Source organism: Vipera berus (genome assembly GCF_964194415.1).
Source record: "Vipera berus genome assembly, chromosome: 4".
Lineage (NCBI taxonomy): Eukaryota > Metazoa > Chordata > Lepidosauria > Squamata > Viperidae > Vipera > Vipera berus.
Genome location: NC_138206.1, coordinates 41,398,904 through 41,523,186, shown reverse-complemented (window position 1 = coordinate 41,523,186; position 124,283 = coordinate 41,398,904). Strand labels below are relative to the sequence as shown.

General features: G+C 39.8%; 4 protein-coding genes and 1 long non-coding RNA gene across 7 annotated transcripts in view; 4 read left to right on the top strand and 1 right to left on the bottom strand.

The window, feature by feature from the left end:
- Positions 1–18,063: 18,063 nt before the first annotated feature.
- LOC308667203 (olfactory receptor 5V1-like) lies at positions 18,064–18,996 on the bottom strand (the record flags this gene model as incomplete). The annotated part of the gene is made up of 1 exon (XM_081326350.1): positions 18,064–18,996. One exon carries the CDS (start codon positions 18,994–18,996, stop codon positions 18,064–18,066), a length of 933 nt encoding a protein of 310 aa, XP_081182476.1.
- Positions 18,997–34,907: 15,911 nt separating this feature from the next.
- On the top strand, positions 34,908–58,087 carry POGLUT1 (protein O-glucosyltransferase 1; the record flags this gene model as incomplete). The annotated part of the gene is made up of 11 exons (XM_081327761.1): positions 34,908–34,992; positions 36,739–36,829; positions 39,449–39,592; positions 42,279–42,414; positions 42,545–42,666; positions 43,316–43,375; positions 47,047–47,146; positions 50,020–50,078; positions 51,498–51,665; positions 53,907–53,963; positions 56,780–58,087. 11 exons carry the CDS (start codon positions 34,908–34,910, stop codon positions 56,934–56,936), a joined length of 1,179 nt encoding a protein of 392 aa, XP_081183887.1. The 3' UTR covers positions 56,937–58,087.
- A 1,409-nt stretch (positions 58,088–59,496) lies between these two features.
- TIMMDC1 (translocase of inner mitochondrial membrane domain containing 1) lies at positions 59,497–66,915 on the top strand. 2 transcript variants are annotated; one of them, XR_014026372.1, is made up of 8 exons: positions 59,497–59,746; positions 59,967–60,132; positions 60,806–60,894; positions 62,290–62,357; positions 63,819–63,897; positions 65,045–65,155; positions 66,032–66,161; positions 66,373–66,915. XR_014026372.1 is itself a non-coding variant. In XM_081327224.1 (7 exons), the coding sequence occupies exons 1-7, from the start codon at positions 59,586–59,588 to the stop codon at positions 66,443–66,445; spliced, it is 747 nt and encodes a 248-aa protein (XP_081183350.1). In that variant the 5' UTR covers positions 59,497–59,585; the 3' UTR covers positions 66,446–66,915. The 2 variants fall into 2 exon arrangements, 1 of the variants encoding a protein (XP_081183350.1); XM_081327224.1 differs by lacking the exon at positions 66,032–66,161.
- Positions 66,916–93,872: 26,957 nt separating this feature from the next.
- Positions 93,873–114,543, top strand: LOC308667313. The gene is made up of 3 exons (XR_014026256.1): positions 93,873–93,949; positions 95,463–95,617; positions 114,475–114,543. It is a non-coding gene; the product is annotated as an uncharacterized lncRNA (long non-coding RNA).
- A 9,706-nt stretch (positions 114,544–124,249) lies between these two features.
- ADPRH (ADP-ribosylarginine hydrolase) overlaps positions 124,250–124,283 on the top strand; it is a 15,290-nt gene continuing 15,256 nt past the window's right edge. For both annotated transcript variants that reach the window (XR_014026347.1, XM_081327115.1), the window contains exon 1: positions 124,250–124,283. This exon is cut by the window's right edge and continues 269 nt beyond it. The gene's annotated coding sequence lies outside the window, so the exon portion shown is untranslated.

Sequence of the window (124,283 nt, the reverse complement as noted above, 5' to 3'; positions counted from 1 at the left end):
AGCCTCCGGCACCGGCACTCATTCACTTACTGCCCTGTCACTTCCAAATGCAGCGAGTGAGCAAGCAAGTGGTGTTTGGAAGCGTTTGGAAGCAATGGGGCAGTAAGTGAGTGAGTGAATGAGCAAATGGTGTTTGGAAGCGTTGGGGCAGTAAGTGAGTGAGTGAACGAGCAAATGGCGTTTGGAAGCAATGGGGCAGTAAGTGAGTGAGCGAGCAAGAGGCCTTTGAAAGAGACGGAGTGATTGGGGGAGAGACTGAACGAGGTGCCTTTGAAAGAGACGGAGGAGTGAGTGAGAGCGACTGGAGGCTTTTGTGAACAAAGTGTGAGTGAGTAGGGGGGCTTGTGCGAGCGAAGGGTGAGAGAAAAAGGGAAAAGTGAGGGGGAGAAGGGAAAAAGAAAAGGCACTGACTCCTGACTTCCTCCATTACAGGAGTAGAAGGAAGCATACATTGAACCTCAACGTTTTGCTTTTCTATAATATTATAAACTAGCCATTTCTATAACAATAAATGAATCTAACCAATGAAACACAAAATACCCCCCCCTTTTTTTAGTCATCAAGTTTTTGACACCTTGTTAAGCACTGGTGGTGCTTGAATATTGTCATGTCCTAAAAGTGGTACAATTTCTGAAAAGGTTGAAAAGCCCTGATGTTAATGCAGCCTAAATTGTTTATTGCCATCCTATTTGCAAATAATATCTTACTTACCTAGTTGAGATGGTGTAGTTGGGCAGCAGGGAGGGGTGCAAAGTTCCTGCCTTCGCTGCAGACACCTTGACTGTGCAATGTTTGCTGGCTGGGTCTTTTGGCACGCTCAGCAGCAATTCCTATTGGCTTTCGAAAGCCAATAGGCCAGGTGTAGGCAAAACCTTGGCTCTTTTATGACTCGTGGACTTCAACTCCCAGAAGATGTTACATAACATAACATCAACTGGAACATGTTAAACTGTCCTTCTGTTTCTTTCCTTCCCCAAAATTGTGTTAATGAGTCCTCTCTAAGCTCTGCTGATCATCTTGTCCTGGATTGTTTTGCCGCAAAACGCAACGGTTTGCAAATTGCAGTTGAGACATCTCATTTTAGATATATCACATATAATTGAAGATTGTAATTAGTTGCGTATGCACGTTCAGCAAGTGTGATGTATTTGTGCTGGCATTTCTAGGCCTCTTTCCAACCACATCCAGAAAAATTTGTAACAAACATTGGAATTCTCAAGGCCATGTTTGGTATTTCCCAGCAATCTGTTACTGGAAGGAAAAAGCAATCCCTGCTGCGTTACTGATCCCAGAAAAGCATTTGCATGTATGCAGGTATCCTTAGGATACCATAGTTATGGATGAGAAATATTGGTTGCAAAGTTGGCATTTCTGGATGTAATACAGATATTTTGGACTTATTTTTGTTTCTTTGCATGTTTGATATTTTTGAAAAGGCATATGCTACTGACTACGCTCATGCACATATGTAACATCTTTTGCTAGGATACATGACCACTGCTTGTTCAGAATGTGAAAAGTAAAAGATTGTGACTAAACAAAATTTTAATGTACAGATAATACCACCAGAAATTATTTTAGCCTTTTTAATAAATGTTGTTATTGATGTTAAGCTCACCATGGAAAATATCATATATTGTTATGTATATACTAGGTTAATTATTTAAAGACTGAATGCAACATAACTATATTCAAAATAATCTATTTTTCAAAATACACAACAGTCCAAACAGTAAAAGTAAAGTCCAAATTAAGAATATTTCATTCTTAAGAATTGTTTAATTTAAGGTGGTTTAGTTCTAATAGATGGTTAGATTCAAAATAGTTTTCAAGAGTATGTACAAAAGATACTATCTTTTTCTAACATCAGCTAAATCAGACATATTACATTGAGAAAAATGTTTCTCATTTCTTTTGTGTTACCTTTACTGATTTCATTGCAGAGATGTTAACATAGGAAATAGATTATTTTGTTATCTAATTTTACCTTCCAAAAGACAGAAGCAGATGAAAAATGTGAGGTTCTTTCCTGTTGGCTTTTTTGAATTAGCTGTTTTAGATTCTAAAAGTTTAGTTCCTAAAGAAGTAACCCAGTAAATAATTTTAATGTCCTCCTCTAGTGCAGGGTAGGCAACGTTGGCTCTTTTATGACTCAAGGACTTCAACTCCCAGAATTCCTGAGCCAGCATGGCTCAGCTTGGAAACCTTTCCCTTTCCCCTCAGCATGGCTGGCTCAGGATTTCTGGGAGTTGAATTCCATGAGTCATAAAAAAGAGCCAAGATTGCCTAGCCCTGCAATAGGCTTTTGAAAGCCAATAGAGGGAGCTTTTTTTTGGGGGGGAAAAAAAGTGCCGGAACGCCGTTCTGAGTGTTCTATGAGAAAAAAAGCCCTGCTGCTCTCCAAGATGAAAATATCAGGTATTGTTTATTTTACAACATGTACATTGTGATATTTTTCTGAACTCATTAGACTTCCCAGAAGGAATCCACAACCATTTAGTCCCTGTTCTCTTCTGAAAAAAATATTTGAATTATACTACAGGTAGTCTTCAACTTATGACTGGTCACCCAGTGACCAGCCAAAGTTATGATGGATCCCCAAAAAGCTACTTATGACCTGGATTCAAAGTTCCAATTAGTTTCCCCCTCATGATCACATGATCATATTTTAAGCACCTGGCTACGAAACCTGCTTTTATGGCCGTCTCCAGTGTCCTGTGGTCATGTGACTGTGAGTTCCAATGTTTTTACCAAAAACCAGCATTTACACAAAAATAGCTCATAGCAAACAATGGGTTCATTTAACAACCATGGGATTAAGCTTAATGACTGGGGAGCTTGTTTAATGGCAGCTTTGTTCGCTAATGACTGCTACAAGAAAGGTCCTAGAATCAAGTATGATCATGTACTTGAGCCTTGGTGGAGCAGTGGGCTAATGCCTCCTTAAGTAACACCAGCTGCCTGCAATTAGTGCAGGTTCGCATCCCACCAGGCTCAAGGTTGACTCAGCCTTCCATCCTTCCGAGGTAGGTAAAATGAGGACCCAGATTGTTGGGGGCAATAAGCTGACTTTGTAATAATGCCGCTTGGGGTGTGTGTGAAAGCCCTAATAAGCAGGCATATACATAGAATGAAGGCTACTGCTAAGCTTGTAAGCCGCCCTGAGTCTTCGGAGAAGGGCGGGATATAAATGCAATTAAAATAAAAAAAATAAAATAAATGTGTGGTGACCTACTTAATGACCATCCCTAATTATGACTGAAACTGTGGGCTCAATTACAGTCTTAAGTGAAGAATGTACTGTACTGTGTTTGAGAGTGTAGGATGGATCAGTAGATGTTTTCATGGCTGCAGAGACGGATATTGCAACAAATGTTGAGGATAGCGTTGTTTCCTTGCAGAGGAAAAATTAGTAGTTCAATATTAAAATTTATGAGTTAAGAGATTCTACAACACATAACTAATTGAATTAGTTGATGAAACCTTGTTTTCAAAGTGTCCATATCTTAGAATGACAATATCTACTTGCCTGCAACTGTTCACATTTTCCTGGTAATTTCCATTTTTCTGCTTATACCTTGCTTCTTTTCATTTTTCATTTTTCATTTTCTTAAATTGTATACAAAAGATGTCTGATCACTTTTAACTTTTGTTGCCAATATGAGACAAGCCCAAGCCTTCCTGAAATATATTAATCTTTGTTTAATTTTTCAATATTTGCCTGAACCCTAACCTATTGGCTGGAGTCTGTATCATGTGGGAGAAACTGCACAGTTGGACAAAGTACCAATTGTTTTTTGAATCATGAAACACTATCTTTGCAGTTAGCAATCTCTGTTAACTATTCTGCCAGTTTGGCATGTAAAAAAGGTGATTATGTCTTCTTGAGTACTGAGCTACATACCGTATATACTTGAGTATAAGCCGACTCGAGTATAAGCCGAGACCCCCATTTTCACCCCCAAAAACTGGAAAAAGTTCGTGACTCGAATATAAGCCGATCCGCCGTTCTGCAAGCCTCCGCCGCCAGCAGAGGCTCGATCCGCCATTTTGCAAGCCTGAATACACAGGAATACCCTGTGTGGCCGCGGCTCTCGGGGAAGCCCTGGCTGTCTGCTTCCTCGCTCCACGCTGCCATTCGGGGCCCGCGCGTTCCCCGGGCAAATCGCGGCGCCCAGCAGGCGAGGAAACACGCCCGCTCCAGTCGCCCCCCCTTCCCTCAGGAGACGGAAGCAAGTGACCGCCCGGAGCTTACCGAGGACTTGCGCGCGGCCGAGGCTTCGGTGCTTCCAGGATCGCGCGCACCTCTCCCAAGCCGCCGCCATCCGGAGACCTGCCGAAGTTTGGGGAGATTTGGGGAGGTGCGCGCGCACCTCCCCAAACCTCCCCAAACGTCAGCAGGTCTCCGGATCTCCGTGCCTTGCCTGCCTGCTAATTTCCGCTGCAGAAAGAAGCAGGCAGGCAAGGCACGGAGATCCGGAGACCTGCTGATGATTGGGGAGGTTTGGGCACCTCCCCAAACCTCCCCAAACGTCGGCAGGTCTCCGGATCTCCGTGCCTTGCCTGCCTGCTTCTTTCCGCTGCAGAAAGAAGCAGGCAGGCAAGGCACGGAGATCCGGAGACCTGCTGATGATTGGGGAGGTTTGGGCACCTCTCCAAACCTCCCCAAACGTCGGCAGGTCTCCGGATCTCCGTGCCTTGCCTGCCTGCTTCTTTCCGCTGCAGAAAGAAGCAGGCAGGCAAGGCACGGAGATCCGGAGACCTGCTGATGATTGGGGAGGTTTGGGCACCTCCCCAAACCTCCCCAAACGTCGGCAGGTCTCCGGATCTCCGTGCCTTGCCTGCCTGCTTCTTTCCGCTGCAGAAAGAAGCAGGCAGGCAAGGCACGGAGATCCGGAGACCTGCTGATGATTGGGGAGGTTTGGGCACCTCCCCAAACCTCCCCAAACGTCGGCAGGTCTCCGGATCTCCGTGCCTTGCCTGCCTGCTAATTTCCGCTGCAGAAAGAAGCAGGCAGGCAAGGCACGGAGATCCGGAGACCTGCTGATGATTGGGGAGGTTTGGGCACCTCCCCAAACCTCCCCAAACGTCGGCAGGTCTCCGGATCTCCGTGCCTTGCCTGCCTGCTTCTTTCCGCTGCAGAAAGAAGCAGGCAGGCAAGGCACGGAGATCCGGAGACCTGCTGATGATTGGGGAGGTTTGGGCACCTCTCCAAACCTCCCCAAACGTCGGCAGGTCTCCGGATCTCCGTGCCTTGCCTGCCTGCTTCTTTCCGCTGCAGAAAGAAGCAGGCAGGCAAGGCACGGAGATCCGGAGACCTGCTGATGATTGGGGAGGTTTGGGCACCTCCCCAAACGTCGGCAGGTCTCCGGATCTCCGTGCCTTGCCTGCCTGCTTCTTTCCGCTGCAGAAAGGAGCGCGGATCCAGTGGGGGGGGAAAAGCCCTTTAGCAGGATTTGCCTGCATGCCGGCGGAGGCTGGATCCGTGCTCCACAAGCCTCTGCCGCCGGCTGGATCCGCGCCCTGCCGCTGCGGAGCGCGGATCCAGCCTCCGCCGGCGGCGGAGGTCTAGGGGTAGTGGGGGGGGGCCCGCGGACATAGATGGGCTCAAGTGGAAGCCAAGCAGCCCTCCCGAATCTGGGCTTCTGGACGGAGCAGCCGGTGGTGCGTTTCAAAAAGCCAGATAAGGCAGACAGGGAGATGAAGAGTTCAACCGAGTTTCCTCTTTTGTTCAGGCTCCCCCGATCAGACAAAGAACTAGCCAGCGTCAGGTTTCTCCCCTTTTCCCTCCCATCTCTCTTCCCCCAACCCTTGGGTCCCACAGCAACTCACGAACTCCAGCCGCCCCTTCTCCTTCGAAAGGTCTAGATCCCGAGATAAGATATATACAGAAATATACATAAAGAGAGACGGACGCAGGCTGTTGGTTTCTTGCCTCATCCCACGCACGCACGAGGGGGAGAAACAACGCTCTGGGCGGCAGAGTCTTGGAGAAAGAAAAATCGGCTGCAGCCTCGGGGTAGGCTTCTCCGGGGGCGCCGCCGCGATTCTGCAGGGGCCAGGTAGGGAAAACTCGCCGGGGAAAACGGGTGCCGTTGCAGCGCCCGGCGAGTTTAAAAGCAGCGGGTGCAGATGCCTGAACAAAAGAGGAAACTCGGTTGAACTCTTCATCTCCCTGTCTGCCTTATCTGGTCTTTCAAGAGGAGGGTATTCCTTTCACTTCTTGAACTTTCCCAAAGACTTGCAAACTTTTCCAACCATTACTTCCAAGGATCTTTGATGGGGAGAGAAAGCACGGGTGAGCGATGGGGAGAGAAAGCACGGGTGAGCAATGGGGAGAGAAAGCACGGGTGAGCGATGGGGAGAGAAAGCACGGGTGAGCAATGGGGAGAGAAAGCACGGATGAGCGATGGGGAGAGAAAGCACGGGTGAGCGATGGGGGGGAAAGCACGGGTGAGCGACTCCCCTCCCTCACCTCACCTCCGGGCCGGGCTTCTCGCCGGCGGGCTGGCTGGCTGGTGCTGGTCCCCGGGCGAGGAAGCGAGCAAGCGGGCGAGCGGCAGCGGCATTTTCGGGGCGGCACGGGTGAGCGATGGGGAGAGAAAGCACGGGTGAGCGATGGGGAGAGAAAGCACGGGTGAGCGATGGGGAGAGAAAGCACGGGTGAGCGATGGGGAGAGAAAGCACGGATGAGCGATGGGGAGAGAAAGCACGGGTGAGCAATGGGGAGAGAAAGCACGGGTGAGCGATGGGGAGAGAAAGCACGGGTGAGCAATGGGGAGAGAAAGCACGGATGAGCGATGGGGAGAGAAAGCACGGGTGAGCGATGGGGGGGAAAGCACGGGTGAGCGACTCCGCTCCCTCACCTCACCTCCGGGCCGGGCTTCTCGCCGGCAGGCTGGCTGGCTGGTGCTGGTCCCCGGGCGAGGAAGCGAGCAAGCGGGCGAGCGGCAGCGGCATTTTCGGGGCGGCACGGGTGAGCGATGGGGAGAGAAAGCACGGGTGAGCGATGGGGGGGAAAGCACGGGTGAGCGATGGGGAGAGAAAGCACGGGTGAGCGATGGGGAGAGAAAGCACGGGTGAGCGATGGGGAGAGAAAGCACGGGTGAGCGATGGGGGGGGAAAGCACGGGTGAGCGATGGGGAGAGAAAGCACGGGTGAGCGATGGGGAGAGAAAGCACGGGTGAGCGATGGGGGGGAAAGCACGGGTGAGCGATGGGGAGAGAAAGCACGGGTGAGCGATGGGGAGAGAAAGCACGGGTGAGCGATGGGGGGGGAAAGCACGGGTGAGCGATGGGGGGGGAAAGCACGGGTGAGCGATGGGGAGAGAAAGCACGGGTGAGCGATGGGGAGAGAAAGCACGGGTGAGCGATGGGGGGGGAAAGCACGGGTGAGCGATGGGGAGAGAAAGCACGGGTGAGCGATTGGGGGGGAAAGCACGGGTGAGCGATGGGGAGAGAAAGCACGGGTGAGCGATGGGGGGGAAAGCACGGGTGAGCGATGGGGAGAGAAAGCACGGGTGAGCGATGGGGAGAGAAAGCACGGGTGAGCGATGGGGGGGGAAAGCACGGGTGAGCGATGGGGAGAGAAAGCACGGGTGAGCGATGGGGAGAGAAAGCACGGGTGAGCGATGGGGGGGAAAGCACGGGTGAGCGATGGGGAGAGAAAGCACGGGTGAGCGATGGGGGGGGAAAGCACGGGTGAGCGATGGGGAGAGAAAGCACGGGTGAGCGATGGGGGGGGAAAGCACGGGTGAGCGATGGGGAGAGAAAGCACGGGTGAGCGATGGGGAGAGAAAGCACGGGTGAGCGATGGGGGGGGAAAGCACGGGTGAGCGATGGGGAGAGAAAGCACGGGTGAGCGATGGGGAGAGAAAGCACGGGTGAGCGATGGGGGGGGAAAGCACGGGTGAGCGATGGGGGGGGAAAGCACGGGTGAGCGATGGGGGGGGAAAGCACGGGTGAGCGATGGGGGGGGAAAGCACGGGTGAGCGATGGGGAGAGAAAGCACGGGTGAGCGATGGGGAGAGAAAGCACGGGTGAGCGATGGGGGGGAAAGCACGGGTGAGCGATGGGGGGGGAAAAGCGGCAGCGGCATTTTCGGGAGCAGCGGGTGAGCGATGGGGGGGAAAAGCGGCAGCAGCATTTTTGGGGGCAGCGGGTGAGCGATGGGGGGGGAAAGCGGCAGCAGCATTTTCGGGGGCAGCGGGTGAGCGATGGGGGGGGAAAGCGGCAGCGGCATTTTCGGGGGCAGCGGGTGAGCGATGGGGGGGAAAGCGGCAGCGGCGGTTGTTGGGGGCGCAGCAGGCGAGGCAGCTTCTCTCAGCAGCCTGTTCCGAACGAAGGGACAGTTCTTTTTTTTTGTTGACTGGAGTATAAGCCGAAGTGGAGTTTTTCAGCCCAAAAAGTGGGCTGAAAAATTCGGCTTATACTCAAGTATATACGGTAATCTAACAAAACTAAAATTCCACATCTGGAATTTCTTAACTCATAAAAACATGTCACCTGAGTTTGTCAACGGAATCACAATATCAGCAAATGAATGAACTAGATTGCTTATATATTATTTGATATTCTTTTCTTCATTCATTATGCCTGGAGCAACATATAAATTCCTTCATGTCCAAATGCAGTAAGAATCTATTGAGTTAGCCATTCATAACAGCTAGTCTTACAATTCCTATATTTCTATAGGCTGACTATTTGCTGTTGGTCATGTAGAAGGGAAGGGATCTGGAAAGAAGGTCTTCTTGAGTCTCAGCATTCTGTGCATTACAGTCTTTATGTACACTTTGGTGAGAAAATAATGGACACATCTTTAAGGCATATCAGAAACAAAGAGCAAGAAATTTCAAAAATTTCCTTCATTATTTGGAAGTTACCATTTGTAATTGATCAAATTACTACTTCGGCAAAAGATTGTTTATGTTCCATGAATAGAACATATAAATGGACAATTAAGAGAGAACAATTATGAATAGTCTTATAAATCAAATGAGTGAGTGTGAATGAGTGAGTGAGTGAGTGATGAATGAATGAATGAACGATTGAAGGCTATTAAAAAAAACCTTTATTCGGCTTCAGAAACAATCAAATTTATAATTTTCCAGTAACAATTTTGTTTATCAATTCTGCTTCTCTTAACATTCTTAAGAAAAGCACTGCTGGAAAACTTTCAGTTGCAGGTACAGACTTTTAAAGCTGCCTCCTTACTATTGCAACAATTCACTTTGCATAGCTCTGAGTTATTTTTTTTCTTCCACCCAGTTCTTTAAAATTTTCAAGCAGATATGTTTTAGCTCAAAGATTTTGCTTAACTATAAATATCTTTTGACTAGTTAATTGGAACCATCTGCTTGCAGAACATGTATGCCAATTCTAGGCCATGGTCCTGCCTAAATTTTGATAACGGAATAACCTACATCGTTCCTTCTATTTCAACTTTTCCCCCCCTAACAAATGTTGTTATGGTGCTAGGTTCCCGGCTTTATCACTGCTTTTGTCTGAAATACCAGTGGTTCTCCAAGAATGTTAACTTGATAAAATATTTAAAATTTCTGTGAAGCAAGGTATCAGAATCCCAGTCCAAGAATATTTGGCTAAGGATGATCCCAAATATTATCAACAGATGAGTATGCTTATCCAAAATTTTGCTTTATTTCATATACTTTTCTCCACAGCTAAAGCAGGGGTCCCCAAGCCCTGGGGAGAGGCCCACTACTGGGCCATGGTGTATTCAAAACTGGGCCACACAAGTGTCGAGCCGGCATGCACAGTTTGACGTGCGCAAACAGTGGGCTGGTAGCATGCACATGCGCAATCAGCTCAACTCACACAAGTAACTGTGTGTACATGTGTGGGTGTAGCTGCTTGCACAAATCAAGCTGCACATGGATGCGCACTGGCCTGCCACTTGCACAGACTGGTTACCCCCCCCAAGCCAGACTGCCAAGCCGCAAAGACTAGGGACCTCTGAGCTAAAGCAGAAAGATGCACAATGTCCTGTTATATTTAGCTATAGCAGATATTAAAGAGAAAAACTAGTTGACTAATATCTAGTTCCACCAGCCATCAGGATATAGCATGTTATTTTAAATATTTATTGTAATTTTTTTTAAAATCCCATTTATATCCCGCCCTTCTCCGAAGACTCAGGGCGGCTTACAATCTAAGCACAAATCAATGTGCTTAGCAATAGCCTTCATTCTATGTATATGCCTGCTTATTAGGGCTTTCGGGGCCCTCCAAGCGGCATTATTACAAAGTCAGCTTATTGCCCCCAACAATCTGGGTCCTCATTTTACCTACCTCGGAAGGATGGAAGGCTGAGTCGACCTTGAGCCTGGTGGGATGCAAACCTGCACTAATTGCAGGCAGCTGGTGTTACTTAAGGAGGCATTAGCCTACTGCTCCACCAAGGCTCTAGTTTTATTGGGTTTTGGGTTACTGAGTGTATCACGTGGGTTTTGATTGCTGGAAGGTTGCTCAAGCAGGGAGCTGGCTAATGGCTTCCAGCTCCTCAGACAACCTGTCTCCAGCACCGCCCTTGGCTGCTTCTAGGGTGGCAATAGGTTGCTTTAAACTTATTGGCTGCCCCCTAGAGGCCACGGTATAAATAACTGCATTTGCAGCCCTGTTCCCAGTTTGGTTCCTGCAAACAAATAAAGAATGTTTCTGACTGAACTCATTCGCCAGGACACAACATTTATTGTTTTAAAATTTTATGTCAGCCACCTTTGAACAGAAATGCTCAAGAAGCATTTAATTCAAAACCACTGAAAAGGCAGAAGAGTAATTAGGATATAAATAATAATAGGTCAGGCATGATGACCCAAGTAGAAATCAGCCAAAATGCCATAATTTGGTAATTGATATGATATTTTCAAGTTTGTGGATGCATTCCAAATAACATACCCAAGTAGCATCTCAACATATGCGTAAATACTTAAATTGCGTTCTACAAGGATGACTCAGAGAGAGTGCTGCAGAGCAGAGACAATATAAGAAAATACATGGGACTACATGAAGTCGTGTTTGGCAAAGCAAGTTGAATGTTGGCAGGCAGACAAGGAAGATATACTATCTAATAGAATAAAGTTGGAGAGAGCTGCAACAAATGGGATACAATTTATAGGAAGTGGTATTTTGCCAGACCTTTGTTGTTCATGGAGTAGATGTTTGGAGACTGTTATAGGATCAAAACCAATATAAAAATCTGTTTCCATTTGCTTTATTTTAGCTATATACTAAAGAGTAATTTTTAAACATGTATTTATTTACTACCAGGCTCTGCTGCCCTCTTGTGAGGAGGAGGAAAATATCTAAAAGAATAATCCAATTTCTTTCTTTATGGCGATTTTCATCATTTTTAAAGGCAATGCATCATAAAAATAGAATTTGCAAGTTCCATAATTTTAATTTTCAAAAAACTACTGTTTTGTCATATGATTGTTTTCTGACATTGCCTAATAACATTCTATTCCCTTTCTCTATTTTCTGCCTGTAGAGTAACCTTCCCCAATATGAAGCCTTGCAGTTGTGTTGAGGTAAAAGCACTTGAATTTACAGTTTATAATTTAAGAAGCTGTATTCCCAGAATATCTGGAGAGTTCTCTCTTGAAGAAGGCTGATGCAGAGACTGACCAATGTTTTAAACCGTGAAGCCGTTATAGAAGGTTGAAACTGAGAAAGATGAAATCTGTGACCATCTATCATAAGCCATACAAGAAGCACAGACATGAGCAACTTCTTTAAATTCATGGACACATTAGGAATTTTGAGAATATATTACAGGTGTTTTTACTAAACTATTGCCCTAGGAGACAAACCTGCCTATTCATAAAATGGTGTTTGTGGGTGGGCATAGCCAACCACCAACCACCTAATTATTTCCAGATAAATTGATGAGACTTGTTTCCTGCCATAATACACTCTATCCCACAATTTGTTTTTGTCTATTTTTTTTTTGGTAGATGTGGGTTCTTCCAAAGAGTGTGGTCTGCATTCTTAATTTTCTAACATAAATATCGGCCACCTGGACATATTCCAAATATTTATGACTGTATTAGCTGATACTTTGCTCTACCACGTGCCATTTTCCAGTTTTTCTTTAATTACTATGATCTAAACATTTTTCAACTGAAGCAAGTAAATGGAGGATAGCAAAGGAGCTTTCAGTGGGCACACTGTTTTCCCTAACAAAAGATAGCTAGCATTCCCTAACAAATCTGTTTCAAAATAGCTAAGAACATCCCTGCTAATAGCAAATGAAATATATGAGAATAGTTCTGAAAGATTGAAATCGCTAGGTGTTTAAAACTGCCCTTAACAACTAGCTTATAGTCTTTGTGGTTCTGCATGTTTGTAGAAAACAAAGCATCTTGCTAAAAATTTTAGGATTAGATGGGGAGGAAAGAAATTATAGTGTGGAATATAAATACCTAAGTTTAAAATGCTAAAATAAACATAAAAAGGTAAAGGTAAAGGTTCCCCCGCACATGCGTGCTAGTCGTTTCCAACTCTAGGGGCCGGTGCTCATCTCCGTTTCAAAGCCGAAGAGCCAGCGCTTGTCCGAGGATGTCTCCGTGGTCATGTGGCCGGCATAACTAGACGCCAAAGGCGCACAGAATGCTGTTACTTTCCCACCGGAGTGGTCGCTATTTTTCTACTTGCATTTTTACGTGCTTTTGAACTGCTAGGTTGGCAGAAGCTGGGACGAGTAACAGACGCTCACTCTGCTACGCGGCACTCGGGATTCGACCCGCCAAACTGCCGACCTTCTGATTGACAAGCTCAGCATCCTCACCCACTGAGCCACCACGTCCCCTAAAATAAACATACCCATTGCCTATAAAGTGTCTTGGGAATAATAACATTTAGCATAACATTTTGAAAAATGTCTTTTTCACATGTTATGTATAATAAAGATTTTTTTTTGTAAATATTCAGAGACATTTACTAATCTCACTGTTTGAAAACAGAGCAGGGATAAGCCAAATGTATATGCTCTATATTGGATGAAAGATGGAAAGTATATCAAAAATTCATAAATAAATATGTACTTGTTTATTTATTAAATTTCTATGCTGCCCATCTCCCCTACAAGGTGATGTGCTTATTTTATTAAAAATGAAAAAAAGGAAATAAAATGCTTACTCAGTATATTCCTTTTTAGATTTTAAGTAGGATGTTTAGGTTTTTCACTAGGGGCAGTTATGGAACTTTAAAGAAAAGGCATATACTTTGCTTCAAATAAAACAAATATTATGGTTAACTACTTTTCCATAAGAAATTACAATTAATAACATTATTACTATTTTGAATGTCAAGTTTAAAAACAGTTGGTTCTTACAAATCAATAAAAAAGAAGGCTTCATGTTTCTTGTCAGTCTTGCAATTGCTATATATTTTCCATGAATTTTCTATTGCTGAGGATATCATATTTTTAACCGTTTGAAACAAAAACAGATATTTCTACTTTATACAAAGGGCCTTTCCTATTGCTTTAATGGAACAAAGCTATACAAGATAATCTAAATCTTAACTTGGAGATTTGAGTTACCTTATAATTGAGCTTTCTATGTTTGAGCCAAGTAGTAGAGTACCGTATATACTTGAGTATAAGCCGACTCGAGTATAAGCCGAGACCCCCAATTTCACCCCCCAAAACTGGAAAAAGTTATTGACTCGAGTATAAGCCGATCCGCCGTTCTGCAAGCCTGAATACACAGGAATACCCTGTGTGGCCGCGGCTCGTCGGCAGGTCTCCGTTCCTCCTGCCGACCTTTGGGGAGGTTTGGGCGCCTCCCCAAACCTCCCCAAACGTCGGCAGGTCTCCGTTCCTCCTGCCGACCTTTGGGGAGGTTTGGGCGCCTCCCCAAACCTCCCCAAACCTCGGCAGGTCTCCGTTCCTCCTGCCGACCTTTGGGGAGGTTTGGGCGCCTCCCCAAACCTCCCCAAACCTCGGCAAGTCTCCGTTCCTCCTGCCGACCTTTGGGGAGGTTTGGGCGCCTCCCCAAACCTCGGCAGGTCTCCGTTCCTCCGCGCAGACCTGCCGACCTTTGGGGAGGTTTGGGCGCCTCCCCAAACGTCCCCAAACCTCGGCAGGTCTCCGTTCCTGTTTGGGGAGGTTTGGGCGCCTCCCCAAACCTCCCCAAACCTCGGCAGGTCTCCGTTCCTCCGCGCAGACCTGCCGACCTTTGGGGAGGTTTGGGCGCCTCCCCAAACGTCCCCAAACCTCGGCAGGTCTCCGTTCCTGTTTGGGGAGGTTTGGGCGCCTCCCCAAACCTCCCCAAACCTCGGCAGGTCTCCGTTCCTCCGCGCAGACCTGCCGACCTTTGGGGAGGTTTGGGCGCCTCCCCAAACGTCCCCAAACCTCGGCAGGTCTCCGTTCCTGTTTGGGGAGGTTTGGGCGCCTCCCCAAACCTCCCCAAACCTCGGCAGGTCTCCGTTCCTCCGCGCAGACCTGCCGACCTTTGGGGAGGTTTGGGCGCCTCCCCAAACGTCCCCAAACCTCGGCAGGTCTCCGTTCCTGTTTGGGGAGGTTTGGGCGCCTCCCCAAACCTCCCCAAACCTCGGCAGGTCTCCGTTCCTCCGCGCAGACCTGCCGACCTTTGGGGAGGTTTGGGCGCCTCCCCAAACGTCCCCAAACCTCGGCAGGTCTCCGTTCCTGTTTGGGGAGGTTTGGGCGCCTCCCCAAACCTCCCCAAACCTCGGCAGGTCTCCGTTCCTCCGCGCAGACCTGCCGACCTTTGGGGAGGTTTGGGCGCCTCCCCAAACCTCCCCAAACCTCGGCAGGTCTCCGTTCCTGTTTGGGGAGGTTTGGGCGCCTCCCCAAACCTCCCCAAACCTCGGCAGGTCTCCGTTCCTCCGCGCAGACCTGCCGACGTTTGGGGAGGTTTGGGGAGGCGCCCAAACCTCCCCAAAGGTCGGCAGGAAGAACGGAGACCTGCCGAGGTTTGGGGAGGTTTGGGGAGGCGCCCAAACCTCCCCAAAGGTCGGCAGGTCTGCGCGGAGGAACGGAGACCTGCTGAGGTTTGGGGACGTTTGGGGAGGCGCCCAAACCTCCCCAAACAGGAACGGAGACCTGCCGAGGTTTGGGGACGTTTGGGGAGGCGCCCAAACCTCCCCAAAGGTCGGCAGGTCTGCGCGGAGGAACGGAGACCTGCCGAGGTTTGGGGAGGTTTGGGGAGGCGCCCAAACCTCCCCAAACAGGAACGGAGACCTGCCGAGGTTTGGGGAGGCGCCCAAACCTCCCCAAAGGTCGGCAGGAGGAACGGAGACCTGCCGAGGTTTGGGGAGGCGCCCAAACCTCCCCAAAGGTCGGCAGGAGGAACGGAGACCTGGGGAGGTTTGGGGAGGCGCCCAAACCTCCCCAAAGGTCGGCAGGAGGAACGGAGACCTGCCGAGGTTTGGGGAGGCGCCCAAACCTCCCCAAAGGTCGGCAGGAGGAACGGAGACCTGCCGAGGTTTGGGGAGGCGCCCAAACCTCGCCAAAGGTCGGCAGGAGGAACGGAGACCTGCCGACGTTTGGGGAGGTTTGGGGAGGCGCCCAAACCTCCCCAAACGTCGGCAGGTCTGCGCGGAGGAACGGAGACCTGCCGAGGTTTGGGGAGGCGCCCAAACCTCCCCAAATGTCGGCAAGTCTCCGTTCCTCCGCGCCCTGCCTGCCTGCTTCTTTCCGCTGCGGAAAGAAGCAGGCAGGCAAGGCGCGGAGTTTGGGGAGGTGCGCGCGCACCTCCCCAAACCTCCCCAAACTTCGGCAGGTCTCGGACGGCGGTGGCTTGGGAGAGGTGCGGGCGATCCCGGAAGCACCAAAGCCTCGGCCGCGCACAAGTCCTCGGTAAGTTTTTTTTGTTGACTGGAGTATAAGCCGAAGTGGAATTTTTCAGCCCAAAAAGTGGGCTGAAAAATTCGGCTTATACTCAAGTATATACGGTATACACAATGCCCTCTGTTTATCTAATTGCACCTAATTGATCCAGTAAAAGATACATAGAACTCCGCAGTTGACTTCTCAGGGAGTCATAAATGAACTGAAAACATCTTCACAAAAGTGAGCCAATGATCACAACAAAGACTGAAGAACTGGTAAGTAGACCAATTCTTTAAAACTCAGTTGGGTGAAACAATATGTCATAGAGGAAGGATTATTAGAAACATAGAAAACTGACAGCAGAAATAGACCTAGTAGTCCATTGTGTCTGCCCTTTGAGGGTTGGGTTTTTTGTTGAACCATTTGTTGAATTATTGTACCAAGGTACATCAGCTAACTTACAGAATGCTGGAATCCAATACTCCACATGAATGAAATTTGGGAGATTTGTGGTCACCTCAATGCTCCCATGCTGCTGCTACTTCAGTGCTACTATATTGCCACAGTCATCCACAGTCATGTTATCCTCATTTCCAGCATTTCCTTACAATTTCCAACAAGTCAACAAGTCAAGTCAATGGAGAAGCCAACAGGGAAAATATCATCCATACTGTTATGTATTTGGTTCTTGCAGGCATTGAGCGAGACGAAGGGTTCAACAGCAACAGGCTTTATTGAGTCAGAACATAACAGAAGCAAACTAATAGCTGCTGCACAGCTATTTATATGGTTGGCCTCTAGGCAGCAACCAATAGATTTAAAGCAGCAGTTTCCTGCCCAAAAACCTACTTAACTGGCTGGAGACAGCCAGTTTAGTTCAGCCCAGCAACCGTTACAAAACACGCAAGTAAAGTCAGCCATTAGCAAACAGTTTAAACTTAAGTAAGTAATTACAGCATATAAGGCCAGTACATTACACATACCTCAGCTACTTTGTGCTTGAACCACTCAAACACCACCATACATCCTTCCTGACCCATGCCATTCTTGACCTGCACAGAACCTCTTGTGCATTCCCACACAAAGGGAGGGAGGGAAGGAGGGAGGAAGATACATTTGTAAGCTCCTGGTCAGCTTTCCACAAGGAAACTCAATGGGGAAGCCAGGAGGAAGTCGATAGTCAATCCCATTTTCACTTTTTCAAAAATCTTTGAGAAACATTCAAGAAAATGCTGCTTCGGCTGTCTGGTTACCAAATGCTCAGTGTTTGTAGTTTCCTGTGGTAAAAGCACAGAATATCTGGACAGCATGACCTTTGCTAATGCTATAGTCAGAAAATCATGTTTTATCACCCTCCATCCACTTATTTTAAACATAAACAATCCATTAAAATTGGCATACAACTGCATATTTGCACTATTTTGCATCCAAAAGTTTTCCTAGATGTCTTTGACAATAGCAGCAACATTCATTGCCTATCTTCCTTTCTTTGAATACCCAAGTTATATATATCCTCCAACATTTCACAGTTCCAAGACCATTTTGAAGCTACTTTCATAACTTTCTTCTGGGATCCAGAATACAAGAAATGTTTGATGTACAAAAGTGGCCCTTTAACCTCCAAAGGTAAACAAAGCCATAAAATAAACATAGCGATCTGTCAGATAATGCTTGAACCATTTATTGCTCTGGGGATAATTCCTTTTGAAATGCGAAATGTCGATAATTTCTTTGCAAATTAATTTCCCTTAGGTGACCACAGAAATGTTTTTATTAAAGGTTTCATTGTAAGTTACAGCTTCCTTAATTAGAAACCACAGGAAAACTAATAGTATAAAATTATTTTAAGCAAATATTTATGAATTAACAATAGAATTTTCTTATTAATAATAATTATTAACAATTATAAAAAATAAAATGTGACTCATTCTAAAAAACACACACAATATAATAGTGTAAACTGCAGCCTAATCTTGGATCTGTTAGTCTTTTCAAAATGGACGAGTAAAAAGATTTATCTTCAGTGTAGAATACAAACAAGGAGAGGGCAGTTTAATTTATCTTGGGAAGTGTTCCATAACTGGGGCGCTAAAGCTTTAGGTGGGTGAACCATCCAATGAAATGATAAACAGAGCCTTCACAGTTGACATTAATGTCTAGGTTGGATGGTATCTGGAGAAGCAATATTTTAGGCACCTGGGTCCTAAATATTGGTAATGTTGTAGACTTTTTTTCTCCTCTGCTCAAGTTCTAACTGCCAAAGAAAAATATTTTTCTCATTTTCATTAGACTGGCCCTTACCTCTTTATTCCTAAGACTATAAATAATTGGGTTTAACATGGGTGTCACAATACAATATAGAGAGGAAATCAAAGTATCAATATCCAGAGAGTATCCTGAACTAGGCCTGTTATAATTGAAGTTAGCAGTACCGTAAAATACTATAACCACAATCAGATGTGAAGCACAGGTAGAGAAAGCCTTAGCTCTGCCTTTGGAGGTCTTGATCTTCAGAATGGTGCCAATGATGCGGATGTAGGAGATAAGTGTAAAGAGGCAGGGGGTGAGTCCTATCAAAGCACTGGCTAGATGGAGTACAGCTTCATTCACTGATGTATCTGAGCAAGAGAGCTTCAAAATTAAGGGGACATCACAGAAGAAGTGGCTGAGCTGATTTGACTTGCAGATGATTAAGGATGATGCAAGAAGGGTGTGCACCAGTGAGTTTGCTAAACCACACAACCAGGAGAATCCTGCCATCTTCCTGCAAGCAATATGGTTCATGATGCTAGAATAATGTAAAGGACTACAGATAGCCACATATCGATCATATGCCATGACAGCCAACAGTACACATTCTGTTCCTGCACAAGTAATGAGGAAAAACAATTGGGCAATGCATCCTATATATGAGATAGTTTTCCTCAGTCGAAAAAAATTAATGAGCATAACGGGGATTGTGGCAGAGATATAACAAATGTCTAGAAAGGACAAATTTGTCAAGAAATAGTACATAGGTGCATGCAGAGTCACATCAGTTTTGATCAAGATAACGATCAGAGCATTTCCCACTAAAGTTATTATGTAGATTGCTAAGAACATAAAGAAAAATAGAATGTAGAGATCAGGATGGTTTGAAAAACCCAAGAAAATAAACTCCTTTATAAAAGTTTGGTTTTCCATGACAACAGGATTGTTTCTGAAAAGGTAAAGAAAAAAGTCTCAAATTTGATATAAGACATTCAAAAAAACACACTGGCTGGATTCGTATACCACCATTAATCTATAATATTGTTTATCTGGGTATTGTGTGAATCCAGCCTCTGTGTTTCAAAAAGCATTGCTTAATTGCTTTCATTATTAATTAATTACTTTAAATAATTATTAACCAGCTGCCTGCAATTAGTGCAGGTTCGCATCCCACCAGGCTCAAGGTTGACTCAGCCTTCCATCCTTCCGAGGTAGGTAAAATGAGGACCCAGATTGTTGGGGGCAATAAGCTGACTTTGTAATAATGCCGCTTGGGGGTGTTTGTGAAAGCCCTAACAAGCAGGCATATACATAGAATGAAGGCTACTGCTAAGCTTGTAAGCCGCCCTGAGTCTTCGGAGAAGGGCGGGATATAAATGTAATAAAAATAAAAATAAATAAATAAACTACCATTAATAATTTAATTGATTATACAGTTAGTTTATAAGTATGTAAATGCACATACATATGATAGATAATAGATAAATAGATCAAGAATTATTTCCATAACTGCTTGACTATAAAGCATAAACTAGATATAAGTTCTGTATTGTATGTATCATACAAGTTCTACATTCCAGTATGTCCCTAAATAGCATAGCTTTCATTTTTGCAATCTATTTATTCTGATCTCTTGTAATAAAAATACATCTGCTACTATTGATTTTGTTACTATTTTACGTTTTACACTATGTTTTTGCTCACTAGAAACTAAATATCCAAACTGTTTCTGTCTTTGTTTTGTTTACATGGAATACCTTCAAAGTCTTTATGTAGTCTCAGTTTCATTCCTGATTTCTAATTGCCTGCTAGAAATAAAAGAAAATTGCAATGACTGAAGGAGAAATGGATTCATCAACGTAACCAATAGGTAGTAATACAACTGTAGACATTTTTTAGGGATTTGGATGGATGAGCCCATAGAAAAGATTGAAAGGGCATGTGAAAGCATTCTTAAAATGCCTTAAAATGATGGAATCTATTATTAAATAATGGATTCAGATTTGCAGTCTTATGAAGAAATTCCTATCAGCCAGAGGATGATATACAAGAAGAATCACCTAGAGCAATTTCTAAGAATTTCTAAGAATTCGGGTGGATGTCTCCAATATTTGACAATATCTAATTGGTAAGATAAAATCTACCACAGTCTGATGCAACTCTCAATTTCTTCAGGCGCTCCTAACATAGCCATGGTATTCCTGTGACACTATGGAAGTGAATGTTGAATTTTACTTAAACAGGATAGGAGAAGTATTGATGCTTTTGAACTTTGGTGTTGAATAAGATCCCTGAGAACACCATAGACAGCCAAGAAAATCAACAAATGGATCATTAAACAAATCAACCCAGAGGACAAACGTCGAGGCTGAAATTATCCTACTTTGGCACATTACACAGAGACCGGTCTCTCTGGAAAAGGCTCTTATGTTGGGAAAGGTGGAAGGAAAGGAAAGAAGAACATGACAACCAGCAGCAAATTGGATGGGCTCAGTTAAAGTGGAGAAGAGTGGTCCATTGGAAGACTGAAAGAAGAGGTTAGAGGTAGATGGTCATGGGGAAAATCTGTGTAGTCTCTAAGAATTTAAGAAACTTAATAATATAACATAATGGGGAAAAGATCATCCAAAAGACCAATTAAGGCCATCTCTGTCAAATCTGAACAGTTCTAGATAATCTGTTTCCTCTTACTCAATGCACAAAGGCATAAATTTGAAGTATCAACAGGAATGAAACTCTTTTCTTCCAAATCAGTTTAATTTCTTCTATTTCTTTATCTAGAATATAGGATTCTAGAATATTTGATCTCTGGCATAAAATACAAAGCAAGCCTTGCAAAAACAGAATACCTTATTGCTTACCATCCTCTTTTTCTCTTTCTTTCCATCTTTCCCAGCATTATAGATTTCTCCAGAATGTATCCCAAACTGAACCAATTAGAATTAAGGTACAAATGTAATTTTGTTTGGATTTAGCACAAAAGTTTAAAGCAATTCATAATCAACTATGTTTAGTGGAAATAAACAAGATGCAACAGACTGACCTTTGTTAAGCAGAAATATCTGACTAAGATAACATCAGATAAATTGCTGGGTTACCATCTGGAAAAGAAACAAGACAAAACAACTATTCTACTCGAGATGCAATGAATATGCTTCCACAGTGACGGATATAATGGAGCAAATGTTATGTTATGTTATGCATTATATTATATATTACATTACATTATATTATCATAATATTTGGTTTCCATAACATATCCAAAATATGATAATATGATATTGGAGGACAATACTAAAATGGCATTCTTCTCATTTGATATCAAGAAGTAAAATAGAGTAGAAGTAATTCTTACTCAATAGATACTTGCTTCTATCACATCTGAGGATAGATGGCCATTGGGTGTAGGGCAAGCTGGTGTTCGTGCAGCTGCAACATATGCTCAGCATCAATTGTCTGACATGATTACATTACTGTCTAAATGACAGAGTCATTTTACATGGTGACTCCCAGTGACTAGGCTTCTTAGTAAGCAATTTATTGTGAATGAGGGGAAAGTAATTTTCTCTATGCAGACACTGAGTTTTTAAAAGAAATTGTATATATAGGAGAAATCACTGGAATATATTTGAAGTAGAATATATTAATGCCGGGTTATGATTCTGTATGCAAAGTCATAGTTATAAACGTATTAAGAATAGTCAAGTTCAAAATAATATTTTACACTTGTGTTCAAAGAAAGCAGAATTAATTGTTCACGTACATTACTCTGTTACTTACGTTGTTGAATGCGTCAACGGCATTCATCCAAAAGTTCTATATTTGGATTATATTAACATTCCTCTTGTTGCATTGGCGATGGAAGTTTCACACATGCCACTTATCATGAATTTTTTTTTGTGCTGAAAATTTTGTGAAGTCACACTTGATAGTATAAAATCCTTTGAATATTTCCAAAATAAATCAATTATTATCTCCAAAATGTATATCTCATTTCTAACAATTTGCCCCTAATAAAACTTTATTAATTTTATTATAGTTTAGGGCTCTCTACGTAAGGGAGTGTTACTTACCAGTTTCACAATCTAACATGTTCAGAAAAAATATTGCACCTACCTGCAATTGCTGTATTTACAACAGCATTGCTTCCTCTATGATGCCTATAGATTAATTCAGGAAGCATTATTTAACTATTGGAACAAGACCTGGGGGACATATTGTATTGAGAGAAGCATCTCAGAAAAACATACAAAGAATCAGTAATTAGACTGATTCTATATGCACTTGATGAAGACTAAGTTCTAATAAATCCAATAGAACATAGAAGGTAGTATTGTAAACTGTTTATTATTTTTATTAGGAAAAATTATGCCATATTAAATTATACGGTATACGGATGAATTTTAATTGGTATTTACCTATCCTATTTTCATGAAAAATATATTCATAAATATCCTATACAGAATATAAACTGGATTTTATTTTAAGATCTAGTATTGAGTAAAATTTTTATAATAAATCATTTTTGCAATTAATATTAATTGACAGGACTTCCAACGTGGGTAACTTATTTTACAAAATCATTCTTTGATTTTTTTTTCAGTTGTCCAATTAGCCCTGATGGATAGAGGAGAAGAGTGAATGCAGGAGGAAATTTCTCCTTTATTTTGATGCTGACCATAAAATCATAATCCTGGAAGGGATCTTGGAGGCCTTCTAGTTCAACCCTCTGCTCAAGGAAGGAAACTTATAACATCCCAATCAAATCTATGCCCAATCTATTTTTGAAAACCTGCAGTGATGGAGCAGCCACAACTTCAAGAGGCAAGCTATTCCATTGATTAATTGTTCTCACTGTCAGAAAATTTCTCCTAGGTTGGATCTCTTTTAAACAAGTTTCCACCTATTACTTGTTCTGCCTTCTAATGCCTTAAGAATAAGTCAATCTCCTCTTCTTTATGACAGCCTCTCAAGTATTGGAAAACAGTTAACAGTTAGCTTTGTCAAGCTAACTGGCTTCCTCATCTGTTCATTGTACAATTTAGCCTCCAGAATCTTTATCGTCTTTGTTGCTTTTCTCTGCACATTTTGTAGACCCTCAACATCTTTTTGTATTGTGGTGATCCAAAACTTGAGGCAGTATTCTAAATGTGATCCCACCAGTGCAGTGTGAAGTGATTATCTCAACCCGTGGTGGTGAACCTATGGCACAGGTGCCACAGGTGGCACGCAGAGCCCTCTCTGTGGGCACCCGCACTGTCGCCCCGGTCCTAGGTCTTCAGCTGGGTTGTATAAAACCTTTTCATTTTAGGCCTCCACTGCCATGTGCAAAAAAAAAAAGGTTCAATCAATCAATCAATTTCCACTTCTCGTGGGGGAAAAAAAGATCTTACAAAGTTGGAATTGATTGAACTTTTTAGTCCCATCCAGTCTGCTTTTACCACCACAGCCACGCCCACCCAGTGGGCCACGCCCACCCAGCACCCGACGATACATAAGTGGGTTTGAGGTTGCAGCTTGGGCACTCGGTCTCTAAAAGGTTCGCCATCACTGATTTAGACACTATCCCTCTGTTGATCCAGCCTAGGGCTGCATTGGGTTTTTTTGGCAGCTGAGACACTTTGCTGGCTCATATTTAAGTGGTGGTCCATTAAAACACCTATCCCTCTCACAATCACTACTATTGAGCCAGGTACTGCCTATTCTATATTTATGCATTTGGTTTTTCCTGCCTAATTGCGGCACCTTACCTTTCTCACTATTGAACTGCATCTTATCGGATAGTGCTCAATGCTGAAGTCTGTCAAGATCCTTCTGAATCTTGAGTCTATCTTTCAAAGTGTTAGCAATCTCCAAGCTTGTAACATCTGCAAATTTGATGAATTCCCTTGCATGCCTTCATCTAGATCATTTATGAAGATGTTGAAAAGTACTTGACCCAAGACTGAACCTTGAGGTACCCCACTGCATGCTTCCCTCCATGTAGATGTAGTTCCATTGAAGACTACCTGCTGAGAGCAGTTGGTGCTCAATGTGGTTGGCCCATGAATCAAAATATAATAAAAACCTTCCCTAAGCAGCACAAATATGCCCGCATCCATGATGGAGACAGCCATAAATCATCCTGTGCTAAATATTCTTCTGATGTCCCAAAGGAGCTTTTTTCATAAACATAGATGACTGAGAATCTCCATAGACATATTCTTCTGATTCCAATCAAATACAGTGTTTGTTAGACTTTGTTATACATCAACATGAAGGAGAATCAAGCAACTAGCAAGAGGCAGTTAGAGAAAGGATAGAAATTGGCAATTGGAGCAGCAAATTCCAGACTGGTACAGTTTTCTTATTATTTAAGGATAATAGATAGCACTTCAATGCAGCAGTGGAGAAAACAAAATGCTTCCAGATGTTTTATTGTGCAATTGTTCTGTCCTATTCAAGGCATTTCACAGTGCTGCAGATAACCGTATATGCATCCTCTATGTAACGTCCATGCATTTTCCTTGCCAATTCTTCCACATTGTTTATTTTCAGAAAAATTCTTAAAGCAGAGAAAAAAGATATTTGTAACATGACATCTTATGATTGCTAGTATTATATCTTCTGCACAGCAAAGTTTTATTTTCCCAGAGTGGCTTGAATGATGTTATTAGTTCAGGAAGTAGAATAGAATTCATATATATATATATGAATATATATATATATTCATAATGCTATATACTTTGGAGTGAGTGACATTATGAAAAGTGTAGAAAAAAGAGTAAAAAATGGTAAACCAGAGATATCAAGAGCATGAAATTAGTAAAATAAATAAAAACTCTATAAAACTGTTCACTTTCCATTCCTTTTTATTAGGAATGTGCAAAATGTTCAATGGATAACCCATTCAATGTATGTAGCAACCTGGTTTGGCCTTTCTGTGCAGAGACAAAGTATCTGTGTCCCACTTTCTACCCAGATACAAAACCCCCATTTTGGATCTGGGCAAGGATTTAGAAAATGCTTCTTCCAGATACAGGTATTTTGGGTGGGTTACAGCAAGAAAAAGACAAAATCACCAGCAACAAATGGCATTTGAAACAGTGAAGGGAAGGAAAAGAGATGATCAAGAGAGGAGGTGGATGGACCGGTTAAATTTTGCATTTAAATGCTATGGTGTCAGCCCAGAGAACAGAAATAAAGTCACTAGTACAACTGATTGATGGTCTGGTCTATCAGCCACATAGAAAACATAGGTCCTATCAGGGATTTATTTCAATCTATATCCAGAAATCTTTGGTTTTATTTCAGCTGGATCATGACCTCTCTAGAATGAAAACAGCTGAACCCTCAAGCCACAATATATTATTTCATACATGGAACCAACGTATGTTTCATAATATACGTATCATGATTCCCCACTTCCGTATCTAACTTCACTGCCTTTATTTTTTTAAACTACTCACTGCTATTTGAGAAGTTGCTAAATAACTTATTTTTTCAGATATCTTTTTTTCCATTCAATCTTCCAAGCTAGAAGTAAGGAGAAATTTTTTGACAGTGAGAATAATTAATCAATGGAACAGCTTCTCTCCTGGAATTGTGGTGTAAGGACTACTGCCTTAAGTAGGGATTTGCACTAGAAGTCCTCTGAGGTTCCTTCCCACCCTATGATTCTATGTTCTACATTCTTCCACATATTTACTTTGTGAATCAATGCTCACTCATTCTCTGTAATTTGCAAAAAAGATTACCATCTTCAATCTTGGCATCAGTTATTCTTGGAAACATCTGTCTCAAATAACAAAAATCTTGACTTTCATTGTTCATGATTTACACAATTCTTTTCATCAGTCTGGGTTTTATGTAAAGTGGAGGCAAAAATATATTTGTCTGGTCAATAAGTGGTTCATGTGCTATGATTTTCTATGATGGAATGAAATTCTTTCAGAGTGATTATTTCTTTGTAATGTAAAGAAAGCTGTGTTTGCATGTGTAACAACAGTATTTCCTATATCCGAGCAGCAAAACCACAGATATTTCAGTTGTACTTGGTGTACTGGATATGCTTCAACAACAGTTCCACATTTTCCTATGTTTCTTTCATGTGTGCAGCATAACCAATAGGTATTACTGTAAAAAACAGACATTTTTTACAAAACAGTAGGCAATAGGTTAAATTACAGATTATTTTGTGATTAGCAGCCAAAAATCTATACAATATACCTTAAAGTTTACAGGAAGAAAAATCTTTGTTGTCCAGTGTTATGCGCCATTACATTGGTATTGACTCTTAACTACCACATAGATAGATTTGTCCATGATGATCCGTCCCTAACCTGGTCTTTCAAATCTTCCAACAATGCACCTAAAACCGCTGTAATGGAGTCCATCCAACATGTTGCTGGTTGTCCTGTTCTCTTTCCTTTTATCTTTTCCTGCTTTTGAGTCTTCTTTATAGAACTGAGCCTTTCCATAATATATCTAAAGTAGGATAATTTGAGGCTGGCTGCTTGGGTTGATTTATTTGATGATCCAATTGTTTTCTTCATGATATTTTCAGGAGTCTTCTCCAACACTGAAATTCAAAAACTTTTCCTATTCACTTTTCCAAAGTCCAGCTTTTGCTTCCATAGACCTGATCATGTTATCATAAGAGAGAGAAAAGGGACCATGGATTGGTTGCCTTTAGAGGTGGGGTCTTAAAAAGAAATAAAGAGGACTCTGGGAAAAACAAAAATAGGAGAACAAGATAATTGCTGGCAATTAAAATGGATCCAGACACCTTTGGCTAATTTATAATTTGATTTCTTAGAAAGGCTGGCTTGTGAATCTAAAAAGAAGTGGGCCATATTAGATTGATGAAGGTTTATTAATGGATTTGGAAAGCCATATATGCAATTAATAATTACCTGAAGACATGTGCTGAATACCAGAAGATGACTTGTCCTGGAGATGAATCCTTCCACTACCTAAGGCTAGATCTGTTATGTATGAATTCAGCTCTAATGGAGAGGTGATGTGCCTCTGCCTTAAGAAGGACCAAGCAATTGTGGACAACTTTCCTATAGTCTACAACTTTTCCTTTTTAGGAAAGATTGTTAAGAAAATGGCCAGCCAACAGCTCCAGGAACCTATAGGAAATGGATTATTTGGATCTATTCCAATCATGTTTCAGGATGGGTTACAATATTGAGTTGGTATTGGTCACATTTGCAATAAGGTTTAATGAAGTCAGTATGTGGGTACAGAGATTTGGTGCACATTTTTGATGAACTCTTGAACTGAAACTCTTTTATGAAAAGCAAATGGCAGCTGTGGAGATGTGGAGTTTTTGCACAGGTTCATCTTCTGCACCAACTCTGCCTATTGCTGGAGCGGGGGGGCCTGTTCATGGTACTTATATCTTAATTCATCTCCTGTTTGGATTACTATGCTCTATATGGCATAGAGTAAAAGATGGCAGCTGTGGATAGGCGAGCTGTTATCCAGCTATATGTTGGTACCAGTTGCACCCATTCCTGGACCAGGAAGCTTTATACACCATTACTTATATCATAGCCAGTGTGTTTTGGGTGCAATTCAAGGTGCCAGTAGTGAATTTTAAAGCTCCAGTTTCTTATGGTGCAGTCTCTCCCTTGTTGTTGGGTTTTTTACACATAATGTAGGAATCAGCAAGAGGGACATGGTTTGGATCCTATCAGTTAGTCAATCTATGAGAGTCAGGAAAGCTTTTTTTGTCATGGTGCCTGCCCTCTGAAATATAATTCCTCCAAAGATGGATTTGACCCAACTCTGCTGAATTTCTGTAAGGCATTGAAGGCCTAGTTTTGTTCTGAGCTATGGCTTTGGCTGTTTGATTCAGCCGATATCACCATTATATTAATTATGGTTTTTTTTCTTGGCTTCTGTATGTTATTTATCAAAGCATGTATTTGGAATGGTTAGTTGTATAAATTTAATAAATAAATAGAAACCTGAAGGTGTAGGTGGTCCAGAATGTAGTAGCATGAGCAATGTTTTGACATTTTTATAACTGAGTTTATCCACTGTGCCATTGGTTGTCCTTCTCTGTTTTCCTTTCACTTTTCCCAGCATTAGAACCTTCTTCAGAGAGTTACACTAGACTAGATCTTCTCATAATGTGCCCAATGTACAATAATTTGAACTTGGTTATCTGTGCTTCAAGTGAGAATTTTGGGTTGGTTGTTCAATGATCTATTGGTTTTCTTGATTCTTTATGGCAGGGGTGTCAAACTCAATTTCATTGAGGGCCGCATCAGCATTGCGGTTGCCCTCAGGGGGCCGGGTGGGTATGGCCAGGGTGGGCGTGGCTAGAGTGCGTATGGCCTACTGGGTGGACATGGCCAGCTATACATCGTTTGCATCAAGGGTGCCTATGGGGGCCTGGGCAGGAGTGGGACAGATCTGAGGGTCTCTGGCAGAAGGAGGGTCTCTGGGCCAGGGCCAAGGCAATGGGGGCCGTTTCCTCACTGTTTCCAGGATGGCTTCGCGGGCCACATGAAACCACTTTGTGGGCCAGATCCGGCCCCCGGGCCTTGTGTTTGACATGTCTGCTTTATGGTATTCTCAGTTTTTCCAACACCACATTTTGAAGGCACCAATATATGTTGTGTCTTGCTTCAAAATCCAATTTTTGCTCCAGGACAATCTTTGTCTTCCTTTGGGAAGTCATAATTATGTTGCATAGAAAAAATAAAAATAGTTTATGAGAAAGAAATATGACAGCTCAGAACAATGGATTAAATCTGTACCTTTTCTGATTTTGCCATTTTAGATGCACTTATTTATTTAGAAGAACTTGTTTATATCATATTATGTTGATGTTATTGATTGCTCAAATCTTAGGAATGGGTAGAATATAAATGTAACAAACAAATAAACCAATAAGCATAGATATTGACTTAAGACTAAAACAAATGATTCTCCAAATATTGTATTTGACTTTATGTATTTAAAACATGTTGATCATATCCTAAAATATAGCTTGTGAAGGATTCCCAAGAACCTATACAGTTCTCTAATTTTCCAGAGTACCTGCATTTAAATAGAATATTGAATGTCCTAATTATATTTCATCATGCCTTCAAACTGAGGGCAATTACTGTTACCAAAATAGCTGGTATTTTATAATATATTTAAACATTAATCTTCTGATTTGAAATAATTTAACCCTATGGACTAATTCTGCATATAATTATATATGCAGGAGAATAAAAATATTTTATGATTTTATTAGCACATATTACAGCATCCATTATCAGTACCAAATATTTGACTTGAATGAAGCATACTTGAAAAATTTTCTCCAGGGACAAACAGTAGCATTAACCTATAATATTTATATTTCAATGAAATAATTTCAGTAATGAAGAAAAATACTAAATATATGGTGTGTATTTATTTATAGGTGTATATGATATGAATATCAGTCTTTTCAAGCACTAGCTCTTTTATTTAGTTCAGAAAAAGTTTTTACTGGTTTTCAATTTCTTTTGCACTTTATTATTAAGTGAATCATCTCGTCTGCGAGAAAGGCAGTTTGTCTCTGGAGTTCTGCCCTGATGCATCTGTCTGATGAGCAACTGCATCCTTAATGAATGCTCAGGGCTCTGTTTCTAATTTTGGAATGGATTAAAATGAATTTGCTGCAATTTTCAGCCAATGGAGAATATGTTTAATCTACATCCTTCTCCTGTTTATTTCTTATGCAAACAGTATCTTCTTAACAATGCCCACTGCAGCTAATTTGCAAGTATAGATCTCAAAAATATTGTCTCGTAAAGTTTTAATAATGCCCCATGCAACTTAATTATCCGTTATTGGCAGTTTATCTCCCGGGATGATTAGTTGGAGAAAGCTATTGAACTCTGAAATCACAGAACCTCAAATGGAAGTTGGATGAGTTATTTAACAAGAGACTGCAATAGGAGAGCATGAGGGATTCCCCTGATGCTTATATTTTCTCTACGGCAATATATTTTTCTGCATTGATTAATCTCATTTAAAGTTTTGGTTGAATTTTATGTAACTGGAACAGTTATATTTAAAGTACACACAGATATCAACAGAAATGAATTCCTTCACTGATGAAGACAGAGATTAGATTCGGAAGAAATTCTCCAATCCATCTAAGTAAGTCTCCTTAGTGAAAGTACTGAAATCCATTATAAATGTTCTGCAAGAATTCCTTTCTTTTAAGTTCCTGCTATCTACAGATGTTGAGTCTTGTATTTCCATGAAGCAACTGAATCTGCTCTTGTTGTCAGGACAAAAAAGATAACTGAAAATCAATATGGAGTCCCACCAGGACAATTATGAACATTACAATACTGCAATGAATTTTACTCAGGTATGAATGATAATCATGGATTACTGGCATCTCCATATAAATTAATTTCTTGCAATATTACATATTTACAGTAAAAATATCATGGGCTATAAAGAAGGTAGAAGAATAAGGACGCAACATGATGACCAGCAAGTACAGGTAGTCCTTGGACTTAGAACAGTTCACTTAGTGACAGTTCGAAGTTACAACTGAAAAAAGTGGCTTATTTAATTTAATTTAATAATTTAATTTGTATACCGCCCTTCTCCCGGAGGACTCAGGGCGGTGAACAGGGCAATACACAATAAAAATAGAATTGTTGTTGTTGTTAGTTGCGAAATTAAAAAGCCATTAAACAATTATGCCCATAAAATTAATACATATTAAAATTAAAACTATTTATAAAAACCCAACCCCATCCCGTCAGACCAGGCCAGCTTGTTCGAAAAAGAAAGTTTTGAGATCGCGCCGGAAGGAGCGAAGGTCGGGGGCCATCCGGAGCTCAACTGGTAAGCGGTTCCAGAGGTCTGGCGCGCCCACAGAGAACGCTCTCCCCCTGGGTGTCACCAATCGGCATTCTTTGATCGGCGGCACCCTGAGGAGGCCCTCTCTGTGGGAGCGCACTGGACGGAGGGAAGTTGACGCCGGCCGCAGGTGTTGCCGTAGGTAATCCGGACCCATGCCATGAAGGGCTTTGTAAGTCATCACTAACACCTTGACCATTTTTCACACTTATGACTGTTGCAGCAACCTCATAGTCTTATGATTTACATTTGGATGCTTGACAACTGGCTCACATTTATGATGGTTGCAGTGCCCTGGGGTCATGTGATCACCTTTTGCAATCTTCTAACACAGAGGTCCCCAACCTTTTGAGCACCGGGACCGGTTCCGTGGACAGAGGTTTTTCTGCAGACCGGAGGAGGCGTGGTTTCATGTACTGTTTGCATCCTGCGGATGGAGTTTTGCTTGTTTGTGCAGCCCAGTTTCTGGCATGCTGCAGTCTGGTGCCGGTCCATGGACCAGGGGTTAGGGACCCTTGTTCTAACAAGCAAAGTCAATGGGGAAGCCAGATTCACTTAACAACAACTAATTCAACAACTGCAGTGATTCACTTAATAATGTGGCAAGAAAAGTCATATAATGGGGCAAAACTCACTTAACAAATTTCTCACAGCAACACAAATTTTGGGCACAATTATGGTTGTAAGTTGAGGACTATCTGTATAAGACTCAAAATATTTTAAATTCTTCTGATTTTTCAACCCATTCCAAACTACTTTCTAAAAACAATCCACTGGATTTAGTAAATACTTATTGTTGTGTATGAGTATGTACAAAAGCCTAGTTTAAGTACAAATCCTTTTCCATTCCCCTATTTTTTCTCCACTTTATGTTACTAAGAAATATTTAAGAAGTTTTACTTAGAAATAAATGTGAATACTCAGATCTGAACAAATACTAACATTTTAATCTTACAGTAGTATAAAGCATTTATTAAAAGCAAGTGAGACTAAATTCTGAGAAGCTATGGAAAAGATAGTTTTAGCTAATATTTAGCACTTTCAATAAATACATACATTGCACTAAAACTCTAGCAAAGGAAAAAGAGAAAGCCCAACAATTTTACCTAAGCATTTTAACTATTTGAGTGTGACGCTGTTCTCACATAACCTGATGCAGACTTTCAGTTTGGCAATAAACTGCAAAAGATTTTCCTTTCTAATGTTCATCTACTTTGTCCTGAATCTGAGAAATAAGAATGAAGAATATTAATGAGACAATCTGCTAGTTATGTCCCTTGCTGTATCAAGCAGCTCTTCTTCAGTCACTCATGCCTTTATAATCTTTCGGATGGACCACTGCAATGTGCTCTACAGGGGGCTACCCTTGAAGAATATCCAGAAGCTGCAGCCGGTGCAGAATGCGGCATTGTAAGCAATGTGGGGCACCCCTAGGATTGCAAATGTAACATCCCTGCTATATGAGTTGCATTCAATGCCAGTTTGCTTCCAGGTCCAATTCAAAGTGGTGGTTACCTTTTAAGCCCTAAATAGCATGGGACCAGATTAACTGTGGAACCATCTTATAGGAGCCTTGGTGGAGCAGTGGGCTAATGCCTCATTAAGTAACACCAGCTGCCTGCAATTAGTGCAGGTTCGCATCCCACCAGGCTCAAGGTTGACTCAGCCTCCCATCCTTCCGAGGTAGGTAAAATGAGGACCCAGATTGTTGGGGGCAATAAGCTGACTTTGTAATAATGCCGCTTTGGGGGGGGGGCAAAAGCCCTAATAATAAGCAGGCATATACATAGAATGAAGGCTATTGCTAAGCACATTGGTTTGTGCTTAAATTGTAAGCCGCCCTGAGTCTTCGGAGAAGGGCGGGATATAAATGGGATTAAAATAAAAAAATAAATAAATAAAATCTTGTTCCAATTACAACAATTGACTCCTCCCAATCAAGCCAGGAGGATATGTTCTGGATTCTGTAGATTAAAGAATTTTGATTGGCAGGGTTTAGGAAAGGTGCCTTTTCTGTTGCCCTATGGAATATCTTGTCCTCAGATTAGATGCTAGCCTGCCTGAAGAGCATCAAGATCTAATTCTGCCACTGACCTGGGGATCTAAGAGTGACATGTAATCCTGAGGATTGATTGGTGGCTTGATGACACTCTGCCTTTTAAAATTTATAACTTTTTAACCTCTTTTTACTTCTGTTTTCACTTTGTTTCTGTTTCTTTTATATGACTGTATGACTTTTATTTGTAAAACATGCAGACTCACTTAGGCAAGAAGGGTTGCATATAAATTTGATAAATAAATGGTGGTGCATTATAGTGAATGTAATAATATTGTCAATCTGCACAGGATTCACATCTGACCCATTTCAAAATTCCTGAAGGTTTGGGACACTTCTATATTGTGTTTTGAATATATTCTGAATCAGACTCCTACTTAGATAATTGCATTATCTTTGTGGGGAAAGTTTTATTTTTGTTTATCTAAAATAACTGCAGTGCTTACGAAGTCACAGTAAAGACAATCTTCTCATTTGAAATGCTGATTGCAACTGATGAATGTACATCTACTATAGGGATATTGTTTGAAAATCTTCCCAGAAAAGTATCTTATGCTATTTCCCTTTCTTCTATTCTGTTACATAACCGAGTGCATTTCTCATCAACTAATACAAGCTTTAGCCTGTTAAGAGACTTTTATCTGGCAATCAATTTGAGCAGAATAGCAGAGAGATTAAATATGTGCTATTTTTCCTCAGATCAAGGTTTTGGGTCATCGAGAGATCATTCACTTTAAACAATGCTGCCAATTTTCCTCTCTACGTATTTTATTATTATAATTATCATGCTTCAGAGCTTTCCCTTGCATTGTTTAATGCAACGACCAACAATTTATGTTTCTGTTTTGCAACAGACTACCTACGAAAAAAGATTCTTGGATTATTTTAATCCCGTTTTGTTCTCACTAACCCATGCCTCTTCCAGTCTGTGTACAAACCGCGTCGTCTTAACTGCACAAAGAAAACTTGGGCAACTTGATGTGCTATATTTGCAGGGCAGCTCACCCATGATTAACAGAATCGTGATTTTCCCCCCCCCGCCCAACATTTTTCGAGTTCACATAATAACGTTGCAGATCAGCTAACCCGTAGACTAGGCTAAAATAGGCTGTCCAACAAAGCTTGTCTTTAATACATATTCTGCATGGATGTGACCCTGCAAATTTCTTAGGCTCCGGACAGTGATTAACAAACACTGAATTAGGTTTCCATACAAGTCTTCCAATGCAAATTATAAGTTCACCCCTGCCATTTACGATAAATAGGCAAGATCCTCTGGATCTTCCAGAGGTATCTTTTCCCGCAGTTGGCTGTGCCTTTTAGCGGATGAGGTCCTCCAGCAGCTTAGTCCGCGTGGAGCTGCGGAGCCCAGCACAGATTTGGAGGAAGCTCGGGAGCTGAGGGACAATAAGTGGCGTCATCGGGCCGGGGCGGGAGGCCATTTTCTAACAGGCGGTTCCAATGCAACCGTGCATTAACTCCTCCCACGGTTGCTCCCTACATCAGACTTGAGCTTTCAAAGCTCAAGTAGCCAATCATTGAGCCCAGAAGGCCGATCCAGCACAAACCATCTGGATATCAACAAGTTTTTCTGTTTGGAAGAGAGCACCGAGTCTGCTTGAAATAAGATGACTGTCAGTGGGACATAATCTACATCTTTATATATATTAGAATGTGGCATTAACACGGTTCTATTGTCAATGCGCGAAGATGCTAAACACAAAACAGCTTTTCCTGTTAATAAACTACACACCCCATAAACCAAGGCGGCAGCGGCGGGACACCACTTCTGAGCTTGCGTGTTAACTACTATCGATGGGGGTGGGGCTAGTGTAATCGGCTTTTCCTTTTTTCAATGAATCGGTTCGAGTGAAATTCGGGAGGATGCGTGGGCGCATGCGTTAAAAGTTGTAGATTGGCGTTGGGCGCCATGCGGCGTCTGCAGTTATCTCTTGGGATTTTGCATGTTTTTATTCTGTTTCTGTTTACTGTGTGCTGGGGAAGTGGCTCAGCAGGTGAGTGTTATTAGGATGATTTTTCACTGATTGGAAGCAAATGGGACAGAAATATATCTCGATACAATTTTGCTGATCTATGGGATCCAGGAGTTCTTTCTGCACCATCTCATTCTTTACTCTCTGGAATCAGTCATTCATTGTTCAGAGGCCAATATCATATTGTATTCCTTTATGGGGTTCTTTTTTTATTTGCCAGAGATTTGAACATTCATCTAGAGCTTGTTTCCTAACGCGCTTTAACTATTCTCAATATTATACTGTTTTGCAAATAAAAATAAATTTACCGAACGAAATCACTAAATTGTAAGATTTTTCCACGACCCGATAGCCTACAATTTATCAGATATCTTTGGCATCACGACGAATTCTAGGAGTTTCTCTCACACATCTGGAAGCATTACTTTTTTTGTATATTAGAAAACAGACTGAGGAATCTTAATCATAAAAACAGTATGATAGCATTTGCTTTTGTAATTTATTAGGACTGTGCAGCACTTTGATTCAATTCCAAAAGAAGTGTTTGACATAACACGTCTAGGTCCCTTTTGCGTAGCTGCATCTTTTCCTGTGCTAGTTCTTTACCTCTGAAGCAACTTTTCCGAATCAAGTGTAGAGTGCTGCTAATCCCTTAAATCTACTTTTGCATTTTCTGCAATTAATTAATGGAAAAAAAGTTTATCCAGGTAAAATTGCACCTGCAGTTTGTTTAAGCAGTAATTTAATTATTGCTGGAGTATATTCTCTCCCCCCCCTTTTGAACATTGTAGAATGGAGCTGAAGCTATTTCTGCTCACTGGTTGCCTTTAATATCTGGTAACTATGGTCCCAGCTCATGTTGACCATGTTGACTCTGGACTATATAGTCCCACATGTCATAAGACTAGAATAATGTAATGCAGCATTATTTGTAATATAAAAATGTCACCACAAAAGTTTTATTCACATGATCAATGCTACCTGAGTGCTATTGCATTTAAAACCACATCATTCTGTGGGCATAACTGTAGATGCCAGAAAAGAATTTGTGGCACTGCATGGTCACTGCGTAAATGACAAACTTAAAAAATACATTGGCTTGTCAGTGACAGTTGCTCCTACATCTTATCTACTTATGCCATACGTTGAACTTGTTAATCAAAACAATACTGTGCAAATAAATTATCATTCATGCAGGTGAATTAAACCATAATTTAGAGGCATTTTTTATAACTATGACTTTTATATCTTATCTCTCTAGTTTGCAAGTCCCTCTTTTTCTTCAGATCCAATTAACATCAGCTAACTCATGTTTAGCAGAACTCAGAGCAGTTTATATGAAAAACAATACATTATTATTCAAGGGGGGAAAAGTGAAAATAATACCCAATGTGCTAAAGATTCAAAGGAAATTAAAGAGATACAATGATACATTAATTTTAATTAAAAATATTGCAAGACAAACATTTTAATATACTTAGCTGATGTATTTAACAAGAAGTTCATAATATATTTTCCTGCAGTTATTGTATAATTTAAGGGGAAAGACTTTAATCATTTTGGGGGATTTTGTATGCTTTCATACTTTGGAACAAGTATTATTAGAGGAAAATGTGAATACTTTTATCATAAAAGTGTAAATCCAATTCCATTCATGTTGCAAGCACAGCATTCACACAACATACTGTATATGAAAACCTTGCAGTACCTGCATCAACAACACAGTGGAAATAATGACATTTGCAAAATTGTCTGTTTAAATTTTAGATGCACGCTGGGAAAAAATCCTTGTTCAAATTGATGAGGCCGTGAAGGACTACAGGCCATGTGCGAAAGATAACTGTGAGTGCTATCAAAGGTAAAACAAAGGTATCTGATGGTTCCACCCAGGACTTGTGTTCTGATTACCTGTTTACTCATTAAGAACTTCATTGTTATTTATCAAATTAGCTGAGTTTGTATGCAACTATTAGCCCTGGTTGGGTTTATATAAAATGTATATTTTAACATAGTGGAAATGGTCCGGTTACTTTGTATTTCTGTAAATTACATGAATATAGAGTTCTCATATGTTGCTGTCATAATTGATTTTTGGTTTAGTATCTTACAAAACCTGCTTAGAGTTAAGTAAACTTTAGTTAAACCATATCTTAGTGGAATATCAGTGTAGTTGTGACCTCCAGTCCTTCCATTTATAGCATGGTTTTATGCAATACACTAACTGTAACATGATTCACTTAGAAATTTGTGTGAATCCAGTAATTATGATATAAACAAACAATTACGATTTTGTCAACAAGTGAAATCATGATTTAGTATTTAAGATTTAGTTTCCCTTTTCCCCATGTAATTGTGAGGAAGAGTTCAGAGGCATTTGCTTCCACCTTAGTTAAATCATTTTCATCATGTTTAGTTTGAAGAAATAATCTTCAGAAACCATATTTGCAAAAGCTCACCATAGTTGGGCAACCTTTGAGTTTATTATATATCTCCTTGCTGTGCAGAGGGTCAAGATCCTGAGACATTCTAGACTATTAGCATATGTGATGATAAATGAGTAAAATATATTCTTGAAACCTGGGCTTCCCCAGGTCCCAGATTTGTCTAGTATTTAGGATAAGATAATCATTTCTGTTCCAAGCTTTTAATTGTTAATTATTGATTTAACTTTTATTGTAATTGTATTAATTTTATTATATTTTATACTTTGCATTTTTATTTGTTAAAGTTACTTTGAGTATTAGAATAAACAGAAAATTGAAGTATATATTCAATAATAACAGAATAAAATATTTTAATTTATTTAAAAACTCACAGATAAAATAAAATATTGCACTTTCTTATAATAATCTATTCTGTATCATACTCATTTTGAATATCTTTTCCTTAAAGGTAAATTATACCTTTATTAATTATACCTTGGTAAATTATTTTGAGATTGTACTGCACAATTGCTTTAATTTTTATACTATTTTCTATAAACCACACATGTCAAACTCGCAACGTCACGTGACGCCCCAAAGAGGTTCTCTTGAAAGCATAAAAACATATTTAAATACATCAACTGTACATATTATCTATAGCATTTGCTGTAAAAGATAATACAATTTCATAATGGCAACTTTTTTAAAAAATAGTTCAGTACAGAAACATTTTAGAATGAATTGGAAAAGAGCAAAATAGAACAGCAGTAAAATAAATCAATTTAAGTGAGCCTCAAGGGATCAGTGGGTCCCAGCCACTGCTCATATAGGATGAAAAATGCTTAGTTGTCCTAAGCCAGGATTTTATTAAACCAGTAATAGTTCTCTGGTTCAGTTAATATTAAGCAAAATCAAAGAAGCATTGAAAGTTTATTTATACCATGTTTCTCTTGGTTATAAAATCTACAGTAGAATGGCTGAAGTAGAAGAAATTTTGTATTTTGGAGCAGTCCTTAATCCAATTAACATATTTTGGCATGATTTGAAATATGCAGCTGTGGAATGCCTTCCCCAAATATTAATGAGTTAAAGCAGTTTCATGAATAGGAATGGGCTAAAGCAGAGGTCCCCGACCTTTTGGGCACCAGTAGCATGAATATAGACCATTTCTGTGGAGAGAAGTTTTTCCACGGACGGAGGGGGCGTGGATTTGTGTGCTGCCTGCATCCCGCGAATGGGGCTTTGCTTCTTTGTGCGGACTGGTTGCTGGCATGCTGCGGCTTGGTATTGGTCCACGGACCGGGGGTTGGGGACCTCTGGGCTAAAGTAATGCTGGTCTAATGTGTAAGAATAATGAACAGGTGTAGAAAAAAATTGGTTGAAGTCATTGCTACTGAAGAAGGTGCCACCAGTTACAAAACCTAAAGTTTTAAAAAAAGAATTTCCCAGCAAATACATGATGGTGGCACTGTGGAGACATGATGACATACTGCTCTGTATTTGTTTATCTATACTAGCATTTAGCTGAAGGTACCATTGAGCCCTCTGCTTCATTTGCTACTTCATCTTGCCCACTAGCACGGCTGGTTTCAAATCATGCAAAACTATATTCCTTGTCAAAGGAGTAAATCAAAAACTCCTTATCATAAGTCGATGAACCGTGGTTCATTTGACGCATGGTGAACAACAGGTAAAAGAAAGAAAACCCGAAACATATTCTACTGTAAAAACTTTAATCAGAAAATAAAAGAAAGACTCTTAACTGACTACATGCTCTGTCTCACCAGACAGCAAAGAGAGAAAGAAAAAGAAGAAGCAAAACTTTGTTTGGACATGCGCACACAATAGTAGAACCAGACATGAAACCAAAACATGGTTGAACATGTGACACTCACCATGGTTACAATGATAACAGCACAGCTGCAGAGCAGACTGCAACATGCTTGCTGACAAACACATAAAAAACGCAGTGACATTCCTAACCTTCTTGTTAACTGTTGTTACACTAACCTCAAGTATGTTTAGCAATGTTTTAACAATCTCTCTCACTTTAGAGTTAGGGAAGAAGACTTGGCTCCTTTTCAAAATGGAATCTCTGAGGTGTTGCTTTCAGAAGCAATCAGTCGAAAGCTTGGGACACACTATCAGATCATTGAGAAGAAGTTGTACCGGGAGCATGATTGCATGTTCCCTGCAAGGTGAGATATAAAATCCGTCAATCGCATACTCAAATAGAGAAAGAGAGAGAAACAGAAAATCTTTCTGCCCCATTAATTTATGGGTCATTGAGCAGAAAGTGTTCAAAAGGGCCAAACTCTAATGTAAGGGAACTAACCAATTTTGTATTGCCTTGCTTGAAATGTGGAAATTGGATTTGCTTTTGTGAGAAATCAATATTGACACTGCACTTTAGTTGTGCAAGGAGATGATATGGGTTAAAAGGTAAAAGAAATCAGGAATAAATACCTCTGAGGGAAAAGGATAATTGTAAAGTATTACTACTTACAGTTGTTTGATTGTCAGAGGCCTGTGACTTTATTTTATGTGCTTTATGATGGGAGTAAAACAAAAAGCACTCTTTATACTATCAGTTAATGGTATGATGCTTCCCTGTTGTTTTTTCTGCTTATTTATTTATTTATTTAGTTTTATATACCGCCCTATTCCTGAAGGACTCAGAGCGGTTTACAGGGCAAAGTTAAAAGACAAAATAAGAGTTAAAATAGAATTAAAATAAGATTAAATAACAATTAGTAGCCCAAAGTTTAAAAATTTAAAAGTTTAAAAATTAATACCCCTCAGTCCAGGCCAGATAAATCAAATAACCAAGTTTTTAGGTCCCGGCGAAACGAAAGAAGGTCGGGGGCGGTCCGGAGTTCCACAGGCAGATCGTTCCACAGGGCAGGCGCGCCCACAGAGAACACCCTTCCCCTGGTGATCACCCGCCGGCACTCACTGACTGGCGGTACCCCAAGGAGGCCCTCCCTGTGGGAGCGCACAGGACGATGGGAAATTGATGCTGGCAGCAGGTGCTCCCTAAGATAATCCGGATCCATGCCATTTAGGGCTTTATAGGTCATCACCAGCACCTTGAATCTCACCCGGAGGGCAACCGGAAGCCAATGCAGCTTGCGGAGGAGAGCTGTTACATGGGAGTATCGGGAGACTCCCATCAAAACTCGCGCGGCCGCATTCTGCACCAGCTGAAGCCTCCGAGTGGTCCTCAAGGGCAGCCCCATGTAGAGAGCATTGCAGTAGTCTAACCGGGAGGTCTGCTTAGGCCAGGTTCTGATCTCTTTACAATGATTCCATCTATTCCTGTCACTGGAATAGTGTAATTTTTATCCTAATCTCAATCTGGTTATTAAGTCCATTTTAACATTTTCTTTTAACCACTTTGGCTTCATCCTATTTTTGATGAATCATTTTTCCTCTTATGGAACATCCTACCATAGGATAGGAGGTGTGTACCTCTTCTGATATTTAGCAAAATGTGAAAATCTTGACTCTTTGAAAGATTATTTAGGACTGCAAATTGAGTGGGTTATGTTTTTTTAGATCAGTGGCCCCCAACCTTTCCAGTTCTGTGGATAGTAGTGGTAATGGGAGGGGGGATAGTTTTGCGTGCACCCGCCACTTCTGTAAATGGAACTTCACATGTTCGCCCGCTGCTTGCACGGCCCTGTCCCCAAGAAGCCTTAACCCAGTACTGGGCTGTGGCCTGGGAGTTGGGGACCCCTGTGTTAGATGAATGATGGTACGTTTAATATGTTATGAAAAAAATTACGAGAAGTAATCTTTAAGCAATAAATATTTTTATAATAAGACGGAACCTCTAAATAAAGAACAAATAGAGCAGCAATCAGCAATTTTTCTAATAACAGCGTTAACCATTATTTGCTAATGAGATTAGAATTTTAGCAATTCGCCCTTATAGCACCTTTGAAAATACAAGAGTTAACTATTTAGAACAACCAAATGGGAAAATGTCAAAAATTTATAACCTATTGCAATTAAGAAATACACACTTTGGCTTTCAAGGAAGCTTAAAATAGTGATTTTAGTAAAGCTGTAAAGGAAAAGAAATGGGAGGCATGGAAATCAGATAGATTTACTTTAGTTTTTATACAAGAGCTTCAGTAGAAGAACTTATATTATTGATATTTGACACTGGTTAGATTAGTATGTGCACTATATACATGGGCACTGTTCCAAATTCTGAAGAGAATGTTCAAAAAGAAGGTATTTTTAAGTATACACATTTTAAATAAATGTGATAAATTTATCTCCTTTTGAAAAACATTTTTTTCTTTTCCCCCAGGCATTATGGATGTTACTGAGTAAATGCTTGTTAACTACTATTCAAAAAATAAAATAAAAACATAACCTGATATGCTTAGATTCATGCTAATTAAAATGACATAAACACAGCATGAATAAATTGGACACCATTTGTTTACCTCTTTCAAGCCTTGGGGATCGATCAGATCAGGAGACAGCACCAGAAATACTGGAACTCTACTTTGTTGACAGTGTCAGCCCCTCGTGGTTGATCAGACTAAGAAACCAACGCCTTATAGGTCAATACTATCTTTATTATAAAGCTAAAATTTAATCAAGTTACATTCTTGCTCTGGTTTAGGGGCTTCCTGGTTTATTCTGGGTTCTGTCCAAACCTCTTTCAGCGAGAACATTTTAAAAAAGGAAAGGAAAAAAAACCAATTGCTCAAGTGATCTCCTTTGCTTGCTTTGGTCATCTGTGATGCTGACTTTGTCTTTTTTTAAAAAAAAACTGGTTGAAATAACCCATGGCTTAATATGATGGGTAAACGCAGCTAGTCTACTCTACTCATAGATACCCTTTTGATATTTGATTGCCTACAGATGTAGTGGAGTTGAGCACTTCATCTTAGAAATTATTCAGAACCTTCCTGATATGGAGATGGTCATCAATGTGAGGGACTACCCCCAGGTGCCCAAATTTATGAAACCAAGAGTGCCTGTTTTATCTTTTAGCAAGGTGAGTGAACAGAGAGCTATTATCCATCAGTCACGTTAGATAGGACAAATACCATGTTTTATTGAATCTCTTGTATGAATGAAACATTTTGATAGAACTAACACGCTTTGCTCTCCTTTTTCTCTCAAAGACTTCAGAATACTATGATATTATGTACCCTGCCTGGACATTTTGGGAAGGGGGACCAGCTGTTTGGCCAATATATCCTACGGGCCTTGGGCGTTGGGACCTAATGAGAGAAAACCTCCAAAGGTAATCTGAGGAGAGAATAATTTTGTTGTATTTTTTTAAAAATAAAAGAGAATCCAAATTTGCATTGTAATAGGGCCATGTGCACCAGTTCCTCATTCTGAGATTTCATTGAGCAATGATTTATACTTTGTTAAAAGAAAGCTGCAGGCATTTAGTTATAGACTGTATAATTCAGAAGAAATGCATGTTGGTCAAGTTCATCTAAAGTGATATAATTGTGCTTCAGATCGAGAGAAAGAGGTTAGCACAAGGGGGGAAAGGAAAGAAAACTTGAGAAAGTCAGTAGGGAATTCAGATGCAGAGATGAAGATCTGTTTTTCTTTGGTGGATGCATTTCCTTGGTAGATGATGCTGGAAATTGGATTCTGGGACCGAATGCAGCAACCTCTGCTTTCTTTCTCTTTTTGCCATTCTATTTAATCTCCACCCAATGAGCCGTAAGTAAACAGAAAAGCAATATCAAGAGTTACATCAGTGCTTAAAAATTTGTGTTCCCTTTTTAATTTTCAATATTTCTGCATAAATATAAACAAAAGTATGATTTGTTCACCATAGAAGTCCTGCAACTAGATCAAGAGAATCAAGTAAATGAATAAAAAACCTGGTATGTCAGTATTTTAATTCTGTGTATTTATCAAAATATTCTTAGCTCAGCAGAAAAATGGCCCTGGAAGAAAAAAAAATCCAAAGCCTATTTTCGAGGATCCAGGTGAGCATTTTTCCCCCCTTTCAAGGACTTTGATACTTCGATAGTCCTAATCTTGTAAATAATTATTCTATTGTACTGCTTTGCTCAGGGAAATTGAATTGGTCCAATTGAAATATATGCATTTAAAGGCAATGTTTTCCTTGAGTTGATATCAGGTCCTGGGGAATACGTGGACTTATCTCTGTTATTTTCTTGGCATCAGTGCTTTGTTACTGCTATGTTCAGGAATCCTTTTACTACATAATACTATGATGCCTAGTTTAATAACTGGGAATTATTAGTGTTTCTAATCCAAATAGTAACCAGATCTACTTACCTTTTTCCTAAAAGCAGCCAAGGCCTGCTATGTGTTATTAACTCAGTATTTAGGTTACTATATTGTGTGTGAATGATATCATTTTGTTTTAGAAGTAGCCATTGAAATGCATCAGATTTTTCTCCGGATTCCAGAGAACTGTAAAATGTTCTCATGTTGCTTTATACATTTTGTTACTTAGCAAATGCTACTTAAAAAGGGGGGGGGAGAGCAGTAGAAATAGTATTCGAAGCAGTCATATTTATTTATTTGTATCATTAGGTCATGAGAGAAAAATATAACAAAATTCCATCCAGTAGAATTGACTTACAATTTAGCAGTCAAGCCAGTAAACAGATATTAAAAGAGCAAACCAAACACTGCAACCATCCATATTTTTGTAATATGCCCTGTGATGCCATTGAACAACCCATCTGTAATTAAAATAAAACAGGTGTGATGGCTTCCGGTTTGCATCCCGGTGGGACAGGACACAGGAAGGCAGGGCTCTGCCTTCTGCATCCAATTTTGCCCTGCTGGGAGCCCTAAAAGGGACCTAAAATCGCCACGAAGAGGTGATGAAGAGGAGGGGTGGCTTGTTGATCATGGAGAGACGGGTGTCTTTCTATTTGATCCAAGGAAAGCCCTCCAAACCAGCAGGGGAAAAAGACTGGCTACATTCCTGTGGCCAGACATTAGCTGCTGACAACCGAAGAAGAAAAAAGCAGTGATTAATACATCGTACCAGTATGTTAGGAATTGGGTGAGAATATTGATCCTTTCTTTACTATTTTACAACTGAATTTCCTGGGAAAGGCTCTCAAGAAGCTAAAAAACTCCGAATGTAAACTGAAATAGTGTTTTAATTTTATGGGGGACAGAAACATACAATACTGAAGTGGAAGTAATATAAAGCTACAGTTTTGATAAATTTGAGAACTGAGATAACTCTTAAGATTTTCTCTTAAAAAAACATTGAGGCGAAATACAAGAAATCAATCCTTTGTTTTAAGAGTGGAAAATGGATTTTGAATGACATCTAGTGGTGGATTAGCGCTATAATTTGCTTCCTGTCTGCTTGGTGATTCCTACCTGGAAAAACAGCTGGCAATAAAGTAAAATATTTTGGCATACTTATCATCCTGACCTTCTTGGATTATAAATACCTACCGAGCTTGGAGTTTTAACTTTAAGAGCTAGTGGGAGACAAAGAAAAATTTGACCTTGGACTAAGCCTGGCTGGGAGAGACTTTTGAGCTGTTTTCAGAGAGGTTGAACATTTTGAATACTTTGAGCATTGTGGATTACAACCTTGCCTAATTGACAATTTTTGGATACTTGAGACAAAGTATTACTATAAAATATTGCTTTCAGGACTGAACCTATACTTTGGAATCTATTGAATTATAAAGGATACATATAAAGACTAGAAAACTAGAGGAAACTTTGAACTACTCTTACTGAGACTGGTGATACTAGGGGATCTGCAGGAATGATGCCTCAAGAAAAAACAAAACACCTTTCAGAAAGAAATATGCTACAACTAATTCACCAAACAATTGTTGAATGCAAAGAGGATATAAAAAGAAATCATAATGAAACCAAAAACAATATAGACAACATAAGCAAGCAACTCTCCAAATTAAATCTACAACTAGAAAGTTGCCAGATAACGACTACAAAGTATCAACAAATAATCAAGAAATCAGAAGACGAAACAAAGGAAATGGATTTAGAGATGGAATAGATAAAAGAAGGGAAATATAAATGACTATATACAAACAAAATACTGCAAGATTTAGCTATAACAGTGAAAATGCAAAAGACCTTTTACCCCTTAGGTCTGCAAAATATATCTGATGGCAAGGAATAAAAATTTAAAAAATGGAATATAGAGCTGTTAGGGGAAATCTCACAACTTGGGATGCAGGGAATGAAAAGAGAAATGGAGAGAGAAAGTAACTGGGAGTTGTTAGGAATATAAATAGGCGGAATCCCCTCCCCTCCCCCCAAAATATCCTACCTAAATTGTCTTCCTCATGCCAAGCAATTTTTACAAAAATAGAAAGAAAAATCCTGGGCGATCTAATTGCCCTGGCTTGGAAAGCTACTTTGCAAAGAAAGAAAGTGAGAGTCAGATTTAAAAAACAGAAGATTTGACCTTTTAGAGGGGGATATATGTTTAAATACTTGTTCGAATAAGATTAAAAGAACAAATGACCCTTAGATATAATTAGAGTTTTATAATGAAAGATATGATTTAGAATTAAGATAGCATTTTTTTTCTTTTTCTTTTGATATGGGAAATATGAAGATAAGAGGAGGATTGAATAAAACCTTTAGCTATATAAATGTAATTAATACTGAGAAAATCATAACTGATAAAGATATTTTAAATACTGATGGGAAATCAAACCTTAACAAGAGCACAAAAAACAGGATATTGATTAATTCACATTACTTGTTTTTTAATTGATATTATTGTTATTTGTATGATACGAGTAAAATATGATGAAGATGCTTATATTTAACTCTGTATACATTAACAGTACCAAAAACTGTAATGGTGTAATGAGGGGAAAATGGAAAAAAATATGGAGAAGAAAGGAGGATCAGGGAAAAAATACTGGATTGTGTAGTATTGAACAGATGTATATTGAAGAAGTTAATGTTAAATATCTGAACCCAGACAACATGTTGCTAAAGGTAAAGGTTCCCCCGCACATGCATGCTAGTCGTTTCTGACTCTAGGGGCCGGTGCTCATCTCCGTTTCAAAGCCGAAGAGCCAGCGCTTGTCCGAGGATGTCTCCGTGGTCATGTGGCCGGCATGACTAGACGCCAAAGGCGCACGGAGCACTGTTACCTTCCCACCGTAGTGGTCCCTATTTTTCTACTTGCATTTTTACATGCTTTTGAACTGCTAGGTTGGCAGAAGCTGGGACGAGTAACAGGCGCTCACTCTGTTACGCGGCACTCGGGATTCGACCCCCCAAACTGCCGACCTTCTGATCGACAAGCTCAGCATCCTAACCCACTGAGCCACCACGTCCCTAAAACATGTTGCTTACTAAGCATTAAAGACTAATTTTTTTAAAAAAATAGTAAATCTTTTATAAAAAAAATAAAACATAAAACAGGTGTTAGCATAGGACCTGCCAAGAGTTGGGAGCCAACTAATAGTGCGAGACACTAATACTAGTCAAAGAGTTTTTGACATTCTGATCTCTCCAAGCAGAGTCCCAGAAAACCAGTGGATTGTCGTTATAATTTTCACTTGCTCACTTTAGAATTATATGATTTATTGACCAATGTATTTGAAAAGTGCCAAGTGGGAGAAAGCCACTCTAACAGAGTTCTGTGTAATTTCTGTGGTAGGACAAGTGCAGAGCGGGATCCCCTCATTCTTCTTTCTCGAGAGAATCCAGATCTTGTTGATGCAGAGTACACTAAGAACCAAGCTTGGAAATCTGAAAAAGTAAATACTATTGAATACTATTAAAATAGTATTATCACTATTAGTATTAATACTATTATTTTTTTTTCCTTTCTCTTAACAATTAGACAGTGAAACAGCTTGCCTTCAGATGTTATGGGTGCTTCATCACTTGAGGTTTTTAAGAAGAGACTGGACAGCCACTTGTCTGAAATGATATAGGGACTCTTGCTTGAGCAGGGGGCTAGACTAGAAGACCTCCAAGGTCCCTTCCAGCTCTATTCTATTCTGATTGTTCTGATAAAATAATCCCATTATGAAGTGAGATAAAGTTTCTAATATTGATAATTGTTAATACCTTTCAAGATTTTCTATTGAAAAGGAAAGAAAATGTATATTTTAGCTATATTTTATTCTACTCCCACTGGACTTGTAAGACTTACTTTAATATGTGGTTTACAACTGATTTTATATTTAAATGTGAAAGCTGCTTTAAATACAGCATTATGCTCTTGATACATGTATAGCAGGGTACATGTTTTCAATATTTTTTTTCTGCTCTTAGTTATTTCTTTGTTGTATTATATTTTTCCCCCAAACAGAGTGAGAATGTAAGCTATTCAGAGTCCTTTTTGATTAGGGTAGTATATAAGCTTCAGTAAATAAATAAGTAAATCAATAAATTGTATCACTCTCTTCCAATTTGATTATTCCAGCAGCCACTGTACAGTTGATTAAGCTGAGCAATTGTGATTATAAGAGCTGTGATGGAGCAGTGGTTAGAATGCAGTACTGCAGGCTAATTCACTACTCACTCCAGGAGTTAGATTCTGAGCAGCTCAGTCATCCATCCTACTGAGGTTGCTAAAATGAGGGTCCAGCTTTTTGGGGGTGATATGCTGACTCTGTAAACTGTTTAGAGATGGCTGTAAAGCACTGTGAAGCAGTATATAAGTCTAAGTGCTATTGCAATTATGGAACAGGGGGCTTGATATCATGGAATGTGGGAATGACCCTGGAAATCTCTGAAACCCTAATGCTAGCCAATACTTCTACATCATGCTAGCCTACATACCAACCTGGATTTCGTTAGTCCAGCATTGACCTGCCCAGTGTGTTTGAATTGCTTGTGGACTGGTTTCAAATCATACCTTCAAGAAATAAGCCTCAAAGGAAGTTTTTTTAAAGATGTTTTATATGACAAGGGGTATATATATTGTTCTAAGAGATGGTTATGAGCATTCCACTTCTCTTTTTTTATCTCTTGCTGATTGAATTTTAGTCTATTTTCCCCCCAAATCAGGATGCCTGATTTGGCACAATAGAAGGTAAGTTAAATAGAAATGATAATCCCTCTGATTTGTGAAAACCAGAAATTGTTTTCCTAGTGTTTTACTGAGCATGCTTATTCCATAGTCATGGAGTTTTATCTCTAATTATAATAGTGCCTAATATGCAGACCAGGGGTAGGGAACCTCGGCTCTTTTATGATGCATGGAGTTCAACTCCCAGAATTCCTGAGTCAGCTGACTCAGGAATTCTGGGAATTGAAGTCCATGAGTCATAAAAGAGCCGAGGTTGCCTACCCTTGACATAGACGAAATAATGTAACACAGGGCAGCAGTCTGTTCAGGTTCCAGTACTGCCATGTGATCTCATTCAGTGATGTGTTTCCATCTCTTAGACCTAGATCACAAAATTGCTTTAAATCTAGGAAGGTTTTGGTGGTCCTGCCTCACAATTTCAAGTCTATGAAATGTATTTTTAGAGACACACATAGCGGAAGCTTGGGGCTAGTGAGGAAAAAAATGAATACTTCATACAGTATTCATTTTTTCCTCACCAGCCCCAAGCTTCTGCTATGTATGTCTCTAAAAATACATTTCATAGACTGAATATACTGGGATCTGCTGTTTTTGTCTACTAATCCATGAAGCTGATTGGAACCATTGTATATGTTCACCTGTAAGCCCATGTACTTATATGCTGACCCTCCATTTTTAACTAAAATACCATGAAAAATGTGCCACCCATCAACATATCCAACCACATTTTTATGGTATTTTTATCAAACATTTTAATCAAAATACATTGATCCACTGATTCATGGATGGGCTTATGCATGAATATATATAGCAAATATGGGTACTTTAAAAAGATAGTACTATTTATATTTGTAGATAAACCCATCTGCAAATAAGCCAAAGCTATTTTTGGAGATGCATATTGGCATCAATAGTAAAATTCTAAGTTTATTTGCAAATTTGTACTGTCCTCTACAAAAGTGTTAGTATTGGATCTCATATAAAAGAAAGAGGACCATATCAGAACTAACATTTAGGTCAAGAGGAATTCTGCATAGTTTAAGAACCTAAGGGTTTATAATTATTTTTGTATTCTGAAATATTCTGTATTGAAAATAACAGTTCACAGCTGCAGTTATTTATATGGAAAATGATGAGAAGACTTGAGGCATGTAGACTCAGAGTCTACAAAAATGGATTAGCATATAAATTGAGTAAATAAGCAACCCATATTAAATATGGCAGTTCTAATCAGTGCAAGACAGGAAAATGGATTAAAGAAAACCACAGCTTGTTGCATATGTGAAATAAAAAAAATACACAGCATTTGTGTATGTGAACAAATGTTTATTTGAAAGGAAAAAATGAATGAGCATTCTAAGAAAACATGTATATGACTGCAGTCTAAGAAAATTAATGAGCTGAATATTTAGGTAGTTAGTCTTTAGATTCTCTGGCTTATAGTAAGAGAACTTTTAACTTTAATCATATATTCTATTGGAAAAAAAATAGGAATAATGTGTATTACTGCATCTTTTTGTATAGCATTTCTGTTAAAGTTATTAGTAAGGTGATTAGAAACATTTTTTTTAAAAAAAACATTTTTTAAAGGATACTCTTGGGAGACCACCTGCAACAGAAGTTCCGCTGGTAGACCATTGTAAATTCAAGTAAGTATTTGATTCAGTCTCAATAAATATCTAATGCATGTCAGTTCAGTATAAATATCTGAAAGCAAGTGTCATGGAATTCATGGGGCACATGTCAACAGTAGCCTTGAAATCAGAAGACCTAGCGTTTACATTGGCATTGAAGATCAGGATTCCCATCCATTAACCCTTAGCTGCTAATGCCATTTTAATTGTTTGCCTTAACTTGAGCCTTCATAGTGAAAGCTGGACAATTAGTTGTGTCCTGATTCTTTTTATAAGTAGGAACATATACGGTAAATGCTATTGGTATTAGGCATTCCTTAATTTTTCTAAATATTCTACTTCTGTATTTGAATTTTGTGCTATGAATTTCCCTCATCCCCAGTTTACTGCGTGTTACTGTATTTCAAGGAATGCATTCCAGGAATCTCTAAATGCCATTTGGCATTAATAAGTAATTGATATGATTAAACTCCTTAGGTTTTCTGTAGTTGCTGTGATATTCAGAAAAAAGGATTTTGTCATCTCAGGCCCTTGGAGTTGTGCAGCAAGAATTTTCACGTAATATGCTTAGAAGATAAAATGATGCTATTGAGAGGCTGGTATTTTAAATGGCATCTCTTGAAAAGAGGAAAACATTGCTAAGAATAGAAATTGGGAATTCTTTCATTTGGAGATTGTTTCCTTCTGCTGACAGAATGTAACCTTCCACTTTCTTTTAGCTCCAGTTTGGTTATTAAGATGTTAGTGCACTTTTAGCTGAAATATACATGTTTCATGGTGTGTTCATTTATATAGACTCGGTAAGAGCAAAGATTAGATCCAGATAAAAGAGTGCAGAAGATGCAACAATTTAGACCAGACATGTCAAACACAAGGCCCGGGGGCCAGATCCGGCCCGCGAAGTGGTTTCATGCGGCCCGCAAAGCCATCCTGGAAACAGTGAGGGAACGGCCCCCACTGGGCCCTGGCCCAGAGACTCTCCTCCTGCCAGAGACCCTCAGATCTGTCCCACTCCTGCCCAGGCCCCCATAGGCACCCTTGATGCGAACGATGTAGAGCTGGCCATGCCCACCCGTAGGCCATACGCACTCTAGCCACGCCCACCCAGTAGGCCACGCCCACCCATACCCACCCGGCCCCTGAGGGCAACTGCAATGCTGATGCGGCCCTCAATGAAATTGAGTTTGACACCCCTGATTTAAACTCCTGAACTTTGGGTTTACTGCTTCTAATTTCAGCCTCTGTGGCAATATTTGAATGGAACATCTTTTATCATATAGCATTAAGATTATACTCCAAACTTTCACGTTGTAGAAGAGTAAAATAAATGTACCTTTCTATAATGTAAATATAAATATGCTCATTATTGGAGAGGACTCATATTTTAAGGCCTGTGTTTGGGTTCCCCCCCCCCCCCTTTTCTTTAAATACAAGATACCTCTTCAATTTTCGAGGAGTAGCAGCCAGTTTTCGCTTCAAACACCTTTTCCTGTGTGGTTCTTTGGTCTTTCATGTTGGAGAAGATTGGCAAGAATTCTTCTATCCACAACTGAAACCTTGGGTCCACTATATCCCAGTTCAGTCTGATCTTTCTAATGTAAGGTAAGATGTTAAAACTGCTGTGGCTTAATTGTGTGTATTAATAGCTTCTATGTAAAACATTAATATTACAAAACTATTCAGGATTGTGCATCATATCTGACAAAGTCATCCATAATGAGGCAGAGATAGTTGAATTAAAATACATGGGTTGCCTTCAAAGGTAGAATTATACAGAATGCGTTGCATGGTTTAGTCTGGATTAAATTGTTTTTTATGTGATTGAGTCTAGGTGAAATCTTATTTTTTATCGATGGGAGTTTAATTGCTATAAAAGGGATTTCCAGTTAAAGTTGGTCCTCATTTAACCAGCATTTGTTCAGCAATCGTTCAAACTTAAAACTGCATTGAATAAGTGGTAGTCTCAACTGGTCCTTGGAATTCTAGACATTGTGACATCTCCATAATTACGTGATTGTGATCTGGGCACTCAGCACCCAGCTCACGATAACAGCATTTCAGCAAGCCACAGTCACAACTTCCAGTGTTCCCTTCCAGCTTCCCACAGGCAAAGTCAATGGAGTAGCTGGCAGGAAGTCAAAAGTTGCAGTCATGTAAGTTCCTTGCTTAATGACCTCAACTTCACAGTTCTTGCTTAACATTGGCACCCAGGATGGCCAGAACAAGTCACTCAGCTGCAGTCACATGACATTGCACTTTATGACCTTGTATGGTGATGCCAATTCCTATTATTGGCCTAACTATTTTATTCCTATTTTATTTCTGCACTTTGAGAACCTTTTCTATAGTGATGCCAATTCCTATTATTGGCCTATTTTATTCCTGTTTTTAACTTAATTTATTATAATATTTATATATAGTTTTTATTTATTTGTATATATGTTTACATATAAATAAATCCCGATTAATTGCCATCATGAACAATATATTATACATCTTCCCCAAAAATGACCTACATTGGCAGATGTTTTGATATCTTGATTTGGACCATCAGCATTTTCAGCTTCAGGCAAACCTAAATTATTAGAAATAATCAATAAATATTATGAGACAGAAAATCCATAGTTATTTTTATAAGCCTTCTTATTGATCAATCATTTTGTCTGGCATATTTTAAAAACTGATTGGAATAAGGAATTGGCAATTTCCATGTTTAAATAATGTGAAAGTGTAATGTGTAATGTCCATATGAAATTTAGATATTTAGGTTAACTTAATTTTTTAAAATAAAACTAAAGCTTAATTGTTAAAAAACCAATATTTCAGACAGAAAAGAAATGAGTAAATCATATTTTTGTTGGAGATGAGTTGGGAATAAAGCTATTAAAACATGTTTAACATGCCCTTAAATGGTTGTACTCTGGAAAAATTCTACAATACAATAATAAAACATTAAGGCAAGGTTTAGTATTTTTATGCATACGTATTTTTTAAATTAAATATCCACTGCTGGAAAATGATGGCTAGACAACAAAACTGAATTCTCTGCTGCCTTATTACTGCTAAGACATAATTATTGGATTGGTTGTTGGTTTTCACAGCTGCCCAATTCTATTTGACTGACCTTCACATTGGAATGATAAATGTATGGTTCCAATTGCTTAGTGGATTGAAGAGCTGATATTACTTGTGACTTATGAATGAGTTGTTTGTAGACACAGATTATGTAGGGATGATTATAATGAAATATCTTTCAGTGAAACTGTTGTATAAGATTTTGTATGTGTTTACTCATAAACTGTGTGTGTGTGTGTGTGTGTATACACACACACACACATTTGTTTTGCTTCCTTTTCCTTTTCCCCTTTATTTTTGTACTCTACAATTTATTTATTTTTTTAATTGAAGGCAAAATTTAAAAAAAAACATACCGTATATATATGCAGGAGGCCAATTGTCTATATGGATTGTGACTGATACTTTATTCTTGATGTCCTTCCTTTCTTTTTTAGTAACACAATTATTTGTTTATTTAACTTCTTTATTTAATTATTTATTGCATTATTTTTATTTTATGTTGTATTTTATTGTACTGTTGTTGTATTGTAATGCTTTTGCTCAAGGAAGGTTTAGAGTTCTGTTGAATTAAAGCTCCAACAAATGAACAAGCACATAAATAGCAAGTAAAAAAACACACACACACACCAAACCCAACCAATTAAACATAACAGATTTCCCCTGACGAGATTGGTCATATTTATTCTACCTAAAGTGAGTCTTAAGAAACTTAACATTTTCTGATTTATATCCAACAAATACTAAAATACCAAATATATGTTTCAGGGAGCTATTGGAATTTGTAAGAGAAAATGATGATGTTGCTCAAAGGATTTCCGAGAGGTAAGCTCTTATTACTGCTATGCTTTGTTTTAATTATAGGAATTCCTTGGTATAAAATAGATTTGATAATAAAGTCTATAAGACTTTCCCAAGATTACATTTAGTAATTTGTTTGAACATTGCAAAAATGTCTACAGATAAGATAGTCCTTCCTTAATATCTGTTTGTTCGGTAACAGCTCAAAGTTACAGGAGAAAGAACGGGACTTATGACCAGTCCCCAAAGTTACGGCCTTTGAAGCGCCCCTATGATCACATGATCAAAACTCAGGTACTCTGCAGTCTGCTTGCACTTACACGTGCAGGGGACCAGCCTATCTCCCCCATCCATCCTTTTGGCCCTCTGTGTTCCACAGGCATTGCCACCCTAGCTGCACATCCACTGTCTTCTTGCTCCTGCTCCTGATAAAGCATGCTCCTTCACCAGGCAGTTGCCGGCAACGCAAGGCTTTCTTCCCCAGGTCATGCATCGTGCATTTCCTCCAGAGACCAGGGGAAACTGGCTTCCTGTAGCCAGCAGCTACCCTAGAAAGATGTAGGGCAGGAACTCTTCATCAGCAGCAGGAGCAAGAAGATGGTGAAGGTCATCTAGGGCAGCAGAGCGCGCAAGACAGTAGAGACCTCAGAGCACATGTTGGGGCAGTTCATGGGGCAGTTTCAGCTTTGTGCTGCTGGGCCAACCTGGGGATGATTGCCACCTTGCAAAGCAAAGTGTAGGGCAGGGGTCGGCAACCTGAAAAAGGAAAAGAGCCACTGGGAACCGGTTCCATCACACATAAAAAAAAGTGGGAGCCACGTGCGTGTGTCCATGCACGCGCATGCGCAAAAAAATGTTTTGCGCATGCGCAAAATGGTTTTTTCTTGCGCATGTGCGGACGTGCGCGGTTGCCATTTTTTTATGTGTGATGGAACCGGTTCCCGGTTGCGCGATGGCGACGGCCCGTCTGCAAAGCTGCCGCTTTCGGCAGCCTGCAAACGTGCCGCAGCAGCTTTCTCAAAGAGCGGCGCCGCTGCCCGTTTGCGCGGAGGTGCGCTCGCACCTCTCCAAAGGTTTGGGGAGGTGCGCGCGCACCTCCACCCGTTCGAAGAGGTGCGCGCGCACCGGGCGGCTGGGAGCCGCAGGAGACGGCTCAAAGAGCCACATGCGGCTCTGGAGCCGCGGGTTGCCGACCCGTGGTGTAGGGTAACAAAAAAGGGGCAGAGGTGGTAGGGAATAGTAGTTAGGGGAAGGAGAGGCAGTCTCTTACTTTGAAAGAACTGAAGCTCAGGGCTAAGAGTGACCAAGCCCAGAATGATTTGGATTTGAGTGTGCCCTTGCCTAACAACCTGAGGAATTCTGTTGACAGTGGCAGTGGGGAGCCAAGTGATGTGTACATGTAGCTCAAGTACTACCTGCATTTGTACGGCATATAAATTTAGAAATAATTGCTAGGATGTGTTTATGTCTTGCTGGAGGAAGACCTTTAAATGATGTTTAGTTCTAATACCGATAATTATACGTCATTTAATGTTTACTTCCGCAATTGGAAGAGGTTTGTTCTGTTTTCTTTACAGCAGCTGGCACTTCCAAGACTACATCAATTCAAGTTATATGTATAAGTCTGGCTTTGATTTTTAAATAAGCACTCAAATTTTGGGAATAAGTCATTAAATTACAGTTTAATGACTTATTACTACTATTTTTACTACTATGCCCCAGGGCTGTGTTCTGGGCCCAGTGTTCTTCAACATCTTCATCAATGATTTGGATGAGGGGATAGATGGGGAACTCATCAGATTTGCAGACGACACCAAGCTGGCAGGAATAGCCAACATTCCAGAAGACAGGCTTAAGATATAGAAGGATATTGACACACTTGAATGTTGGGTGCTATCTAACTAAATGAAATTCAGTGGTGAAAAAAGTTATACATTTGGGCAAGAAAAACCAAATCCACAGGTATATTATAGGTGGTACCTTGCTCAATAGTAGTAACTGTGAGAGGGATTTCGGAGTCGTAGTGGACAATCACTGAAATATGAGCCAGCAGTGTGCTGCAGCTGCCAAAAAAGCCAACATAGTGCTAGGCTGCATTAACACGGGGATAGAATCAAGATCACATGAAGTATTAATACCAGTTTACAATGCCTTGGTAAGGCCACACTCGGAATACTGCATCCAGTTTTGATTACCACGATGTAAAAAAGATGTTGAGACTTTAGAAAGAGTACAGAGAAGAGCAACAAAGATGAATAGGGGACTGGAAGCTAAAACACATAAGGAATGGTTACTGGAATTGGGTATGTCTAGTTTAATGAAGAGAAAGATGAGGGGGGACATGATAGCAGTGTTCCAATATCTCAGGGGTTGCCACAAAGAAGAGGGAGTCAAGCTATTCTCCAAAACACCTGAAGGCAGGACAAGAAGCAACGGATGGAAACTAACCAAAGAGAGAAGCAACCTAGAACTAAGGAGAGATTTCCTGACAATTAGAACAATTAATCAGTGGAACAACCTGCCTCCAGAAGCTGTGAATGCTCCAACATTGGAATTTTAAAGAAGAGACTGGACAGCCATTTGTCTGAAATGGTATAGGGTTTTCTGCCTAAGTAGGGGGTTGGACTAGATGACCTCCATGGTCCCTTCCAACTATTATTATAGTTTTCTGAAGAGGCATAATGATTTGCTAAGCTTTTTTCTTTTTTATAGCCGAGATATGTATTTAAGCTTTTGAATTAGAAAAGCAATTGACTATATTGACTTTTGAATTAGAATTCAAAATTGAGTTTTGAATTAGAAAAGCAATTGATTTCTTTGCTTGATTGTTTGGTCCCTAGGGGTCGCCAGTTCATCATGGACCACTTGAAAATGGAAGATATCTCTTGTTACTGGGATCAACTTCTAAAGGAGTATTCTAAAGCCTTGACGTATAAAGTAAAACGGAAGAGCAACTATAATGAGATACTGCCCAGACCTTTGAAAACTGAACTGTAAAAAACAAAACAAACCCCACTTCCAATCAGGGCTTATGGACATTTTGAAATTAGAAGAGCAGGATTGTTCTTATAACCAATGGAAGTTCTCTCTCTGTGTTGATAAACTAAAGAGAGAAGCATATTGTTGCTACTTACTGCAGTATATTAAGTGATAATGGCAGACAGTGAATTCCATTTTATATTGTGGTCAGTAAAATTCTATTAAGAAGGGGATGGAAATTTTGCTGAGTCCTAGCATTTTAAAAAATTTCTTGATAATTGTTACTCATGTCTACTTACCACAAAAGTGTCACATTGACCTCACGGTGTGGGTTATAATTGCTAGGTGAATCACTAATCAATTATTAATGAAATCATCCTGAATTTTGACTAATGGACTGATATATCCCTGATACAGCTTAATTCATCAGGAAGCCCATCATTTTAAAGTAAGCTACTGAAGACTTATGGAAAGCTTGTAATCAGATACAAGTACAGTAGTCCTTGATTTACAACAGTTACCGTCAGAAATTACAACAGCACACAAAAAAGTGACATTTTTTACATTATAATCATTGCAGCATCTCCACGGTCACATGATCAAAATTTAGATGCTTGGCAACTGACATGACAGTTGCAGTGTCCCAGGGTCATGTGATCACCTTTTGAGATCTGACAAAGTCAACAGGGAAGCCAGATTCACTTAACAACTGTGTTACTAACAATTGTAGGGATTCATTTAATAACTGGCAAGAAGTCGTAAAATGGGGCAAAACCCACTTAACAGCTGTCTTGCTTAGCAACAGAAATTTTGGGTTCAATTGTAGTTGTAAATTGAGGATTACCTTAATTCTTCCTTATTTTGTCATTACTAAAAACAGCCTGCTAGCTGTATTTAAACAATTTGTAATAAGTCGTAAGTGTCTTGTCATACTGTTTAATCAATTACTGATTTAATTTAATAATAATGTGAGCAGGGAGCAGTATATTAGTAGGGATACTTGTAATCCCAGATGTAAAATATAGCATCTTTTGCAAAAGAAGTTATTTTTTTCTGGGATGGGTACGGTGGCTTGAACTGTACTTACGTCTTCATGTTTTCTTTTCTCCATATTAATTTCTTAATGGTTGCAACATTACGAATGTCCACAAGATTAATTCAAATTAAAGAATTAATCAATGTATAGGTTTGTGTTTTCTGAATGCATTATCTATCTGTTTAAATGTCAGATTCATATTAGGTAGATTTCATAAATATGCCATCTTGGATCCCTTTAGTCAGATTTTATAACAAAACAGAGCTGGGTTAAAAACCAAAACCCAGTCCCATTTAGATCTACACAATACGATAAAGCCTAAAATGTCACTTAAAGAACTATTCATTGGGATTCAAATGCTGTGAATTTCTTGCTAAGTCTTTTGTTTGCACACAGCCTAGACATCTTTTCCAGCTTTCATCTTGATCTTGCACCTTTATATAGAGGTTGCTTCAGGCTACTACTATGCTAATGATTGAAAGTATATTACTCAAAAGAACTATTCTGTTTTGAACTTGTATGAGTTCTGGGTTCCTATGTTACATTTCCTGCATTAATCAAACACCTCCATATTTAGAATTTTTAATAATTTAAAATAGGACAGGCAATCTTCTCGGAGTGGTGAGCTACCAGTTCCCTGGCAAGTGGAGTGCTCAGAATTGAACTGTGGGATTCTTGGTTTTTTTCCTTGCCAAACTAGGTAACAGCTTTGCAACCATACAGATGCAACACATTTTGAAGGACGCAGTAACTGATCAGAAGCACATGCTGTCCACCTGTACTGGAGTGGGATTAAGAAGCAAAACATGTCTTACAATTCTCACAACCAGTTCCAACAACAGATCTTTGCCCATTGAGTCTTATTTAAGCAGGGAATGTTTTGAAGGACGTTCTGGATTCCCGTCTCAGAAATGAGACGTGGAGGGGGGAAACGCAGGGTCAAGCCAGTAAACAAACGTAACCGGTAGATCTCAAGAGAAAAGTTAAAAGGCGGGAAGAAATGCAACTGCGGATACCACGGATGCAAGGAGGGAGCTTCGAGATGGCCAGAAAAAAAATCGGAAGGCTAAGAAGCCAGACCTGGCTGGTGGGGAAAGGAAGAATAAAGGGTATTTCGTTTTGCCTTTTCCTGATTAAAAATAATAAAAGGAGAATAACGCCGAGGATAAAAGAATGAAGTATTTCTAACCGTAGGCCGACAGAGAAGGGAGGCAGGAGAGGGAAAGGAGGACGGGAGGTCTTTCACTTTTTTTTTAAAAAAAAAGAGTCAGTGCGGGCACTCATGCTATTTCTAACGATTAAAAAAAAAAGAAAAATACCGCCCGCTTCCAGCGTCTCTTCTATTTCACGCTTCTCCTAGGCCAGGGGGGTAGGCAACCTCGGCTTTTTTATGACTCATGGACTTCAACTCCCAGAATTCCTGAGCCAGCCAAGCTGGCTCAGGAATTCTGGGAGTTGAAGTCCATGAGTCATAAAAGAGCCGAGGTTGCCTACCCCTGGCCTAGGCGAGGGTACGAAGAGGGTGCGCTACATCCTCCAAGGCGACAGAGTGGCGCTCTTTTCTTTTCAGCGCCTTAACGTTTAACAAGGGAAGTTCCCACTAAAGACTTCCCGGGCAGGTGTCGGCAAATATGGAGCGGCCGGGCGTGAGGACGGCACGGCCGCTCACAGGCTTGGGTGAAGAAAGCGCCGCTCCGCTCCCTGAGCTTCTCGGAGCGCTGGAGGGCTCGCCACCTTGGCTGCAGCCCCCGGACTCGGGCTGGGAACGAGTTCGGGAGCTCTTTCGGCGAAAGTAAGTGAATAGCCGAAGAGCCTTAGCCTTGGAGCGCCAGTGGGTGGCGGGAGGGGACGCGGGTAACTCAGGAATGAGAAATGTTTTTTTGTTTTTTTTCGAAATCCGACCTCAGCCTTGTCCTTCCCTGCATATCCCAGCAATGATTATTCAAAGGGATATGGAGAATTTCATAAAACAGTTTCTGAATATGTTTCCTGAAACACATTTTCTTTTTCAGTGAGCAAAAGACATACCCAGAAGAAACGGTCCATATAGTTAAAGCAGCGTTTACAGGGGGTCTTGTTGGCTTTGTCTATGGCGGTATACCTGGATATCTAAATGCCAAAAAACAGTACATTGAGCAATGTGGAGGAGAACTCTACCATAATCGGCTGGATGCTGTGGTATTTATTTTATTTATTTGATTTGTATACCGCCCTTCTCCCTAAGGACTCAGGGCGGTGAACAGTGACATAAATATCAGAATGCACAAATATAGATATTGAAAACAAATTAAACCCTAATTTTGCCCAAATGCAGAAGATAAGTTACCTTAAAACAATAATTACAACAGAACCCGTCAGACCAGACCGGATTGCTCAAACAGATATGTTTTTAGGTCGCGTCGGAAGGAGCGAAGGTATGGACAGATACTTGACAAAAATGGAACATGCAATAGTTGCTTGGGTTTTTTTTTTTGTTACTTGCTGCCTTGTAAATGAGAAACAAAAATCAGAAATCAAGCACCACACAGGGACATGCTATGTGATATATATTCACTGACCGCATTTTTGAATGAAATCTTGCAAATCGCATATTAAAAGAATATATTCTTTGCGTCCATGTACAAAGTATAGTTTATGATATTAAATTCGGTTAACAGTCAATTAACAATTGAACTGTGTTCATTGGTGAGGTTTAATCAGTAATGAAAGTTTGGTATACCTTACTTTTACAAAACAAAAGTTGTGTAAGAAATTTATGGAGCTTTTATCTGGTTTCTTATCACATTTTCAGTTCGCATTAGTAATGGATGTAGAGTGCCTTGACATATAATTTTGCTTACCTTTTCCAAAGCAATCTATGCAACGTATAGCAATGAGGGGATTCATCCGATATGGCTGGCGGTGGAGCTGGAGAGTTGCTGCTTTTGTAGCAATATTCAAGTAAGTGTATTTCTTGTTACCTATGGACGATAAGCAGGGTGCTGTGCTCATGATACATGATCCTACCATTAAACAGTAACCTACAATTCTAGGATAATATTGTAACTTACCAATATTAGATGCAAAATGAGACTACCTTGGTCATTGTGCCCCTTCTATTGTTTCCTCCATTTCTAATAGTGCATTTTCTGCATTTTTAATTCTCTCTTATTTTCTCAATAGCGTATCTCTATTCTCAAGCAATAAGCTGATCTAAGTAAAAGCCAGAGCTTGGTTATGTCTAATACTTCCAAGAAGAATTATATAATAGACCAGATGTTCTTTTATCCAAAAATAAGATTATCAAAATCAAGAGATTTTCAAAAAATTTAATTTTGTGATGACATAGAGGCCATTTGGAGATCTGACTGGCACTGTTATTGATCCTTCATAAAAAACACTTTTCTGTTTCTGCAAACCTAGAATGTTAGCTTTCTAAAAACTGGTTACATTTGAAATTGGTCTTAGGTCATTTGTTCCCTAGATCAAAATATGTCAAACTCGTGACATCACGTGACGTCGCACAATGTATTGGTGCTTTTTTGCTATTGTCGACAATGGGGTGGACGTGGTTTCCCAATGACGCGTCTGGCCTGCGGGCCAGCAATTTGACACCCCTGCCCTAGATGTTAGCCCAATTTCTTCCCAGTGCAAATACTTGTTTACAAGTGGCCTCATTATTTAAATTCTTTTCCAGATTGGCAATTATGGGTGCCAGGACCTTAATAAAAAGTATCATACGCATACATATATAATTGGGGGCGGGGGCAGATGTGCAAGCTGGTGAAGAATCTTCAAGATTGAATTTAGGAGGAACTGACAGTATTGGAAATCTGGATTTGTACAGGATTTGTTAATATATAACCTTTTTTCTATCTAAAATTTCTTTGAAATTAGGATCATCTTAAGTACAAGGTAGTATTTCTTTTTGGAAATAAAAATTCAATGCATTATTAAACAGTAAAAACATCATTATTAAAATTTAATATTCTTATCTCATTTTGCTAAATTACTCTAAATTCACAAAGTAGAACTGTACATTCATTATCGCAAATAAGACCTACATTATATATGAACTTCCCTCTGGGTAGATATTCATGGAAGATAAAAAATACAGTTGCTATGTCTTGTGAATTATGCTTCAAGCCATAAATCACTGAGAAAAAGATTTTTTTATTGATATGTGAACTCTGATGTAAAACATTTGACAGTATATAATTATCCCATCCCATTTAAGAAAATATGTATTTTATCTGCAGATTGCAAAAATATCTAGCCAGAAAAATAAAGTTTGACTTTTCAGAATTTCTTCCTAAAGTCCTTGTTAATTCTTGCTTATTATTTCTTTTCTTGCAGCACAGTGAATACTGGCTTGTCTGTATATCGAGATAAAAGTACCCTTGGTCACTATACCATTGCTGGAGGTAAGACTATTGATTGGAGAAAATTAGCATCGGTTACTGTTTGATCTGGGTTATATTTTGAGTTATTCAGATGCTCAAAAATATATATCCCATGGATCCTGATCTAAATGTTCTGTGGGTATAAACTGGCTGTTTGGACACTGCATCAGCCCTTTGATATAGAAAGGCTCTGCTGAATACGGCTGAAGTTCCCTAAAATCCCTTGTAACTAGTAAGATAAACCAAATATTTTATTGTGGCCTTCTCCATTATCTGCTTTTATTTCAGCTAGAGTTGTGCAAGCATCCTGTGATAACTTATATGCTGAAATAGTTTAAGGATACTGGATGGTGAAAAACCATAAATCCTCCATACCGTTGCTGCTCTCACCACACAGGCACAGCACATACACAGTATACCAGAAGATATAAGATATTACAGTTTTCCTTGGCTCTTTTCATATCTTTTCAGGTTTCTGAAAAAGGAAGACTAACACAGTTACTAATGAAGGAGAATATGTGTAGCTCAGGATTGAAATGGGGGGTACTTGGTGCTCTCTGAGCTTGGGCAATGCTTCATTACCCAAACTAGGTAACATCATCAGTGCTAGTCTGTTGATACTGCCTAGTTTGGGTAATGAAATGTGTGCAAGAAAACAAGCAAGCTGAGGGAGCACCAAGGGCCCCTCACTTACCGTTACCTTCTCTAATCCCCAGTTACAATAACGAACCGAGTTGCAATTTAGGCTTGTTTGTTATTCCTGCTACCGTATGTACCTATTGAGCCCAGAATTTTCCTAACACAGAATGAAGCATCAAATTGATCCTGGAATCTGCTGCTTCATATATACATCTGGAAGGAAGTGCTATTTTCCTTTTCACCGAAATGAGGTCTGCTAGCCGTTTCACTTGAATATGCTGTTGGAGGCAACTTTTTAGTAGTCGTAATGTGGGTAGTAATATTAAGAAAGAATAACTTGGAAACAACATAAATGTTTATACTATATAAACATTGTATAGATTTTTAAAAGGAGCTTGGTAGGAGAGCCATGTTCTAAATTATTTAAGTAATGGCTACATTCTTGAATTATATACTGAGATAGGACACCTGTATGCACACACCAACGTTCTGTCATTTCCTCCATGTAGATCCAACTATAGAGAGACAGATGTTATGTGTGTGTGTTTGTATGTATGCATGTAAGTATGTATGTATATAAGAGAGAGAGAGAGTTTTAAAGATATACATACTGCCCTATAGATGTGTAGGGGTGCACACTGTCTGTACTTTATGTGTTTGCTGCAGAAGATGTTGGCCTGACTTGTATAAAATAGATACTTGGGATTGAATTTATGATATGTACAGCCTTGAAATTACATCTCACTAGACTAGATGAGGAAAAGGAGGAAGTTGAAATGACTTAATAGGCACTTTGGAGTGCTGAGATTGAGCTTGCTTCGTCTGATTGTATTCCATTTCTAGCTTGTACCGGCAGCTTGTTCAGAATGCACTTGGGCTTGAGAGGTCTGATTGGAGGCAGTGTTATTGGAGGACTCTTGGGGTAGGTTGCTGAAAAAGTGCACGCATTGAACCATAGCAGTTATCTGTATTGCTACCTTTTAATTGATTTGTTTGGATGACATCTAAACTTCCATGTACCGTATTTTCCGGCGTATAAGACGACTTTTTAACCCATGAAAATCATCTCAAAAGTTGGGGGGGTCGTCTTATACGCCCAGTCGTCTTATACGCCGGAAAATACGGTAACAATTTGCTGAATTTTGCAAAGGTATCTTTTCTTTTCTTCTTCATAAATATCCTGGCCATTCATTCTGAGACAGCCTTTTAGCTTAGAAAGTTCATTATTTAATGGGGTACTTTCAATATTTGAAGCAGAGATTTAGGAGAAATAGGTAATTTCAACCATTTCCAGTAAGCTACTGTCCTTTTTTTCTGAAGTATCTGATGCCTCTATTATTCTTTTCATGATGGAAGAATGAGAAAAGTTGCTGTGATTCCCTCAAAGTACCTTAAGATAGATGTGAGTTTTAGATCTTCTGTTTCATGGTGAACTTGTAATCCTTTAGAAGGCCCACATGAGTATATCCCTTAAGTAATATACTTTTACATAGTAAAAAAAAAAACTAAATATGAAAACCAACATTTACAATAAGACTCAAACCACTGCAAAACCTGTATTTTGTATTTTGGTGAAGAAGCTGCTACAATATAACTCAGAAATAAAACAATTTAACAGTGTAGTTTTGAACATGGTTATTTGGAAATTAGTTTTCATTTTATTCATTCACTGAGATTGTGGAGAGAGAAATTTGAAAAATGTACATTCTTGAATGCTTTCATTTGAAAAATAATCTCTATATGTTAGGACAGAAGGATTTTAGACTACCGAACTTTTAATATGTTACTGCATAAATGTAACGATTGTATTGCATCTGAATAATAAACATATGCCTATTAATTTGTTTTCCTACTTAAAACGTTGTATATGGAGATGATTTCTTCATTTATTTAAATGATGGATTATAAAATTCAGCTCCATTTCCCAAATTCCTTTTAAAAGAACAAGGTTTAGGAAAGAGGTAGAGATATATGTGCTAGCGTTTACTGTCTGACCCTTTCATTGTCGTAATTCCTGCTTGGTTGTGTTCCACACAACTACATTTATTTCCTGTGATGTTTTTCTGCAGTGGCTCTCTGGGAACATTACTAATGGGACTGCAAAGAGTCACTGGTGAAACCTTTGTTGAGAGAAAGCAAAGAAAGCAAAGTGAGCTGCATGCACTTAAGATGGCAAAGTGGTAAGAAATCGGAGTTATTCCATTATACAGCAAAAAGCTGGGTCCCAGTCTGCATAACTCACAGGTCCTTGCTACTTCCACAGTAATGTGACTTGATATTTGTATGCAGTCAGGTATGCAATTTGATGCCATGTATAGCATGACTTTGTTAAAAGAATTCATATATTTTGAGTCCTGCGACTCCTTTTATTCAGTTGATAAAAATATTTTACAAAGTAAATTATGCCAGACCATTTGTTTGTCCTTGATAGAATAAGTGTAGTATATCAGGGCAGGCAAAGTCAAGTTATTTAAAGGAACCCAATTCATGGTTATTTTTACTTAAATGATACCTTATGTAAGATAGTTACTTTTTATAGTGAAATAAGTCTTCTTGATGGTTAACATTAAGTAGTACAGCTGGCAGTGGAAATAAATAGCCTAATAGTTTTATCCAGCGATTCTCAACCTTGGCTTGAGTTTAAGATATCTGAACTTCAACTCCCAGCAGCCATGAACAATTTCGGGAGTTGAAGGCCATGCATCTTAAACTTGCCCAAATTGCCAAAAACTAGTCTTATCACTACAGGTAGCGATGGTTTAACATTCCTAATTGGGTCCAGGATTTCCATCACTAAACAAAATGGTTGATAGGCAAAATATCAAGACTGTACCACTTAGCAATGTAGTTCTGGTCGTCTCAGTTCTGTGCATAGATGAGGACTGCACTGTTGAGGACCTCATGCTTCTCCTGCTCTGCCACACTACTTTCACTTCAACTCCCCACTTTCCATCTCCACCCATCTCTACCCTCTTGACTGCTCTGTACTCTCTTGCTCTTGCCACCCCGGGCTGATCTTCGTTGCCTTCTTCCTCCTCCTGCTGACTTGTGCCCAGAAAGCAGCTGCTGAGGGCTTTTTGACCTCATTCAGTAGACCATATGAAGTCTCCACAGTGCCTTGCGGAGCTGAACAAAATCCCTAGGAGGCCTCACAGAGGGACAGCAGCTGCGCATGCCTTTTCAGAAGTATGTAGTACTACTAGTATCGACAGTTTAAAAAGAGGGTTGTCTGGGAACAAAATCTTCTCTTCATTTTGAGTTTTGTGCGAAAGGATTGGCTTTTTTGGAGACAGGTTTTAGATTCTCTTCTAATTGCAATATCAGACGTTAAAAAGTTATATATGTACAATTCAGTTTGTTATTATCCAGAAATATTGAAGCCTTTTTCTTGGTTTAGGAAAGCCACTCTTAATATCCCTGAAGATATTTCAGAAGAAACAGATGATATCCTGCAGGAAAAAAGATGGTAGATAATCTTGGAAATTCAAGTTTAAAAATTGACTAGAAGCTGTTTGTTGGACGGGGAGAAATGTGAATGTCTCTGGATACATAAATATGTGCAGGTGACAACAGAACTTACTATGGCAAAAACAGTAACTTTAATTTTTTTAAAAAAACAATAAATAAAGGTGTGTAAAAATAATTTCTGGGAATATTCATATAAAACACAAATTCTTAGATATAGCATTACTGCTTCCTTAAAATATATTTAAAAAAATCAGTAAATATTTTTGAAAAAGTGGCTTTTATTTAGTTTAGAACCCATAACTTAAAAGAAGTTTTATGTCTCAATTTATTTATTTATTTATTTATTTGTTTTTATAAACCGCCCTTCTCCCGAGGGACTCGGGGCGGTGTACAGAGGAAGGAAGGTATACAGATTGAACAATAAAAAACAATAGTAAAAACAAACTGGGACCCCAATTAAAGCTATCATGCCAGGCCGGACTGCTGGAACAGGAAAGTTTTTAAGTCGCGTCGGAAGGTGCGGAGGTCGGGGGCTATCCGGATTTCGGTTGGTAAGCTGTTCCAGAGGGCTGGCGCACCCACTGAGAATGCCCTCCCCCTGGGGGCCACCAGCCGACATTCCTTGAGCGGTGGCACCCTGAGGAGGCCCTCTCTGTGGGAGCGCACAGGACGGTGGGGTGCTGACATTGGCAGAAGGTGCTCCCGTAGGTAGTCCGGACCCATGCCATGTAGGGCTTTGTATGTCATTGTTAGCACCTTGAACTTCACACGGAAGGCAACCGGAAGCCAGTGCAGCGCACGGAGGAGAGGTGTGATATGGGAGTATCGGGAGGCTCCCAAGAGTGTCCGTGCCGCTGCACTTTGCACCAGTTGAAGCTTCCGAGTGGATCTCAAGGGCAGCCCCATGTAGAGAGCGTTATAGTAGTCTAGGCGAGAGGTCACAAGGGCATGGGTGACTGTACGTAAGGAATCCAGGTCCAGATATGGCCGTAGTTGGCGAACTAGTCGAACCCGGGAGAAGGCCCCCTTGGTCACAGCTCCTATGTGATCTTCCAGGGAGAGCTGCGAGTCTAGGAGGACACCCAGGTTGCGGGCCCTATCAACAGGGGGTAGTAACTTGTCCCCGATGTTAAGCAATGGGACGTTCTGAATATCCTGGCTTGCCGGTACGTACAGCCATTCAGTCTTGTCCGGGTTCAGTTGAAGCCTATATCAAATCCTTATAGAAAACCAGTACCTCACGTTCCCAACTCTTCTTTCAGTCACTCCCCTGCCACCAGTGATAATTACCTGAGTTTACTCTACCCCTGCAAGTATTAGTAAATGATTATCTCATTTGAATGAGTATTAAGAAAGAAAAGAAAATATTTCTATGTCCGAGCAATCTCACATCCAGCTCTATTTTGACTTTCACATTCCAGCAAACAAGAAAGAAAGGAAATTACGTACTACAGTTAGTAATTATGTGAATTAGTTCATGAAGAATTATGACTAAGTATTTAAACTGTTCTTTGAACCTAGTTCAGCTAACCAATCATATTTTCTTTGCAAGACAATAATTTCAGTGATGTTTTCAGTGCTTAAGAATAATGCATAAAAATGTAAAACTGTTATATAAGTTGCAGTATAAAAGTCAGCCATTTTTATGCATTACACTGAGGAACAGAACTAGATCACTTTATATTTCCTATATAATTTATAAAATGTGTTTTAAGATTTTTGTCTCAGCACAGGTTTTAGTCATGTGCCATTACAGTATTTAAGAAGCTAATGTGAAAATGGGAGAAAAGAGGTTAGAAAATATTTGGGGCAGCAACTGTTGTCAGAAAGAGTCATTGTCTCCTGACTGAATTGTCAAATTGTTGATTGGGTGAGACTATTCATAAAGGGAAGTATAAAAGCTTAAAGGGAGAAAAATTATGGGATACAGTTGACAGTTCAAAAGCAAAGCCTTTGAGAAAGTATTTACAGGGAGATGTGAAATCAAGAGCCATTTTCAAATGAGACTGGAATGTGCTATTTGCTACAACTCACCTGAATTAAAGTGTAAGAATTACTGGGTGCCTTGAGTAATTTATGTTCACATTTTTACTTTTTAACATACCCCTCTCTCAATTTATATTCTTTCTCTATTTTCTGCTTATTTAAATGATTTTTGTGACCATCCATCATGAAACAGTGACTGGGTAACTTACAGGGTAAAAACAGCAACTATTACTGATAATCTGTACCACTTAAGATAAATACTGATACTGATAATACTGATAATCTCAATCCAACAAATCCAAGCCAATTTATCCAGCACTTGCCTAGAATAGTCCTTACATCAGTCCTGCAAAAATTCCCATGACTATTCCTTACCTTGAAGATAACAAGTATGTTAGGCCATTGGTTGATATTCTCCCCAAAAAAAGGGGGGGCAAAGAAATAACAGTTCACTGCCTTTATTAGGTATTAATAAAACCTGTTATCTGTGTTCATTTGAGTTTACTCTTCATTTTTCTCTTGTTGTTCTGGAGCTTCTAAAAACCAGGTGGTGCTCTCGGATCCATGTCCATAGATCAGGGCTTTTCAACCAGTAGTACCTGGCAGGTGGTACACGACCCTCCTAGACAACTGTAGCAGGGGGGGGGAATGAGCTGATCTGATTCAAGTCTGAGAGAGGCAGCTGGAGCTGTAGGATTGTTGGGGCTCAGCAGAAGCCCCAGGATCACCGTCGGGCTGCAGCTGATTGGTGCTTCTGGAAGCAGTGCGTAGCTACAGGTGAACCGAAAAGGAGGGGGGGAGGAGAGGAGAAGATATAAAAGGAGGTGGTTTTGGCGGGAAAGGGGAAAAAAAGACAACAGGGAAAGAGAAGGGGACAGAGAAGAAGCTGTGGAAGGAGAGCTCAGTAGGCAGGGAGGACAAAAGGACAGGGAAGAGGAAGCTGTTGCTGGAAGAAAAGGTCCCCTGGTTCGTTTTTTCCAGCTAGGAGAATGCAATCAGCGCTGATGAAATGAAAAGCCGGGAGACAAGCATGTTGGAAAGGAGGTTGGTTTATTTTGTAAGCCAGGGGGTTCCAGATCAGCTGGCAGCTTGATTGGCTTACCATAAGGATTTTTACAGTTTTTACAGCGTTTTGTAACTCAGAGGCTTGGTTTGTGTGCTTTGGTTATTGGAATATTTTAGTCTGTTTCACAAAGGCTAGCAATGAGTCCAAAATGTTGGCTTCCTTAGGTTTAATCCCTTTAAACAAATGTAGTTAGTTTTATCCCCTTACATTTAGTCTGTGGCTTTTAGCAAGTTTTCTTAATTTAAGGTTATCTCTTTTCCACAAATGCTGGAGCCTGTCAGACTCCAGTTGCTACATTGTTTAAACTGCGACACCCTGTGGCTATTTGGCAATTTGGGGGGAAAAAAGAACAACAACCAGAGTTAGGACTTCTTTATTCTGGGAAGGTTTTGTGAGCCTTTCTTGCTTTGCGTCTGATTCCTGTGTCTTTAGGGGTACAGTGAAGGGCCTGGGGGGTTGCATTCTTACTACATTGGAAGGAGAGCTCAGAAGGCAGGGAGGAAGAAGAGGAGAGGGAGAGAGGAAGAACAACTGACCAGCCAGCTGGTAGTGGTGCATATTAATAAATATGGATAAATTCGTCATACATTTGTCAGTGCAAAGAGAAAGTGATTCAGCAAAGCAACTGCCACCGAAGAAATTAAATGGTACTTTTTTCCTGTTTTTTTTTACAGTTTGTAACATTAGATTATAGAATAAAATACAGAAATACAAAAGCAAATAGGACACAGTGGGGAAGAAAAGGGGAAAAGTGAGGGGAAGAAGGGAAAAAACAGACTTCCTCTGTTGCAGTAGAAGGAAGCATTAACCTCAACTTTTTACTTTTCCATAATATTATACACTAGCCATTTCTATAACAACAAATGAATCTAATCAGTAAAACCCAAAATCCCCCCCCCTTTTTTTAGTCATCAAGTTTTTGACACCTTGCTAAGCATTGGTGGTACTCAAATATTGTCATGTCCTAAAAGTGGTACAATCTGTGAAAAGGTTGAAAAGCCCTGCCATAGATGACCCAATCCCTATCATCTAAGACAGTTTAGCATTTTCTAATTTTGTTGCATATCAAGGTATGATACAAGACACTGTTTTAGCTCATTAAAATCTTGTCGCATAAGCAACAGCAATAGATTGATTATTGAAATGACCAATAAGCTATGGCTATAGCAATACCTAGCAGCACAGCTTTAAAAGAACTTTTAGGAGGTTTTATTAATTAAATACAAAAAAAATGAATACACACAATTATAAAAGAAAAAAACTTTTTAAAAATACAGAATGTACACTAAAATATATATGCAGTATATAAACGTACATAAGCATTTCATTGCAATTATTCATGTGTAATCTATGCTAGTAAACGATGCATTCATAAGTTACCAATATCATTTCTGTAGCCCATTCCATAGTTGGGGCCATATATTTATTTTTATAATGTTGGAAAAACAGCCAAAATTGTCAGCATGGCATGGAGAGTCTACTTTCTTTGTCTAAATGTCAATTTCCATGCGATAAAGACCACAGTTAAAAAGAACTTGTCGCAAAATTGAGTAATATGTTATTTACTATTTCTAAAATGGACTTGTTATAAGTTAATATACAGATGTTTAAATGAAACATTCTGAGAACATGATGAAATTTCTTCAAAAATGCAATGAAATTCAATAATCTGAAATATTTTTGTTGTATAAAATATAATCTAAAGTGTACAGATATTTTTACAATACTTTCCATTATATAGACAAATAGGAATCTGTATCTATCCTGTTGCTCCATTTAAACTAATCAGCTACTATCTTCCATTGGAATCAGCTACTTAACTTTGCATTTTGTCAGATGCAAAGAATCAGGACCATTCATAAGGTTGCATCATAGAAGATTTTTTCCAGCCTATATACAAGAATCTAGTCAACTAACGGTCAGCACTAAATTAGTGCTAAATAAGAGTGAACGGAATTCAAGAGGAACTGGTCTTGGATCTCTTGTGGCAATGCAAGGACATTAAACTGATGATGCATTCAACTCCCAGCTCTGTCTGCTCTTTTCCTATTCATATTGAATTGGTTAATCACCAATGGAATATTATATTTGTTCTTTAAAATGGAAACAAATTCATTGTTTTCATTATTAATTGATCTAACGTATAAACTCTGGCTTCTATACAAATTTTGCATGTCATTTATTAATTCTAGATTATTTTATAGCACCATGTTAAGTTACATAATTTCCATAAATTATAATTTCCATTATAAATGAGCAGGGTTATTTATGTTCAAGATCCATTTAAGGGAAGTTTCCAAAATGAAAAGCTACATTTACCTACATAGTAGGCGTACTATTATTCCTAGGAATCACCAAGTTTCAGAACAATATTAATAACCTTCATTCTTCTGCTATTAAATGCATGGAATCACTAGGAAATAAGAGAACATCTCTTTATTACGCTAAAATCATACCTTGCAAGGATCAGTTCACAAAGATTAATGAATTTTGGATTAATTCTAGATTTTTTTTTCAGGGCATTACATTACAGTACAGGAATTTTTTAAATTTATTTTTTAAAAGTTTTCCAGGTTGTGCTGCACCCTGATGATTATATAAGTACAACATAATGTTTTGATCATTATTTTTGTTGGGTTCACATGCTTCTCCAATTGTTATTGACACCAAACTTCCATACCATCCTCTATAAATAAGACCAAAAACAGTTCATACAAAGAACTAAAAGAATCATAACATCAGGTTATTTTTAGTAAAAAAAAACCAAACAATACCATAGCATAAATGACAGACAAAACCCCACTGCAAAAAGAGAACACCTTCCTTTTCTTCACAATACTTTAAAAGTCCACCCAAAGTTATCACCCATCTTCATCATGTATGTAGAGGGAAATCTTCAAATACGTTTGTGTTTTATAGTAACCATGAAATTCTGTTAGGGCAATACTTCATCCTGGCTGAATAAGACTGCAAGCTGCAACTCAAAATCAGAGTGGAGATCTGAAAAAAAAATAAAGTAAAATGTGAGCAGAAAGGCTCAACTTCCCCCATGGCTTCGGCTGAGCAATAATAAAACAGTGAAATGCCTCACTTTAGACAGCAGATGGAAAATGCCACTTTCAAAAAAACTTAACGTTATGGAAGAAACAAAGATTAATATGTCCTGTTTTCAGCTGTGCTTCTTTGGTAGTTTTTTTTTCTACCAAAGAGTGTTAATTGAGTTTTGCCCCATTTTACTACCTTTCTTGTCATGGTTGATGAGTGAATCTTTCTTTATCTTTATTAGACTTATATCCCGCCCTTCTCCCGTAGGACTCAGGGTGGTTCACAAGGTTTTTTAAAATAACAATACAACAATTACAAAAATTAAGAACAGTTAAAATGATTACATTTAGACCTTGAATAAATATAAAACCCCAATTAAAATCCAATTAAAACCCCAATTAATTCTCTCAGTCCAGGCCAGAAAGCTCAAAGAGCCAAGTCTTCAGGTCCTGGCGGAATGAGCGAAGGTCAGGGGCAGTCCTAAGCTCTACGGGCAGCTGGTTCCATAGGGCAGGCGCACCCACAGAGAAGGCCCTCCCTCTGGGTGTTATCCGCTGGCAATCTTTTACCGGCGGTACCCTGAGAAGAACCTCCCTGTGGGAGCGCACAGGACGAAGGGAGCTTGATGCCGGCAGCAGGTGTTCCCTCAGATATCCCAGACCCAAGCCATTTAGGGCTTTATAGGTCGTCACCAGCACCTTGAATCTCACCCGGAGGGCAACCGGAAGCCAATGCAGCTCGCGGAGCAGACATGTTACATGGGAGTATCGGGAAACCCCCATCACAACCTGTGCGGCTGCATTCTGCACCAGCTGAAGCCTCCGAGTGGTCCTCAAGGGCAGCCCCATGTAGAGAGCGTTGCAGTAGTCCAATCGGGAGGTCACGAGCGCATGAGTGACTGCGCAGGGCATCTCAGTCCAGGTAGGGCCGCAACTGGCGCACCAGGCGAACCTGGGCAAAGGCCCCCCTGGTCATGGCTCCTATATGGTCTTCAAAACTGAGCCGCGAATCCAGGAGGGCACCCAAGTTGCGAGCCCTATCGACGGGGGGGTAACACCTCACCCCCCATCATTAAAGGTGGAATGAACTGGTTAGTCCAAGATGCCGGTATGCACAGCCACTCAGTCTTGGCAGAATTGAGACGAAGCCTGTTTCTCCCCATCCAGACCTGGACCACCTCCAGGCAATGGGACATCACGGCGAGGGCATCAATGGGTTGGTTCAGGGTGGAGAAAAAAAGTTGGGTATCATCAGCATACTGATGATACCCCACCCCGAAACCACGAATGATCTCGCCCAGCGGCTTCATATAGATGTTGAACAGGAGGGGAGAGAGAACCGACCCCTGAGGAACTCCACAAACGAGAATCACTGCGGTTATTGAATTAGTAACAAGGAGGTTAAGTGAATCTGGCTTCCCCATTGACCTTGCTTATCAGGAGGTTGCAAAAGATGATCACATGACCCCAGGTCACTGCAACCATGATAAATATGAGTCAGTTGCCTACTGTCTGACTTTTGATCACGTGACCATGGCAATGCTGTAATGGTTGTTAAGTGTGAAAAGTGGTCATTAGTCACTTTTTTCAGTGCTGTTGTAACTGAATTGCAAGCCAAGGACTATCTGTAATCTAACAAATGTAATATTATGTGCCTGATAGGAAAATCATTCTCAGCCAAGGAAATTTGCTGTCTCCCAAATCTATTCCACAACTAGATTGTTGCGGAAAACACTAGAGGCGGGATATTAAACAAATTGATGTCTGCACTGTATAATTTAAATCCATTTTTCCATATTGCATGTTGTATTACAGTGGTAGGTTACCATTAACCTACCAAGTCTGGAATAATGTAAGAGAGATAATACTGTGGAAAACTTTAATGAATCTCTGCCCTTTCCTAAATTGTCACTAACCAATTCAAAGCTGAGAAGAAGGAAAGATCTACAAGTGGACCAAAACTCACTTCTCTATTTATTTATTTTTACTTGGCTCCGTTTTATTGGAAATGAAACAGATCATTTGGGCATATTGTGGAATTTACATTGTTATTCTTTTAAGTGAATTTTAAAATATTGCTGCTGTTGGAAATGGAAATGTTGAAAAAGCCAGTAACAAATATGTCTAATTCTTCCTTCCTACATGTGTTTTTCTGTTAAAAATTAATTCTTAACAAAACTGTTCATAGACATAAACTGTTCATAGGGTAAAAGCTATGCTGTATTTATAAAAGCAGGATATAAACAAATAAATAAAATAAAAATATAAGCACAGAGCTGAAAAGAGCAAAATTCTAAGATTTACAGTACTATGTTTAGCAGTACACTCAGGCACCTGGTGTACGTACAAACTATGGATAAATGTCAGCTGGATCCTCAGTAAGATTCAAATATTCTTCTCATTTAGCCAAATCTCATAAAAATTATCCAGAAAGGTTTTGGTTCAATCTATTTAGATATTCAGTACCTGAAAATATAAATTTAATAGCTAGAATATGAAATTTTAGCCAGTTATTTCATATTCCATTGAATAATTGGTAACTAAAGGCTGGCTTACTTATTACAGTTTAGGAGGAGGCATAAAATGTATTTTTTTATCCAAGCCTTTTACTTTAGAACTTTTAGGCTGCAAGTTTTAAATAATTTTAATTGCTATATGAAATTCTGAATTACACTGTAGATAGGTAGGTGTACAAGTTTTGAATGAATGGCATGTAAAAGATCTAATAAATAAAATGCCATTAGACTCCCATATCTCGCCAACATTTAATATACATAGAATATGTCTGCAAATAAAACAAAATTGGCTGGGGGAGCTAAATAAAATTTTAAAAATGATCTTAATAGAAATCAGCTAATTTAGATAAATCTGAAAATGATTTAATGGTATTTAATAGACAAATCCAACATTCATTTCAGAAATAAAAAAAACTCAGGTTTTGTGTGGTTTGGTAAAAGTACAGTTCCAATAGCAATGGATTGCATGTGTTTGAGGCAACAGAAAACATAATTTTAGACTGCATCAAAAGAAGTATAATCTCTAAATGATAAATAACACTTGTTTTGCTTTGGTAGAACAAAATATGGCATTCTACTGAAGCATTGTATTCAGTTCATCAATTTAACAACGATTTAGATAAACAAATTTAGGAAGGAACTAAGAGGAAGATCAGGAAGTAGAAACTAATCTTTATAAAAAGAGATAGAAGAACATGGGCTTACCTTTCAGAACACTGAAAAATACATGATAGCAGTTGATATCCAAAAGAAGATGCCTAAAATATGTTCTCTACCACTATAATACAATACGATATACAATACGGAAAAAATGGATTTAAATTTTACAGTGCAGATATCAATTTGTTTAATGTTCTGCCTCTAGTGTTTTCCTCAACAATCTAGTGGGGTAGATTTGGGAGATAGCAAATTTTCTTGGCTGAGAATGATCTTGAACCTGAGTTAACACCTACTCCCACACATTAACTATTATACTGTATTGCCTTGCCTGGTGTGGGATTTGAATATTAAAATAAACTTGTAAAAGCAGTTTGACAATAGTTACCAAGGGTGATGGTGGGTCCCTTTCCACTGAATGTGTTTATGGAGACTGGGAGCATCTTCTGTGAAGACCTTACAGGCACAAGGGGAAATTGGTAGCTTATAAGCCTACTTCCAATTCTGATTCTATTTTCATTTTTTTAAGAGGGCAATGCAGAGCACCAAGCTTACCTTCCCAGCCCCAAAAGTGTCTGTCCACTAGATTGCTCCTGAAGTATCATTTCTTCTGTTGCCAGCGACTGATGTGTGGTGGAGGACCTTGGATGCTTGTGAACTAGTGCAACAACAATGACAACCACAAAATTAAATCACAGATTTTTCTCTTATTGTAGTAAAACACAAAGAACTAAATCAGCCATTTGGATGAAAGCTAAATCTTATTTGAGCAGACAAGTAGTTTTACCAGTTTCAACATTATCTTACGTTCTTTAACAATTTCCCTCTTCCAACATGAGAGGCTGTCATAGTCTCGATCTATGTGAGCTATCAAAGCACTTTAAGAAAGCAATTCTAGACACAATATGATGTGGGCTTAATATATGTGCTCCATCTACAGACCTTACTTTTCGGACTATTACTATTTTACCAGTCTAAGGAAAGAACTTAACTAATAGTACCAACCAGTCTCAAGCTACAGAGATGATGGGAGAGTATCTGGCAGTCCAAAACATACAGTATGTCCCAATATTTATGCCCTTCAATAGTCAACATACCAACTGCTCCCTGCCTGATCAATAGGAAGTTGACTAATGATATTTATAACCTTATTAGTACTTTCCTGGTGCCAAGATTCCAGGAGTAACCAGACAGATCTTGGAAAAAATGGATAGAGGTCCATTAACTCCAAAGCCAGTTGACTTTTGATCTTGGAATGATTGTCTACCGCCAGAGCTTTTACTACGAAGATCTGACTAGGTTAATGGTTTGCTGGGTAATTGTACACGGACTCTGACTACTTTTCCCTCACTTCTCTCTTTATATGATAAGGTAATTTGTTAGTCTGTAATAGAAAAAGGTTATATAGGTTCTAGATACAGCAAAAATGATTCCAATAGATGTTCAGGATTAATGTTTTGTCAGTAAAAGTTTTCATCTGGTGAGAAGATTGAAGGCACTGGGGGCCTCTCCTGGTAGCTTTTAAAGTGGTGCAATACTGAATAACTCTGCAGTTTTACTTGTGACTATGTTCCATGGAAACATGGAGTTAGTTCTGAATAATCATTGAAAGGATTGTAAATTTTAAGGGGGGAAAAGAGTGAATTGTCAATATATCTTTAAAATGCAGAATTCATAGAAGATAAATGTCCTCATATGTATATGGATCCAAACTATCTATAGTAAGACATCATTAGTAATAATAACAAATATTTGCTTTTATATGTAGATTTCTTGTTAACATGTTTTTTCCTAAGATATATGCAGAGCTATTTATATTTGACAGCCAATTCCTATTTATACACATTAAAATAATGAAAACAAGAAAACAGTGTTTTGTTGCATCTGCTTTCATATATTAAAAAAAATGCCTTTGCATAACATTAGGAAACACAAAGAATATCTACCTACATTATATATTCCAAAACAGACATCCAGGAGAATTTCCCTCTTTAACCGCTGCCCCAATAGAGATTCCAAAGCCAACATTCTCTGAAATCCACAGGTACATCAAGAACAAATAATACTTCACTCTTAAAGACTAAGTTTTATTTCCAAAATTGCAGATTAGTGGTTAAGGGGATTTTTAAAAGCTTGTTTACTTTCTGATACATAGGAAGAGAAGTTCCTAGAAGCAGAGATTTCCAGAAAGATCTCAGTCATTTTCTGCAAAAATAAGAGATTTGTGGCACCATAAACACATATACACATAATTATTATGTCCTGAACTTTGATGAACTGAAATTCATAATTTATCAGATGTAATGGGCAATAGAGTAAGAACTGTATTATAATAATCTGCTGTTTTTGAGCTTTAAATGCCCTGTGGTGAGACTTGAGTATTTAAAAAAAATAATTATTTTTGCAGCCCAGGTCCTGTAACCTTAGTTTCACAAAACCTGTGTGAACAGTCTATAGCCGAATGAATTCACCATGTAACCTAGCAAAAACAGATCATACCATAATGACAGAAATTCAAGAACTAAATGCTGCAGAAAATGCAGGCATCTACATCTAGAGATAATGCTATTCTCCCCCCAAAAGGATTAATCCTCCTGTTCAGTTTCTGATGTGAAACATGCCTTCTAGAGTAGACAATGTCCTACTGAAAACTGGCCAGCCACTATATGGAATGGACTGAAAGTTTGAAATCAGAAATATAAATTGGGTGGCTCAGTCGGCAGTTTGGCAGGTCGAATCCCGAGTGCCGTGTAACAGAGTGAGCACCTGTTACTCGTCCCAGCTTCTGCCAACCTAGCAGTTCGAAAGCACATAAAAATACAAGTAGAAAAATAGGGACCACTACGGTGGGAAGGTAACAGCGTTCCGTGCACCTTTGGCGTCTAGTCATGCCGGCCACATGACCACGGAGACGTCCTCGGACAAGCGCTGGCTCTTCGACTTTGAAACGGAGATGAGCACCGGCCGCTAGAGTCGGAAACGACTAGCACGCATGTGCGGGGGAACCTTTACCTTTACCTATATAATCTATCCGTCCAAACTGGACAAATAAATAAAATATTTGAAATATGCCAGGGATTAATTTCTTGGACAGATTAATGTTGCTAAACTTCAGTGAAGAGTAATGGCAAAGACTAATTTAGTAGCAAAACTGATGAGCTAAGATTCATAAAATGCTCCAACTCTGTTTCTTTGAGGATAAAACAAACTTTTCCAACTATGCTATATGTGTCAAAGTAGGAATGTCTAAAGTACCCTGCCCCTAATGTCTACTCTTCAACCTTGGTTGAAAACATCAGAAATTGAGCTGTATGTCTGTGTATGCTTTATTAGAAGGTCTAGAAAAGATGGACATCTATACAGGTAATGTAGTCAATATACTCAAGTAAAGATGAGCATAACTAGTTTCATACTTTCTGGTTGTTGGTACATAGTTGTCAATGTGTTTCACGTTTTATCTCCATATCTATGTACATAGCTATGTAACCTTGTGAACTCTCAAGTTTCCTCTTTCTGCAACAGAATTTCATTTTTAATATGGGCAAGTGTGCTCATAGTAAAAAAAATGACAAACTGACAGTTACAATCATTTAAAAGGAAAGGCCCAAATCTTGCAAAAACACCAATTGTCACGAAAACATAATCTCTTGTGATATATCATAAGCTTTCATCGTTCTCACTTGGGATCTCATAATATTTCTGGGTAAGGTTGCTGAAAGCTGATGAATGGGGAAGGAGCCTTGGTGGAGCAGTGGGCTAATGCCTCCTTAAGTAACACCAGCTGCCTGCAATTAGTGCAGGTTCGAGTCCCACCAGGCTCAAGGTTGACTCAGCCTTCCATCCTTCCGAGGTAGGTAAAATGAGGACCCAGATTGTTGGGGGCAATAAGCTGACTTTGTAATAATGCCGCTTGGGGGGGGGGGGCGAAAGCCCTAATAAGCAGGCATATACATAGAATGAAGGCTATTGCTAAGCACATTGATTTGTGCTTTAGATTGTAAGCCGCCCTGTCTTCGGAGAAGGGCGGGATATAAATGGGATTTTTTTTAAAAAAAGGACCAATTGTACAGGACTGCATATTCTCAGTATTGTGGCCCTGTGTCCTCAGTGATGATTATTCTAACATTTCATCTTGGATCTCAACAGTGCATCAGCTAGTGATAGAGACATCAGTACTTACAATAGTATTGGAGTATTACAAGCATTACGGCAACTAGAAGGACAATCAGGATCACCACTGAAGACACGATGATCCCAAAAGGTGAAGAAATCAATGGTGGCAACGGTGGCAACGGTGACAATGGTGGCAATGGTGGCAATGTAATATTAGAACAGTTCTTCATCATAACTGAAATAAAAGTTAGAGGTATTATTGAAAAAACCTGGCCCCACAGTGAAGAAATAATTAGTTCTATGATACAGCATAATGATATAATCCTTATGAAGCTTAAAGTGCTATGCAAATTTAAACAAGAATTTTAAAAAAGGGTTAAGAAGCAAAAAATAAAGTGTGTGTGTGTGTGGGGGGGGGGAAATCCGAGAATGTTGTATTTGTATAACCAAAAAGAAAGAAGAGAAAAGCTTTTTTAAAAAAACAAAAGATAACATGAAGTAGCATAGCCATATAGTGAAAACAAGGTTAGACACCTATGCAAGGTATAAGTAAATGGTGCAAACTACTGTTAGCTATATATGGATTTGCATCAGTAGATTGCCCCCATACAAGTATAGGCTGCTAAATGTTTCTCAGCTACAGGATTGCAAAACATTGTCCTCTATTTGTCCCCCAACACAATGAAAGCATGTTTTTTTCTCTTAATGTTTTTTTCCCCAATTAATGCTGAAGCAGTGGTGCCATCTTGTCGTCCTATTATATTTTCCTTTATCTGTTCACTGTGGCTGGAGCCCCTCCTTTGCAATCACTGGTCACTATCTTCGATAGCATTTTGGCTGGGCTGCAGAATTGCCTTCCCCTTTCTGAAAAATGCTTGATTGGTGAGCTCTCCCACCCTCCTCCAGTGACTGGTGAAATACAGAGCTGTGGAATAGTGCAAGGTTGTCCCTCCCTCCTTCCCTTCCTTTTCACTGATGGAACCAGTTGAATTTAGAACAAATATGTTCCATATATTGCATGCTAAGCAAAATGGTAACATACTGCAAGCTGAAACTCAGGGAGAATATTAGCTATATGGATACATCAAAAGCGCGCAGTCTTCAAATTTACTTCAAGCTACATTCAGTACTGTTTTCACTAGTTTAATTAATGGTTATAACTGCTAATGTTTGCTAGCATTTCTACTGCCTCTCAAAAGATTTAATAAAGTGCAGAAGTGACTCTTTAACTGATCAAATAGGAAATAATAAATGGGTGGTAATAATGAATGGTTAAAAAGAAGAATGGCGATATACAGTTGAGCCAGGCTTACCTTTATCTAGAATAAATCAATGTAGATCAATGCTCTGTGAGTCATTTCTATTATTTTGTGTGACTAAAGTGAGTAATTCTGGATCCAATTCATTTTTTTCCTAACCACAGTAGCAATTTTCATACAAAAATAAGATTTTTTAATTTAATTATTATGAATTCAAATAGTTTTGTGTTTTGTCATTTACTCAATTATTATGTTATACAATCAAATAAGATTGCTTTTACATAAAATGGAGGAAACTTACTCAAGCTATAGTTGGTTGACACATGGAAATCTGAAAAACGAACTAAGCATTGGACCAACATGTTTTCTGTTGTGTTTAACTGCAAGGTGCCAGTAATATTAAACAATGTTTTGTTGCTTGTGACAGTTGAGGTCCAATTCACTGCCTTTTTATTGATAAATCCATACATCTCTGGCCTTGAAGAACCTCCATGAGATGAACACCTCAGTGTCAAATTTGTTGGGTCACAACGTTCACTGGATAAATTGTCCAGGATGATAGGCTTACTGAATGGAGCTGGAAGACACAGAAAAGACAATAGGATATTACAGAATATGACTTATATGGAAAAAGGAGTTTGATATTATTGGAATTTGTTCAAGCAGACTTGAACACATGAAGAATTTCCCCCTAAATTTCCTGTCATTGATTATCCTGAATTTAAGAAAATTCTCTTAAATTTTTCAGGCAACTCTGCCAAGTTCTCCTTCTGTGCAAATGTTTTCCCAAAATAAGACAGCATCCTCATTATTAATCTTTATTGAACAGCAATAAATAATAATAATAATAATAATAATAATAATAATAATAATAATAATAATAATAATAAGAAGAAGAAGAAGAAGAAGAAGAAGAAGGAAGAAGAAGAAGAAGAAGAAGAAGAAGAAGAAGAAGAAGAAGAAAGAAGAAGAAGAAGAAGAAGAAGAAGAAGAAGAAGAAGAAGAAGAAGAAGAAGAAGAAGAAGAAGAAGAAGTAGTTGGAAGGGACCTTGGAGGTCATCTAGTCCAACCCCCTGCTCAGGCAGAAAACCCTATACTATTTCAGACAAATGGCTGTCCAGTCTCTTCTTAAAACTTCCAGTGTTGGAACATTCACATGAAATATGTACTGAGAATGTATGTATATACTGCTAAGGATGGTGTTAATATTTTGATTTTACATAATAATAAACCTTTATTGTCAAAGTACAACATGTGTACATTGAGATTAGCTATAGTGATGTTGTTTTAGTTACCCAGCAGGCTTTGTGCCTATGATGGTACTGGAACTCATGGCCTACTTGGTCTCTGATACACATTTTATAATTTATTGTATACTGCATTCCAGAGTTTTTTCTCTTGCATTTTTAGCTTTCTCTTTCTTTTTCTTTCTTTTTCCTATTTTCTTATATTAGTTTTATCTTACTTTTAAAAACTCTTTAATAAAATTATACAAACACACACACAGAGTAATTAAAGAAGTTGTGTCAGTAGATTAACACTTACTTATCACAGATAAATCGATACATGCTTCCGCTTCTTTGTGATGTTGCAATATGGCAATACATGTATATGTTCCACTATCATTTATTGTCACTGAGGAGAGTGAAAGTGTAAAATTCTGCGTATCTATCTTTGATCTGTTCTTGTAAGATTTGTGCTTCTCCGATTCAGATTCTTTACCATTCTTGAGCGAAATTACAACCATATCTTGTTTACCAGGGATAGGCTTTTGCCAGTAGATGTAGTAAGATTCTGGAGGTATGTCTATAGTGATTTTGCAAGGAAGCCTGGCTTCATCTCCTGCTTGAACTGCAACTTTGGTTAATTCTTGACTGAGAATACCTAAGAAGAAAAAATATACACACATAAATGGACACATAAAAATATGACCCATATCTGTTGTTCAAGGTTCTTCTTACAAATATACTTTGAAATAACGTGGGAGAAAAGAGAGGAGAATGGATTAACCAATACATTGAGATATCAGGTAATAGAATCAAATGAATAAAACTGTAAGTCCACTCTGTGATGACTGTCTTTATTGATTTACTTGTTAGATTTATTTGCCAACCATCAAAAAGCTCTGGGTGGTGTACCGCATGAAAACCATAGAAGATAAATTATTCTAAAATGATACAAATGGAATTACAAACAAAGATAAAATTATGGTTAAAAGATGGGGAGGGAGAGAGGTGAAATTGCCTCTTAATTCATCAACCACCTCCACTGTGATACTCTGCCATTGGGAGAGCCAGATCTTCAGGCTCTGATGGAAGGTCAGAAGGGTGCGAGCCAATCTTACCTCGGGGGGGGTGGGGGGTTAAGATGTTCCAAAGAGCAGATGTACTTCTGTTTCCCCTCTTAATACAATGTGGTATGAAGGAAAGCTTTCGGTAAGTACACAATGTCTCCCGTACAGGTAGTCTTCAACTTACAACCACAACTGAACCCAAAATTTCTCTTGATAAGCAGACATTTGTTGAGTTTTGCCCCGACTTTCCTTGACACAATTCTTAAGTGTATCAATGCAGTTGTTAAATTAGTAACACGGTTGTAAAGTGAATCTGGCTTCCCCATTGACTTTGCATGTCAGAAGGTTGCAAAAGGTGATTTTTTTAAAAAAAACACAACTCCACATTTACGGAGCTTGCAATGTAGCTGTTTTTCTTAGATAAAACAATCTATATTAATAAAGTGAGCTAGCCTTGTCTTGATGATATGCAGAAATGATATCTCCATGTGCTCAACTATAGTCTCCTATGGAAAAACTCTGATGGACATTAGTAGGCAGAGTACTCATGTCAGTTAAATCGAAGGATAGAGCATATGCATCTACATGCATGCATGGTCTGATAGGAATCATATTGAATATTTCCCTGGCTGGGAAATAAATAGTAGGCGTTTGGGAGTGGCCTGTTGTCACAGACAACCATTTGTTTTCCAGGGTACATCAATCAACTTGGGTTCCTTTACCAGAACCAGGTTTGTTGGGACTCCTTGCTCTGTATTTGAGGTGCCAACTGAGTCTCCCTGCTGGGAACTAATAGGTAGTGAATTTGCCTCAGTCGGTGTGAACAGGGACTGTTTCTGCTTGGCTTAATCCTAGAAAGACTTTCTACCTGGAGTTCTCAAGTGAACAGAGACTATTCTTGCCCTGTGTCAGAAGGGGAAAAGACGTTCCTTTGTTTTGCTTGCGGTAAGCTGGTTCTCATTACTAGCGAAGGCTGGGTCAGAACACATGGTATCACCATGGCACACAAACCAACTAAAGCCCACCAAAACATCCTAAGTAAGCTAAAAGACCCAGCGGCCCCAGAAGAAAAAACAGAAGTCTTCTACCACAGTGGTCCCTAACCTTTCCACCTTGGTGGCCCTTCCTGGTGTGGGGTGTGTGTGGGAGTGGCAGGTGTACACGTGCACACACAGCTCCATTGGTGCAAGTGGTGGGAGTGCCCTCCACTCATGAAAGGGGAGCTTTGAATGCATGCATGCATTTGCCCATCGCTTGCGTGGCTTGGTAGTTGGCTGCGACCCAGGGGTTGGGGACCCCTGATCTGCAAGATACAATGTAAGGACTACAACATCAATGTTGTACAATGTTTTGCATTTCTATATTGCTTACTGTCTGTTGCCTTTTTTTCAGCTGCCAAAGACCAACTCAAACTCCAAAGTGATACTAGCATTCAAGAAAAATAAGAATTCTACTCACTTGCTTTTTCCTATATCTTCTCTTTTTCTAGGTAAGACTTACCATATTTACTGAGAGGCCACTAAAACTTCTTTTGACTGATATGGATTTTGATTTGCATTCCAACACCCGAACTATTCAGCTTACAATTTGTTTCAAAGTCCCTAGATCATTTTGCTACAATATAAGGGCATCTGAGAAGGTTTAAGCCCAGCTAATGTCCTTTCTATAATTCATCTGTCCTCTTTACGTAGTTCACAAAACATCATTTCTCTCAATATAACTATGAGTGATAATTTTATTTTCTGTAGAATTCTATGGGGGCGGTGTGGTCAGCTATGAATGGTAACCACACCAATATAGGAAATCAGCAGAGGATAAATCTGGGTGTAGTTGTCTCAAAAGTATTTTTTCAAAAGGCAACTGGACTATGTTTTTTTCCTTGAGAAAGAAGACATTTTGCTTCTCATCCAAGAAGCTTCATTAAGGGTGGGTATAGTTGTGTCAGAGAACCTTGTCTCTCCACTGTTTAGATAAAGAGAACAAAAACCTTCTCGGCAAAACACACATAAGCTTGCATAGAGATACTGGGAAAAATTTTTTGTTAATGTCACAGCTATCTTTGTAGACCATGAAAGTGTAACTTGAATATGTTTAAAACACCAGAAGACAAGACAAGATCAACGGATGGAAACTAATCAAGGAGCGAAGCAATCTGGAATTAAGGAGAAGCTTCCTAACAGTGAGAACAATTAACGAGTAAAACAGCTTGCCATCAGAAGCTGTGGATGCTTCATCACTGGAGGTTTTTAAGAAGAGACCGGACAGCCACTTGTCTGAAATGGTATAGAACAGGGGTGTCAAACTGCCGTCCCATGGGCCGGATGCATCATGCCAAAACTGCACCTACCTCATTGCCGGCAATGGAAAAAAAGTCACGATATGTCGCGACACGTCACGTGACGTTGCGAGTTTGACACCCCTAGTACAGAATCTCCTGTTTGAGCAGGGGGTTGGACTAGAAGACCTCCAAGGTCCCTTTCACCTCTATTCTGATTAATTAATATAAGTGTGGAGGGGGAGAAAGATGTGCCCACAGTTATTCAGCAAGTCCAATTACTTCTTGCTAAAGATGAACTACTTCAGCAGCATAGAAATTAATAGTAATCTAGATTACTTCTAGATCTTCTAAAATCTCAATAAACATATGCTTGTACAAAAGCAATTGGGAAATACAAAAATAATGGAAATTGAATGGCATCATTGACTTTAACCCAAAAACATAGAAACACGTGAACAATTGACCCTGATAATTATAAACTGAACAAAACTGGCTGTGTACTTTAGCTACCTTGCAATGAAAGGGAACAAGATTGGTTTTTCTATTGATTTGTGGGGCATCAAATTATACAAGAAAGAAAGCATAAAGGAAACAATGCGATGCATGGTGGCCAAGGATTTGAACCTGGTGTGCTTGATCTACAATATGTCCATCATTATAATCAGTGTTCTCAATGTATCATCTCTTTTACTTATTCACTGTACACAAACAGCATTAAAGTTTTTTTTTTGTGACTGCGTGTTATATTGCCACCAAAAGAAAGGAAATGAAAATATGTTTTGTTTGCTGCATGTCTGTGCTGTCATCCCAAGGGAGAGCATGATGTGTCATTACTCATCATAGTCAGCTTTAATTTTCAATAGGGGATTCCCTGAAAAAGTGAACTTCTGATATTTAAAAGTAGACCACAAAGAAAGAAGTACAGCCTACACTAGAAAGTAGTTTGGCACAGCAGTGACTCCAGAATTGAAATTTCTAGTGAAGCCACTTAAGTATAGAGATGTAAGGTCCATTTTCAACAAAGGCTATTTTTTTTTAAAAAAAAAGGTCACCTCGAGTTTGTTTCTTGTATTAGCATAACCATGCAGTACTAGGTAGGGGATTACGTTGTTGTAAACACCAAAAATTCATATTTTTCATATAGCCTGGTTGTGTAGGACAACTGGTATCTGTTAAGTAGCATTATTGTTCATTCTCACTGATTTCCACTTCACTTGTATAGAAAAGCACCCGTGATCGAGCTTTTCCACTGCTACTAATATATCACTTTGAAAAAATGCAAGTAACATATTTAGAAGCCTACATTTCATCCGATCACATTACTTGAAAAAAAAAAGGACACGTTTGCAGTGTATTTATTTTAGGTAAACAATGAACCGTCCAAAATAGGATTATGCAAAACAAGTTAAAATTATATTCACGTAAACACAACAAACACACACAAAGATAAATAAAACAAAACAATGCTGAGGTATATTAGCAAATATCCAAAATTTAGATTTAGGGCAAAATATGAATAATTCCTAGCCTTACTGTATCTAAATTTCTTCAGCAGAAAACAGGGCTATTGAGAAATATTACTTTAGCTATAGACTGCATACACTTGATATTCATAATAATTCTACTGTGCTAGAGATCATGATTAACAAAATGATGTGAGAGACTGTGGGAAAAGGATGAGCAGAGGAAGAATGGGGGTAGGTGGGTACGAAAAGAGGAACCAGAACTCAGAGGGGAGTCCATGGCAAACAAACACTTTAAAGAGATTTTCCATTAATTGGCCTGCTATGTGCTTCAGTTTTTATGATCATTAAAGGTGCCTTTCTGAAATTCATATAGTTTTTGGTTTTTGAGTTTGTTAGCTATGTGGGTTTAGCATCACTGGTGACACCACTTCATTACCAGGGATGTCCCTTCAGAAGTGTGTGTGTGTGTGTGTGTGTGTGTGTGTGTGTATTTATTCTCTGTCCAAGCTAAAAAAAGTAGCTTGTTAAAATGTTATTATTGCAAGAATTTGCCCAATTTTGCAAACAATATGGTTTATGTAAGACCCGTGATGTTAACATTTTTGCTATATGTTAATATATAATGTATAGCAAAATTAATATTTTGCTACATATATTAAAAGAGGACACGCGATGGCTCAGTGGTTAAGACGCTGAGCTTGTCTGCGTAAAAGCTGAAAACCCAGGTTTGAGGGCTGTGTAGCAGGGTGAGCTCCCATTACTGCTTCAGTTCCTGCCCACCTAGCAGTTTGAAAGCAGGCAAATGTGAGTAGATAAATAAGTAACCCTTTGGTGGGAAGGTAACAGCGTTCCATGCACCTTGCTGTATAGTGATGTTGGCCACATGATTATAGAAGTGTCTTCAAATGGACAATGCTGGCTTCCTTGGCTATGAAACGGAGTGTCAGAATCCATTTATATCGTATTCATAAATGTATGTTTAAAACATTATTCCATGGTTTCTGCCATCTTCCGAAGAGAAGAGAATGGATGTGTATTGAACCGGTATTAGGCATTTCAAAGGAAAGGAGAAGCCTTTTGAAATGGGGAAACAAAAGGGAGGGCTAGCATCTGGCTTGTGTCACAGAAGAGAGCAATAAACATGAAAGGTCCTAATTTCCTTTTTCCCACGAGAGGGATGATACGAGAGAAAGGATGGGGGACTGACCAAATGGGGCTAAGGGGGGTTAAACCGGGAACTCTTTATAAGGGTTTAGTTTGTGGAATAATATTAAGTCCTGTCTCATTTCCTACAACCAAGCATGTCATAGTAAAGATTCTTTTTGGAATAGACTTGACTTCAAGAATTTTGTCTTCCTAAGACGTGGTTTGGGGTGGGTCCTGACACAGAGATGAACACTGCCTCCTAATGTTGGAAATGATTGAACAGAGGAAAACTTTACCTTTATATGTTAAAGTGGTTAAATTGGCTACTCGTTTCCAGCATCTGTAGAATTAAGCAGTTTGTCAAGTAAATGAGAAAGAGTCAGGATAGATGTTGTTTTGCAGGATCATATATAGTACTGTGGTTTCCCCCAAGAATTAAGATTTGCTTGTCTTCCTGTGATGATGATAGCTATATTCAGAGGCAAAGAAAAATTCTAGAGTCCCATTCCAAATTACGTCAGTAGGAAAAGATAAAGACCTTGATGTGCTCTCCAGAGAACCTTTGCAGGCTTAAATGTAGTAATACCCACCATGGCTTCTATTTTTTAAGTGGGACAGAAGCAAAAATTTTCACACAACATGTAGTTTTGTAGAAGGTGAGAAATATAGCATACTACTCATAGTAGCTTTATTTTTTTTTCTTTCTCTTTAAGCAAAGGGAAGTTGAATCTGACAAAGTATATTATCTTAATGATTTTCCCCAACATAGGAGTAATTCTACACCCCCGCCCTCCAATAACCAAATGGATCACTAGTCTTAGTTGGAAAACACTATTTTTGATATATATGGCAGGGAAAGTTGAAGCAGGTTGCCTTGATAGTGATATGGAGGCAGTAGAGCAGGGCTTTTCAACCTTTTCACCCATTGTGCCACTTTTAAGGATATGGCAATATCCAAGTACCACCAGTCGCCTTGCAAGGTGTCAAAAACCTGATGACCCCCCCCAAAAAAGGAAAAAAGTGATGAAGTACAGGTAGTCCTCAACTTATAACAGTTCTCTTAGTGACTGTTTGAAGTTACAACGGCACTGAAAAAAGTACCCCCCAAGCCACAGCTGAGCAAGACGCCTGCCTGCCCGCCTGGCGGCGCTCTTCCTCCTGTCCAAGGTTTTCATTGTTGTGAGCATTTCCGTTGAGGATTGGCAGCAAGGGTGGGGTGGGGGGTGTTTGGTTTTTATTCCCCCACCTCCACCCCACTGGGTGATTGCAGCAGGTTTTGGTCACTTCACATGACCCTGGGACACTGTGACCATCATAAATATGAATCAGTTGCCAAGCATCTGAATGTAAATCACAAGACCCTGGAGATGCTGCAACATTCCAGCTGATCGGCGCTTCTTCTGGGCTCAGCAGAAGTGCCAGGATCAGCGCTGAGCTCCATCTGGAGCCTGGCACTGATCCTGGAGCTTCCACTGAGCCCTGACAGCCCCGAAGAAGCGCTGATCCTGGCGCTTCTGCTGAGCGTTGACAGCCCTGCAGCTCCAGCCATCTCTCACTCAGGCTTGTGTGGTGCTGCCACCGGTTCAGCTCATTCCCCTGCCCTGCTACCACTTTTCTAGGATGGTTGCGTACCACCTGCTAGGTGCCAATGTACTATCGGTGGTACCCATACCACTGGTTGAAAAGCCCTGCAGTAGAGGACAACATCTTGTGTTCCTGTCCTTGAAAAACACTGAATAGATCATGCTCATGCTAGGAAAAACTACTTAATCAACCTACGCAAGATATGATCTAAACAAATAAAACAATGGCCAGATCTTTTTTTTCCAGGAAAGGTGGTATCTTTCTATGAGCAAGTTTGGATCAAGAAGCAATTCTAAATTGTGGAACTGATTATTCTGAGAAAATGCTAACCATCACAAACAAGCAACATTTTCTTCTTGTCCAGATGAAATCCAGATACTAAGTACAGGAATTTAATTTTCCAATTGCCACCCCTGAATATGAAGCAGCAGCAGAAAGATAAACCTGGCTCAGATATAATATTAAGCTATCGTTCAGTATTATGGGAATGAACTGCAGTTTGCCTTTAGCAGACAAAAGGCTATTATACAATTGTGAGAGGAAAAATCTAAAAGCTTTGAGTTTTAATGGAACTTTGTTTTCCAACTGCATCTGAATTAGGGAAAGCATGATTTATCCTACTAGTGGTAGTGAATAAAGTAGCACATGACACTAAAGTTTGAGTCTAATACATAAAATATACATTACTTTATACTTTCATTGATGCTTATTTGGAAAGACCTTTTGGGGCATTCTTTGCAATCCTCATGGCATTACTGCAAATTTTAGTACATCATAGATTATTCCTACCTAAAGTTATGTTTAGAAAAATGCCCTCTTTAAGTAGATGTCACAGTTCAATTTCTTCTATTGTGCAAACTTTCCATTAATGTGCAGTATGCCTTCATTCTAGCCAGTTATCAGTCCATAAAAGTGATGTTTTCTTGTTACTTTTCTACTAATTTAATTCAGAAGGCCTTGATGAACTGCTTTATCAAAATTTTTAATAATTCCAAATATAATAATATCTCCAGCACCATCTATCTGCAAATTTGTTGTTTGACTTTCCTTTTCAGAAATCATGCATTCCTTCCAAGCAAATCTTTATTTTCTATATCATTTTATCATTTGTCTGTTCTCTACCACAGTGTTTTTCAACCACTGTTCCGCGGCACACTAGTGTGCCGCGAGATGTTGCCTGGTGTGCCGTGGGAAAAATTGAAAAGTAATTATAAAATACTTTCTTTGTGTTTATTTGATTCCTATTCAAGAGAATTACTTTATATATAGTCAATATAGGCACAGAGTTAAATTTTTTAACATTTTCTAATGGTGGAGTGCCTCGTGATTTTTTTCATGAAACAAGTGTGCCTTTGCCCAAAAAAGGTTGAAAAACACTGCTCTACCAACCCACCTGAAACAAACCTCAACTTAAAGAGACAGAAATTACTCTCCCCTACTAGGCTTACTTCTTTAAAAAAATATTACATCGTTTACTTTCCAGGCACCCAATGTGAAGCGAAAAGTTATACAAAGACAAGCAATTTCACATTTGAGTTGCTTTTTAAAAATTGATTTTATTTTTCAAACAAAATATAGGGCAGTTTAGATTACCTTATAGGACACCAGAATTAAATTTTATTCTCTTAAAAGGTATTTTTAAAAATCCTGGTGATTGTAATCAATTATTTGGACAAGATTTTGGAAGTAGTGTGCCACTGTTTGCTTCCTACGAGTGAGAGTGTGACTGGCTTTGTGCTTAAAACAGGACTGGAATTTATGGTCTCAAGAATTCCTAGTAACCAGTACACTGAACTGGTTGTTATAATATTCACTGGCACCCAGTTTTTTCTGGATCCAATTCAAGATGCTGCATTTAACCTAGATAAGCCTTCAAGGCCTAGCGCTGTGACATCTGAAGCAATGCTTTTTCCTACATTTCAGCCCCACTTTCAGAGGTGTAATGAGTGCTATCCAGATGTTAGCTTTTACAGCGGTAGCCTCTGACGTAAGGATGCCGCCCCCAAGAAGATATGATGGCTATCATCTGTTCTGTCTTTTGCTTGTTATGCAAATATATTTTATTCCCACTAGGCTTTTAAATAACAATGCTGTTGGAGTTATTGTGTTTATTACCACTTTATAATCTTATTCCTTATTTTAGTCTATATAATTCATGTGACATTTTAATGTACATTCAGTGGTTGAAAATTATAATTGCAATTACTGTATAAATTATTTGATTTTTTTTAAAAAAAAATAAGAAGTGTTATATAAATATTTTAAATAAAGCAATATGTATGTCATCAAACTATTTGACTGGCTAACTGGTTGGTTTCTTGTGTTTGATTTACCAAAGCATTTGTTGTTTATATTTTCTTTTTAAAAAAAAAGCTATCTGGTTTTTCCCATTTTTATTTTGCTTTCCCTTTTGTTAAAGTTTATTTGCTTTGCCAGAGTTTCTGTTCTTTCTGGACCATTTCGTTTTGTAAGTTCTTTCACTTTTCATTGGTGATCATCTAACTTTTAAATAACACTGCGCTGGATTAGTTCCTATGCTATCACCCACTTAGACCTTTATGTAACATTCTGAATCTGTTGTAGAATTTCCAAAGAGTTTTTCTTATTGATCAATCCTACCAAAAATTCATAACTCCACATGTCTCAGATGAGACACTTCAGACTACTCTTAATTAATTCCCTGATGTTTCTGAGCAATGAATTTAAATATGTCGACATGCTGGACTTTCTGTGAGAAATCTTCCGCTTATATAACAACTTGATTTTGATAATTATGGATCCCAGCCAAGTGAATTAGTTTTGGAATATTTTAATAACTGAAGAATGAATGAATGAATATAAAACACATTCAAAAATTCTACAGAAAGTAAAGTTCTATAGAAATATTAAACATTATTTTCAAGAGCCCTTTGGTAATTTTAGTCTGAGATGACAGAAATGGGGAATTTTGTAAGAAACTGGGAGAAGCCCATAAGGAGATAAATCACGGCATGGGAGAATCCCTATGTTGGAAGGAAAACAACAAGGGTTGCTACAATGTTTTTGTTCCCATGAGAGGTTAATTGCTATTCTTTGCTGACCGTATCATTAAACAGTTTTTGGTGACTGCTTCAGATAGTGGGGATGATGGCAATTGATTGTTCAACTCATCTTTCCTCTGAGACTTCTCTTGTACCAATGATTCATTTTCTGAACTAGTTCAGGGGTAGGCAACGTTGGCTCTTTTAGGACTTGTGGACTTCAACTCCCATGGCTGGCTCAGGAATTCTGGGAGTTGAAGTCCACGAGTCCTAAAAGAGCCAACGTTGCCTACCCCTGCATGGTCTGAATGAGGTGGGCAATAAAGAGAATTAGTCTATAAACAATATATTGGAGGGAAAGGTAGAACCACTTCTTGTTTGTTTGTTTTTTCATAGTGAGAATTGACTAGTCAGTCTTCTTTCCATTTCTTGGATATAAAGGCATATTCTCATATTCCCCTATACCACATGAACCATAGTGCAGTAACTGTGTGATATATCTTCTCCACTTCTTGTTTTTTTTCATAATGAGAATTGACTAGTCAGTCTTCTTTGTATTTCTTGGATATAAAGGCATATTCTCACATTCCCCTATACCACATGAACCATAGTGCAGTAACTGTGTGACATATCAAGGCAATTTAAAGCCATATCCAATTGTTCCAATTTTAAAGGAATGTCACCCCTTGTTTCCTGAAATCAGTTTTACTGTGGACATGATGTAAATTAATATGGTTGACAATGTGATCAGGGATTGGGATCTGCCCACTTCCTGTTGTTCAGCTATGGCTGCTACACAGAAGCTGCCCCCTTCCTTTGGCACTGTTTTCCAAGGTCATTCTATTTTTGTCGGAAGTAGCATACGCTTTCAATCGTCCATCTCTCTCTCTCTCTCTCTCCCCATGAGTGTCCTTTTTCTGTTGCCTCAAGGTACATCATGTTTGTAAGCTGTTTATATTAAATGTAGATATTAAGATATATAGTTTACATATGTTAATAACATGGCAAGCGGTGAGACTCAGGAAAATCTGGGAAAATAGCTTTTTTCCCCAAGTTGTTCCATGGATACAAAGACTTGGTGAGTAAAGAATTGGCATGTCTCTTTCTACTTTTCCGGAGAGTATTGCGTGTAATGAGCCATCACATTGTCTTAACTTGCCAGCACATTTTAGCTGTTTCTGGTTCTTTAAAATATGAGTTCAGCATTTTTTCAGAAGAGTTGTAAAGACTTATTTAAAATTAAGTTTAAAAAAGCAAATTTTGTACATTATATTAGTTTTATACAGTTTTAATAATACTATTACTGACGTTAATATGGGTTTTACAAAACTGATAATGTGCATAATTTAATTACTACTTCATCTGATCAGTTCTTTTCTTTGATGAACCTTTTTTCCTTTTCTTTTTACTTCCCCATCTTGATCCATAAAGGTAATCTGAGTTACACACTAACAGGTTTGTGTGTACAATTGGTAACATTTATAAAATATTAGAATGGAAGAGACCATTTGAATCACTGTTTCCTTCATAATTATGCAGGCTTAAATTACAGAGTTATTTTCATATTGAAAACAAAAACAAATCTGTTCAATTTTCTTGCTTCCTCAACTAGACAAAATTAAGGTAATGAGAAAATTGTTTAATTACATTGGTCCTTTAGAGATATTATTATTGAAAACAATTCAGATTGCAACTAAAAAGTAGTTACAAACCATTAATCTTTATAATCTTTAATCTTTATAAGAAGTTACTGGAGGAAGTTCTTAAAGTTCATCCCAAGAAAAGAAGAATGACAAAATATAAACATTTTGAAACTCTGAAGAGGGGTAAATGATAGTAATTTGTTAAGGTTATTCAATGAATTGGGATATGCACAATTTTATAAGATCCATCCACATAGGTTTGCTACTCCTACATCTTTGAGTTAATGAGAGAAAAAGATCCATATTTTCTAAATAATCTCTTCATCTTCCCTCTTCTTGTAATTTCTCTATTCTTACAAGTTGATTCATTTGAAGCTTTTCACTGTATATTACAAGAACTGGAAAAGTCTGTTCGATTCTTTCTCCCTATCATGCATAGATAATTCCTATCGGTCATCTTTTTTTTACATTAAAAGACCAAATACTTTTAAATTTCCTTCTGAGAAATGTCTGAAGCTCTTGATCTTTTTAGCTACAGAACTTTTCTAGTTCTCTTGTTTCCTTTTAAGGGCTGAATAGCTAGAACATTGTACTATCATAGGATGCCCACTACCATCACGAGATAACGTAAATAGGTAATTATTGACATTTGTCAGTTAATTGGATGAATCCAAAGGAAACTGGTGGGAATTCCAAATTCTACTGTATTCATCCACATAAAGGCTTTACAAGCAGTTTTATTTTTAATCTGTTTCCTGTTCATTCTGCCACAGAATCTGATGTTTCCCCAAGGCTGTTAACAAGTGATTTGAGGAGGATGGCTTTAAAGTGGGTGGGGTAGGCTCATATTACCCAAGTAGGAGGCACTGGGATTTGCATGAATTTTTGTTTGTTTTCTTGATTTTTAAAAGAAATCTTAATGTGTCTACTTTATGGCTCCCATTTCAGTTTTTCTTTGCTTCCTATTCTCGTTGTGGTGGGAAATTCTATCTTCAGATTTCAGCATTCATGATGAAGGACCAAGGATCTCAAAGAATAGAGTCACAAACCACAGTTTGCCTACCTCTGTTTCATACTATCAAAACCTCCAATATATTAATGAGGTAAGACTTCTTTCAAGACCACTGCAGATTATACTTCTGCTAAAATTAGCAACCTATAGTCCCCATCTTTCCCCCCACCCCCCAGTGTACTAAGAATGCCTCTCAGGAAAATAATTAATTTTCAATAATGCAATTGTTCCCTAGTTTGTGGAAGTGAGAAATTCAACTGAAATGTAGTGTATGCCTTCAAACACCTTTTGCATGGTTGAAAAAGGTAATAACAATCAAAAACACACTGTTCTTTTCAAATGGGACAAAAACAGAAAATCCTGATCCTGTCAATACATGGTGCAATGTTACACCCTGTGCATTTCAACTCCCCTGCATTTATTTATTCAACTCCCCTGCATTTATTTATTTGTTTATTTGTTTATTTGTTCATTCGTTCATTCATTCAAATTTATCTGTTGCCCATCTGATATCCAATGACTCTTGCATCATAACAATAAGAGCCTCAATGATGCAATTAGTGGAGGTGATGCTTCTAGACATTATCTATCTGTTGTAACCTTCTGCATTGCTTCTTCAATCTTTTTTCTTTACATAAAAAAAATAATTACAGAGGAAAGTGTAGGAGAAGAGAGACACAGCCTGGGATCTGAGTCAAGAGAGGAATGCAATTGTTGTGTTCCCATAGACAGTCCAAGTCCAGCCCCTCTTGAATTTCATTAACTCTTATCTTGTACCAGTTTAGTGCTGACTAGATTCTTGTGAATAGGTATGAGTTTAATTTTCATAGCTACATTTAATGTAGAAAACCAACCAATAAAGAATGAACAAACAAACCATAATTACCATGACTCTTTTTCATACCTCTTGTACAATGGCTGATTTTTTTTTGGAGGCATTGCATTTCTCACATAAATGAAATATTTTTTAAGAACCTGGGCAAGTCCCCAAATCCCATCCCTATACTGTAAGCGGAAGCTGAAAGAGACTGGCTTACCTAGTACCGGATGTCAGTTTATGCCTAGTCCTGTTCATTAGGCAGTTTCATAGCAAAGATGAAATTCAGACAGGAACTTTCTGACTCTGGAAGTGATTCCTCTGTCTAGTTCTTAGATGTTTGTTGCTAAGTGGTAATGAATTACTGCTATGAACGTAAAGCTGAGGCCATTTCTAAATGTATATAGCCATTCTATATTCTATATAGAATTCTATATACCATTCTAATTGGTAACAAGCAAAGTAGATCAAGAGATGGTCTTCTATGTTTAAGGATGTACACTGACTTACCTGAATCACTATGCAGAAGCTTAAAGAGACAAAGCCAGAAAAATCCCTTTAAGCTGAACAATTTTGGCTCAGTCTTTGGCGTATGCATCATTTCTTCAGTTTACCTGAACAGAAGCAACAAAAGAGCAAGAAGTTACAAAAAGCAAAAGAAAAGCCCCACAAAGTAAAAATGGTATAATTCACCCTTTCCTAATGCCATTATCCTTGTGATATCTGGATTTGTAGCCTGCATTTCCTATAAATTTCGAAATTTGGTCATGTTGGTTGGGAATTTTAGAGGATACAGTTTAATCACCAGAATGCACAAAGCTAATTTGGGTCAGATTATAGACAAATATAATTTTTGGACCATAAAAAAGGCTGAGCGCCAAAGAATTGAGGCCTTTGAACTCTGGTGCTGGAGAAGACTCCTGCGAGTCCCTTGGACTGCAAGGTGATCAAACCGGTCAGTCCTAGAGGAGATCAACCCTGACTGCTCTTTAGAAGGCCAGACCCTGAAGCTAAAACTCAAATACTTTGGCCACCTAATGAGAAGGAAGGACTCCCTGGAGAAGAGCCTAATGCTGGGAAAGATTGAGGGCAATAGAAGAAGGGGATGACAGAGAATGAGGTGGCTGGATGGAGTTACTGAAGCAGTAGGCGTGAGCTTAAATGGACTCCAGAAGATGGTAGAGGGCAGGAAAGCCTGGAGGAACGTTGTCCATAGGGTCGCGATGGGTCGGACACAACTTCGCAACTAACAACAACAACAATAGACAAATATACCAATTGTTGCAGCCTAATAATGTAGCCCTCCCCCCAATTATTATTTTTTCACCTCTGTAGAAATGCTCTGGACTAAATGTGGTTAATGGTTAATCAAAACATTGGTGAAACATAGACTTCAAAGATATAAAATTACTGCTTGAAAGATATTATATATGGATAAACTAATGGTCACTGCATCATCTTATCTTTCTTATTTTTAAACAATGAAAGTTTTTCCACATTGCTGAAATAAAGTGCCATCCACCCATCCTTGAATTACCAGAAATCTACTTGACTCAGAATCTGCTCATTTCTCATTCTTAAACACCTCTATTTTCAGTACCGCTCAACTCATGTTCTTTCAGGATAATCCATTACAAAATGTAAAAGATTTGAGCCAGAATGAGGCTGTCCTTAGATGGAATCAGAGTATAGTAAACAATTTAAGCCTGTTTCACTCATAGGTGCTTGGCAAGTTGAAGTCAATAGCATAGTGATATTGCAGAAACATATCTTGCCAGTGCATGTTTGTTTCATTCATTCATTCATTCATTCATTCATTCATTCATTCATTCATTCATTCATTCAATTAATTTCATGATCACATGACTCCCAACTGATTCTGGAAGGCTTCAAGTGTTTCATAATTAGGTATTGTTTGCATGAATCTACACATACCTATGGCTGTTTATTAAATTGGTTGTTTTTCTTCTTCCAAATATATAATCAATAACAAATGGTTCTTATTCCCAAGTTATTTTAATGCTATACAACTAAAATAATTATGAATTTAGAAGGGACCCTTGGAAAACCATTAAATCCAGGGCTAATAGTATCTAGGTGCTACTGGAAGGTGCCACTAAAGGATTTAAAACATTCTTATTTTTTTGAAAGTGGTTAGAGGGGAAAAAATTGCTAGGTACACTTCCTTTCATATTTTAAAATGTTCCTAACAATGCAAGGAATTGAAGAGGGGAAGGAAAATTCTAAATTTTGATGAAATAATAGATTAAATGAACCTTAGTTCACCATACTATCTAGTTGGAATACAGCAAAAGTTAGCAAGGATAAAGGAAGCAAGAAAATCATTTATAGTCAACTTACAGTAAGCGGAATCTGTGATTAGTTGCTTGCACTGCAAATCAACACTCTTCTTTCAGCTGTCTGGTTTACAAAGTCCCAAGTCACTAATTCTTTAAATGATCATAGCAAAAGGTTAAAAAAAAACAAAATGTACCACCCACACAACTTCTCTTTTTCGATGTCTGAAATATTGCAGTTTCACCAACACTTTCCATTTCATGAGAGACAGGTTGATAAATCTAGCAATTGTACTAATCAGCAGTTTGATCCTTAAGGAAGTGTTTCTGAGTTATAAATACAGATTAGTAAATGTAGCCTTGACGTACTAACTGTAACCTTGTTGCACTTCGATATTGCAAATAACTTGTGTTACACAGACTACTTCCTAAATTGTATTGTTTTCCATTTATTTTTCAGTATTATGTCATTAGGTCACATGCAGATGAACTTCCTTGTTAATTTTCCAGAGACGATTATTTTAAATTCCATGCATTTTATGAACTCCTTAAGAGTTAAAACTGTTGGCTATTTATTTAGTGAGAACTATGTACAGTACACTGTACATAAATGCTGCTTTAAATAAATAAATAAATAATAAACCTTTATTGTCAAAGTACAACATGTGTACATTGAGATTAGCTGAGCCTCCCCCCGTGCTGTCTCCCCCCAACACACAGTGACAACAAACCCTCCATCCTACCACACCATGTGAACCAACTACACCACACACCGGCCTCCCAAGTCAATTCTGCATAAGTTCACAGAGATTATGTCCCATTTAAAAGCCTAACAGCCCACGGATAAAAGCTATTTTTCAGCCTGTTGGTACGGCTGGCTATATTCCTATATCTCCTACCGGATGGTAGGAGAGTAAAGAGATACCGTCCAGGGTGTGAGCCATCCCTGAGAATCTTCCTCACTCTTCCAAGGCAACGAGCCCTGGTGATGTCATCCAGTGGTGTCAGGGGACAGCCCACAATGTCTTGTGCTGTGCTCTGTAATACCTTCCTGTCCGCGGCTGTCAGACCAGCATACCAAACCACAATACCATACGAGAGGACGCTCTCTATAGTAGACCGGTAAAAGAGGGTCATTAACCGTTGTTCTACCCTGTTCTTCCGCAAGACCCTAAGAAAGTGAAGCCTTTGTTGGGCCTTTCTAGCCACCTCGGTTGTGTTAACTTTCCAGGTCAGATCTTCACAGAGGTAGACTCCCAGAAATTTAAAGGAGGAAACTCTCTCTACACAGTCCTCCGCGATGTAAAGTGGGGCAGGTTATGTAGAATAAAAAGAAAATTATGTAGTCCAAGACACCCAGTGATATACCTATGTATGTTAATATTAGATTTCAGTTTTAATTATATAATGGGGAAGGGATGCCCACTTTTTAGACCAGATATCACCAACCCAATTTTTCCAAAAATGTTGCAGTTACAAACTTCTGAGGACTGACCATACAGATTGGATATTCTGAGAGTTATAATTTAAGACTATCTGGAAATCGTTAGATTGGGGAAATGATTCCTACTACATTTTGGAGTCCTTCCTAAGTATTCTACTAAGAGGGTTCCAAAATCTAAAATCATTAGCACCACCAAAGATGCCCCTTAAATATATTTGGAAGAAAACAAGAATTACTTGAGTAATAAATGAAAACATTTATTTATTGAAAACATATATCACTACCGATCTACTCTGGGTGGTAAGCAATCTGCAGGTGAAACTCGAAAAATTAGAATATCGTGCAAAAGTTCATTTATTTCAGTAATGCAACTTAAAAGGGGAAACTAATATATGAGATAGACTCATTACATGCAAAGCAAGATAGTTCAAGCCGTGATTTGTCATAATTGTGATGATTATGGCTTACAGCTCATGAAAACCCCAAATCCACACTCTCAGTAAATTAGAATATTACATGCAATCAATAAAACAAGGAGTGTACATAGAACAATATCGGACCTCTGAAAAGTATAAGCATGCATATGTACTCAGTACTTGGTTTGGGCCCCTTTTGCAGCAATTACTGCCTCAATGCGGCGTGGCATGGAAGCTATCAGCCTGTGGCACTGCTGAGGTGTTATGGAAGACCAGGATGCTTCAATAGCGGCCTTCAGCTCTTCTGCATTGTTCGGTCTCATTTCTCTCATCTTTCTCTTGGCAATGCCCCATAGATTCTCTATGGGGTTCAGGTCAGGTGAGTTTGCTGGCCAATCAAGCACAGTAATCCCACGGTCATTGAACCAGGTTTTGGCGCTTTTGGCAGTGTGGGCAGGTGCCAAGTCCTGCTGGAAAATGAAGTCAGCATCCCCATAAAGCTCGTCTGCGGAAGGAAGCATGAAGTGCTCCAAAATCTCCTGGTAGACGGCTGCGTTGACCCTGGACTTAATGAAGCACAGTGGACCAACACCAGCAGATGACATGGCTCCCCAAATCAACACAGACTGTGGAAACTTCACACTGGACTTCAAGCATCTTGCAGTGTGTGCCTCTCCATTCTTCCTCCAGACTCTGGGTCCTTGGTTTCCAAATGAGATGCAAAAGTTGCTCTCATCAGAAAAGAGGACTTTGGACCACTGAGCAACAGACCAGGTCTATTTTTCTTTAGCCCAGGTAAGACGCTTCTGACGTTGTTTGTTGTTCAGGAGCAGCTTGACAAGAGGTATATGACATTTGAAGCCCATGTCCAGGATCCGTCTGTGTGTGGTGGCTCTTGATGCACTGACTCCAGCCTCAGTCCACTGCTTATGAAAGTCCCCAACACTTTTGAATGGCCTTTTCCTGACAATCCTCTCCAGGCTGCGGTCATCCCTGCTGCTTGTGTGCCTTTTTCTTCCACACTTTTCCCTTCCATGTAACTTTCTATTAATGTGCTTTGATATAGCACTTGAGGAACATCCAACTTCTTTTGCAATTACCTTTTGAGGCTTTCCCTCCTTATGGAGGATGTCAATGATGGTTTTCTGCACAACTGTCAGGTCAGCAGTCTTCCCCATGATTGTGATTCCTACTGAACCAGACTGAGAGACCATTTAAAGGCTCAGGAACCCTTTGCAGGTGTTATGGCTTAATTAGCTGATTAGAGTGGGACACTTTGAGCCTAGAATATTGCACCTTATCACAATATTCTAATTTACTGAGATTGTGGATTTGGGGTTTTCATGAGCTGTACACCGTAATCATCATAATTATGACAAATCACAGCTTGAACTATCTTGCTTTGCATGTAATGAGTCTATCTCATATATTAGTTTCCCCTTTTAAGTTGCATTACTGAAATAAATGAACTTTTGCACGATATTCTAATTTTTCGAGTTTCACCTGTATTTGCTTATACACACACATATAATTTTTAGTGTTGATAACGTGTATCTCACAATTCTAAGACCAACATTAAAATGATTCAGGACAAAAAAGAAAAACTGAGATACTATATCAATTTCACAAAACTGAAACAGATATATTGGGCACCCTTAACACCCTGGCGCTAATATCTGGAGAAAAAGCCAGCTTTTAATCACCTTCCAGAAGGCTAAGAGGGTTGGAACCTTCAGATCTTAAAATCCATAATCAAGACAAGACAACAATACTCTACTAAGTATTCTTTTTAATATTTGCTATGTATTAGATAAAAAAGGAATCCCAGTAATGCATAAGCTTTTATGACAGATAGTATCTTCTTGTTTGGTGTAAAGAGGTAGTATTATGATTTGAGGACTGTTTGTGTTTTCATCTACTTCAATAAGAGAAAAGTTATCTGTCTGTGGAGATTCTCAGTCATTCTAGATCTTAGTTGTCTCAAAGATGCTTTTTCAAAAGACAACTGGACTATTTTTCCCCCGATTTCTTTTTTTACTGATACCTATCTTTCCATCCCTCCAGCATCAGAACCAATGAAGTTTCTTGGATGAGAAGTGAAATGTTTTTGTTATGTATTGGGCTTGTGGTGTTACACCACGTGCATTGCTGGAGTAGCTAACGGCTCTCCAGCAACCTAGACAAGCCATCTCTGGTCCTGCAATTGGTTAGCCCCAGGCGGCAAGAGTGGGTTCAAACCTATTGGCTGCTGCCTAGGGGCTAGACTATATATTGTGGCTGGTTGTAGCCCAAGTTCCAGTACAGTTCCAGCAAGAATAAAAGTATGAGTTATCCTGTACTCAGCCTTGTGTCATCATTCCTGCAACCCAGAGCCCACGATATAACAGTTTCGATGAGGATGGGATCCTGCTTCGCCGATTAGAGCTGAAATCAATGAGGGGTCAGCAGCACATGCCGGAGGGAAGAGGCATTTCCCCCCACCCGTCTAGGCCAGCTAGTAAGCCACACTAGCGGCCGCGTGCTCAGAGGATGCATTCCCTGAGCCTAGAAGCAGGATCTGAAGATTGCAGGAATCTGAAAGAAAATGCCAAAGGTTGGCAAATTAAGAGAGTTTGATGTGAAGCATCCGGAAGAATGGCTGTCTTACCTTTTGCAAGTAGAGAACTATCTGAGAGCAAATCAAATTGTGGAGGAAGGCCTGAAGGCCGCCACGTTGCTTTGCGTGTGCGGCCTAGCAACTTTTGACCTAGCAGAAAACCTTTTCGCACCGATGCCCATCGAAGCAGTTTTATACGCAGACCTTAAGAACAAGCTAACCGGGCACTTCCAGCCCAAGATGGCGGAAATGGCATGGTGATTCAAATTTGACAAAAGAGTGCAGCTACCCAGGGGCAGGCCGCACGCTTTTGCAACTTCTCAAACTTAGAAGAACGACTAAGAGACCGGCTCGTCTGTGGCCTTCGGGACAGAACCCTTCAGCAGAGACTGTTTGCTAGACCCAATTTAACGTTTTCCGAGGCACAGGACGAGGTGATGACTGACAAAGCCACCGGGGGTGCAGTGCAGACAGTTCAGTCCACCAAACCTTCAAAAGTCGAAGAATCAGTCCATCTTGAGGTCGCCAAATGCACCTGAGAATCATCATCAGAAGAAGAACCCAAAATCAACAAACTCCAAAGGCAACCCAACGTGCAACACCGCAACAGCCACCAGCGAGAGGATGATTACAAGGCAGTTCTCTTACTGAGATGTAAAGGGTGCGGAGGCAACCAGCTTTGCGCCAATTGCAGATTTCATTCGGCCATGTGTAGCGCTTGTGGAAGAACAGACCACATCACAGTGGTTTGCAGAGCCCGCCAGAGAGACCGGCCACCCAAACACCAGTCGGAGGAACCGACTAGGAGAGGTACTCGGGCCCAGGGTCCAGTTAGTGTGGGATTCTTCAGAAGCCGGAGAAGCGTTTGCCGCACCAGGGCTCGATGCCCTCTCAAGCCTAAACTTAAGCTCTTAGTAGAGCTACAAGGAGTTCCATGTAAGATGGAGTTGGACTCCGGCTCTGCAGTCTCAATCATTTCGCAAGACACATTTGACTTTGTGTGTAGGCGCCGTAACAATTGGGCTAAACCAAGACCCTCAGATATCATTTTAACAGATTTTCAGAATGCTCACATTAAAGTTAAGGGTGAAGCCACATTATTGGTAAAATTTAAAGGGTTTTTGGGGCACCTGGATGTAATAGTAGTAGGGGGCCAAAGAACGAGTCTTATTGGACTTGATTGGTTTGATGCCTTAGGTATTCAGATTACTGGCATAAACTGGACACAAACTGCTGACCTCATGGCAGTATGCAAAGAATACATGGATGTTTTTGATTCAACCCTAGGGACATACACTGGCCCGCCAATTTCTTTTAAGTTAGATCCTAATGTTGTTCCAATTAGGGTTAAACCTCGCAGGGTCCCCTTTGCCCTAAAGCACAAAATTGATTCCGAAATCAATAAGCTTGTACAACAGGGCGTGTTATAGCCTGTTGATGGGGGGGGAGTGGGAAACTCCTATTGTCACCCCACTGAAGTCCAACGGGGAAGTTCGCATTTGCACTGATTATAAATGCACATTAAATAAGGCCCTTAAACAACACGCTTACCCGGTTCCTGTAGTCAACCAAAAAAAAAAAAAACAGTCCAGTTGCCTTTTGAAAAATCATCTTTGAGGGAAAAAAAGTTATCTGTTTAAATAATAAGGTGATAAATTGTGCCCGAGCAGGTTTTCCTCTGTAAACTATAAAGCTCAGAATGGTTTTTCTGAGCTTTTTTTTTCTTCAAAAACTGAGGGACTGGTTAGTCTTTTGTTTAAACTCTTTTCATTTCCTTTATCTAAACTTATAGATTGTGTGGATTGTTTTTTTATAGATTGACAGGACAGTAGGACATGTATTTATATTAACTACAGACAAAGGGAGGATTTTTAGAAACCAGATTTACCATAGGTTCTGAGAGTACTGAATAAAATGGACCAGAACATTTTCAGTATTTTACAAGAGAAACAGGGTTAGGGATGAGTCAGTAAAGTATTGAGGATGTATAAGACTGTGACTTCGAAGCATTAACCTTAAAGTCCATTAGATCCTCCTTAAAAACTGTTCAATTATTTTCAGAGTAAACTTATTTTCCGTGAAGCTAACGCGTATTTTAGCCTGAAAGGGGAAGCATGCCTTATACATTCGTACAGAAAAAGAGGAAGATTCTCAGCATCAGGCACATTTAAGAACATTATTAATAGTAATAATGATAAACTCAAAGGACTCTACAGAAAAACAATGAAATAATTATGCAAGCATGCAAGAATAAAATTAAACCAACACAGTTTCAACAACCAAAAATGAAAGAGATGCAGGAAAAAACAGCAATATTACTGAAAACTAAATAAAATATGAAAAATAAATGCAAACAATTAGTTGATGGCTTGTAAGCTTCCAAAATATTTCTCCACGAGAGAATAATATATCAGGATAATCTCAAGCTTTACAGAAAGATTCAAATCTTTTAAAGAAAACCCTAAATGGTTGAGACCCACACACACACACACAATTATTCAGCAGGCTATTAAGAATATTTGTCTCATGTTTTGCAGAATTAAAAAGATTTTTAGAAAAAAAGGAGCAAATTCTGCAAAATGACCACTAAAGACACTTGAATTAGAAGTGCAGAACTGCAGAATATTAAGCAAGAGAATACGACATCCTGGAAGGAAGTATGGTTATTGCACCAGAGTAGGAAATAAGATATTACTCTAACATTATATTAACATATTATATTATATTATATATTATATTAACATTCAAGAGCCTTGGTGGAGCAGTGGGCTAATGCCTCCTTAAGTAACACCAGCTGCCTGCAATTAGTGCAGGTTCGCATCCCACCAGGCTCAAGGTTGACTCAGCCTTCCATCCTTCCGAGGTAGGTAAAATGAGGACCCAGATTGTTGGGGGCAATTGCTAAGCACATTGTGCTTTAGATTGTAAGCCGCCCTGAGTCTTCGGAGAAGGGCGGGATATAAATGGGATTAAATTATATCACTGTGTATGGGGTGGTGGTGGAATTTTCCTGCTCCCTGTGTTTTCCATAATAATTCCACCCAGAGCTATTAACTTGAGATGAACGGCCATATGAACTGAATAAATAAATACATACATAAATAAAACTCCATGCTTTTCTTTGTTGTTACCAAAATCTACACAGAAACCTCATTTGCTTTTTCAAGTGCATCCCTAGAGCAGGGAAAAGTTTACCTAAGATTTGGATCAGATTGAATCTAACCACTGGAGATCTTTCGGGCAAGGTGTGGGTGTGAGATTAGCTTTCCTTTCCCATGCAACACAACAGTTAAGGGGCTGTCCTAATACCAGAGGAAATTTTCAGGTGCCTTGAGCAGTCATGATGTCTCAGCCTAATTTGCATGACAGGGGAGTTCTTTAAAGGGAGATTGTTCTACAAACTATTTCTAAAGGAAAGCAGGGAGATAAAAGTTGACAAGTAAGCAGCTAAATATAAAAAGAGATAGGGATGATTAGCACGCACCTTCCCATAGGTGCCTCCATAGAATGATTACATGTCATCAGGGTGTTTTTAATCCCTAGTGGCCATATAGATTTTTTTTCCCCAAGAGCTTGTTTCAGATGAGTCCTGGAGCCTTGCAGACTGATATCACTGCCCATAATCAAATGGCATAAAAGCATGTCTTGTTCCTTGCTTACTGGCAAAAAAACAAAAACAAAAACAAGTCAGCTACCCTGTCCATTTGTCTTGTGGTCTGTCATTAAATTGCCAACTATCATCCAGGAACTGACTAGCTGCAGTTGGCCTGGTTCTCTTTTTGCTGGCAAGCAATAAGTACTATAGGTTTGTACTGTACACAGAGGTAAGTGTTTCCCCTGTCCAGTTGTGTCTGATTCTAAGGAGTGGTGCACATCTCTGTTTCTTGGCAGAGGGAGCCAGCGTTGTCCAAAGACATTTCTGTAGTCATGTGGCCAACATGACTATATGCTGAGCCGCACAGAACACTGTTACCTTCCCACTGAAGTGGTGCTTATTTAGATCGTCACATTTGCATTCAAACTGTGTCGAATGACACGCTCAGGTCTCAAACCTGGGCTGTTGACTTTCCAGCTGGCAAGCCCAGTGTCTTAACCACTGAGCCATTTGTTTGGAATAGCTAAAAATGGTATAAAAACCTCTGTACTTTACCAGAATTTCATGCTATACATTAAGCAAATCAGGAACAACAACAGCTGGGAAAAGAAAGTGTAGTGGTAGGAATGATGACAATATTATTCTCTACAAAGGTTATAAACTTTTTAGGTTATGGAACTTGTTAAAAATGTTCTGGAATCAAGAGGTAAATCACCAGTGATTAAAAAATAGCAATAAATAAAACTTGTGCTTGTTTGTGCAAATAAATTTAATTGATATTAAAGTTATCAAGAGTTTCACAAAACAAATGCTTCAATTATTGTCCCAGATAGTTATTTTAAGTAAATTGTTTATTGTAAATGCAAAATTAACATTTCCAGTATACAAAATTTAAACTTGTCTCTCACAATTATTTCAGTCAACTAATGTTTTAATCAAACATATCAATGTTCAGTGACTCAGATGTAATTGTTTGTGGATGACCTGGCCATGTTCAAGAAATATTATTTCTTCTTCATTATCATCATCTTTAGTCTATCATGGATCCACATCAATTAAAGGTTCTGGAAGACACAGTTTGAAAAACTCTACAGAATGTAACAGTGAAAAGATATTTTACAAGCTTAAAGTTAGCCCACTAATGAACAACTATGCAGATCATTCACAGCTTTCAGTCATTTTATATATCATTGTTGTTGTTAGTTGCAAAGTCGTGTCCAACCCATTGCGATCCCATGGACATTCCTCCAGGCCTTCCTGTCATCTACCATCTTCTGGAGTCCATTTAAGCTCAAGCCTACTGCTTCAGTGACTCCATCCAGCCACCTCATTCTCTGTCGTCCCCTTCTTCTATTGCCCTCAATCTTTTTCAGCATTAGGCTCCAGTGAGTCCTTCCTTCTGATTAGGTGGCCCAAGTATTTGAGTGTCAACTTTAGGATCTGACCTTCTAAAGAGCAGTCAGGGTTGATCTCGTCTAGGACTGACCGGTTTGATCGCCTTGCAGTCCAAGGGACTCGCAGGAGTCTTCTCCAGCACCATAGTTCAAAGGCCTCAATTCTTTGGTGCTCAGCCTTTCTTATGGTCCAACTTTCACAGCCATACATTGCAACTGGGAAAACCATGGCCTTGACTATACGCACTTTTGTTGGCAGGGTGATGTCTCTGCTTTTTAGTATGCTTTTTAGTCTATATTTGCCATAGCTTTCCTCCCTAGGAGCAAGCGTCTTTTAATTTCTTGGCTGCAGTCCCCATCTGTGGTGATCTTGGAGCCCAGGAAAATAAAATCTATCACTACCTCCATTTCTTCCCCATCTATTTGCCAGGAATTGAGAGGGCTGGATGCCATGATCTTGGTTTTCTTAATGTTGAGTTTCAAGCCCACTTTTGCACTCTCCTTCTTCACTCGCATCAAGAGGCTCTTTAGTTCCTCTTCACTTTCTGCCTTTAGTGGTATCATCTGCATATCTTAGGTTGTTATTTCTCCCAGCAATCTTAATTTATTTCCAACTTTTGATTCATCTAGCCCTGCCTTTCTTATGATACACTCTGCATATTAAGTTAAATAGGCAGGGCGACAGTATACAGCCTTGCCGGACTCCTTTCCCAATTTTGAACCAATCAGTGGTTAAGATTTTATTCACTTTTCACATTTTTATTGCATCTACTTCTTTTGTAAGCAATTCAGGGTAGCTATTCCTATTTCTATTTTCCCACAACAGCCGTGTCTGAGAGAGATTAGTCAAAGTCACTCCGTGACTGGGATCAAAGTTGTTCTTTTCCATTACAGTACTGTTAGCTGTGAGAAATCAGGATCTGAAGAGGGTGGTGTTTAGTCCCATTGATAACTGGAAAAATCAAAGCCTTTCCTGCTTCCCCAGAAAGCTCTGCAGGTAAACAGTGATCTTGATCAGAAAGGGGTGGGGATGAAAGTAAAGACTCCCTACCAACAGTCTCTGCAGGGAAGATTGCTTTTGCCATCAATGGCAGAAGAAAACAGCTTTTGATCTAGACAGGTGGTGGGAAGGGATTAGAATTGACCATTACTGATGTGAGGGTGTATGCTGTGTACAGGTGAGGCAGAGAAAGTGCAAAAGATCAAGATATTCTGCAACCGTTTATTTTTATTTCGTTCTTTACCCTAGACAGGTTACTCACCCATGATCTACTCCAAATTGAGGGAAAGGTAGATTCTGAATGGCAATGTGGACACAAATAACAAGTAACACTTAGTCCAGAGTACGATGTTTTCTGGAAGAGTTAATTTCAAGAAAAAAAATCTTTCTACCACATATTAAAGCATATGAAAGGGATATTAAAATTAATTAAGGTATGTGGGGAACTTCTTCTGGTTGCTGCTCACAAGTTGTCTATTCAAGCTCTGGGAAGTCCACAAGCAACTAGGATAGGTAATTAAAATTTCAAGGAAAATTCCCCTCATCACAGGTTATCTTTGTCTGTGTGTGTGTGTCTGTGTGTGTGTGTGTCTGTGTGTGTGTCAGAGAGAGAGAGAGAGAGAGAGAGAGAGAGAGAGAGAGACAGACAGACAGACAGACAGACAGACAGAGACAGAGAGACAGAGAGACAGAGAGACAGAGACAGAGACAGAGAGACAGAGACAGAGACAGAGAGATGAGTATCTGCAGTTCAGGGATTGGTATGTAGCACTGCAGTTTTCCAAGTTTGGTTTCTGGATGCAGATCCTTCATTAACCCTTCATTCAGATCAAATCATCAGTGCAGAAACTTTGGAGAAATGAGGTCCACTAGTTGGCAAAAATGTAGATGAAATAATCTTGTGGGCTGGTCTTGCTGGTGATAGATTATCTGTTTGGCTAATAAGGATATGGTTCTGTATTGGTTGTTTTCTATATGACCAGTACAGTTGATATCTATGTGCTGGGATTGTTGGTGGTTGTTGTTCTTTTCCAGTGTTTACTAAATTTTAGTTTGATGATTATTAGATAATAAATATTATTTTTCTATTTAAATCACTAATATGGTGACCATGTTAGCAGCTAACATTTTGGAAAATATAAAATGAATATTAACAATAGGTTAAAAAAAACCCTGTCACAGACAAAATAATTGACAAAGACCTGTCAATGAGTCAGTGTCAAATGTGAATACCCAGACTCACATGCAGAGTTCCAGCTAACTACTTTATTATGTTCTGCCTACAATACAGGAATCTCCTTTTGTCTGGCAGCATTCCTTTGGCAACAATTAGATAAGCCTCCAAGGAATTTAGGGAGGGTCAGTCCCAGCTCTTTTGCAGTTGCACAGTGACTCCAGGCTAACTCAATGCTTGATCTCTTCTAACTGGACTGAGGATGGGGTTTTTTAATATTGTTTTAATTTTATTGGTTTTAGTAATTAATTATGGGGCTTTGTAATTTAATTCTTTTTAATATTTGTATTACTGTTTTTTATAGTTGTTTTATTGTTGTGAGCCGCCCTGAGTCCTTTGGGAGATAGGGCGGCATATAAGTCCCATAAATAAATAAATAAATAAATAAATAAATAAATAAATAAATAAATAAATAAATAAATAAATAAATAAATGCCTGCTAGATTGGGTGCTTCCGAACAGTTGACTAACATTCCAACCTGAAGGTCCTAGGGTGATTCATTCATTTAGAAAATTTGTATCTTATATGTGATAATTCTAGGCAGCTCACAATGAAATTCATTAAAAACAGAATAACTATAACCAATTGAACTCCATAGCCCCTGTATCCCATCCACAGCATCATTTTACATTTGCTAGGGTCACTTCTGTCTAGACTCTAGCCCAATGCTTGATGTTTTTCATACCCTTTTCACATCCTTCGGGAAGGCTAATAGGGTGGGAGCCCTCCAAATATCAGGGAGACACTGTTCCATAGGGTCAGGATAGCCATAGACAATGTGCATCTCCTAGGTTGCATCAGATGGCAATATTTAAAGGAAGGGACCTGGAACATACCCACTCTGACAGGATGGATAGTTACTCTCAACGAGAAGCAGTCCTGCAGATAACCTGGCCTTGTGCCATTTAGAACTTTAATGGTGAATACCAGCACTTTGAATTGCACCTGGAAAGCAAATAGAAGCCAAACAGCAGCAATGTAACATGGGAAAAACATGAAGTGCCCAGAACAGTACGTCACCACATGCAGGTTCAGTTGTAAGTTCCAAGTAGTCTTCAAAGACAACCCTAAATAGAGGACATTTCAGTAATCCAATCAAGAGATAATTAAGGTGTGAGTAATAGCTAGTAATGGTACTCAGTCGAGAAAAAGGCACAATTTATGCACAAGCTGAACCTGGAAAAAGCTCCCCTCCAGCCATGATTGCCCTATACTACTTAAGCAGGAACCGTGATTCCAAGAAGACCTTCAAATTGCTCTCCACCTTTCTATAAAGAAGTGCTGCACTATAGAAATTCGAGGATGACAATTCACTGGACCGGGGGGGGGGGGCAAGAATGCAAAGCCACTGCATTTCAGAGTTCAGTTGAAGCTGGTTCCTTTCCACCCAGACCCTGAGTCTCCAGGTACTGGATAAACACCAGAATGCCATCATCTGCCTGGCACGCCTGCCTGAGATGTATAATTGACTATTATCCACATACTGATCTACTGCACCCATGCTATTGAATGACCTATTCAGAGGTCTCATGTAGTTGACAAATAGGAAAGGGAAGAGGCCAGAGCCCTGAGGCATCCCACATAGAAGAAGCATACCACCACCAACTCTATTATTAACCACAATTGGAACATTGTGTACTATTCTAACCAATATACTTTTCAAGCATCTTGCAGAGCTAGGGGGAAAATGCAAAAAAGGGCAACCACAAGGTCTAGAGCAGGGTTGTCAAATTGCTGGCCCGCGGGCCGGATGAGTCACGCAGAAGCTGCGCCCACCCCATTGCCGGCAATGGCAAAACCGTCCTGATACGTTGTGTCACGTGACGTTGCAAGTTTGACATGTCTGGTCTAGAGCAAGTCTGTGAGGAAACTTTGCAAAATGTAATGTTTTAGTGTAAGGAAGAAAGTAACTAAAATGATTATGATGTAAATATACAAACTGATACACATAGCAGGAAAATGGGCTAGAATGCATTCTGTTCCTCTTCTTGAAGCTCTGAGGTTGGATAGCAGAAAATTTAAAACACCTAAAAGTGATATTAGATTGTAGGGTATCTGCTTAATTTACTATCACAAGAAGTAGTAATTAGCAAGTTGGACAAAGGATCAAACACATTTATAGAGAATAAGGCTGCTGTGAGTTATTAATCCCTATAGTTGTATATTAGCATCAGGGATAGTGAATATCTCCATATGTAATCAACAACCTTGTGCTCATATCATGCTTATGGGTTTCCCAGATCCTATTCTAAGAACAGAATTATAGAATAGATGGGCTTGACATAATCCAAACCTATTTCTTATGATATTTTTGGGCCAGTTTGAGCCTTATCCTAAGGGTAATAGTTGCTTCAAGGGCTTGAATGACACAAAGAGGCATGAAAGGTTAAATCTCATTCACAAGGTATTAACCATCATACCAGAGATGAACTACAGGGGTGTATTTTGCATATAGTGGAGTTTGGCTCATAAAGAATATTTAAATCTCTATCTCCGAAATTTAGCGGTGGTATACAATGGTTTCAGTGTGTCACTCTTGGTAGTTTTCGAGAATGTCTAACCTGTATCTGTTCCTCTTATGCTATGCACCAATATTTCTCAGTTCTTAAAAATATAGAACAAATATCCAAAAATAAAGAAGTTGCTGGTTCATAGTTTATACCGTTGAACATTTTTTAAAATTTTATTTTAATTCCATTTATATCCCGCCCTTCTCCGAAGACTCAGGGCGGCTTACAAGCTTAGCAGTAGCCTTCATTCTATGTATATGCCTGCTTATTAGGGCTTTCACACACACCCCAAGCGGCATTATTACAAAGTCAGCTTAATTGCCCCCAACAATCTGGGTCCTCATTTCACCTACCTCGGAAGGATGGAAGGCTGAGTCAACCTTGAGCCTGGTGGGATGCGAACCTGCACTAATTGCAGGCAGCTGGTGTTACTTAAGGAGGCATTAGCCCACTGCTCCACCAAGGCTGTTTTTTTTTCTCTTACCATAGACTATTTCAAGAGAAAACAGCCAAAGAGGTGCATGTTATTCAGTAGGATGCCCCTTCTGGATAAGGGGGTTGTGACAATAATTGGAAAGGGAGAAATTATAATATTTTAACTCATGTCATTACTCAATGTTGCTTTTTCCCATGTTGCAAGGAAAATAACTATATGACAATGCACATGCATTGAGAGAAAAACTGCATTGTCAGCAAGTTATTGAAAGAACAGTTTAAAACTAGAGCAGCAGCAACACTGTGTCTATTGGGAAAGAATTTCAAACCTTGTTCCTGTAAGTCCTTTGGGCCTCTGTCCCCAGCTATCCATCCTATTTGGGTATAGTAGCTAGGTAGTTCCTCCTACCAATATAAATCTTCCTGAGAATAACTCATCTGATATCCTTCCACTAATTCCTGCATGTAAGAGACAGGGCACCAATAACTTGTATTACTTTTCTGGAAAATTTAAAAGAATGCAATGAGCGGGGGAAAATCTATAGTGTTTCCTTCTGACCTTGTATCGCTGAGGCAGGTAGCTAGAGAAATAAGCCCCTTTCCTTCTCCCCTTTGGGAAAGAGACTATCTCAGAAGAACTGAATAATAGGATAATTTTAATAAAAAGGAAAGGAGAGAATGTAAAAGTCCATTTTAACTTTATATATTAGATAGTGGGAAAAATTAAAAAAAAATGCATAACTATTCATGTAACCATCTCAAAATAACCTTCTATGGAAGAATGTAAGGCTTTAGTCTAGGCCAGGGGTAGGCAACCTCGGCTCTTTTATGACTCATGGACTTCAACTCCCAGAATTCCTGAGCCAGCTCAGGAATTCTGGGAGTTGAAGTCCATGAGTCATAAAAGAGCCGAGGTTGCCTACCCCTGGTCTAGGCAGACCATAAGGCAATGCTGGCCTATTCCTATTTAGAGAAATCCCCATTTTAAAAAGTTCAGTAGCGATTCAATAACATTGAGCATAATGCTGAGCTCACGGAGAAAAAAATAAATGTTAGAGACAAAAATAGTAAGCAAACAGAAACAAGGTGAGGGACAAATTTGCTAAAGGTGCAGTTTGGTATAATGATTAAATGCCAGGAGACCGCGAGTTCTAGTTCTTCTTAGGCACAAAGCCAGCTGGTGATTTTAGGCCAGTTATTCTTTCTCAGCCCTAGAAAGAAGATACTGGCAGGCTACTCTGAAAATGTTGCCAAGAAATTTATATAGACTTGTTCTGCAGTTATTAAGGAATCACATCATTTGATTTACTGGAAAGGCTACTCTGACACGAAGAAATCCAGTGAAGTGGTAGAAGACATCCATACACCAAACTTGTCCACCAGCTGCCTCTGAAATATCCTTGCAAGCCCTGTCCCTCAGAACTGTCTCTAGGCAATGATGACCAAAAAGATTACTCAGTTCCTGCCACCAGTTCGGGTTGCCTGGATACAAGAGTGGTGGAGCGCATCGCAGTTTCCTCTAAATCTTCCGTCTCAGACTTGTTCACTGATATTGGACCGGAAGCAGAAGAGATTCCGGTGGGAAAAGTAATGTTTTGGAGAAAGGGGAGCTGTTACAGAAAAAGATGTTGTGAGCCCTAGGAAAGCAATAAACATGTGAAAAAAAACTCTAAATATCTCTATCTGGATAGTGTTAAGACATAAATTGAAGTAGAAAGGGGATTTGATGGGTTTTCAAAAGTCTGTTTATGATATCCTTAGTTATGTATGGGTGTGGGCAGTTGCAGCTCTGAAGAACCATCGGTCCACCTGAGAGTGCTGTGCTGTGGCCAGATTAGCTGAAGTATTTTCGGCGGGAGATTCAGATGGTTGGATTGGCCAGAATGGTACCTGACTAGGTATATAAGGGGTCCAGGTAACCCCCTTTGTTCAGTACACGCCTTCCTACAATAAAGAGCTGACATGCGGTACTCATTTGTCTTGTCTTTGCCATGCGGTCCAGAACCCACTACACAATAGTGGCGACGAAGGTGGGATTGATGCTGTTTTGCTCAAGAGCTGAATCACTAGCTGAAGTCATGAGCTGAAGTCACTAGAGCAGGGAAAGTAAATTCTTTCCTGATTCTTCGCCAAAGCAGCATCTTAGGACCATGGTGAAAATCACTCAAATTCGTGAGTTCGACATTCAGCATCCCGAGCGATGGGAATCGCATCTTGGCCAGGTTGAGGGGTATCTCTTCGTCAACCGGATCACTGAAGATCGCATGAAAGCGGCAGCTCTGCTGTACATCAACGGCTCAGCTATGTACAATGCGGCCGTCAGGCTGTTCGCACTGACACCCATCGCAAACATCTCTTACGGTGACCTTATGAACAAGCTGAATACACACTTCATGCCTAAGAGGACTGAGATGTCTTGGAGGTTCCAGTTTGTCCAGCGAATCCAGAGGTCAGGCGAGTCCATCACAGACTTCATTTTGGACATGTGGCAAGCCGCCTGTCTTTGCAAGTTCCATGACTTAGAGGATCACCTGCGAGACCATATCACTTTCGGGCTAAGTGACAAGCGGCTGTGGCAGAAACTGCTCTGAAAGTCACAAATGAGTCTGCAAGAGGTTCTGGACGAAGTCCAGGCATATGAAGTGGCCAACGGCGACGCCCAAACGACCCACCGACCCAGCAACAGCTCCGGGGGATCAGTTCACCAGGAGAGTGCTGTGTACGGCGGAGCGGACGAAGATGAGGTGGCAGAGATCGACGCGGTAGACTGCAGGCCGGCACAACAACAGACGTGACCCCGGGTAGACCAGGGAGCCCAGCGGAGACCGATGGCGGCGCAGAGAGCTGCCGGGTGGGCAGGCAATGACGCGTTCCAGGGAGTTGAAGCAACCAGTTCCAGGTGTGCCTGCTGTGGTGGAAACCATGCAAGCGGGACCTGCAGATTTCCCTCGGCCAAGTGCCGAATCTGTGGAAAAACTGGCCATATTGCAGCAGTTTGCCGGAGCCATCAGAGGAACGAGGACGCGTCACTGAGAGGTACTAAAAAAACCCCAAAATGCGACATCCCAAGCTATAGTGAACCTTAAGGCCATCTCCCACTTAGGGGTCCATCGGCTTCTAACCCCCAAAATTATGCTAGAGGTCCATTTGCAGGGTATGCCCTGCAGGATGGAACTAGACTCTGGTTCCGCAATCTCAATAATTTCAGAGGAGACTTTTAAACAAGTATGCGGCCGAAGCAACAGGTGGGCTACCTTAAGACATACTAATCTTAAATGAACTGATTTTCAGCATGCCCCTGTGAAAATTAAGGGGGAGGCTACACTGTCGGTGGGGTTTAAGGGGTTCCATGGGAACTTGGATGTGCTTGTTTTGGATGGCTGTAGGATCAGCCTGGTGGGGCTGGACTGGTTCAAGGCTCTGGGCATAGGGATCTCAGGGATCCATACGGTCCGAGCCGTGAGTCTCGAATCAGTCTGCGAAACGTATGCAGACGTATTCGAGGACAAGTTAGGCACATACACGGGGCCACCCATCAAGTTCAAACTAAACCCCAACATCATGCCAATCAGAATAAAACCCTGAAGAGTTCCTTTTGCGCTCAACGATAAAATAGAGAAGGAACTGGACAAGTTAGTGGAACAGGGGGTGTTAGAGCCAGTAGAGGGGGGGGAGTGGGAAACCCCTATCACCCCGTTAAAGGCTAATGGGGAGGTGAGGATCTGTGCTGATTATAAATGCACTGTGAACCGAGCTTTAAATGCGCACGCTTATCTGGTTCCGACGGTCAGCCACATCGTCGCCTCTCTCCAGGGTGGCGTAATCTTTGCAAAGCTTGATTTGGCGCAAGCATACCAGCAGCTGACAGTTACGAGGGAAACGGCAGATGCTCAAACAATAGTGACACAGAGGAGCTTTCAGAGTCAACCGTTTGCAGTTCAGTATTTCTGTAGCTCCTGGAATTTTTCAAGAGGTGATGGAGAAAATGCTGAAAGGCATTCCCGGAGTATGCCCTTATTTTGATGACGTCCTAATAGCTGGGGGCTTTGAGGAAGAATTGGCTGAAAGACTGCAGGCTGTTTTAAACAGATTTCGCTCTGCAGGGTTGAAGCTCAAAAAAGACAAATGCAACATTGGAGTGGCATCTATTGAATTTCTTGGATTCAGAATAGATGCCAAGGGGGTACATCCTGCAGATTCTAAGGTAAAGGCAATAAAAATGGCCCCCACACCAAAAAACAAAGGAGAATTGCAGGCATTCCTGGGGCTTTTAAATTTCTACCATTCATTTCTGCCACACAAAGCTGACATAGCAGAGCTCCTGCACAGACTCCTAGACAAGCAAGCTGTGTGGAATTGGACTCAGACACATGAAAATAGTTTTAGACACTTGAAGGAACTACTGTCTAGCAACTCCACTGTCACCCACTTTATAGAGTCTAAACCCATATGCATAGCCTGTGATGCATCTCCATATGGAGTGGGTGCTGTTCTGAGCCATCTTGAAGACAATGGGAAGCAAGTACCCATTGCATACTACTCACGCACATTGTCAGGGGCAGAAAGGAACTATGCTCAAATTGACAAGGAAGCCCTGGCCATAGTGGCTGGGGTCAAGAAATTCCATGATTACCTGTATGGCAGGGAATTCACCATATTCACAGATCATAAGCCTCTATTGGGGTTGTTCACAATGAACAAACAGACACCACAAATTTTATCACCCATGATGCTGTGGTGGTCAATATTCCTATCTGTATACTCTTGCAAGATAGTTCACAAACCAGGTAAAGAGATGGGCCATGCAGATGGATTAAGCAGGTTGCCTGTTGACATGCCTGAACCAGACCCAGCACCAGCAGCCCAAATTCTGTCAATCCAGGATCTACCAGAATGCCCCCTGCAGGCAAAAGACATAGCCGCAGAAACAGTAACAGACAGAGTTCTGAGTAGAGTTCAGTCTTGGGTAGTCATGGGGTGGCAGGACAAGTTGCCTGGAGCCGAGTTCCAAGCATTCTTCAATAGGAGGCATGAGTTGTCGGCACACAAGGGCTGTCTATTAGGGGGAAGTAGGGTCATCATTCCCGAAACACTGAGAGACACAGTCATTCAGGCACTACATGAAGGACATCCAGGAATAGTTAGAATGAAAGCATTAGCAAGGAGTTATCTGTGGTGGCCTGGCCTTGATAAGGCCATTGAAGAACAGGTAAATAGTTGTTATGACTGTCAAAGGTCCAGACCTGAGATGTCTCAGGCACCAGTACACAAATGGGAGGAGACACACAATCCATGGTTCAGAGTACACATTGATTATACAGGTCCATTCCAGGGGCAGTTGTTCTTAGTGGTAGTGGACAGCCACTCTAAGTGGTTGGAGGTAATACCAGTCACTAGCATGACCTCAGCCAAAACCATCCAAGTGCTCAGGGGCCTTTTTGCCACACATGGCTGTCCTGACGTATTGGTCTCAGACAATGGGCCTCAATTCACCTCTGCTGATTTCCAGGCGTTCACCAGGGCCAACTTGATTAGGCATGTTACAACGGCTCCCTTCCACCTGTCGACCAGCGGATTGGCAGAATGTTTTGTGTGAACAACCAAAGACGCACTGCAGCGCATCATCAGGGCTGACTGGCATCAAAGGTTGGCACAGTTCCTTTTGGCTCAATACACCACACCTTGCACCACTACAGGAAAGAGTCCTGCAAAACTTCGTTGGGGCCAGCGTGTAATCACCAAATTGGACAGGCTGCATCCCGACAGAGTGGCTGCTGAACCCGAGCATCCCAGAGTGCCTAGAGAATTTCTCATAAACGACTTGGTTTGGGCATGGAGCTACGGGCCAGGTCATTCGTGGATTCTGGGGGGGGGTGGTTGACAGAACTGGTCCATTGTCATACATTGTAGGGGTGGAGGGAAACGGTCAGATCAGATGCCATGTAGATCAAGTCAGGAAGCGGGTTCCTGAAAGGTCACGGGGTGAGCAATCACAACAAGCAACAACACCTGAACAACTGGGGAGTGACCAGGAATTGGGTCAAACAGAACATTGGAATTGTAGTCCTAGCATTGCCAATGATGACACGGAAGTCCAACAAGGGCTGAGGCGGTCTAGCAGGAGTCACAGACAACCAGCACACCTCGCAGATTATGTGCAATTCTGAACCAGCATGGAGCCACTGATAGTATAATAGTTATTGTGTGTTGTAATGTGTTGTGTGTCAATTATTGTGTGTTGTGTTTGCATGCCAATTATATCATATATGTTTATTCTTTTAAGGGGGAAGGGGTGTTATGTATGGGTGTGAGCAGTTGCAGCTCTGAAGAACCATCGGTCCATCTGAGGGCGCTGTGCTATGGCCAGATTGGCTGAAGTATTTTCGGCGGGAGATTCAGATGGTTGGATTGGCCAGAATGGTACCTGACTAGGTATATAAGGGGTCCAGGTAACCCCCTTTGTTCAGTACGCGCCTTCCTACAATAAAGAGCTGACATGCGGTACTCATTTGTCTTGTCCTTGCCATGCGGTCCATAACCCACTACACCAGGGGTGTCAAACTCAATTTCATTGAGGGCCGCATCAGCATTGTGGTTGCCCTCAAGGGGCCGGGTGGGTATGGCCAGGGTGGGCATAGCCTACTGGGTGGGCGTGGCTAGAGTGCGTATGGCCTACTGGGTGGGCATGGCCAGCTCTACATCGTTCGCATCAAGGGTGCCTATGGGGGCCTGGGCAGGAGTGGGACAGATCTGAGGGTCTCTGGCAGAAGGAGGGTCTCTGGGCCAGGGCCAAGACAGTGGGGGCCATTCCCTCACTGTTTCCAGGATGGCTTCGCGGGCCGCATGAAACCACTTCACGGGCCGGATCTGGCCCCCGGGCCTTGTGTTTGACATGTCTGCACTACACAATATCCTTAACTGTAGAAAAGTCCAAGACTCTGCCAGTTTTTTTAAAAAAAAATCTGACCTCTTGACACCACCCAAGGATTGGTTTCTTCCTATGATAGTATCTCTTTTATCCTCAAAATGATGTCAACAAGAGCCTTAGTCTCCTTGACAGTAAAGAATTGATCAGCCTGTACATGGGACCAAGCTATTGCATTCAGAAAAGTCTTAATTTACATATTTCTCTTTCTGCAAAAAGGTCTCTAAATCAAGTACTTTGGTTCCAGAGAAACAGATTTTCTTTATGAAAGATAGAGGAAAATACAAATTATGCCTAACAGGCAGATAACCATGCAGTTCTTGTGCTAGCAATAACCTGGAAAGTAACTTCTTATTGGCAACTTGTGTTTTGTTATTCCAAACTCTGTGACCAAAACAAAAGGTGCTGTGCTATATTTTTTTTCTTCAGAGTTAAGAGTCCTGACTTTCTTACATACTAAATTTACACTGAATTTGTGGAAGTGGAAAATTAATGTATCCAAGTTCCTCCTCCGGCTCTCTTTTCGGTAAAAGGAACACATGTACATAAATACTGCTCTTTGCTAATTGCAATCACACATTCCCAACTGCCTCTCCTTGTTCTTGAAGGGTACTGGGTAGAACTGATTCAACTCATCAACCACACATATCCCCCATAGATAGTGGGATCAGCAAGCAAGCACTTCATTCAACATAATAAAGCAAACATGTACAACCTGACCCAGAAAACAAACAACCTTCTTAAAGCAGCTGATCATGATTGTTCACTCATGCCAACTATGTATAATTATTGTTCCACTACAAATCTCTGTGAACATTTACTCTCATACAACTCTAATCTCAGGATATTGCTCCCCATGCATGATAAAACATACTATGATCCTCAAAAACTTGTAACAGTAACAACATACAACAATAACTGCTCTTCTGGAAATGTTTAAAATTTTAAATTGTACAAAATACGATTAATGATACTTTTGGAGATTTATTCTTCACATCTGAATGTATAGACTGAAGCCTGTTCTTTATGGGCTAGGCTCATTCTTGATAAGAATAGTGGAAACTCTTGTGGATCTGGTCCAGTCATGATATATAGTATTAATAAATGCATGTTCAATATATCCACTACAGTTAATAGACTAAAAAAGTAGCTCTGGTTATATTTAAACTTCTTCTCAAGAAAGGTGAATGATCTAATCCTGAAAAAATACATTCCACAGTGCAAAATAATCTCATTTAATCAAACCATACTCTTGCTGAAAATTTATTTAAGTCCAATGATTTCTCTTTGATATTATTAATGTACCAGTTTCTTTCTTTGTATGGCTCTTCCTTTTTAAAACAAAAATTAACCTCAAATATGACATACAGCTACAGTCCTTAACCTAATGAATCCTGAGGTGGCCAGAGCAGTCTTCAGAAGAATCTTCCAAAGCATCCAAGGAATTTGTTAGAAAAAGAGAAGATTAAGGTTAGGATATCATTACCAAGTATAATGTTTCCTACCCAAACTAGAAGCGACTTCCAGAACCGCTAGATTCTTCAAAGTGTTTTGAAGTATCTTCCAGAATCACAGGGTACTTTGAAATCTAGCTGGAGAAAGAGGCAACAGAAATTCCCTTTGATATATGAGATAACCCTGAAGTAAGCCAGGGCGTGTACAACTCCTTTCAAAGTTCTTTGGGGATTCCCTGTTAAGCTGAATGGAGGGAAAATAGAAACTGCAAACTTCCTCTGAGAAATGTTTCTTTTTGTTCATCCCCACCCTCAAGCCAATATGAAAAAAGAGGTCTGGAAGAGTAGCAATAACAATAGCACTTAGACCAGGGGTGTCAAACTCAGTTTCATTGAGGGCCGCATCAGCATTGTAGTTGCTCTCAGGGGGCCGGGTGGGTATGGCCTGGGTGGGCGTGGCCTACTGGGTGGGCGTGGCTAGAGTGCGTATGGCCTACTGGGTGGGCGTGGCCAGCTCTACATCGTTCGCATCAAGGGTGCCTATGGGGGCCTGGGCAGGAGTGGGACAGATCTGAGGGTCTCTGGCAGAAGGAGGGTCTCTGGGCCAGGGCCAAGGCAGTGGGGGCCGTTCCCTCACTGTTTCCAGGATGGCTTCATGGGCCGCATGAAACCACTTCGCGGCTGGATCTGGCCCCTGGGCCTTGTGTTTGACATGTCTGACTTAGACTTATATACCACTTCACAGTGCTTTACAGCCCTCTCTAAGCGGTTTACAGAGTCAGTATATTGCCCCCAACAATCTGGGTCCTCATTTTGCCAATCTTGGAAGGATGAAAGGCTGAGTCAACTTTGATCCAGTGAGAATCAAACTGCCAAACTGCCGACAGACAGCAGTCAGCAGAATTAGCCTGCAGTACTGCATTCTAACCACTGCACCACCATGCCTTTTAACACTCATTCATACGGTAACACTCATTCACACATACACTTAAAGTATACAGATTATGAGAGCTGGTCCAGCAGGAATCCCAGAGAATGACATTCAGCCTATTCTCAACCTTTTGAATCTTTGAACATTTCCACAATTATTTCTGCAAGCTATGACCTTTTCTGATCCAGTCAGGTTTGATAGCAATCAGTTATGTCCTGATCACATCCTGCGTTTGCAAAATCTTTGAAATCTCTAGAAGTTGCAGGTGGCTTTCAATATACTACTAACCTATGAAAAAAGAACCAAGATGACATGGTGTCTATAGTGGTTACTAGTTGTTTAGCAGGCCAAATTTAAGCTGTGATAATATTTTTTCCTAAATCCCATAATGGTTTAGGGCAGGGGTAGGCAACCTTGGCTCTTTTATGACTCGTGGACTTCAACTCCCAGAATTCCTGAGACAGCCACGCTGAGGGGAAAGGGAGAGGTTTCCAAGCTGAGCCATGCTGGCTCAGGAATTCTGGGAGTTAAAGTCCAGAGTCATAAAAGAGCCAAGGTCGCCTACCCCTGGTTTAGGGCCTGATAATCTGAAGGATTTTATCATCAGTAAACTATTCAAATCCATGGGAAAAGCCTGTCTCATCCTTGTGACATAACTGCTATCGGGGATTTGTATATCTGGCACTTGCGGGGTGGGGGTGATCAGTATGCAATCTTATTTGTCAAAGGGACCAGGCCTTTAAAATGAAGTTACCTTATTTGTGGTTTAATTTTATTTTATCCTCCATTTTCATTTGTGCCTGCATCTATGCTGTAAACTAACTAGAGCATTCTCTATGAAGGGGTGGGGGTGGGTTTAGATTAAAAATTAAATTTTAATCTAAATGTTTACATTTGATTTTAAATTATTTGTAATGTCATTATATTGTTAGAGAAAAAAATAAATTTTAAAGTTTTAGATTAGAAGTATGTAAAGTTGCTCTATTAGAACTTCCCTGGGATTTCCTAGACCTAGAGGGCTTTCTGCGCTGTTGCTCCTGGCCTCTGGATCATCTTGTCCCCCCATGTGAGGTTGCCCCCCTACCCTCCTATTTTTTCAAAAGCGCCCAAAGACGTGGCTTTGCCACTCAGTTTGGGGCCCCAATCAGTGGATCAGTGCAGTGGAGGTGGTTGGTTTTAATGTTTGATTTTAACTTTTTATATTTTAGCTTAGATGTAACTGTAAGTTGCCCAGAGTTCCCTTATGGTAAGATTTATTTTATTTTTTATTTTTATTTTAATTCCATTTATATCCCGCCCTTCTCCGAAGACTCAGGGCGGCTTACAAGCTTAGCAGCCAATAAATTTTATAACTAAATACATTTCCTGAAAAGGCTTTTATTGCCCAACCTCATTCAGACCATGCAGGGGTAGGCAACCTTGGCTCTTTTATGACTCGTGGACTTCAACTCCCAGAATTCCTGAGCCAGCATGGCTGGCTCAGGAATTCTGGGAGTTGAAGTCCACGAGTCATAAAAGAGCCAAGGTTGCCTACCCGCGATTCAGAGGAATCTACTTAGACCCGGATAGGAAGGAGGGTGCTCCACATATTTATTTCCGTGTTCGGTTATCAGAAGTCTGCTTAGCTGAGAAAAACGGAAGTTTCCCACCAACGTCCCATCCGCTTGGCTACTTCTCAAGTCTTATATACACATAAGCGCCCATAGGG

Bases quoted from the DNA above. Each gene is read 5' to 3' on its own strand.
- TIMMDC1 (XM_081327224.1), top strand. From the start codon at position 59,586: ATGGAGCGGCCGGGCGTGAGGACGGCACGGCCGCTCACAGGCTTGGGT. The intron at 63,898-65,044 runs GTAGGTTGCTGA...GTTTTTCTGCAG, and splicing joins GTTATTGGAGGACTCTTGGG to TGGCTCTCTGGGAACATTAC. The intron at 65,156-66,372 runs GTAAGAAATCGG...TTCTTGGTTTAG, and splicing joins GCACTTAAGATGGCAAAGTG to GAAAGCCACTCTTAATATCC.